General features: G+C 39.8%; 2 protein-coding genes across 4 annotated transcripts in view; both read right to left on the bottom strand.

The window, feature by feature from the left end:
- Positions 1 to 8,732: 8,732 nt before the first annotated feature.
- On the bottom strand, positions 8,733 to 106,589 carry ATXN10 (ataxin 10). 2 transcript variants are annotated; one of them, XM_015627591.3, is made up of 11 exons: positions 106,489 to 106,589; positions 100,053 to 100,244; positions 98,526 to 98,608; positions 80,646 to 80,742; positions 79,605 to 79,769; positions 66,754 to 66,834; positions 59,922 to 60,087; positions 56,054 to 56,162; positions 54,153 to 54,322; positions 26,307 to 26,370; positions 8,733 to 9,528 (listed from the first exon to the last, which is right to left on the bottom strand). In XM_015627591.3, the coding sequence occupies exons 1-11, from the start codon at positions 106,572 to 106,574 to the stop codon at positions 9,341 to 9,343; spliced, it is 1,401 nt and encodes a 466-aa protein (XP_015483077.1). In that variant the 5' UTR covers positions 106,575 to 106,589; the 3' UTR covers positions 8,733 to 9,340. The 2 variants fall into 2 exon arrangements, 1 of the variants encoding a protein (XP_015483077.1); XR_004497457.1 differs by lacking the exon at positions 8,733 to 9,528 and adding an exon at positions 45,982 to 46,080.
- A 29,543-nt stretch (positions 106,590 to 136,132) lies between these two features.
- FBLN1 (fibulin 1) overlaps positions 136,133 to 144,179 on the bottom strand; it is a 79,740-nt gene continuing 71,693 nt past the window's right edge. For both annotated transcript variants that reach the window (XM_015626915.3, XM_033514660.1), the window contains exon 17: positions 136,133 to 137,293. In XM_015626915.3, the coding sequence (XP_015482401.1) occupies positions 137,154 to 137,293 (140 nt within the window). In that variant the 3' untranslated portion in view covers positions 136,133 to 137,153. The remainder of the gene's footprint in view (positions 137,294 to 144,179) is intronic.

The raw sequence follows: 144,179 nt of genomic DNA on the forward strand, positions 1-144,179 counted from the left end.
TTTTAAACAAAGTGGATTTTAATTGAGAAGCACCTGTGGTGAGGGTCTACTAGCATTATTAAAAAGCAAATTTATCACAGTGAATCACAGGAGGAGGAGGTGGGGGAGCCAGCGGGGAGGGGGACTCCACACGTACGTCATACCTGCAACACAGAACCAGTCCTTTCATAGAAAACCCTTGGAGAAATGTGTAGGATTTGACTGCACCCCACAAAGAGTGTTTTTCCCAACAAGCTGTTCCCAGGGTGCTGAAAAGCTATCATTCATAAAAAATTATTGAGGGGGAAGGAGGTAGCAAAAGGGAGTTCAGGAGGCCAGGGATGCCAGTGGGAGCTGCAGAATGAGACCCTCTGTAAAGCGCGCACCTGTTTGTGGCCACCATAAAAGCTTAAATAGAAAGCCTAAAGTTCCAGATTTGGTGGGGGGGGGGGGGTGGGGAAAGAAGGAAAACATAATGAAAGCTTGTCTTAATATAAAAATAAACTTTAACCCATGGAGTGCAGACTCACAACAGATGGCTGCAATTTAGAAAAAAGCCCTAGCAAAGGGAAATACACAGAACTGAGGAGGAAACTCCTCCAGACTCATCTTGGTATCATCAAACATAGGCTTGGGGCAAAGACTGGAATTGCACCACTTTATAAAATATGTGGCTAAAAAACCTGCTTCTAAAATAAAATTTAATGTTGGCTTAGAGAGCAGTTGATAGGAGGTGCCAAGGTCTGTCTAAATGTAGTAATAAACAATTTCAGTAAGGAACAGTTTACCAGGCTACAAGAAGAGAGTGCAACCAACAGTTAGAAGATACACAAATGTTTACAGTGCTGTAATTTTAATGACACTATTAGTAAGATCCCTTGGTGATTTGCAGTGTTATGCACTCACTTTACCCTTGGTGAGGGGCAGAAATGATGTGCTCAAGCCTGTTGACCCAATTTAGAAGACTTACCCTTAAGGGAGAGGCTCCTCATAGGTATTAATCACTAAGGATTCTTTTTACCCTAAGAAAATAACTGGGCATTTTCACCCATTATCTCCTTATCAATATTTTCCCATTTATTGCACATGTAACACTGCCTATTTTCCCCCCTCCAGTTTATGTAAATCAATCTCACTTCTAATCAAAAGTAGGCACAGAAAAGAAATGCATGGTGCAGAATGAAGGGGCTAAGGAACAGAAATACCAGCCACTCTGCATCCCATGTCTGGTGGTTTTGTAAATGCTTTATCAACAATTTCAGAATTTGCTTTTTAAAAACCACTGCCAAAGTAAAAATCTACTTCTCTCCTGCCACAGTGCCTTGATCTGCAAGGCTTGCTTTAACTTTTTTTGTTAAGACACTGTCAGCTTGGACTTGCATGGACAGAGACTATTTACAAGAACATGGTGTTATAGGACAAGGGGGAATGGCTTCAAACTGAAAAAAAGTAGGCTTAGATTAGGTATTAGGAGGAAATTCTTCCCTCTGAGGGTGGTCAGGCCCAGGCACAGGTTGCCCAGAGAAGCTATGGCTGCCCCATCCCTGGAAGAATCAAAGGCCAAGATGGCAGGTTTTGGAGCAATCTGGTCTAGCAGAAGGTGTCCCTACCCATGGCATGGGGGTAGAATAAGATGAGTTTTAAGGTCCCTTCCAACCCAAACTATTCCATGATTCTATAACTGCTTAGATCTCTTTTTCTAGGGATTATCTTTTTTAGTCAGCCTACCTTGTATTTTCTTCTAGCACGCTCTTGCCTTCCTCCACTTTAATTCTTACATTTAACATTAACAGTTGAATAGTTCTGCAGAAAATATAGATAACTTCCTCCACAATTAATAGAGGTAATCTGCAAACCGATTCTTCTCCCCCAACTCCCCCCTCAAAAAAGCCCATGTATATGATTTCCATGACCTGCTCTGTGAGAAAAGTGCCAGCACAGAACATGCAAATGCTAGTGTTAAACTGATTCCTAGTCAAAGTTTTTTAAATACACTTAAAACTAACAATATACATAGGATTTATCATGAAAGCTGAATGCTTTTATAAGCAGTCATTAAACAGCTCACTATGCTGGCTCTGCTGAGGCACCATTAATCTGGGAGCTGGTTCTGGGCCCCTCACTGCTAGAAAGACATTGAGAGCTGGAGTACATCCAGAGAAGGGAACAGAGCTGGGGAAGGGGTTGGAACACCAGGAGCAGCTGAGGGAGCTGGGGACAGCTCAGCCTGGAGAAAGGGAGGCTCAGGGGAGACCTTCAGGCTCTGTACAACTCTCTGACAGCAGGGTGCAGCAGATCAGCACTGGTCTGTTCTCCTGAAAAACAGGAGACAGGACATGGGGAAATGACCTCAAGCAGTGCCAGTGAGGTTTATGGTGGCCATTTAGGAAAATTCCTCCTGGAAAGGGCCACCCAGCTACCCAGGGCGGTGGTGAAATCCCCATCTGATCCACTTAAGGTGAGGACAGGTGAGTCTTGCCCCAGTCTAAAATTGCAGAAAGGAATTAGGTATTCAGCATAGTGGAAAAGAAGATTAAAACCCAAATGAACTTAAATGCTGGAATCCAAAGTGATCATTTGTCGCACTGTATTAGGAATGGCAAAATATGACAGACTCTCTAGCTGGGTTGCACAAGACAGCAAGTTTTATTCTTCCAGATCTTCTTTTATAGACAGTTCTGAGAAGGTCTGGAAAGGTAAAATTCTCATTGGTCATTAAACTAACACATCACCATCATTGGACAGTTAGGAACACCACCCCTTGATTGTTTCTTGCAAGAAAACAACAAGGTGACAAACAACACCTGCAGAGGTTTTCCTTCTCTAAGGACTCTTTGAATTCCTCCTTAAGATTTCTCGGCCACAGAGAAAGTTCTGTGACTTAGTTTCACAGAAGTTCAAGCTAATGCCTGAAGCCTAAAAATCTCTTATTTGACCATTGTCAGTTCCCACAATCATTCAGCTTAATTTTTTTTTTTTTTTTCATAAAGAGGGAAAGAAAGAGATAAAATAGAAAAATAGGAAAATGCCAAGAACAATTATGAGAAGCACAGGAAAGGGGTTAGCACCTCTATGAGTCCATTAGTGGCTCACAGACTGCATTGGGAAAATATCCCCAGTGAAGTCCCTCCTAGAGCTTCCAGTGAGTCAGCAGCAGAGCAGAGCCATGGCAGCAAGACCAGCAGGGTGGGGCATAAATAGCCTCATAGGAGCAGCCAGGACAGCAAAGAACAGTACAGACAGCAAAGACTCCGACACTTTGTAGATTTTGCAACCTGTGACAGGCTGGGCACTTGCTTACAGAGTGGCAATGTCATATCTACCTTAGAGCAACAGCTTGTCTGTGGAGAACTTCATCTTTGCTCCCTTAAAGTTCATTGGCTGCTCATTGATATTCAGGCAAAGTTCCCTTGAAGTATCAAAAAATTATTGCTTGCTTTTTTCATATATCAAAACTTTATTGCTTGTTCACCTGATGTATCAATAGTTTATTACAAGCTATTTTAGTGGCCTTCAAACATGGTGCCTAATTTTCTAAAATAAAGCAGTTTCTAAAATTTTTGTTACTTTCAAAACTTAGTAGTCAGAGAAGCAATGGAGAAACATTCCTTACTTTTTACTTGTTCGCTTCCCCATTCCTGGAGGGGTTTAACAGCCATGTGGATGTGGCACTTGGAGACATGGCTTAGTGGTGGCCTTGGCAGAGCTGGGGGAACGGTTGGACTCAATGGTCTTAAGACACCTTTTCCAATCCAAACCATTCTATAATTATAACTTCCAGTAAACACCATTTCAAAACCAAAACTGCCCAGCACAACAGCTGAAAATCCCCTTTCCACCCAGACTGAGGACTTGGTATGGATCATTTAATTTATCTTAATTTTTTTTCCTTATTACTGTGCTATGACTACTACATAAATATGTATTTCTGAAAACAAGGTCTACAGTAGAAGAGCGATCATCACCACCATTTGTTCTGCTTATGTTTTAGAGTTTACACTACCATAGCAAGGTACCTCTCAATGACTAATGCACTACCACTTCAGAGCTTTATTGAGACTTTTTCCCTTAGGCAACACAGCTTTTGTGCTTACTTTGACTGAAGTTTCGAAACTCCAGGAGAAGAAAATGTTTTAAGAACAACCACACAAAAAAACACATTACCGACTGGACTGTTTGTTTTATAACAAATATTGACTATGAATTTATGCTAAAGCATGAAGATTTTCAGACATCTCGAATTATTACCGAGCTAAAGGCATTGTGCAACAATTCTGCAAGTGGACAAACAGGTTGAAATACTTCCTGAATGACAAAATGAAAAATCAAACTCAAATCCCCTTTTTGTGCAATTCTGTTTCTACATTAATACTTACTTGTACTAAAAATGAAAGGAAACTTTAAAGTTTGGAACAAATGTGTTACGGAAGCCATCTTAAATTTAAACAAAACCAGGTGCAATTTACAGTGTGTCTTGCTCAGGAAGTTCTGTGACATCTCCACATCATCACCAGTGAGGCATCAGCTCCACTTCTGAACTGAGATAAGATGGTGTGCAGCAAAAACCTGATGCCTAAACCTAATTTTAAATGCTCTAGGCATTCCTTGGTCTTTACCTCCAACTGCATTTTCCTTTCCCATGAAAATCCATGCAGAACTAGAATTCTCAGACTTGTTTGTACATTTCGTCTTTACTATTTGAATATTTTAACTATTTAGGTATTCTTTGAATTACATACTGCTTTTAGAGTAAGCTGTAAGGCTTCAGAAAATCCTGGGCAAAATTGCAGAGTATCCTTGATTCCAGTGAGGACTTGATAATCTTGCAGCTCTTTTCCAACCTTAATGATTTCATGATTCTGTAAGGCAATTAAAAGCAATACAGTGGCAATCCTGTCCAAATGAAATTTGGGGTGAAAGAAGACAAGTCTTTTACTTTAGTCTGGAAAGGGGGTCTCTTCCTAAATAGATACTTTTTGGACAGCAAATTTCTGTGAGTGTCCAGACAGCAGGATGGAAGATGCAAACTAACAATACTCTCTCATTTGACTGACAACTTGTTTTCCATCTCCCAGGAGCTCTCCCTGGGACCTGAACTCCTCCCTCTCTCATCCCAAAATCCACTTTTATTTCGTTCTGCCTTCTCCTCCAGCCTAGGTAGTTTCTAATTCCATTTTAGATGGACATCACAAGGTAGGTCTGAGAGAAATGCAGGGTCTCTCTGTTCTTCCCTTCTTTTACCAGTACCATCCCAGTGAGGGACAACAGTTGTGGGAAATGTCCTGTACAGACACTGGATCCATGACTCGAACATCAATTCAGTAAATTTAATAGCTCAGCCCCCATGTCTCTTCTTCCAGTATATAAAGTAAAGTTTTCTAGAGCTTACAGTGTGGCCAAGTTCAGACTGGATTATGCCAGAGGAAAATTCAATACCCTCATTTATATCTGCAACAGCTACAGGTTCCCCCCCAAAAAAGTTGTTTTAAAGATACAAAAGACCTATTCAAAAATCAATTCCAGTTTCTCATCCTCATAAATTGCTGGATGTTATCAGAAACTACTGGAAGAGAAAGTTCCCTTAGAGAAACCCTTTAAGCCTAAAGCAGCTTGGAACCACTGGAATGGCTATGCCTTGGCCAAGCTGCAATAGACTGGAATCAACTCTTGACATGGAAAGGTTTGTTGGCAGAGTGGGGGTAGCTCGTCAGGACCCTGGACAGCACTGCAGGGAGCCGGCGGTGCACACTGCTAAGGGGGACACAGGGATTTTAAGAAAGAAGTGTGAAGTCCAGGGAATCACAGAATGGTTTGTGTTGCAAGGGACCTTAAAGACCATCCAGTTAAAAGTCCCCTCTGCCATGGGCAGGGACACCTTCCACTATCCCTGGTTGCTCTGAGCCCCATCCAACCTGGCCTTGGACACTTGCAGGGATGGAGCAGCCACAGCCTCCCGGGCAACCTGTGCCAGGGCCTCACCACCCTCACAGGGAACAATTTTTTACTAAAATGCATTCTTCTGCATTGCTTCATAAATTCCCCCATTTCATACAAAGAAGTCTAAACTAAGAAGACAGGGAGTTTGAAGTCAATACAACCCAATGACACAGTTCAAGCTTGGTATAAAAACTGAGTGCAATTTTGGGTACAGCCTCACATTTTTAGTACTTTCTCATTTGCAAATCAAGAGGACATTTTTTTTTTTTTTGATTCTCACTACACAAACACTTGCACCAATCTCAAAATACAAATTGACTGTTAAGTAAAGGTTGTGAGAATGGCATAAACTGCCTGTGACTTTTTTTTTGGGGGGGGGGTAGGGGATTGTATTTAAAAATGTATTTTACAAACACTTTAGGCAAAAATAGCTTCAATTATTAGAAGCATATTCAGAGCTTTGCAAACATTTCAGGCTATTTCTCACAATTTGCCAGAAAGCTCTTCCAGAATCTCTCCACTTACAATGAAAAACCAACTCCCTATTCTCTTTTAATAACAAATGGACTTTAAAAAAAATAAAAAAATCTGATCACTATTGTTTGAAAGCACTCGAAAGCAATAAGATGGTCACAAGACTTGATTTGCCTGTTCTGCCCCCCTACAAACTCACTAAAGCTTGCTTTTTATGACTGATTGCTGTGCTGTATTAATCCCTAAGCATATAAAACGAGTCTATTGGAGACCGGGACTCCACTGGGAGAGGACAGGGAAGCTGTTGTCTTCTGAGAATTAATCCATCCTGGAAAATCAAAAGCCAGCCATTCACAATACAGTAATCAGCATGTTCTCCACTATGAAAGCTGTACGTTTCCCTTTCAGAAAACACAACTATTACTCCATTATGTACTGAAACACAAAAAACTATTTTTTTTTTTGGTGTTTGTTATTATTTGGCTTATATTTATGGGTTCGTATGTATTCCATTGGTGAGTGTACAACCACCAAGTTAAAAAAACCCCACCCTGTCTATTCCCCATTGCTTAAAAAGAAAAACGGACTCCCACTGTTATTTCCACAACCAAAGTTCTCTCTGGATTTGCTTTGTGAACAGGATTTTAACTCTTTATCACCCTAAATAAAAAGAAATTCTTGGCATTTTTTTTCCTTACACAGAAAGCACAGCAAGTCCATTTTCTATTTGGAATAATTTTATTTTATTTTTTTTTTCGACTTTGTTAAATTATCTGAGTTTAAGTAGTGGCACTAAAATAAAAGTGAATTTTTGTAATTGCCAAATTAAGAACAACTTCACTTTATTTCAGATAGTGTCCTATTTGATGCTCCTTTGTTAGCAAAATTTTAATTCTTTCCTTTTAAAGTTGAATGATGCAGCCTTCTAAATAACCCCTTTTTTTTCTTTTTTTGAAAAAGTAGAATTATTTTTTTTTCCATTTAGGTCCTAGAAGTATGAATCTTCCATTCACTTATGGAGATAAAGATCAAAACCCCCTACAATCCCAACTGTAAATCTTATGTGACAGTAATGAAAATGCTAAATGAATTTTGGCCTAAACACAATAATTAAGGCTTAAGGAAATAACTGAGAAATCATGTGCTTAAGAAGAATCACAATCATTTCCATTCAGCCAGCAAAAAGCACCTACCTGTATACAACAGCACTTAACACAATTTTTAACACCCAACAAAATATCCCTCTCAAGTCATTCTTTAAAAGCAAACAAATCAATCCTTTTACATTCATATTCATTCTTTGCTAAGGCAAAGAACACTTTTCTCCCCTATTTATTTTTCAAGTAAAAAGTCACTAAAAGCAATAAAAGTTGGAACCTTTGTTCCTATTGCCATTATCCCTTTTCAGACATCACTTACTTAATAAACGGCTATAGACAGGAGTTTTGTATCCTTGCCTGTAAAACCAACAGGTGTCTAAAATCCCACTGGGTCAATTCCATAGTCCCACCAGAATGGCATGGCAGACATCAACAGCTTTCTGTTAACTTGAAATGACCTTAGGAGTCCAGCTCTATTCACCATCAGTTTTAAGCAGTATGATGTGTTTCTCAGAGTTCAAAGCCATGTGTACTTTTTTCCATTTTTACATCAAAAGTTCAATTGAAGGATCAAAATCTCATGCACATGGATGAAGGTGGGTTATATGTAATGTGGAGTTAAAGGACATGAACTTGCCTTTCTATTTAGAATGGGGTTAAATGTCAACAAGAGCATGAACATGTCCATTTTTCTGAGACCTCTGAGTTAGACATGGCTGAAAATAATCCAACAACAGTAAGTGTGCACAAGTACCAGCAATATAAAGCTGTAATTCTTGTTTTGCCTGTGCAGGGAGGATTACATTTTTCAGCTTCCAGGGCAAAGCTATGGCATACACAGAGTTAACTGTGCCCTCCTCCCCCTGTCCCCCAGCTTCACCCCCCTTCTCCCCCATCTCATTCATGCCACATTCCACAGTGGCAGGGTCCAACAACAATATAGGAGGGTACCCAAAATGAAGAGGCAGGGCCTTCTATTCTTCTGCCTCTCTTGAATTAATTAACTGGAAATGAGTTTTGTCAATGTTTTGGAAAGGCAGAGGGGTGAAAAGAAACTGCTAGAATTAATCACAGTGAGAAACTACCTCTTCAGCAGTCTGCCAAAGTTCAGAAAACCCATGAGAAGTGCAAAATAAAAGGAAAGTGGGCTGACTTACCCTCCAAAGGAACAAATAAAATTCAAACAAACACCCAAGTCTCCAAAACAGAGACATGCCCCAGTGCAAAGGAATGCAGCATCTGTTGCCACAACAGCTTCAGCTTTGCTTTTAATATACTTGTCATGAAGACTGATAGGTATCAAGGTAGAAAAGACAGTTTACTAACAATTTAAATAGACAAAAGGCATGTTGTGTTTAATTCACTAAATATTTAAGTACATCCAACATTCCCTTGATGCTTATATAGAGATATTTAGGTCCCATGATTGAAAATTAGTAACTTTGCTTGTTTAGCCCTAACTCAGCACAGATCTTTTACATGGAGAAGGCAGCCTGCAAAGGAACGAGTTTTTTAATGATAGTTATCTCCAGGTTCAGCAAAGGAAATTATAACAAGTCAATACTGCAAGTATGACATTCTTCTACTGATGAAAAGAGAAGTAATGAAATTCCAACCAACTGACAAGAAGGACCTTTTTTCAGAAGCTGATTTACCCAGGTACATAGAAAACATATAGGTGACCTTTTGTTTACAGCAAAGGGAGGCAGAAGCACCATCTGGAAGTTTATCTGAGAACAAACAACATTTTAAACAGACTGGCACTAAAAAAATAATGGCTTCTAAGCAAGGGAAAGTATTTTATAAGAGAAATACCCTTTTAGTGATATGACTATTGCTAATATTTTTGCTCAGGAGGGCTTCTTCCTAACTGACCGCAGAATTAACTTGTCATCTCGTTGCTGTATCTCCAAGCCCATCCTCTCGAGGGCAGAGCTGTCTGCCAGCCCCTTCTGCTCCATCTGTGCAATCAGCGCCTGGTTCTGCTCGTTCTGTTCAGTGAGATTCCGGATCGCATAAATTGCCCACTGGCTCACAACTGTTGGGCAGAGTTAAGGACCATTTATTTATTTACAGATGAAACATTGTTTATTTTGATTTATTACTAGTCTCACCTCCCCCAGCCCTCCCCATCCCTTGAACTCAGAAAACTAGTAGAAATCAAGGATTTGAAAATGTTTACAAGTGCTGACACTCAACATGCAAATACTTGCATATAAGGCAATTTAATTTTAAAAGAGGTATGCCCTTAAACTTCGCACAAATTTGCTTTTATATTTTATACTGAGTTTTGGGTTTATATTGAGTCAAAAAAACCCCAAGCAAACAGAAAAGCCCAACCAAATGAACTGCAGGAATTAAAAAGACATACTGTGTTAAACCAAAATTACAGCCAATTGAAATGTTCCAATGATCTTCGTAGTGAGTTTAAACAAAAAATAAAAAGTCAGTTGTTCATAATCTGAATCCTTCAACGCTACACTTCCAAGCACTGCCCAACAAAATAGGCTGTACCTCATGTACAGGAAAGATGACTGTTATTTTCACGGCAAAAGTTGAAGAGATGTAGAAAAGGACAGCTTATCCACGTTAATATCTCAAAATAGCACAAATAATGTCAGAGACAATTCTTTGACTTCTAATATTTCCTAAATTCAGTCCTTTATGCCTGGGTGCTTTCACACACTTGCCAGGAGACCAGACACTACAGTCACTGTCAGGGAGCGCCTGCTGATGCTTAAATGGGCACAAACTGCAACTCATTCACCTCCCAAGGTGGTCCCTTGAGGCCAGGATTGAGGCACATGTCAGGGATGTAGACAAAGGATTTAAATTCCCAGGATTATCAGCCAGGCGTCTTCCAAGTGAACTACAGTGCTCATTTTATGAAGTGTCAGAGATGTTGGTCCCAATTCTGCAGCTGAAAAGTTATGATATAATCTTTTCCAAGTTACCCACACAGGAGCCAAGCCTTTCTGAATCACATGAGTGGTTTGCCTGCAGGGCATCAATTATTTACTACATGTAGCTTCACATCCAGTAGAAGAATATGCATAATTTACTCATCTTCTTGACGTCTTTTGGGTTGGGGAGCATCTAAGCACAGAGATAAATATTCTTATGGGCATTTGCCAGGGGGTGACAGGAGGGGAAAACTCAGACAGAGGGAAACTTCAAACAAAACAACAGAAGAGAGGAACTGGACTTAAACAATCTTACACAACCTCAACAGAGAGAGAAGGGTTTAGATGAAGAGTAGTGTGGACACAAACGGAAGGGAACAGCCCTGCACTGGCATGCATCAACAAAACAGTCTTTTCGTAGCAGTTTATATTTATTTTCAAATTCAAAAAGTCCAGAATTGAAAATCCAAAATAATAAAGTGTTAACTACTATGGAGCTTTTTTCCTTTTTCCTGATTGACCTCTTTAAACTTTGTCAGGAAGCATGCTGCACACCTTCTTCGTTCAAAAAAATTCCAGTTTCAGGTAATGACAGAGGAGACAAATTAAGACCAAAACAAATTATGGATCACGTCAAAGCCTTAACAGGTGAACACAACGGAGAATATCAATATATTCTCTTCTGTCAGTGCATCACTACTAGAATTAAGCAAAAAGACAAGTGCCAAGCTACATTTAAGTTACATGAACTCGGTATTTGCAATGAAGATTACATTTGAGTATATACAACAGTGAGATGCCAAAGTAATAAAGTCATATATGTACAGACTCTCAGTTATTAGTGCCAATGGTGAGAATAGATTGCAAAGCATGCAAGCTGATGAATGAAGATAAACCAAGGCTGACACCCAGCAGGTCTTTTCCAGGTCTGTTTTAGGGCATGCCATGAGTGCCAAAAAGTAACATGAAGTTCTCCCAGTGGACTGTGAAAAACAACCTACCACCCTCCCTGGCTTGGCTCCTGGGATGAGAAGCAGACTTTTCTTGCTGTGTTCCTAAAATATGGCTTCTGCATAAAATACATAGCACTTGCATAGAAGCATATTTTCTATAATATTAACAGCAATTTTCAGAGAGTTCTCAATCAAAGTGCCACACAGACCAAAAATGTACTATCAAAACTTTTGTGTGTACTAGCCTTGGGAATGATCCTGCTACTATAGTCTTTATGTCCTTCAACACAAACCCGCTGCTAAACCCCATGGCAAATGCTCTTTTCCTATTACCAGATCCATTCATGCTTACATAATATCTAAGACATCCCCATTATCTTATGAACTCTATCACCATTGTGGCATTTATCATTACTGACTACTGTAGCTGAAGCTGCAAAATGGTTTCAATAACATTTTCACTCCTTCAGACACCCCTTTCTGTGTGTAGGTTTTCCATTGTGACCACAGCCATGAATATTCATGATCCCCTTGTTCACATGCTGGGGAAGGATGAGGCCTTTGGACAGTTTGGAGCAGACTCTGGCAGACTTGAGTGTCTGCGGAGATTAAAGCCAGTCCCCAGCTAATACTCACATTACCCTCTTGCTCCTCTCCAAAGACAGAGACACAGAGAGAAAATTAAACATATTCGAGAGTCTCTAATCCTACCTACACTTTAGGCACTTTATTGTATGCTCAGCTTTAGAAACAGAGCTTCTAAAGTTGCCATAGTTACTACAAATAAGAGCGTGAGCCTGTTTGTTGTGAAACTGCACCAAAGAGAAGCAACACAGTGAGCACAGCAGATCTGATTGCATAGACTTGTCTGGATTTTCCCAACTGGGTATTTTACACTCTCAAATAATATTATACACAAGTGAAGATTATGATATTCTGTCACAGGGAAGAGGGCATACAAAAGGAAGAAAACAATTAATTTTATTTTGCAGAAACCTCATCACTAGAGTATCTGTGGTTAAGAACTGAAAACAAACATTTCTATGTATTTATAGCAACACTTTTCCAAAATCCTTCAGTACTGTGTGCTTTGGGATTCCTATGCTACTTTGACGTAGACAAGTAACAAAACCGAATCAACTTGACCTGTCTTCTATACTTAAGTAACATCTTCATTCCACAATTTAAAATTTCAAATCATCCTCTAGGTCGTAACTTTGATTGTCAGGGAGAGAGGAACACAAAGAGAAAGGAAGAAAGGTGGAGAAAACTGTCCCTTAGGGATGAAAAATATTAGTATTTTGGAGTAATGAAAATCTATGCCAGTTTTGCCACTGACTGCAAAGGGAACTTTTCACAATTCTTCTGTTTCTTTTCACTTGGATTCTGCTACAAGAGGTTGCTGGAGTCAATGCAACAGCACAGTGACTGGTTTGTAAGCTTAATGGGGTGTGAAAATACAACGATGTCCTGCCAGGAACTGCTAACCAATACTGCCAGAGAGGAGGACATACAGACCATTTCTCAGGGAGAGCGTTCCACCTCATTCTTAGTCCAACTGGAACCTAAACATTATTGACAAGCCCACTGCAGCCACCAGGATCCAAACGAATTGTTCTATAAAGCAATTTGGATTCTATGGATGATGGAGAATAGAAAAAAATATTAATGAGGTTGGAAGCTCATGAGGCAGATAAAAGGCAAGTTTTAGAAGTTAATTATTATCATTAGCTAATACAAGATACTGAAGGGATGACAAGGAGAATGAAATACGTGCATCTGTTTTCCCAAGTCCCCTTCATAGTTATTAATACTGAAGGATCTCTAAACATAACATTCTTAGTGGAGAGTTTAATTTATTACATAGTATAGGGACTTTTTTTTTTTTAATTAGTCTGTTTCCTTCACTACAATCAGTTTTCCCTAACTCAATTACTGCTTAGGAACTTTCTTCCTTATGAGTAATTAGGCTGTATGCAAAAAAGAGGGTATTCTTTGCCCAATCCCATTACCTCATTTAAATAAAAATTTTTATTATTTAAATAGTAACTACATTCTAATCAAATACAGGAAGAGATACAAAATCTTATTAAGAAAGCCAGCACTCACAGATTGGAACCCTCATCAAATGGGCTGTTTATGTAATCCATTTCTTAAAGGCACCCAATTTTTCTAAGAACTATTCTGGAACAGATCTGGAGGACTAAAAAACAGAGGTAATAAAAATACAGTATTTGTATTGTACAATAATTATATTTCTTTCTGGCCTTCAACAAGTAATCCAACTATCACTAAAACGTCTGCAGACTGGAATTAAATACTGAAGTATCACTTAGAGTCACTTCCACTTGCAGACCTGACTGGACACACTGAAAAGACATAAATCATTTTTCTTTACAGTCTTTCAGTCCCTTCAAGCACTTTTGTTTCACAGCACCTTGAAGATAATTCCTCCCACCACTAAAAGAGGGCTCTAGACAACTACCACTGCTGTTTGTCATGGTTTGGAGCTGTGATGGACCACACATAGCAGACAGTCAAGGACTTTGGCCCCTTACCATCAGCCAAACTGCTTACAAAGCTCTACAAGTTTCATTCTGTCTGAGGTTTCAGTAGTTTAATGAAGTTCTAAAAGCTGTAGAAGATCAGAGCAATTCCTTAAGATTAATCTATATTTTTATATGACTTCTACCAGTGATTAAGACATTACCAAAAAAGTAATAACAGAAAATGCAACAAACTTAAATGTTTTATCTAATTTACTTATTTTCAATAAGCTAATTTATATTTTAGAATTAATGCTTTATACTCTCTTTATACTTAGCACTGAATTACCAGCACCAGAAAACAGCTGGGGTATTTTCATCCCAGGATGAAAATTGTATAGGAATTCATCCTATACAAACTTAAAGTATTTTTCCTAGACAGTAGGGGGGAAAAAAATCCCTACACTACTACTACTTTTTCTACTAATACAGTTGCCTGTATTTTCATTTATTCCACAGCTGTTCTTATCACCTATGGTTGCAGTCACCACATTCTGGGTTTAAAAGCTAGAAATGGGAAGTACTGTACAAGCTGGGAATGTCCCTTCTTCCCGCTCTGATTGACTTTGCTCTTGCAGAGCTGACATAGCACAACCCATCTCGTCTAGAAGCCTCCAAAATACAGAGGCACCACTGGACGCTGGCAGAGGTATTTATTCCTGATCACACTTTTTGGGGATAAGATTTGTAACACTGGGGAAGTGAAAGCAGATGTTTCTGCTACAGGCAGCCCTCACCTGGTCCAAGGGATCGGGCAGAGGGTTGGACCATCCAGTACCATACAAGGTTCCATCTCCACCACAGCGTGGCAGCAAAGCTTCACTGGACAGCATGTGTGGCATGAGGAGCTTGCAGCCAGCCCTTCCACTCCTCACCTGCAGCCCTCCCCAAAGGAAGCTGCTTCCACAAAATATTCCACTAAAGACAGAAAGCCTATCCCCAAAAACCTGAACTGAGGTTTGCAGCTCAAATTCCACCCTTCAGAACATGGCTTTGACAGAGATTTTAAACTACACCACCTCAGAACAGAAAAATGGGCAAAAACATTTGGTTCAAAGGCACCGAAACAGCTTCAATACTAGGGCAATATTCTCTGTAATTCACAGATAACAAGAAATATCCACAGCACAAAATAATTGTACATTAAATACTTTTTCCAGTTCTGAAGCCCTCACTATCCTCTCATGCCAGCAGTGTTCCTCTTGCAAACAAACACCATCCTTCTGGCTACTTGTATTTTTCACACTCTCTGAGCAGTCTACCCATGATCTGCAATGATGAATCAATTTCTAAAGTGTGCCTTGTGCAACACAGGCTTCTTTAAAATGGGACTTACACCTTTAGTATAACCAGCACATAGGCATGTTAAATCTCATGTAAGACTTTCAGTGACAATTCATCCATTTTAAGTATCTGTAGACAACAAATACACTTTGAAGACCAGAATGGACCTCTTTTGCCCAACACTTCTGCGTTAACAGGGATGACCAAAGGTCAGCTCCTCTTGAAATCAAGCCTGTCAATTCTATTTCATGGGCAAGATGCTTTAATTCCTTTTCTCTGAAAAACTTTCAGTGTTGAACTGGAAGATTTCACTGTGTCCCTAAATAAACTGTCCTAGTGGGTAAATATCTCACTCATTACAGCCTGTGATTTATTTCTGGCTTAGATTTGTTTAGAATTATTTCCAAACATGGCTTTTCAGCATAGACCAAAAAAAAAAAAAAACCCAGATCATAACCAGCATTTGGTAAAGTACTTTTTGCATGAACTAAAGAAAGAAACCAAGGGAGATACTCCAAGTTTTGCATAATTTTTGTGTCTCTTCCCTCCATTTATGTTTTTCAGCATTCTTTTTGAAGGATGGGCATCAGAACCAAGTAATAAAATCTGCTAAAATCTGCTATCTGGCTGATTAGAGGTAGAGCACAGTTTCTTGGCCCTTTTGGCTGTGAGTAGTTTAGAAAGAGAAGAACAGCTCACAATATCCAGTTGCTGTATATCTAACACACAATTATGAATACACATATGCATATGTATTATCTACTATCCTCCCAGAAGTAGAGTCCAGGCTCCCCAGCCTTTCACATTTTCACTACTGTCCAATACTGACAGCCAGGGCAGATCATGAGGCTCATTTGAGTTCCAAGGCTTCCCCATTTTTAACTATATCCTCATGTCAGTGATAACCAGCTAAATGGCACCCGATGTTCACTAAATGGGGTTTACTGCTTCAGGAATTTGAAATCTACTGGCATATCTCTTACCTAGAGTCATATGGGAATTTTTCTCCCTAGATCACTGGTATTTCTGGGTTAACAGTTCTGAGCAGTATCATGCACCCAGCTTGCTATTAGCCTTTAATGCCTGCCAACTAAACATTTAATCTATATTCTATGTGCAACCTTTCATGTTCTGTGGAACTTAAAACCCAATGCCAGAACATCTTAGCATACTATGAACTTAAAAAATTTGGGTCTAGCACTTCAGAGCTACAAAAGCCATTGGATAGGCTTAGCTCTGTCAGGCTATTTTTATTATTATGTCTCTTACGCCAAAACTTACAGAAACTTTCAGAAAAAATTAAGCCATAACCTCCAGTTTGTTTTCCTTTTCCCTATACTCAGACTTGTAATACTAGCTTAAAACCAAGAATATGACACATTCATTTTCTGCTGCTTAGGCTGCCAATTTTTTTTTAAAATTATGACTTACATTTTTAATAGAAACCCATAATTTATGAGCAACTACAAATCATCTGGTTTTAAAACAGAAAGAATCACACTCTTGATTGATCTCAAGCTAGTACTTCACAGTTACAGAAAATTCAGTTGTTTCAGTCCCTTCTTTTACAACAATTCCATTTTAAGAGTTCATAACTAAATTTATTAGCTATCTGTAAGAGCTAGTTAGCAGGCTGGCATGTCAGAAAGCTTCAACTGCTGTTACCTTACTGTTAAATATGTCTTACCTTCTCTTCCCAAGTACAGAAAAAAAAATGGAACATTCCATTAAGTTGAAATTCAAGTATCAAATTACTATTAAAACCTACCAAAAACAACGCTTCACAAGCGATGAAGCACAGGGGGATGGTAACTGTGTTCACAAACTGATCATCAGGCAGGCTGTAGTCCTTTCAGATTTCCTGGGACAAGGAAAGAAAAAGGCTCCACCTTTACACAGAAATACAGTTGTGTATTTATATGTATACATATAGAAATAAACACCTTTTCTAAAATGCTTTAAAATGACAATTACAGGGGTCAAATGAAACTTCCAGAAATTTGGCACTACACTTAAAAACCCAATCTAATTCATGCCTGAGATGTGGTCAAGCTAATTCTAATTCACCACTCTAAGACAGATGATGAGTTGAGCTGACACAATTTGGGCTGAAGCTCTTTCTCTGTTTAGAAATGTTAGAGATTTGTCCAATTACATAGATCCAACAAAGATCTTATGCCACCTTATCTTTCAGCACAGTACATGCATATTTTATCGATTCAGGGTCTCTGAATAACTTATGTGGCATACCCTCCCCCCTGCTGCTTATGGTCATTTCAAATGTCACTTTATGACAAATAATCAAAACATTGAAGATAAATTAAACTCCAGTTCCATGGTCACAGACACCAAATGATGTCCAGTGTGCACCCAAAAATAACAACCATTAAATAAATGAGTGTTTTGAGAGATGCAACTAAATTATAACCAACTATTTGTTTAGCAAAATAGCCATTAGCCACAATTCTGTCTACAATTTCAGGCAGTGTCTGCAGCTCCTTGAGGAAATCTCCACACTCCAAGAGAAAAGAACAAATCCACAAGGCGAGTGGAAAGGACTGCAAATATATCCCAAGTGAGGGAAAAAAGGTTAGGTTTTAGAAAGCATTTGCAAATCGAAAGAACAAAGTTTAACCGAAGACCTGAGGAAGTGACTGCAAACAATTTAAGACTCAGGAAGGAGCTACACAGGAGAACACGCCAGCTGAAGATAAAACAGTTTTAATTATAATGATCAAAAATGGGCAACAGAATAATGTCAGAATAAAGTTATTATTCAAAGCACTGGCCAGATGAAATCCAAATATTCTTTGGAGGCAGGCACAAGAAAAAATGTCAAGAAGACAGACTGAAATATGATAAGGTGGTTGTAGAAGGTCTTCCATTCTCAACAATATTTCTGAACCACTCCTAGCTTTACTTAAAAAACCCCAAAATTTTTGGCTCTTAAATTTCTAGTGCTCCGTCTCAGCCCAGAGGGAAATTTTTCAAAAGTGAGTCTACAGAAAAATCAAGGAAGCAAGTCTGAGCTATAAAAGCGGTGAAATAGTATATATTTTCTTTTTTTTCTTTATTTTATTTTTTTTTTGGAGGGGAGTTTGCCCCTGATAACTAAAGATCTGCTTTCTTTAAAGAACTCAAGCCTGTCATAGATTTAAATCCACCAAGAGGATTAGAGAAGAGGAAAAATATGACAAGATTTGGTTTAGAAATAGTTATTAAGTTTAATTCCTCACTTTTACATGCATGAGTTGGTGACTACAGAGATTATTCCTCACTATGGATTAGATATATTAGAACGTAACATTTGTAAAAGCTTTCTTGCATTCTGTATAGCTCTGTTAGATTTCTCCCAGCTTTAAGAGAGACCTTGTACATCACATGTTTCCTTAGTGGTGATAGCTGGATAGAAATGTGATACTGAAGAACAGATTCATAGTCACTTCTCTGCAAATCTGTGTTAGTATTTTATGTATTTTTAAACTCTTAAGGAAATTACTAACAACACCCCCCCAAACTCTGAAGTTCAATATTTTTAAACTACTTAAAGTATTTTCACTATTTTAATCATCCTGCAGGTGCTCTAAAAAATTAATTTTAGGAATTACGCAATCAGCAACTTGAAATATACCATTAGAAACTGTAACTTTGTTAAATGATAAAACAAAAGTGTGTGTGATCTGTGGTCATTTCCGGATGACAAAAAAGGTTAAGTGCTTTAATTTCTCGAAGTATCTATTTCTGTAATGCACACTACACTCTTTCTGTGGTCTCAAGTATTTTTCATATGAGGAGAGTCTTGCATTTAACAGGAGTTTTCCTGGGGAACAATGTGGAAGACAGAATTGATGAAAGATGTAGAATATCTCACAAGAAAACTTTGTATTTTTGTTTCATTCTTAAAAAAACATTTTCTGGCAATAAATACTTGCGAATTGCAGTCTTTGTGTCAGAATTTAGATCTACCAAATATGCTTAATGTGCTACGTTTTTCCCTTGGTTCTCCACCTTTTACTGAGTTTTGCCCCAAAGAGTTTGCACAAAAGATAAACAATGAGTTAAGACATAGGTGTTATCCCAGCTCTTCAAATGTGCAGCCATCACTCATTTAAGTGAGATTTAAAACAAGATTAAGTTACAGGAGTGCCTCCTGTGCCCCTTCCAACAGGGAGCAGCACTCAACTCCTCCCCCTTTGGAGCTTTATAATAATCCCATTCAGGACACTTTAGGCAACATACTGAAAAATCTACTTGGAGTGGAATCAAGATCTCTTTGGTCAATTAATGCTGATGTAAGAAAAGACTGGATAATTTGGCAGTGCTTCTTTCAAGAGTATAAAAAAATACCCTTGATAGATAGTGATACCAGTAGGCACTGGGAGGCTGGTGATCTTTCCAACTACAGCCAAAAGTGGTGTTTGGAAACAGCTGTTTGGCTGAAGCCTCTTGGGAATCTCTTCAGATAGCACCCCTGATACAACATTGAGGGGCTCCATTCTAAACCCACACAGGCCCCTGGTCCCCCTTAACCCCTAACAAAATACAGCTACAAAGAGTTCACAGCAACTTGCAGAAAAGGGCAGAATTTCGTCTACAGAATAAGGTGAAAGAAATGAGCCCCTCTCAGACTGTTCTTGCTCAATAAATGTTTGTACTTGTTCCAGCTTCTCATCTGACCAGCTCTTTTCTATACCTTACAGTTACATTCAGAGCTCAGGTTTGTGCATATGTCACAAAGCAGGAATCCTCCACTCTCTCCACTCTCTCTAAAAGCAATTCTCAACACATAGGAATTGAATTAGTCTGAACTGGAGCATGGCAATACAGCGACTTCTTAGTTTCCTAGTTCCATCTATGGTGGAATCATAAGATAGAATCACAAACTGGTTTGGGTTGGAAAGGACCTTAAAGCTCATTGATTTCCAAACTAGTTCCAACTCTAGTTCCAAACTCATCTAATTCCATGGGCAGAGACACTTTCCACTATCCCAGGTTGCTCCTAGCCTTGTATAACCTGGCCTTGAACACTTTCAGGGATGGGGCAGCCACAGCTTCTCTGGGCAACCTGTGCCAGTGAGAACAGGTAGAGTTGGCTTCACTCAGCCATTATTTTATTTTGCCTTTGGCTCTATCAATGAAGGGTTCAGGCCAACTGATTTATCTTCTTAACCTGTGCTGACAAGTCCCATTCTTCTACTGCTGACCTCAACCACTGCTTGTTAAAGTCACAGTGACACATTCAGTACTGGTTGATAGAAAACAAGATGTTTGCAGTGCTCTGTGTCATCCCTGGATGACAGAGAGCAACCAACAATAATGCAAAATTGAGGCCCTCTACCAAAGAACACACTCCCCCTTAGCCTAGGTGGACTTCAAACTTAATTGTGCAGCAAGGCAAGTGTCACTGTGAGGAGGAAAAGGGTAATTCCATAGAATCACAGCATGGCCTTGGTTGGGAGGGCCAAGTTCTGTCCAAGTGGGCAGAACTTGACTGGACATGAGGAGACCATTACAGTTCTCATCAGTACTGTGGGTCCTTTACAGTTATCATATAATAATGTGATTTTGTGTATGCTTATGAAAATACAGAATCAAATAGGTCACATAAAATTGCTTAATGCACTGTCAGTGCCCAAAATGAGCTTTCCAAAAAATGGCAACTGTTGCTGAAGTGACATTGTGCTGTATTTACTTGGCAACACACATGGGATAGCCACATGTGCATGAAAACACTCAGCTCTGTGATGGCTCACTGTATGAAGTCAACTCACTCTCCTGTTTTTGCTTTCTACTGGCTCCCATTCAGCGGTGAGGCTGTTTTACAGCATGTGGCCTGTTTAAGGTTGAACTCTGTAACTTAGATAAAAATGTCTGTCAGCTCCCCCAAAAGTCCTTGCTGGCATCTTGCAAAAACAAACTGCCATTGTTGTAGACCGTAGCAACTTGATTTCCTCCAGCTTTCGCCAGCTTCATGAACCACAATTATACTTGTTGCTGCCATGAAGTCAAAAGTATTTTCAATCTACCTCTCAGATGACTGAATATAATAGAAGCAGCTTTGGAAGGAGTATCTGAAAATTAACTTACTCTTTCTACATTTTCATCCATTAGTCAAACTAAGGGATCTGTGTATGGATATTCATATCAACCACAGCTTTTCCTTCCACAAATGCTAAAAACTCTTACTCCTAAAACACAGTTTACTAGGCATTTCCTCACATATATAACATATCTATGCATATATGTACATACACATATATATATAAAAACTGATATATATAAAATGATGATATATATATATCATCACAGCAGGATATATTTTCTTCAAGTACAACTGATTTCTTGGCTAATACAAAGCCATGTTAACTAACAGTTTATATAAAATACTTACATAAGGTCATTCTGATTAAATCCAGACATTCACAAAATCAATTTATTGAGACACCTTCTATAAGAATCTCAAAAGGGTAATACTGGCAAGCAGGCTGAAAAACCAAGAATATTCTGTCTTCAAAACTGCAGTTCACTTCTGACTTTCAAGATTTACCACTAACTAACAGCTATTATATTGCAGAACGCTGGATAATATTTTTTTTCCCAAATAATAATAAATATTTCTATGGAAAGCCACTGAAAACCAAAAAAAGGCACATCTGTGTGAGTTACTCATAAGCAAAAATGTTAGGAAGCAGTGAAAAACTGAACCGCTTAGTTAAGGTAAACTGAAAAGTCTTCAATGATAAACAGGTCAGTTTATTTAAAGCCTCTCATAAGCACCTTTCTTGGAGTGATTAGGGTCAAAAGTATTTTGATCAGAATGGGCTGACCTCCCTCCTCATGTTTACCTTAAGGAAATGGAACCTGTGAAAGGGCAGAAATGAAGCTGGAAGGAGCAGGAAGAGCTTAGGATGCAGTAAAAGGCAAGAACAAAAGGAAGGGCTATTCTCTAATGATAGAGTCAGTCAGAGATGAGGAAGACGATGACTCAGAGAGCAAAATAGAAGATATTTGAATTTAGAACACCTTTTCAACACAAGTAACCTGAAAAGCAGGATTTGGAGTAAATTTTTTTTACTGGTATTACCCAGATAGGCATCTCCAACCCACTCTGTTGTCCTTTAGCAGGTTGAATTTATTTGTTTTTAAGTACAGGTTACAAAAGTAAAGCACAATGTTCCAACTTTTCAGAAGCAGAACAAGAAACTAAATTTTCAAAACTAAAAGATTAGCTCATACAGGGATCTCTCATTAATCTAAAGACAAATAACTCTGCTTGCATTTTGAAACACCCTGTTTTCTTTTGAGACAGAAGGACAGTTACGATTAGGACACAGCCAATCCACAAAAGATTTACCAGCTATACAAAAAAGTGGCATTAAACCTTCTTTGAAATTTAACTCTTAATGAACTACAACTCCCCAGTCTCACTCTGTTTACCTTTTAGCCTGTGCTGAGATCCTAAGAGCCACAAAAAATCTGGCATCCTTCAGCATCTCTCTGTTGAATTTACATGCAAAGCTACAGTAGCTGGAAAATTAAAATTCAATCAATTACAGAGGTACAGTAAATTTGTTTTTAACTGTCCATAATAATCTTCATGTCTGTAACTATGAGAGTGTTTGTTTTTACTCATGAAATATCCTGAAGGAAAAAACCCGTTTACTATTATAAATGTAGAAGTTACAAGTCTGAGATATAATTAGACAAGATAAGAGTTCTCCATAACTGAGGACTGAAAGATGAATTTAAACAATTAATTAAAGCAACGCAAACATGTCAGTTGAACTTTGTAAGCTACAAACTCCCTGGTATTCCCATGCACATTACAGAACTGTTCAGGATTTCAAAGGATGCAATTTTAAGGTAATGACAGGTTTACAAAGGGATTTAATTTAGGATAAGAGAAGACCCATTTCCTCTCTCAGTATACTTCCATATGCTACAAATAAAAAGATTTATCTAAGATTTTTTCCTCTCAAAGGTAATAAAGAGCTTCTTTAACATCTAACGTGGCAGTCCAGCTTCTTCTGATAAATTGCACATTAAAGGGAAATTATTTTTTTCCATTCAGAAAAATATCCTATCACTTTTACTACAAAAGTTACATTTTTTTGATGAGAAATCTTGCATGTGTAATTTGGAGGCAGAACTTTTCTAGTAAAATGGAGAAAACACAACGACATCTTAACTGTAGAGCTTGGGTGACTCCAAAACAGCTTGAACAAAAAATGTGCATCGATCAAGACTTACTAAGACATCTAAGAAACTATTATATGAAAGGATTCTTTTTCCAGTCAGATTTATCCAAGGAGAAATCCAAGTAACACAGCTTGAAACCATAAAAACAGGCACTAAGAATAAAAATGTAAAATGAACTTTCTGGACATGATTTCCTGAAGGAGCCATGTTCGAAGAGCTTTGCTGAGCTTTTTCTTTCAGCTTTCCACCCTACCTTGGAAAACTGCAGATGAGCCTCTTTGGTTCCTTCCAGCCTCACCCATTCAGTGATTCTGGGATTTGTGCCAGGCAGGACTGGAGCACACAAAGAAGGCAAAGAAACAGTCAAATCTCATAAAATAAATATTATGCAATGGATTCAGGGCCCTACATGCCACTAAGGACATGGTCTGTGGAGTCCAGAAGTAGCAGAACATGCTGCAGAGCAGATGAAAGTAGTGACAGATCTAAACTGCAAACTTCTCCTCTGCTTCCCTGTGTATGACTGTTGCGGTGCACTGCTGTTCATTATATTTGATTCAGTTACGTTCTTTATTGTTAAGTTGTATTCCCCCCCTGCCCCACGTTAATACTTTGGTCACAGTTGTGCCCTCCTACCCCGGTTGCCAATGCACCCTGATACTCCCTCGCTCCCAAATGTTCCCTGTTCCCTCTCCCATTAAGTTGTCAATCCTCCCTTGTGCCACCCCCTGCCTGGACCACCCCCTTTGGAATTCCCCTATTCCTCCAAGCCCCATTGGCCCATGTGCCCCACTCTCCTCCCCTTGTGTTCCCCATTGGTTTATGTATTATGTAACCCCTCCTTGTGCTCCTCCCCTAAGTCTTCCCTATTGGGTTATTATTTGTACACTCCCCTTGCTCCTCCCCCACACATAAGTTGTTGTACCCCTGTATCTTTTGTCTTTCCTTCCTGGAACCTTCAATCGACTAAATCCCTTTTGGAAGCCACAGGGAAGACCTCTCCCTCGTCCTTGCTCCTGCCCTTGACGCTGTACAGCCAGTGCCGTAGAGCATCAGCCCTAAGCCGTCCTGCTTTCCAGGAGCAGCCCACTCTTGGCTCGGTGCCGGGAGCTGGCTGGGGAAAAATCCGGCACTGTGTCTTATGATCTGCTGGGAAGGCAGCAGATGAGGAAGGCAAGAGGCAGGAGAGAAGCAGGGGAGCATCAACTTCATGTAGCACAGGAGGACCTGGAATAGCAAGAGGTCAAAACAATAAACTGAACCATAGCCAGGACCTGCACTCTAGAAAATGATGCAGCAAACTTTGTCACAGTAGGCAAGTGTTCCCTGTACCCATGTGCTACTCACTTTTCCATATCCCCCAATACTGTATGCTATGGATCACTGGTGAAAAATCACATTAGGAGGTGTTTCAATGTTTTTAAAAACCAAGTAGACAAAGTTTTATCCTCTTATAAGAAGTTTATGGTATAGCCATAAAATGTCAGCCTGTATAAGAAGGTGCAAGAAATTCCATTTTGCTCAAAGAACAGTGAAGAATCTCATGTTTTTTTTATTTTCCTTTCATTTAAGATCATAAATTAGAAGTCTACCCTTTGAGAGTCTCAAACTTTATCCTCTTCTACTACATCTAAAATGAAGGATGAATTCTAGAAGTGGTTACACAGCTGTGCTTTCCAGCAAAGAAGGGTCACTTAGGACAAAAGCTCCTTATTAGGTTTCCTCAGGGCTGCTTTTCCACTTAGGGAAAGGTAAATTTCCCTGCCCATCCCACCACATCCAACAGTGCCTGTTACCAGATCTGGACCATGGAAATACAATTCTGCCACTCAGTGCACTGACAAGAGTCACACTGTCATGTCTCAAACTACAGGAATACTGAAGATGTAAAACTTGTGGATATAAAGCATCAAACGGAGTAACTCAGAGGATACTTACCACCCCTTGCTCCTCCACCCAGCTTGTTAACATTGTCCTATCATCTACATTATTTCATCATTTTAGGATATATTTATATGTAGATGATGTTCTGCAGGACACAGCTGAGAGAATATGAAACATTGCAAATTCTTTTTGTTTGTTTGTTTCTTATACTTTTTAAAAGAGTGTGCTTTTTATTATATAATCATTTGGAAACCTATTTCATGTGTTCAGTAAATTAAAGCTGACATGATTCTGTACAGGAAAGACATTGGATTTCAAGATGCAATTATCAGAAACTTACAAATAGCTAATGATTAGATGACAAAAAAAATCACAGCTCAGTCACTGAACTTGTATTACTTGAAGAGATGTATAACTCTGCTTAAAAACTGCTTATCTTCAATATAAGATTATTTTTTTCCCTCTAATAGCAATCCATTTTTGAAAGTTTATGCTCTTAAATTCCAGGAAAAAAAATCTCAAATATGAAGCACAATGCCATTTATATTAAAATCTCCCCAACACTTCAGTAATTTGCATCATTGATTTTTTCAACTATACACATTTTCCTAACAGCTTGCTAGCCCTGTCTCTGTGCTTAGAATAAACTCCCCAATCTGATTTAACAAGTGTAGAAAAATCAATGTGGTACTTAATTCAGTTTCCTAAACAGATTTCAGTGAAGCAAAAGCTCTAAATCTGATACAACAACCAGAGTCTGAATTCAGATTTGTGTCACAGCTCTTTGAATAGGCACTTGAAAACCAGAAATACTTATTATTTTAGGAAATAGAATATAACCACAGTTATCTTACTCAGAATCCAGTTCACATGGAAGCCTATTTGTGCCCTTGCTCACTTCTGAACCATTTAAAGTTAACCTAGAAGCTCATGAGGCCAATAACATTTAGATACCCTGTGAAAGCAATGTTAGCATATATCCATGAAACCCCCACACCTTTCCTCTTGAGTCATATTCAATAAACAGAATTATTTTGTAAAGGATACAAGGATTGTTGTCATCAATGCTGCAATTGTCCAGAATCAAGGAAATGCCATCCAAGTCATACACCTAAATAAAGACAAAAGTTTAATTTAACAGATGTCTCAACAATACTAATGATGTTTCATACAAGAAACATGTGAAAACAAAAGGATTGTTTCATCAAAAATATTAAACATATTAACATGAATTGCAGAGTAAACCTGATGTTTGCAGCATGAGTGTCACAAAACAGTGACACAAGTGGGCACTAATTTCACATTCTCCCTTAATTTAGCAAAGTTTGACTGAGGTATTTTCTGCTTCTCACACTGAGCCAGATAAGCTATGCTCACTTACAGCTCCTGCTTGCTTCCAGAAGCAAGAACCATCGAAAACTGTGAAGCAAAATATAGAAAAAAAAGAAGCTAAAAAATATACCTACACACACAAGTTTGCATGAGACCACCTCTTCTGTACATTTAGTAGCAATGTGTTACTTGTGCGTGCCCGGCACAAATTCTTTATATCAAATAAGAGCTGTGGATGTTTCTCCTTTAAGAAACTATTCCTTATGTTACTAGCAAATGAGCAAAGATGAGATCTGGGGTCTTCAGTTCCTTGTGCATACATACACATGAGAGTTCACAACTACATTTGTGTGTGTGTGTTTGAGATAACAACAGATAATCTTAATAGACTCATACACATACACTTTACCAAGCCTTGGGACAAGTTGATCTTAAGAACAAACATGGAGGATTATCTTATGGAAAGTATGTTCCATAAGAAATTTATGTAGACTCCTAAGGTGTACTGTAACATCACACATGCATATTTATACTATACACATCCCCTTCCTCATCCATTCTGTGACAGCCAAGCTATACTCATCCAAATCTTAAATTCTTTAATTTCTTAAAATGCAATTTCAAACCAAGAACTGCCAGTTAAAGGAATTTATCATAATGCCAGTTTAGGCTGTGACTTGATGATGATGTTCTCTCTTCCACCTTTTTTGCCCCAAATAGAATGTGTTTTTATGTACCAAGGAAAACAATAAACACAGTTTTCACTGCAGGATCATCAGCTTTCTGAAACACAAGTTTTGTGATAAGAGAGGTAAGTCAAGTAGATTTAAATGTGAAATCTCAAACAGTCTATGGATCAATAAAACTGAACTCAGAGACAAAGATGAGCACATGCCTCTTACAAGTTCCTTTTCAGACAATGTTATTATAGAGTCTCAAGCTACATGAGAAAGCAGCAGTGACAGACAGGCAATGCTTACATGTGTAAGAAGCAGAGAGCACTACTAGGTCTTAAAACCCACCTTGCACATCTGTCCTAACATGCCTAACTTTACCTACATGAAGTACAGTTAATAATACAAGTTTAAAAATATCCATTCTTTGCATGAAATGTTTGTGTTTTCTCCAAAGGCCATGCACCATGTATAGTATCATACTTCATAGCTTGAACAAGCAATGACCTTTAAGTAACACAGTACTTGGACATGCTTGGGAAATGCTGGTTCTTTGATATTCAGGCTATAGCCAAACACTGATGTGCCTACAATGCTACCTCTTACTTCCCACCAGTGAAATGTTCAACAGTAGAAATTAATTAGGATCAAGTGCTGTCAACAGAAACAAACCATGCAATAATGTGCTCCAGTCTGATTCAAACAAGATGTCTGATTAACAGAGTAATCATTTTGGGAAAGTACAGTTTTAATCAGGATCCACCAACACTTCAAAAAGTTACTGGAAGAGCATAAGATTGCCTCAAAGCTATGTGGGAACAGCAGCAGCAAATCACAGCCTTAGTGATGCCTTCATGAAAAAACAAGTTGCTAAACTACCAGTGCCTTGCACCTCCTCCCTTAGAGTTTCTTTAACATCGTACAATTCAGCTGTACATACAATTTGTATGACTTAGGCACAGCTTTTGTCACCACAATGACAGCTTTAGAATGTCACCCGTGACTTACTACACAGGGAAATGGAGCAAGAAGAAAGCCTTACAATGTACATACCCAAGACAAATCTATATACTCCAACTGACTCGAGATGAAGGGGCTAAATCCTGAGCAACCACTGTTAGAAAAGTTCCAGTCCATGCCAGCCATTCCTGAACTCCAGTGGTCCACTGAAAGCATTTTATGGCAACCTGCAACTCATGCTCTGTAATGTGAGCCAGTTCAGGAACTGCTCTGCACATAGCAGAGCAACCTCTGCAACAAGAGTGCCTCAGGCAGTCAGAGGGTAGAACCACTGTCCCACCCAGTGTGCCACTTGCATTGCTGAGAGTCTTCCAAATCCTGTCACTCTCATCTCCTTGTAACCTCCAAAAACAAGCACATTTTGTAAACACTGAGAAATCGTCCTACATCTCAACCCCTAAACAGTCTAAAAATCCATTGGAACTACACTGCCCAAAAAAAACTGTTTTGGGAACTTTTCCAACTAATTATTGGTCTCAAGAGATTTTGCTTTGAAGAGAACAGTCTGTGAAATGCTCAGTGTAGAGCAAGGAAGTGGAGCTTTTGCAGGGACCTTCTGCAGGGCCCGGGGTGGGGAAGGAGTCAATATTGCACAAAACCCAAATCTTACTTCAAATATGGTGTGAAAGTACCTTGTGAAGAGAACATCTGTGGCTGGTGTGAAACTGGCTGTAATCTGTCCAGACTTTGGAAGAAATTATAGACAGAAACTAAAGAATAGGACAGTTGTGGTGTCTGGTGAACAGAACTGGCTGGTCTGTGTTACAAAAGATCACTAAATCTATTTACATTGCTGAAAACATAGTTGGCCAGTAACAGGGAACTGCACTGGACTGTAACAAAACCACAAGGCTACTTTACTATCAAGAACAGCGTAGTTCGGAATAATACTATATTCTGAACTACACTGAAACAGAAAATGAAGTTGCAAGGTTACTTAAGACAAGTTTAGAATTTAAACAATCCAGCTCTGTGCTAATGATCCCTTAATGTTTCAGTCAAGTCAGTAATTAATATCTTGCCCTAATGGTATGATGTCAGTTTCTGAAATAGTGTTCTAAAATATCAGAAACCTAGAATATCCAGCATTCCAAGACAGGTATCCATCCCTGGCAGTTAAAAAGCCTACTTTCACAACACAGCTTTATATTTCTGTCATTTGTTTACTGCACTTACTTCTGAAACATAATGAAGATGTGTATCATGCCAGTAAGAGAAATTTAAATGTATTACACTGAAGAGAAAATGCCTTTCCCAATGACAGTGGCTGCTAGATTTTTCTCTTTCTCTGTATCTGGAAATTAATAATCTACCTTAATTATTTAAACCAGGCTCTTAAAAGAAGCTTGTGCAAGTAAAGGTGCTATACAAATTTAAAACAAAGTTTATGGGAAGAAGTATCCCAAGGCTGTATTTGCTCACTGCTTCCATGGCCAAGTCTTTAATTCACATTATCTGGGACATGTCAGCCCCGAGAAAAAAGTTACGCTTTTTCTCTTGATAACCAGTGAAAAAAATAAGGACAAAATTAGACATCTTTATGTTATCTTACAGAAGTCACATTTATTGACCAATATATAAACAAAGTCAGTAGCACAGTGAAGGATATGTGCTTAAACAGAATTCCTTCTGACAATCTCCCAGTACTTTCTCATGAAGTACACAGAAGTAATTACCATTAACACAATCATTCACAGCAGAGCCCAGGAAAAGTATAAATTAATTGAGACTACTTATTGAATCTTTTCCTCTAGCAGCAACGGAGCCAAGCTCAGGGGTAAGAATGCAAATTCTCTGAGCATGACAGTGCTTGTTGCTAAATCTGCCTGCATCTACTAAAGTGCAACTACAATCTTCAGGTCCAGCAACTGTCCAGAAAAAAATGGAAAAAAAAACCAAAACAGTCCAGCAAAAAAAAAATAAATATCTCTTCAAAGAATCATTAACATTTTGCCCATTAGAAACATCACCTAATCAACTATTATGCAGAAAAGAACATTCATGCCTTTACATAACAACAACTGAACATACACTACTCTTCCACCAGAATATGATAAATTTTCAGCCTTCAATCAATGCAGAATGAAAAAGGTGTTTCTTTCAGTCACAGAAAAACTTCTATTTCATAGCTGTGTTTCACCAAACTATAGGTGAGCAAAAAGAGAATGTTTTCTCAAACAGAAGTGGACTAGTAACAGTCTGAGTAATGCTGACACTTACTCTTCTTCTTACACATTATTTATAATCACACTAAAAAACAGACAAATTTCTAGGTTAAAAAACGGTTCGGGTTGGGAAACATATTCGAGAAATGAGTCAAAAAACAGGAACAAGCAGGAGCCATTTGTTAGAAAAACCTCTAGAGACAACATTCATTACAGATCACCAGTTTCCTACCAGACAAAAAGTCTGTCTTCAGTCATGTTTAGTTCCACAATACGAAATTTTAACTCCTGTTATGGAACTTAAAAGATTTCTGGGAGCAATCAAACTGGCAAACTTCACACTTTTATGAACTTGGCTCCTTCCCTTCACTCTTTGTAACGTTTCCAGTTCTGTCACACAGCTGTAAGTGCCGAAACCCACTCAAGTAGCACCACCTGGTACCTGGGTAGGGCTGTGCTGGTCGGCTGCAAAATGCATCAGGTCTGCAGTGCATCAGGGCTTCATCAACCACAACCTGACTTCCCCTCTCTGGAGCACTTCTTTGGGTTTCTCATCTACCCTATTTGCTGATTCTCATGTGGCTAAAAATAGGAGCATAACAGTAAATCTGATCCCCATATTTCTCTGACAAATTAGACTGGCTAATATAATTAAAACCTGGAGGAGGTGAAGTCAGAGAGAAAGGGAAGATTAACATAGCTGGTCTGGCATCACCACAGGAATCCTAATGAATATATTAAGGTAACAGAACACACTTGATGACTGTATTTCAACTTCTCTTAATGTCCTAGATTACTGAAATTATTAAATTGCAACATGCTTCCCATGAGCAAATGCATCAAGAGCATCCTAAGCTGCATCTTGGGAGTGGAGCCAGTAGATCCTGGGAAGAAATTCCACTCCCTGACACTCATGAGAAAACCTACTACACCTTGCAGAGAAGCTGAGGGATCTGGGGGTTTGAGCCTGGAGAGGAGGAGGCTTCAGGAGAACCTGCTGGCAGCCTTCTCACCCCCTACAAAGAGGTCACTGAGACAGAGCTGCTCTCCTGACTCAGGTTCAAAGTAGTTTAAACAGAGAAAATGTGGATATAAAAGTGCAACTGAGAAGGTTCTGGCTGGATACAAGGAAAAAAAATTTACTATGAGGATATGGAGTAGCCGCTGTGGACTCCCCATCTTGGATGACTTCCAGACTTCTCTCAAGAATCTCTGAGTAACCTACTTTGAATTCAGCTTTAGGGAGGAGATCCCTTTCTGAATGGCTGTGTGAATCTAATTCATTTTCATCTCATTCAAGCAAAAATGAAAAGGCTAAGATCACAGAAAGAAGCACAATTCTTTTCCTCACATTTAGCTGAAGATCAGATTCTTTCTACTCTAATATGACCTTTTCTTGGTTATAAAGTTGGAAACAGTTGTCAGAAATTTACTAAAGGATGTAAAATTCAGAAGCAGTTCTAGAAAAAAATATGATTCTTAACCATTAGTGGAATAATTCGGCATATTCACTGGCTTCACATGACAGAGAAATCTTAAAATAATTTGTATTTTGGATGCCAGACCATTCATATGAATTTCTTCTTATAAGCTCGTATAACTTCGAATTAACGCCTTGGGGCAAATAAAAAGGATTTCCCAACTGTATAAAAGGAAATAACTTCATGTTATCTAGAGTAAAAAGTAATAATTTTGTACCACTCAATATACTGAAGAAATATCTGAAACTGGCTGTGAAGAAAATAAAAAAGGAATACAAGTGAGGCCTAAACCCCACAACTAATGAAAATTTTAAGATCATAAGCAACATGGTTAACCTACACCAGAAGCTTGTTGGTTAACACAGCAACCTTTAATTAGGAAAGCAGTTTGTTCTATTATCCACATCCACGAGGACAAGGAGAAGTGAGCCTAAAAAACAGACCATTGACATTGCAGATCCATTAAATATTTTTAATAGTAATGGTCAATGAAGCATTGCAATACACTGACACACAAGTCTCAGACTCCCGGAGCAGACTCTAATATTCCAAGCCTCTGCAAATGACCTGACAAACTTTAACCATGAACACTCTACCTGGCCTGCTCTGGACAGGTGAATGGTTCCAACCTTCTCAATCTCTTCTGTCTCTCAGTCTGCACAACTTCCTTAAACAGAAAATGACACTAGAATATTAAACTGTGCCAAAGAAAAGGAACCCAATGAAATATACACTGGGGATTTGTTGTCAGTCTTTGGCGACCATTAAAGATATTTTTAAGCTCTACACTTTCTGAATGTACCACATGAGACTACATAATGTAGTACATAATTATGTAGTGAGAGATATGTCCTTCAGACCCTAACACCAAAAAGGCTGACTAACAGAGTCAGTTTTCCTCCAAGACCTCCTCAATAATTAGCTAATTAGTGATTAGACATCTGGGAAGAATCCAGCATTCAATGTGGGTAATGGAAGAGCTTAGTAAGAGTAGGAACACAGCAGCTGTTAGGTTGCCAAACAGGCCCCTCTGCATCTATGATGATACTGAAAAACACTACTTCATTTTTTTCATTTCTGAGTCTTGGTTTTGGGCATTTTCATTTGTTTTCCTAAGCAGCAGAAGTGACAGGAGATATACACAGGATATTCTGCTTCAAAAGACAAAAGAATGCTTTAGGCCTTCAGTGCTACTGGATTCCAAGGCCTATGGCAGACTACAGGCACTTTGGTTTAGAATACAGGCAGCTGTGGCTTGCCACCATCAAGTCTATTATAGGAGTTCACCACATTCTGCACATCTACTGAAATACTTGTGGACAGAGGCTCCCTTCTCCAGGACATCACAGGAGCCTTGCTAAGCTGGTCTGAGAGCCCCCTGCACCAGCATCAGTGACTTTGCTCACGTCCAAGGCAATGTCGCCAGCACATTTCTCTACCTCTATGCTATCTAGGTACGCAAAATTTAACATTTTAATGTCTGAAACTCAGAAATTATGGCAACAAAACCTGTTGCTCCTGCTACATTAATTTCAAAGATATTCACTCTCTTTCAGCATTATTTCCCAAAGAGACATGAGGTTTATTTCAATTCTCCCATAAGCAGAAATCCTCTTTCTTGGAGGTAAAAAAAAAAATTTTAAAAAATAAATCTTCGGATCTAAATGTGGGGTACCTTTGTGATGTCTCCAACTTCTCCTCAGAGAACTAGCTTAGAAAAATAGGGGTTTGGCCTTATGGAAGAAGAAAGGAAGATGAAGATTCCAAGCACACTATCAGGCCTGAGCCAAAATAAGCAGATAAAGACTGTCCAGTTATGAGGAGAGGGTAAGCTGCTGAATAATTTTTTCAACTAGTCTTTCCAGGAGCAAAACACAGGAGTTTCCAGCCACTGAGATGATAATACAAACACTTGAGAATTCAGAATAGATTCCCACAAGAGACAGTAACACAACTGGAACATTTGCTTTTTAAACAATGCAGTTTTCCTGATTCTCTTACATACAGTTCCTGAACCAGAAGGCACAACAAATAGCTGCTACCATGACAAGCAGGCTGTTTGCTCTAGTATGGTTTAGATCTGAGACTTGATGTGGATAAAGCAAGGTCCAACACAGCCTCATTTAGCTTGAAACACATAATAGTTGCAAGTGCAGCCTTTGCCTATCCTGACAGCAGCAGTAGAAGAAAACAATGGTGCTAAACATCATCCAGTATTCAACACTGCCCTTCAAATCAGTTGAATTTGTACAAATTTGCATGAACACCACAGTAGACATTTAGGTATTTCTGGTCACATACCTTCCTATTCTCTGTCCGTGAAACTCATTAATCAGAGGATCTTAGTTTGCTGATTTCCAATCAGTGCTATAAAAGTGATTTTTAATTCTCTTGTCTTCTTTCATCAGAACAAAAAGAAACTTAAAGGAAATTAAGAGTAAGAATTAGTTATGTGACTAGAGACAATTTCTACAAGGCTGTCAAAATTTCAGTAATTTATTTAGTTCTAAAGCAAAGTGAAAACTACAGACTTCACACTTCAAAGTTCTGAAAAAATAAGGGGATAAAGGTTGTACAACAAATTACATTATTCCTTTCAGTCTTTTTAATAACTATTGTAACAGGAAGTTCCAAGTCATTCTGCCAAGCTGCCACTGTTTTGGTGGCTACAGTATTTTTGTCTTCCATCTCAAGCTTTAGAAAACGTTTTATGAATATCTCAATTAAAATGAGAGACTTTCTTTTGTGGGTTGTGTTACAGGCTTGCTATTTTTTTGGGATATTTTTGTTGTTTTTTTGTTTGATTATTTAAAGTTTTATTCTCTCCAGTTTCACATTTTGTATTACATCAGAATAACTTTTCTTCTGTAACAGGATTCCAGACAATCCATAAAATACCCTGATTTTGAAAATCACTGACATTGACAGAAAAACAGATAACCACTGAACCCTCCTGTTGAAGATTTCCTCATTAGCGTTCTACACTAGTGATCACACATTATTCCAGACAAAAATGGGCACCACAGCCTTGTGACAGTGCTCTATTACTCAGGCCAGCTTTGGTACTTAATTCATTTCTCCCCAACAGCTGGCAAACCTGCCTTGCTGCTTCCCTCTCACAACATTTCAACTGCGCCCTGACACACAGTCCAGCTGAAATCCTTGAAAACTGCCAGCTGCAAGGAGGAAAAACAATCCAAAATCATACCCTGTTTTGATGAATGCACCACCCTCACAGAGACCATGTATGCCATTACTCTCACACATCACAAGTGTATTCTATAATTGCTGCAAATCCCAACATCCAGGATTACAACTCAGAAATTTCTGAATTCAGCAAGCAAAAATAAATGCCAATCGGACCTTCCATGCTCTAAAGATGACTTTCACTGCATCCAGCATTACTGAACATTCTCACTTAGTTTCACTTTGAAACAAGGATTTTTTTAAAAAATTAAAAATCAAATTCAAACATATAATTCCATTTGCAGCAAATGCTCAAATGATGAAAATAATGCATGTGAAAAGATGTGGGATGATTTTAAAAGATGCCATGATTTATGCCAGTGATTTTTATGTTTCATGGTTAAATTCTGCAGCTAAATTCAGCACACTGAATCACATCACTTCAGAGTGCACTGACAGACTCAAGTCAAAAGCAAAGTGGTGGCAGTTTCCCGTAATTCCTCAGTTTCCTATTGTAATTGTGAAGTGACTTTAGTACTGCTAAATTTTTTTAAGGAGCTGTAAAGAATAAGTTACTGAGTATGTCACCCCAAACTTCAAAGCCAAGGCAGGGGGTGAGAAAAGAAGAAAAGAAGAATGTTGGTAGGTTAGAAGATTGAAAATCTCACAGAGACATTTACTGAAGGCATTCACGATTCCACATTCCCTTGTATGCACAGCTTCCAGGATTTTACTGATGGGTCAAAGAACAAACCATTAATTTTCTAGTACATGTGTTAAGGACATGCACTCTGTTACATGTTAAGTACAAAACTATCCTTGATGATAATTAAATTTTTTACTAGGTTAAAGCATAGTAAAACAAAGTGTCTCTGGAAAGGACTGTAAAATGCCTTTTTAGAATGCTGCAGAAACAGTAAATGGGAGACTGTGGGACCCAGCTGGCTACTACAGTGAGCAGACAATTTAATGGTGTTTGCTGCTTGTGTTTTAAATCAGAGCAGTCAGGGAAGCTCTCAGAATCCTGAGCCAGACATACAACCCCATCACTGAATACTGTAGTAAATAACATGTCTGTAACTGACAGTTACAGTAAATAACTGAGCAATGCCAGCCTCACACTCTATTTCATATGAAATGTGATGTTTTCCGAGAAACATGGAAATAATGGAAATAACGGTCTTTTGAAAGGAAAAAAACCAACAAACCAAAACAAAACAAGAACAACAAAAATAGCCCCACCACCCCAAATCTCACAATTACAAAAACTGTTTTCTGTCAGGACTAATATATATTGTTGCACTTTACTGGAGAGCCTACTGGGGATGCTTTCAAAGAAGGCCTAATGCAAGTTCAGTTCTGTTCTTGGGCTGGAAGAAGCTTTAGACATACACTATTTTGCTGAGACCTAATCATGTCTTTTTCCCCAGTATTTTATTATACCTTCAAGTCATAAAGTACTCTTCATCCAAAATAGAACTGATGGCATGTTCTCTCAAATACAAAAGCAAAGCAACTACACTTTCTTTTTTTAAGTAATTTATTAGCTATCTTTTTATTTCATAACAAAACATCAATCCTATAAGTATGTCCTGTAAAGCCCTTTCAATTCTTCCTCCATGTCATTTTATAAGCAAATTCAATACAATTTTATTTGTTCAATGCATGAATAAATCCCAACAACTTAACTGGGACATTCAAGGAATGGTAAGAGAAGGCTGAAGTATTCAGTTTAACTCCCTAATGAGGAACAGGTACTCTTTCAAATGTGATCCAACAAGATCCTTTCATTCCTTCCTCTCAAACTGAGCACACTCAGCTATCAGTTCCTGCCCACATTACCTGGAAGAGTGACTCCAGCCTGCCAAGAAAACTTCACAGGTAGCAATAAGAGACCTACCGAGGGTGCTGGGATTACTTATGCCTCTTTTTGGTATTGTGCTTTTGTAGAAAGCATCTACTCCAAAGTAAAACAAATGGTAAACACTGTCAAAGACAAGAAATTACTGTGAATTAAGTGATTATAAAATGAACAGAGTAAATTTTTAGATCAGTTTTAATTTTTTACAAGCCAGATCCAGAAGTTGAACTTGATGACCCTTGTGGCTCCCTTCCAACTCAGGATTATTCTATGATACAGATGGAATTTATTTCTGCATAATTGAAATGTCACAAACTACTTCAGTAACAATTTTACTGAGACAATGGTCACACATTTTATGAATAAAACCCCATCACAATTAAGACCTTTGTCTGAAGAAGATACTCTCTTGAATCAGTGCATCCCAGACAGACTAAATAATTTCTCATATACTAAAAAAAAACAAAGAAAACAGAAGACTTTCAGTGATGCATTTAAAAGATTTGGTAGTATTAAAAAAGGGAAGCTGTAGCATGAGATAAATACTTTCCAATAGAAAAAATGTTTAAATACATTGAGAAGCTTTATTCAAGTTAACATTCATTGATATGATGCAAATGTTCTCACTTGATGGTACCCTAGAGAAAAAAGTGATTATTTCCACAAATGTCATTCTGCACATTTGATTTATTCTTTTAAAATAATTTTTTACTTGATTTCTTATCAGCTCTGTGTTCTATAGTCTCTTTCTTTAATGAGAAGTAGAGATATACTAACAAAGGTGTTCTGGATTGCCAGCCTGTTAACAGAGTGGCTAGCAGCACTGAATGCAAATATAAAATCTGGAAAATATCACTGTATATGAGCATGACAAAGAAGTCTCTGTTTTTTAAAGAGAAAAACATTAAGCTAAGGTTTGTAAACTGGTATAGTTGAATTCAAATGTTATTCTTTAACAAGACCAGGTTGGACAGGGCTTGGAGAACCTTGGTCTAATAGAAGGTGTTCCAGCCCATGGCACGGGGTGGGATGAGAGAAGTTTTAAGGTCCCTTCCAACCCAAACCATTCTGGGATTCTATGACCCTGATCAGCTTAATGACCCTGATCAGAAATGAGGGAAATCCCTCTGCACGCATATTATTGAAACATTTCATGTTTCGCACACTGCAGAGCAGACAGGAGTTTACTTTGGTTTGAGTTCTTTTTCACACCTTTTATACATTCAGGATTAATTCCTCAGTTTCAGGATTTTGTCAGTAAGAATGTTACATTTTTTACTGCAAAAGAAATCTGAATGATGATCTTACGATGGCTCATAACTTTTGACATTTGCAACCCCTTTTGCTGATGTAAATGCAGTTAAAAGTAACTGACAGAGAGTTTTTACACTGATAATTTTTACAAAGTGGAATTCTGGTAACATAAAGTTTTTGTATCGTTTCCATTATACTTTTGAAAGTCCCAAATGCCAAACCATAAAAGAATTCAGAAAACAAGCTGAATGATGTTCTAGGTTACAGTAGTGTAACAGTTTATTATTTGCCCCCTTGTCATGGGGTAGCTTTACTTTTAAAGCAAAGCTGAAGAAAGAGGGGAAGTTAGAAGTGCTGATGGCTGATGGGAGTTCTTCTTCCTGACTAATTATTAGTCATTTCTAAGAATTGACAGCAGTTTAGGCCATTGAAAAGTGAGATCAACTTGTGAACCTTACTTTAAAGTGTAAAACCAGAGCTCTCTGAGTTCTCTTTGTTTCCTGGCGGTGAAAGGTAGCAGAGCTCCGGCCTCTCGCTCTCTGCCCGGCCATGTGGCCGGGCGGGGCCGGGCCTGCTGCATCTCCCGGCTGGGAGATGGGGTCTGCGGGGGGCTTGTCCCGAGCCCTGTCTGGGCCGGGCCGGTTCCTGGCTTGGCTGCAGGTTTTGCCGTGATAGAATTCACCAGAAACTGCCGAGTGAAGAAAGAGAGGGGCTCTGAGCCTGCAGCAAGCAGAGACGGTCTCCACACTCTCTAGAGCAGCCATGAGGAACTCTCCATCGCAGACGGCTCCAGTTCCTGCACCGGCCGAGGCCACAGAACTACCTACAACAGCCTGGGCAAGATTTTAACTCTTTCATTACCCAGATGAGACTTGCGGATTAACTTTTTATCCAGGGAGAGAAAAGGAGAATGATCAACATGAAAAGAGACTTTATAAACTACCAGTGACAAAAAAGAAAAGAAACTTCAAGAAAGGTAGAGAATTAAGAAGATGCTTTAATTTAGCTGAAATATCTTTCTGTTAAACTATGGAGATAGACAATGAAGTCCTGGAAAAAACTCTTTTAATTCATGATAAGTATCCAGGGAAGAATAAAGTATTCAAAGTGTAAACTTGAGTTTATAGTATAGTGAAGTGCTGAGAGATTTGAAGCCTTGAAAGGCAATGAGAAAACTGTTGTCTAGTGAAGCTCACAGAAGCAGATGAAGAAGATTTTTTTTTTACCTTTGAATGCTCATCCTTAAAAATACTATCCCTTGACTCATGACCCATACACATCTCAGAGTGATGTGAAAATGGGAGGGGTGGGCTCTGATAACAGCAGCTCTGGGCAGCTGATATCAGGGCAATAGAAAACTATAACAAAAATAGTTTTCGTGTGAAAAACTCCATAAATTAACAGGAAGAAACTTCTGTTTCTCTACAAAGACAAGTGAAAAGACTGTAGCAAGAATTGGGACTGTTTTAACCACCAAAGTTCCAAAGTTTTTGTCTCTGTTGTCATGTGAACGAGAGAATAGTAAATAGATAAGGGATGAAAAGGTTTTTCTAGAAGTTTATTCTGGTGTTCTTATTCTTGTTGTTAGTCAATAAACTTTCTTTATTCCTTTTAAGTTTTATGCCTGTTTTGCCCTTATTCTAATCCATATCTCACAGCAAGAAATAAGTAATTTTCTTAGTTATTGGTTTTAAACCACGACACCCCTTTCAGCAGTTATCTACAACCATAGCAATAAATAAAAGCAGAATAAATCCTTGCATCTTACACTGCACACCCATGACTACTGAGGACATCAGTTACCAAATTACATGGTCCACTTGCACCATAACATAGCTCAGATCCACAAATCACTAATGTTGAAAAAGACCTCCAAGATCACCAAATCCAACCTGTGACTGATCCCCACCTTGTCACCCAGACCAGAACACTGAGTGCCATGTCACTGAACACCTCCAGAGGTGATGATTCCACCACCTCCCTGGGCAGCTCCTTCCAATGCCTGCCCAGCCTTTCCATGAAGAAATTACTCCTGGTGTCCAACCTGAACCTCCCCTTCAGGCTATTTTCTCTTGTCCTGTCCCTTGTTCCCTGGGAGCAGAGCCTGATCCCACCTGGCTGCACCCTCCTCTCAGGGATTTGTGGAAAGTGAGAAGGTCCCCCCAAGCCTCCTTTTCTCCAGGCTGAACCACCCAGCTCCCTCAGAAGCTCCTCACAGGACTTACAGAATACCCAAGTGCATTCTAAAATGCCACTGCTGATTCCGAATGCTTGCCCCACCCCCCCGCCAAGCAGATAAATGCACTACTTAACAAACCTCTCGTGTGGATTGAGAGCTGTTTCTATTTTGAAAAACTGTTTTCAAGGAAACCAAACTACTGAATAGGTTAGGAATCAGAGAATGTTGTGAGGTTAATACAGGAGCAGGGCACATTGCAGCGTCAAAACCATGTGTGGTGATTCAAGAGGTGTGCAAATGAACTAGCAATGATCTGCCAAAGATGAACCCACATAGAACGTTTTGAGGTGCAGGTCTCCATTGCCCAAACCAATGGGACCCAAGGTCTAATCCCTCCCAGTGTGATTAAAATAAATACAGTGACCATTACAGGATATGTAGAACATAGGGTGGAAGGAAGGACAAGATTAATCAACCTCATCTGAAGTGAACAATACACTAGTGAAGTCTGAAGGCTGCAATAAACTTGGCTTATTTCAGCAGAGCTTCTGAGTGCATGAGTAGACATGGAGCTGGTGTGGCCAAGATTTGGCACTGCCTTATGGGTGCTGCTCCCTGCTGCATTTTTCAGACGGCTCCTGGGGCTGCTGGCTCCTGACAACCTCCACTCCTCTGGGTTATACTCAGGAACTGCTGAGCACACAGTGCAGGCCATGGGCTCTCCCCAAGGAAAGGAAAGGCAGTTCTGTGATTTTATTTTGGTGGGGGAAGATTGAGAGGAAGAAGAGGAGAATGCTGGGATGTGCATGTAAGCCATGCCAAACTCTGCAACTTGCCCTCAAGGCTAGAAATGGTCCCTCACACACTTACTCGCTGTACCCACCAGGGACTAGCCCAGCCCTCATGTGACATTGTTTCTTTGCTGACAATCCAGACTTACAGAAAGCTGAGCAACTATTCTCTGCATTTACCTGAAATTCTAAGAATACACATTTCCTTTTAATGATTCACCAAGAATAACCTTTGCATAGGATCAGATTCTCTTATTAAGATAAATTTAGCCACCTTGTTGAGATTAAGATCAGCTTTACATTTAGAAAACAAGACTCCTGATGTTGTGATTTATAGGTCTATAAAAGCCATATATATGGTATGCATGATATACAATAACTCAGGAATGCATGCTCAAGCACTAAATTTCATGCTGAAAGTTCACTAATGCCTCAGGCTACTGAGCGAGATGATACATGAAGCTGTACACAAGGATATTGCATAGTAGTTTCTTCATTTACCTCTAAATTACAACTATCAGAGGGTTTTCTGAGTATTTGTGTCTCTAAATGTCTTGCAGTCAGGTAATAACAACTGCAGGTACTACAAAAGTAAGATTCTCCATTTCTAGCTGAACTCCTATATCCGTGACAAACAAAATTCTAGGTTTTCAAATTAGCAAAGGTGTTGTTCAAAGTGTTCTAAAAACTCCGTAATAAATGTATCCTTTCATAGGGTTAATTTACCTGAAAATATTATTGGACAAATCAAGGCATGTATATATATACTCAAGCACTAAGCCAATTGTTTATAGAATTTTGAATGTTCTGTTTTGCTTTGTTTATATTGTTATTTCTTGTCTTGCAACAGATCATTAATTTGATGACAGCCTATAAAATCAAAACTGCAGATTTTAACTGAAAAACAGAAACAGTTCTTGTTTCAAGACCATTTCATTACTCTATATTAAGTATATATACACCATGTTATTAAAAATTATTTAAAAGAAACCTATCCAAGCACAGCCAACTCTTCCTAGCAAGTCCATTAACAAGAAAAAAAATCTCATATGAACAGAGGATTGAGGGTACATTTTCATAGATGAAATTTGTACAATGATAAATGCAATTATAAAAATTAAAACCTTTTCAAAAAACTTTGAATCCTAAAAGTCACTACTTTTACTGTTTTTAAAAAGAAAGAAAATTTCTAGAGGAGTTTAATAATAAACACCTTTATTTGAAGTTGATTTTCAAAGAAGCAGGTCAACACTTATAGAAATGCCTGCAGGAACAGGTTGACAGTAATGGTAGGTCAGAAGGTGACAGGAGAAAAAGCCTTGAATCAGAACCTCAATCAGCTGCCAACTGGTTGATCTATTGTAAGGGAACTATAAGCTTTTTTCTTTTTTTTTTCCTCCGCAGCTACACATTCTAAAAGTGCATTGAATGGTAAATTGCTCATGAATCTGTATAATTCAAGAGCAGGAACTAAGAGGTGACACTCCCAACCACCAAATACTCCATTTGGATTGTAGGTTCCAGAAGAACTGGTGGTAGTTAGTGTCCTCTCAAACTGCCTCTGCTTCTTATGCCTGGAGCTGTGGGGAATAGGAAGAGCTGCAATAACTAAACCAATAACTAAACAGACCTGGCTGGAAAATACTGAGAGAGTGACATTCGAGTAGCAGGGAGTGAAAGTTAGATACAGGTTAAAGGAAACCTACCAATTTATGACTACTTCCAATGGATTGTTTGCATTATTGTTTGCATGCAAAACACTGCTTTCTTGATGATGATGATGATGATGATGATTGTTACTATTTTTTTTATTTTTTTTTTTTCGCTACAATACTGAGTAACTGCCTGAAATAAAGACCTTCAATATTTCCAAAGCCAAATACACAATCATACTGGACTCAAGGATGAAGAGATTTTTAGAGAAGTTGGAAACTCTCCTATGGAAACTCTCTTATGGAAAATTTCAAACCCTGAACAGCTCCATGGATAACAACCCTCATTTTCTAAAAAGACAGGATTTTTTAATTGATTTGGAAAATTGATTTGAACGTAAATGTTATAATTTCCCGTTATTAAAATTCAGTGTGTGTTGCCAGCTTCAATATGAATCCACTGAGCTCCATAATTGTGCTTTAGAACAGTAATTGCTAGACCGAAATCTAAATCCTTCTTATTTTGTCGTAGGTAAGATTAATGTCAAACCAAAGCTGACAGTAATGCTGAAATATACAGGAAAACAGAGAGGAGAGACACTTATATTCTGTACTTATTCTAGTCTATGAAGAACACAAAAAATTCTATCTTTACAGAATGAAGCTAATCCTCATAGAATCATGGCATGGTTTGGGATGGAAAGAACTTGAAAGCTTATCTCAATCCATTCCCTGCCATGGGCAGGGACACCTTCCACTAGACCACATTGCTCCAAAGCCCTGTCCAACCTGGCCAGATTCAATATTTCACCTCAAATATCAGTAAGGTTGTAATAATGTAAAAATATTAAATCAAACTGAAATATTGTACCTATAATCTCAAAAATAAGACTGAAATGAAACACACTATTTTTTTAGAGGCAATAAATGCTCTAATTTTTTTTTTAAGCAACAAAATTATATGTTTTAAGTCAGACAAGCAAAATGCATAATGAAACTGAAGTCAGAATACTGCATCAGCCTTGGTTAAACCCATTCATACTGCATACAGATGCCCTGGGCTGGATGTTCTGTTCCAGAGGAAACCATCATCAGATTATCATTCCCAGGGTTCGTATCATGACCTAAATCACATCCTGGGGTACACACACCATTCAAGACTTGTGCATTCTTGTACTTTTCAAAGTACTGCTGGCTTGCAAAGGAAGACTTTTCAACGTCTGTAAGGTCATACCATGTATGTTCATACAATTTTTTAATATTTTCAAGTATCAGTGTTGTTTTCCTTTCTTCTTTTTTGCATCTGTAAGACTGTGCCAGAACTCATTTTTAAACTAAGTTTATTAAGAAATGCCAAAAGACATCACCTTACTAGTAATGAAAAAATGATCCATCAAGGTACATAGAAAATATTTACGGTATTTTTTTAAAATTTAGCAGTGCAACCTTTCTCCCAGGAACTGGAGTTATGATTCTTAACCAAGAGAGTAACTAGGCTCATATATGAGAATCTCTTTCACAGTATATTTGTGTAATACAATTTGAACTCTGCTTGTGGGAAGATTATCAAAGGGAAGTAAATCAAAGATGTATAATACAATTAATTTTAACAAAAAAAATAAATATATATATATAATAGTACTACCCATCTTCTTGGTTTTATCCAGAGAAGTCTTCCTGGAAAAGTACATTTAGGTAACTGAGGAGTCTGTGTGTGTGTAGGTTTTTAAATACGTATGTATGTACTGTGAATCACAGACTGGCTTGGGGTGGAAGTGACCTTTAAAGATCATATTGTCCACACCCCCTGACATCTTCCACTATCCCAGGTTGCTCCAATTCCCATCCAACCTGGCCTGGAACACTGCCAGGGATGGGGCAGCCACAGCTTCTCTGGGTAACCTGTGCCAGGGTCTCACCACCCTCACAGGGAAGGTGTTTACCTTAACCTATCTAACCCTGCCCCCTGTTAGTGTGAAGCCATTTCCCTTGTCCTGTCACTCCAGATCCTGGAAAACAGCCTCTCTCCATTCTTCTTGTCAGCTCCTTTCACTGGAAGGCCACACCGTAGCTGGGGTCTCACCAGAGCAGAGTAATCAACTCAACCTGCTGGCTACTCTTCTCTTTCAAGTATATATTATATATTTGTATTCATGTATATATTTTTATATTACATACCTACACAGATATATATATATATATATATATATATATATATATATAATTATACAGCAAGTAAACCCCAAAATATCTAACTTCTATTAATTATCAATTTCCACATTCATCAATTAAGGGAAATACTCCATTTGAAAAATGAGAACAGTAAGACAAGAACACAATTTTGAGAGAAAAGCAAGTGCAAATAAAATCAGACAGAGCTTTCTTCTGTCCCTCCTCAGATTACTGCTTTTCCACCTCAGAGGACATTTGTGATAATGAGCCAGACTGACTCTGCAATAATTATTAGAACTTTTAATCTTGCTTTATCTTGTGAAGAATGACTTTGGTCAAAACCATTCATTATCTGTGTATCACAACTGCCAAGAGTTCCTACACCTACTTCACCCATTTGATACTAGCACACTGGAATGGGTTGACCTTGGCTTGGTACCAGGTGCCCACTAAGTTGCTCTATCACTCTTTCCCAGTGGGACATGGGAGAGGGTAAGATGGAGAACAACCACCAGGGTGAGATAAGGCAGCTTTATTACAGTGAAAGAAAAAGAAGCAAAATTGTGCATGCACATAAGCTCAAGAAAAAAAAAAAATTGTCAACTTCTACTCATTAGCAACAATGTCCAGACACTTCCTGGGAAGCAGGACTTCAGCATAAATAAGGATTCCTCCAGGAGGCAAACACTGAGGAATCACAAATGCACCCCTTTCCTCCTCTCTCCCTTAGCTTTAGGTATCTGAGCTGACATTATATGGCATGGAATATCCCTTTGGCTAATTTGGGTCAGCTGGCCTGGTTGTGTCCTCTCCAGGACCTTGCCCACTCCCATCCCCTTTGGTGGGGGAAGGAATGTCAGAGGGACAGTGCTGAAGTAGCCAAAACACCGGTCTGTTATCAACACCTGTCCAGATACTAATGCAAAGCACAGCGCTGGAAGGGCTGAGAACTTACCTCAGTCAGACTCAATACACACACAGATACTTGTTTGCACTCAATCCTCAATCAGTGGTAACAAAGGGCATTTTGGAATTCCAGACTGTGAGGATGTATCTGAAATTTAAAGAGTCAGTCTTGTAGACAAGGATTGTTTGGGCATACTATGTATTATCACTTTCTTTTCCCAAGCAGAGTCCATGGGAGCCTCTATCAGTCCTGGAAGGTGGATAAACAGATGTACCAACCTGTTGTCTGCTCCCTTAGTCTCCCCCTCAGGCTAAGCCTATGGGGACCTGAATATAGAGTGACTATGAGTAAGTGCTTCCTCTTGCCACTTACAAGCAAGAAGGAAAATCACACTGGTGGCACAGGTTTCTCTTGCATTAGAGAAGAGTTTAATGTCAGCATATGTGATGGAAGTAATCAGTATTGTGGTGCTACCCACTGAAAATGCTTTGTGAAAGGATGGAAGGAATCTTGCTAGTAGTCTTTAATTAACTAAATCTTAATACATACAATCAAGCCATCATCTTGGCTTTTGTACATCTCGCTTATTCTGAATTTCACAAACATCAGAGGATTAATTCAATTTCCTCTTGGTGCCCTGACTTTTAGCAAAGAGATGACTTGACATACTTTCATCTTGCTCCCACTCCTACAATAGCTAAATATAGGCCATGGTCCATTCAAGGAACTTAAACCCAACTGTTTTACCAGTGTCTTTATGAGATCTTTGGTCAATGCCCCTTTGAAATACTTCCAGCAAACCACTTCAGATAACAATCTGAACATATCTCATTGACTGCAATTATGAGGTGTAAGAAACAATGCTCACTTTTAAAAAAAATTAAAGGTTTATTAAAAAAACCTTAACAAAATACAACAAAGGACTGAATAAGGAAAAATTACAGCACTGGGAGTCTCTGTGACCAGCAGCCACGTGCTTATCTATAAAATGGAAGTTTTGCTTTTTATTCCCTTGGCCCTTCACAAAGTCTTGTCAGTCAGCTCCTTTTCTGCCATTCATTAGTGGAGATCATTTTCTTACAACTCAATTGGAGATCAGGTGTTGCCAAGCCTGCCTCCTCCAATGCCCGGACCAGTGTCAACAATACGAGGGGGAAGGGAGAGAGAACTATGAGGTGAACATTCTCTTAACATACACATCCCTTACTTGTGAGAGCCAACCATAGTATTACCCATCTATAAGATGAGGCAAACTTGGAAGCTCACAGTTTTAAACATTTAAATACTCATGAATGAGGCAATTCTTTGTTATTTCTTGATTGAAATACTGAGCTTTTTTTTGTTAAAGGCTTTCAAACAGCACATCTAATGTGAATTAGCATGCTAAAAATATCAGTAGACTGTAAAAGGAATATTAAGTCTTTTCTCTCTCACAAGACAGGCAGAAGGTCTGAATATTTATGAAGTCCTTAAACAATGCAAGGACTAAAGATAATTTTCAAAAATCTCCTTAAAGACTGCAAGTTCTTCTCTCGTCACCTGTTCTACCACTGCTTACATAAAAAGCTAAGTAGGTTCTTCCAATCATTTTCTAATGATAGCAGGCAGATTAAACCAGTTGATAAAAGCATGCAGAAGTGATCACCACTTATTTTTATATTATTGCAACCCCCTTATAACATTGAGGCTCTTTGAAGAGCCCACATTTTAAGCAGAAAAGATAACTGAATGGAGTTCTGCAAATCAGATCTGAATGTGCAGCACCTACGTCTGCCTACACAGACTTGCGTAATCTCATCCCCCACCTCTTTAAAAATGAGACCAGTCCTTTGGTTCCTTTGGGCACAGGCATGACTAAACTTGGCTCAAGCATTGCCATGCTGAACAGCAATAAGCAAAATCCTGCAGGGCTACAATATAGAACAAACAGCATCACCCAATGGCAGAAATTCAAATCTGCAGATGTCTGTCACAACACTTTCTGGCTCCTCTGAAAGATATGAAGGAAAACAGGAGAAATGGAAAAAAAGCCCCTAATAAAAAAAAATGCTTGGTCTCTGAAGACTAGGTGCTCTAATACAGCCTCACATCCTTCAACAGCAGTTTTAGAAAACAATTAACAGCTGGAGCTGTGTCAGAGGAGGTTTAGGTTGGATATCAGGAAAATATTTTTCCACTAGAGGGTGGGCAGGGTCTGAAAAGGCTCCCCAGGACAGCAGTCACAGCTCCAAGGCTTCCAGAGCTCCAGGAGAGTTTGGAAAATACAGGATATGATTGCTGGGGTGTCCTGTGAAGGGCTAGGAGTTGGACTGGATGATACTTGTGGGTCCCTTCTACCTCAGGAGATTCTATTCTAGGATTCTAATTTTCAGGGCTGGTAAGAGAATTCAGGCGGGTTCAGAGGCACACAGGCAGAGAGAACTGAAGGTTGACAGCTGCTTTTTGACAAGGCAAAGCTGGGCTGAAGCCTGCATGTCATCAAACCTCTACTGAACCTGATAACAGCTGTCACAGGGGAGGGAGTCAATAACTGAAGCCCACTGTGGTGGAACTGAAACTGGTAGCACATTGTGAGCTTCTGTCTGGCTCAGTGCTTCTCTGATTTTGGTGGGAAAGTTAGTACCAGAATTCAGTGGCATGTACTTAACATCCAGCTTGCTGATCACTGTGAAGGACTCTTCCACTCCCTTACACACAAAGTCTCCTTGGTGCTCTCCTCACCCTGAATGCAGCACAGCATGCCACTAAAACCAAATCACTGCAGTAAATTCACCACAAAATGAAGTCTTTCACATGTCATGCTTCATTATTTCCTCCATGAAGCTATTTTATTCCAAAATGTGAACTGAGCTACATTATAGGCAGTGAAGGTCAAATCTCAACACTTAGAAAAAAATAGAATTTTTATTTTTCTTTTTTGGTGCTGGTTCCTGTATGTGGGAGAATAGATAGTAAGAGAATAGAGGTGGTATAGCAGGCAACCCCCGCCCCTGATGAGTTGCAGCTGTAGTAATTACCAAAGAATGGAAGCAGCAAGCTTTAATAGGTCCCAGCTATGTCCAGTAAGGATGTGAGTTATATAAGGATGGGCTGGCCAGTCAAAAAGGAGTTGTGTGGTGCTGCCTGTGAGAATTTGCAGAGATAAGGTATAAAAGCTTTTAGGGTAAGAAAGGGCTGATGCTTGCCACCATTTTCAGCATCAGTCATTTGAGTCTGTTGTCACTTATAAAATTCAGGATTGTCATAAAAATATAAGCAGAAAAACACTGCTGAGTTTCACAGACAAAACCTACCAATTACAGAGCTCAGTCCTGCAACATCTTGCATGTTTTGTCCCTATGTAGCAAAGCACTAAAACATACAGAGAGCTACATGAGAACAGCCCCACCCAACCAGTGGAACCGTATAGAATTTTTGATAGGTGTGCAGGAACTACACTTCAGAGCATCCAGGCCCAAAAGTCTCCCTCTTTTGTTCAGTTGTAAACCAACAATCTTCTTCCATTTTAGGCCTCTGTTTAACATTAGGGAAATATAATAATCAGAATGATGAAAGTTTCAACTTAAGATATCCAAGAGATTTAGTTCTCCCCCTACCATCTCTCAATAGCAGATAGTTAAATATGGGATGATCTTCCCTGCAAGTAATTTCAAATCCTCCTATGCTAGAATGTAATTATTTTTAAAAAGTTACATTAATCCCGAAGAAGAAGAGATAAGCTCATGGGGTTTTTCTGAAAACCTTAGGTGAGAAAGAACCATTTGCTAAACTACATAGTGTAGTGAAAAGTCAAAGAGGAATGGCTTCAAACTGAAAGTGAGTAAGTTTACATTAGGTATTATGAAGACAATCTTCCCAGTGAGGGTGTGGAGGCCCTGGCACAGAGAATCTGTGGCTGCCCCATCTCTGGAAATCTCCAAGGCCAGGTTGGACAGGGCTTGGAACAACCTGGGATAGAGGAAGGTGTCCCTGCCCATGGCAGGAGGTGCAACAAGATGGTCTTTGAGGTCCCTTGAAACCCAAACTGTTATGTGATTCTGCAAAAACAAAGCATGTATCTTTAATAAGAGTTTTTCTATTTTATATTTTTCAATTTTCTATTTTCTTCACTATAGCAAGAAGATGAAGTTGAGGAGTTGTGTGGTCACAGTTTGATCTGTGGATGCTGGCACCTTCTGCTAAGTAGATTTGTTACACACCTTGCCCCCATGAAAAAAGAAGAATTGAAAACTGAATTCCAAACAAATCAAATCTCGTTCATATTTTCAGGTAGAACAGTCTTCAAATTAGGATGCCAGTCTCATACAAAACAATTTGGCTTAGGTGTGTATATATATATATATATATATATATATATATATATATATATATATATATATATATATATATATATATAAATCTAAGTTAATGTGAACACATTAAATAGTATACAGATGTTTTACTTGCTACTTTTATTAAGATCAGTTTTAACAATAGAAGCCTTTTTCTTTTCCCTTTTCTCCCAGAAGACTTCCTTTCTTCATCTCTTCATTGAAAAAAAAAAGGCATTATAGCATTAGAGAAAGCACTGATGCCACCTCAAATAAACACAGGCACATGAAAAAAATTATCCCTCATAAATTGTTCATTTGACTAGAGTTACTCTGCCAAGGTAAGCAGGTGCCAGTACCAAGGGCAACTACATCTTTAATTTTTCTGCCTATATTAACAACAGAACAGCTTTACCAAAGAAACAGATTCCAAGATTAGCATGCTATGATTGAGTTCTTCAGCATCCATAGTACCTAAAATGTCCTTCACAGCTTTAGGGACAGGAAATAAGGTTGTGCAGAGCAGTGCTAGGTGTCACAATAAGGCAGAGATCAGTCATCTCCCCTTCCATGTATATGATTCTTGTAAAGGAACACAGAAATAATGATCTATTTTGCGTTTGTTTCATTTCTACAATTAAGAACTATATCCTCTGGAATTCATTCACTAGGTTTCTTTTGTAATTTTTTCTCTTTATTAAACAAAAAGTTTAATAAAAAAAGTAAAAAAAAATAAGTAAAGTTCTGTACTAAAGCAGCAGAATGAGCTAAATTAATCCATCATGTCATAGCTCTGAAAGTGAGAGTGGAAAGTAAGTATCTAAAGCCTTTCCCAAAAAAGCTAGTATCAAGTCTGTCTCCATGATAAAAGTGAGAAGGCAAGTCTAACAAGGTAATGTATGGAAGAATTTTCACTTTTTCCACCTGATAGCTTTATTCATCACCTACCAGCCAAAACCTCCACCCTTTGCTCAGGCTAAGAACCCAACTCCTTCCTTCCAGTGTATTTAATACAAACATACAATGCATCTTTGTGAAGGAGACATAACACAAAACAGAAGACTGCCCCTCATGTATGACAGCCCTTCCTCCTACACAGAAGGAAAAAAGAATGGAACTGTACACCCACTGCAGGCTCTTGGCAGGCCCAACACAGAACAAGCTTACCCCTTGACATCCCAAGTACAGGACTTTTATTTGTTGTTCTCTCCTCTTCAAGAGCTAGTGCAACTCAGGACATGAAGGGAACCAACATGGGTCAGTCCAAAGGGAATGTTTTATCTTACGAACACCAACCCATCCAGACTTATAAAACACCAAGTGAGCAAGCCTGGCAAGACCCCTGCTAGTAACTGTTTACAGGTCTGCCCACTCCCTTGAATTGTAAGGACCTATCTCAACAATGGAACTAGACTATGAGGAAGAAGGGATGTAAAGAATGCATTCCTAATGTAATGAGTACAAGCTAAAGAATGCATTCTTAAAGCAAGGACTGATTTTAAACAGAAAGTGAAGAAGCAATAAAGTGCTAGCAGGGTATCTCTGTGTTCCAAAGCATTACAAGATTTTTCCCCACTGCCAACAAACCAGTCCACTAATCCTCTGCGATTATGGTTGTTATAGCAGGTGAAGATCATGAACAGAGAGGTGGAAAAGCAGCCTTTGCAGAGCGATTCTCATCTCCCTCCAGACAGTTTGTAGCTTTAGCTCCAACCAGCAACCCATCCAGTTGACCTGCCCCACTGAACTTGGAGACATGCACTGCAGGACCCACACCCAGGAGGGCAAGTAGCCTGGGTGTCACTCAGCTCAGGAAAGAGCTCCCGGATGCAGTGATCCAACTGTTTCACAGTGAGCTTGGCCCAAGTCACTACTCAAACCCCAGATCTTTGGATATTGCTTTTTTTTCTAGAACTCAGGCAAACCAACATCAAGCATTAAGGTTGTATTACAGATCCATAGAATAAAATCATAGAATTGCCTGGGTTCAAATAGACCTTAGGGATGACAATGATTTTCCAAGCCCCCTGCCATGGGACAGGGACATCTTCCAATATACCAGGTTGCTCCAAGCCCTGCCCAGTCTGGCCTTGGACACTCTTAGGGATGGACCATTCACAACTTCTCTGGGCAACCTGTGCCAGGGCCTCATCATCCTCACAGCCAAGAATTTCTTCCTAATTCCTAATCCTAATTCCTGTTTCCAGGCTCTTCTTGCCATGCAGCCCTCTCCTGCAAGGCAACCATCCAGGCTGTCCCGAGAGAGCCGCTTCCCCATCCCACAGTTCCCACTTTCCCACCCCTTCTCCTTCTCCCACAGGAGAGCAAGAGCCACTGGTAAAGTCCAAGGTCTCTCACACACACTGGTCACTTGGCTGGTTACATAACCCCACAATCCACCCTTTTTACATTGCTTTTGATTAAATATAGACAACAAACTGTGTGTAAACCCAGTAACGGATACAAAGTCAGACTTATATTGTGAGGTACATGTCTGAAGTGAGGTGAGAACTCAGTTCTAGGTCTGAGCCATGCACCACTTTGAAAAATAACTCTTACCTCAAAACTCTTCTTATCTGTGCAATGACAGCAGCTGCTTGTCCCATCATCACAAGCATGTGTTTATGTGTGAAAATAACCTTACAAACTGCTTTAAATATATGAAATAAATCTGTATTTATTTAAACAAATATTATTATTTAAATTTATTTTAATTAACTAAATTTATTTCACATTTAATTTCATATTTAAATTAATTATTTATTTAAATTAAATATTAAATAAACTGAAGGTGCAGACAGGATAAGATACAACTGGCATTACTGAAGTTTCAATGGCATGTAAATAAAGTACCATGATATCACACCAGAATTTAAATAATTTTTAAGACAGCATAAGGCAATACTATTTTCAGACAGTTTATAGCAATTTAGTACCCAACTTCCATTGAAAATATTAAGTCTGCATGCTTAATTGCTCCAGGGACCTTTGAGAATCCCAGCAAAAAGGATAATAATCTGTAAATCAACCCTTTCAAAATTAAGCAATCCTCTCCCCTCCACTATTCATTAGGTAATCCATAAAAATGTACTTTATTTCCACAAACACATATTACATCATAATGGGTTAGAGACATAGCTAAGCAAGAGTGATTAATAGTATTAATAATATTTTTCAGACATATTAAAAACTTTGATTACGTACTCTTAATATGAATGGGGAAGAAGAAGATCATTCCTGTATTACCCATCCAGAGGATCTTAATACTAGAATTTGACAGACAAAGACACTTTTGGAAGTGTTTTTCTTGCTGAAACTAAGATAATCTAACAAATCCTGGAGGAAAGCCGCATCTTTTATCACTCAAAAAAAAAAACCCCAAAAAAACAAGTTTAATATTTAAAGCTTGCTGCTGTTTCCCCTTTATTCCCACTGTGGAAACAAAACTGGTTTTCTATATAGGAATTATAAGATAAAGGGTTTCAAGTGATTTGATAAAGGCAGACCTGCATTTTTGAAGTGACATGAAAAAGGAAGAAAAATCATTAGACTAATTCAAAGATTTAAAGCTAAGTCTATACAACAATTCACATCCATTTCCCTTCAAAGTGAAATTGAAACTCAATTTCAGACTTTTCAAAGAAAGTGCAAAAGTGAAAACTATAAAGGAATTAGGCACTGGCTTGCATTTTACAGGGCTGAAACAAAAGGTAGGCAGGCAATTACATTGTTATTAAAAATCAGCAGAAATGTGATAGTAATTCATACTCACTAAAAAAAAAAGCTTCCTTTCCACAATCAATTTTACAATTTACATATCAGTTTCTAGACCAACAGTATATTTGCTTCTTTATAGCCAGACATCTGTTTACACATCAGAACTCTGTCAGAAAAAATGTGTAAGCTCACCTTCTCTTGGTTTTCCTTATTCTTGTAACACAGATTTCCAATCAAACGAATGAGATGAGATTTGAATCCCACAGCTGGATGTGAAATTTCTTCCTGACCTGTCACAGCATGGGTGGCAGTGAAAATATTTACAGCCTGTTTCCCAGCAAGGTGAGTTAATCTCAGGGTATCTAGAAAAAACATTTTAGTACATTACCAAGAGAAAATTAGTCTCACATGGCACAGAGCTTTATTATCAATTGTTGAGTTCAATGCTAAGTAACATAATTTCTGATATTCAACATCATGTCAAAGAACTATGAAATTTTACCTCATTGTGTGATTTAGGCTAATATAATCAACCATAAAAGACTAGCCCAATGTCAGAAGGCATTTTTGCATACTTTTTACACCCTTAGATATTTCACACATGAAGGCTGAAGGCTGCTGCCATCCATCTCCACCTGAAGATTCAGAATTTGTAGGCTGTTGAGAATTCTGGGACCATAAATATATTGCTACAACCAAGATTTTTAGAAAACTTCCTGTAGCTTGAATATGTCACAGCAATACATACTAACCCCAGAATCCCTTTTTCCTCTCTTCTTCGGCCTGTTCCTGGCACTGTAGCATGGTGAGAAATTTCAAGTACACAAAATTACAGAACAGTTTGGGTTAGAAAGGACTTTAAAGATCCCCTTATCTCATCTACCATGGGCAGGGACACCTTCCACTATCCCAGGTTGCTCCAAGCCCCATCCAACCTGGCCTTGGGCATTTCCAGGGATGGGGCAGCCACAGCTTCTCTGGGCAACCTGTGCCAGGGCCTCACCTCCGTCACAATCTAACCCTACTCTCTAGCAGTTTGAAGCCATTCCCCTTCCTCTGTCACAACAGGTCAATAGCATCCCTCCATCTTTCCCACAGGCTCCCTTCAGGTACTGGAAGGCCACAATTACGTCTCCCTGAAGCTTCTCTTCTCCAGGCTCAACAATCCTAATTGTCTCAGCCTCTCCTCACAGCAGTTCTGTGCTCCATCCCTCTGATCAACTGTAAGTTTCCTTAATACACACATGCACAAAATAAATCCTGTTGTTAGTCATTGTAAGCCATAATTCTATGAAGCTGCCACCAGAAATAGAGGTTTGGTTGCTTTTTATGTTTTTCTTTTGTTGTTGCTGGAGATCTTTATTTGGATTTTTCTTTGCTTGTTTGGGCTTTTTTACAGTAAGAACCCTTCAAACATTTCAAAAGGGGTCATCGCTAGCAACTGTTTCAGCCTTTTTATTTTTTAATTTTTACCCATTTGTCTTAAAAATACACAAACTTTTACAATATTCTCACAAAATTATAGCATACTTCAATCTCAAAGTGCTATGATGTAAAAAAGCACAGGTCATGGTATGTATCACCCTCCCTTAAGCATCTTTGGAACACCCTGGCATAATTTTCTTTGTGTACAAAGAAAATTTTCTTCCCTTGCTGCTTCTTAGCTTCTTTAAAGTTGACCTTTAAAAGTCACTGAATTTAATTAATAAAATTCAAATTGCACTTAAATTTTAGAAATTTGGGAAACAGAAGAGAACAGGCATGGAGGACAAGCCCTTTTCCTACTTCTTGAAGAAACTCTTCCATGCATTCAGCCAGTGGAAGAGCATAGAAAGCAGCTGTCCATTGCATCCCTTTCTGTAGGAAAAGAGCATTGCTGATACTTGAATCAAGGCTCTGTTGGGCAACACAGACCAGCAGAGAAAGTGGAGAAGCAGAAAATTTCCAGGATCAAATATTTGAAAATGCAGATTAACTACATTTCCTATTTATTTACCTTATTCAGAGGCCAGAATTATAATTACCACCAGTTGTGAAAGACATGTTTTCATTCACAGAGCACCAACAGTTAAGCCTTGTGGCTATTGACTCACCTACAGCTGTTTCAAGCAAACCAGGGAATGCCTGCAGATGTTCCAGCTGGCTGTTGTTCGAGGTCATTTCACAAAGAACGTCGAGAAGACGAATTGTCACCAGTGCTTCCTGGAATGAAAACTGCATTTCTGAAAATGGCCTATAAAGGCTATCATAAAAACATAAACCCAGAAATGTAAACAGGGGAAAGGAACTCTCAGCTCCTCAGGTTCTGTGCAGGTCTTCCAAACTGCCAAGAATAAATTTATATAAAATTAGGGCAACTTTCTAAAATAACAATAACATATTAGATTGCAATAATTTCTTTTCTACAGTTAGTGTTATATCTGCCTGAAAAATCATGGGGAAACCAAAACAGAGCCATAAGGGATAAAATTTTAACAAAAACAGAGTCACTTCCAAAAGGAGAAATACAGAAAATTACTAGCTGAGAAATTATTTCTGTATAAATGTTTTCTTTGAATTTATTCAGTCAGAGCGTTCCACTTTAAAGACACAAACACCGCCTGCAAGACACCAATTTGTTATCCACAGGAATTCTGTAAAGTTCTGTGGTCAAAAGAACTTTGGCTGTGAGAATTTACATTATTATTGTGTAAACAGGATTGCAGTCAGAGATACAGCATTTTGGTTAGGTATGAGACACAATTCCATTTGCATATTATTTATTCAGCCAGAGAACTACTTTTTCTCACCAAATATGTTGGTCCTGCTTATAATGATAATCCAGCACTTACAAAAATGCCTTAAGAGCACATCACAGAATTTGGAACACCACATATTGCTCAAGAGCCAGGCTGTGCCTGCAAGATGATCCCACTCCAGGTGAGTTACATAAACTGCAAGTAGCCATGAAAAGGCTCAGACATTGGTCACAGTAACTATTCCTGCCTTTTCTGGTCCAGGAAAAAAAAAGGGTTACTTAACAGTATAATATTTTGGATTTCCATAAACAACAGAATGTTACTCAAATCATCAATAATAGTGTTCAGTAATTAAGTAGTACAATTATATTCATTCACTGCTCCTTGAAAACACCAAATTGCTATAGGGTCCAGGTACTAAATCAGTATTTTCATTTTTTGACCCCCATACAGATGTAGGAAAGTGCAAGTCTTGCCCTAAATTACTCAATAAACTGCTTTATCAGCACAGAGGCAGAGTCTAAACACATCTAAACATTAAACACTCCAAACATTATCCTCTTGCAAATTGATAATACCGCAATTGTATTTCAGAGACAGTAACCAGCTTTTTACAATTTTTAAGAGGAACAGATTATTTAAAAACCATAGAAGAACTCACAAATTTTCATTTATATTTGAAACTTGCTAAGTTCAAAAAATTGTTCCTTCCCTGCTGCTGACTTTACTTTGAATTTGGAAAAAATTTTGGAAAAATCCACATTTTTCCAAACACAAAAAAAAGGTTGTTTTTTTTTTTTTTGCCCTCCACCTGTACAAAAGAAAGGCAGTAAAGGAAAATACTTCCTTCTGAAGTTCAAAATCCAAAACAGTCTGAACTCTGACAGACATTCCTATATGGATACAATCTGAAAAGTAAATAAGGAAGTAATTGATGACTTTTTAAATAAGCATATTTAGAGCAAGATGTAGAAAAGATGTTTCTTATAAAGAGATGAACTAAGTCCAGGGAAGGTTTTTATTTTGCAAATATGGTTTAAAGTTAGTACAGGCAATCTGATGCTCAATTCAGGCTTCAAATGGAAAAGCTGTTTTAAACATTGGCTTAAGCATTGCAAAAGCATATGATTAGCTGCTCATGGGTTTAAGATGCAAGCTACAAGATCTGATTTTCCTTAAGAAAACAAGTGTCTACATATAACAAATTAAACAGTGGATGGGGACACCCAGACAAGATTCTGGGAGTCAGGCCAGTCCAAGGACTGTTCCCTAAAGTTTTCCAATGTGGCCTCAGAGCTCTGGAGTCTAAGGCAGCTCACTACTACAGACACAGCCTGAGCAAGGTACTTGGTTTGTGGGCCACAGAAAAGGCCAGGCAAAGCCAAGTTGAGTATCACAGATGTTGTCTAAAGCATTTTTAATGACAGACTCTAAATGCACAACTAATTTTTTTTCAATTAAATACAACTGCTACACAAAACCTAAAAATACTTAAAATAATGAGGAGAAATTGATGCAATTCTTTATAATTTCTTGTAAGAAAAGAAACAGTTTTATGAAGTTAGACTGGCATTTCTCTTTTCCCACAGTAAGCATACATTGTGAACAAATGTATACACAGATACGCATGCACACATACTGCCCTCAACTTATTCACCTATCAGGACTTATATTTTCTGTTCATTCAGTGAGCCCCATTTTCCCACCAAACAGTGACACTCAGCTTATCATGCATTTTGTTTATGTGAGAGAAGAGTAAGAAGTCAGTGTCAATCAGGGCAAGTTATGCAGTAATATTCACAATACTGTTGTCCCAGCACCTTCTGGTTGGACAGAGACCTTGTTCTGGTGGGTGCAAACAAATAGTTTGTTTCCATGAACTGAAACCACAGAAAGTGGCCTGGAAAGTAACCACAAAGGATAAAAAACCGAAAAAAAAGGAAGGCAGGGGGCAAAAAAAAAGCAAAGATGGAATTGTCTCAATGTACAGCCTCTCACTGCCAAGTTAGTACCTTTTCCAGAAGTAGTCACTTAAGTTACCTGACATAAGTTAGGCCAACCAATTGGGGCAGTGGGGAGGCTGTGTTTCTTGGACAGATAAGAAGAGATTGTGCGCTTGTTGGTTTGTGTTTTGGTTTTTAAACACATCTCCACCACCTCCCATAATGTGATTTATGGTATTTTTTCACAACATGTCTCAACCTACTTTTAAAATTCTTATGTCTATTTAAATGAAAAATGCCAAGCAAGTACAACACTTTTCAACATCATCATATAAAAGCGCTTAAGATAATTTTTTTTTTGCTTTGATAATAAATTATGACACTTCTTCTTTAGAGTTTTTGAAAGTGAAACTATTGCACGTTAATTTTTATATGAAAAATAAAATACTCTGACTACATGTATATTACTGCTTCCCATCTATGAACAGAATAAATATTTTTATTTTGGTTCATATTTGAATCACAGGATCATCACAGAATCACAAAATATTCTGAGCTGAAAGGCAGCCATGAGGATAAAGTCCAGCTCTCAGGTGAAAGGCCCATATGGGGATCAAACCCACAACCTTGGTGTTACCAGCATCATGCTCTGACCTCTGAGCTCATCTCAGGTCATGGTCTGAGCTGGAAGGGACCTTAAGGCCCATCCTGTCCCACCCCCTGCCTTGGGCAGGGATACCTTCCACTAGATCAGGTTGCTCCAAGCCCTGTCCAGTCTTGCCTTGGACACTTCCAGGGACAGGGCAGCCACAGCTTCTCTGGGCAACCTGTTCCAGGGCCTCACCAACCTCACAGGGAAGAATTTCTTCCTAGCATCTAATCTTTACTCTCTGTCAGTGTGAAGCCATTCCCCCTTGTCCTGTCACTACAAGCCCTTCTAAATTTGAATTAATATCAATTCCCAACTCAAATAAATTATAGAAGTGATCCTTAGTAAGATAATAAAATATCCAAATATGTGACAACTTGAACATTTCTTAGATTTTGAAACATTTACCAATGGGGTAGACTTATTCCAAAGTACCATATCCTTTGCCATCCTCAAATTAAAAGCAAAAGTTGGCTGCTCTCCTATGGGCTCTACTGTGCACTTTGCCACTGCTTTCCCAACATAAACTGGAAATGGTACTGTTATGTATGCCCCCTTGTGCAACAGTGGCAATGAGGAATCATCATGTCTATGTTCTAAATTCTAGTACTTAAACGGATATCAGTCATACCTCATCTTCTGCATCTGCTGCAGCAGTTAACTTGAGCACAGCTCCACATTTCTCTTGGAAGCAGACTGCAAGGAAATCAGCATGTCTCACAAACACATTCATTTCTTCACTGGTAACTGAGTCCTTGTCACTTAATTTCACCATCATTAGCTCTAACAAAGTAACTCTGGAGACAGAAAAAAAATTTGTTAGTCAGATTCACTGAGCCATATAGAACTATCAGTAGAGCAAGCAGTAGTTAAAAAAGATAAAAACAATTATCATGCTTGTAACAGAAAGGTTTTAAAAATTAACAAGCCTCATGAATACTGGCAATCAATTTCAGTCTCCTGGGCTTTTTCTTCTGTACAGAATTAATTTAATTCATCATTTAATTAATACAATCTGGCCAGACTGTCAATATTTTTCTCAAGTCTATTTCAATTTATAATTTCTTATGTCCCCCCCAAAAAAATTACTGAGAGTGCATATTCCCTGTATCTAAAATTTAGAGCAAACCAGCTCTTAAAAGCTGTTTGTAAGCATAGAAAAATAAGCACAGACTATTTGACAGCTTCTGTTTGAAAAATACAGGTTTTCACAGCCCTTGCCTTGCCCACAATCCTTCACTAACTCTTCCCCACACCCCCAAAACAATTCTGAGCCCAAACAGGGAAAATAAAAATTGATATGCACACTCTGTTCTTTACAGTCATTTCATAACTGTTACTAGATGGACTATGTAAATCTAAGTTAATCACTTATGTACCCAGTCAGAGATATTCAATGTATTAAGCTGGCAAGTAACTAGATACATAATGAAGCGCTATGAAATCTACTTGGGCTGCATTTTTTAACAGCTTTAATGTAATTTTATTTCCAACGCTGTTTCATGTTGTCAGGGCAAATTGGAAGCATTTTGTGGAAGTAGGACTTGGCCATGGCAGAGGCTCTCCTACAGGTCCCTACTCCAGTCCAGCACACAGAGACTGGTAAAGTCTCACTCTCATTCTCTCAAACTGAAAGAACACTGTTTATTGAATTAATTCAAAAGCCAGCTCAGGCTTTTCTTTCAGTGAAATCTTTGAAATTCAGATGGAAGGACTGACATTTAAACATGTGGAATAGTTCAAATGCTTTTTCTTTTAAATTTACCAAGCAGGTTGTCAGAAGAGGAAGAGAAACATCTTTTTCTGTGGATAAATCTCAGTCACTGCTTTATTAACCTCCAAAAAACCACCTCTATTAATCACAAAACAGCTGCTTAGTCCTTGCTAAACTCAGTTCTCAATGTCATAAATACAGCTGCATTAAACTATTATCTGAAGGAGGACAAAATTTTTTTCAACATGGCAGCACTTCTGTGCTGCTGGCACATTTGGCAAAGGGCAGACTCCAAAGAGGAGGCTGGAGCAACCTCTCTCAGGGGCTCTGCTCATGGTCTTTTTGTTCTGCAGGTTACAGCTGGTGCACCCTGCCCATCTCCAAATGACCAGAGTCCAGCTCCCTGAGACCCTGCACTGACCAACGGCTTTCCCATTTGACATCCCATATAAAACCCAAGCCCACAGATCTCTCATTTGCCCCCAGTACAGGGCAAGACTTGGTATGTCAGTTTTCACCAAATTTAGAGTCTTTCAAGCATGTGCTTTCAACACAGGCTGGTCACTGACTTGATGAACAAAGGAATTATTCCAGTACTGCAGTGTACTGGAATAAGACCAGTGGGTTGACCCTGGCCAGATGCCAGGCACCTACTGAAGCCACTATATCACTTCCCTCCCCTCCCCCCTTTAGCTGGACAGGGGAAGAAAACTTCACAGAGGGCTCGTGGGTTTAGATAAGGGCCACAAGAGATCACTCATCAAATACTGTCATGGCAAAACAAGCTTGAAATTAGAGATACAACTTAAATGTATTACTAACAAAATCAGAGCACGCTAATGAGAAATAAAATAAAACCTTAAAAACACCTTTCCCCCATCCCCCTCTCATCCCCAGCTCTCTCTCCTACCCCAGTGGTGCAAGTAGACAGGGAATGGGGTTATGGTCAGTTCATCATCCACTGTTTCTTCCTCTGCTCAGGAAAAGGAGTCACTCCCCTGCTGCACCGGGGGGCCCTTCCCACAGGAGAGAGTTCTCCATGAACTTCTCCAGTGTGAGTCCATCTCACAGGCAACAGATCCCTGCAAACTGCTGCAATGTGAGTCCATCCCACAGGCAACACTCCCCATCAAACTGCTGCAGCATGGGTCACCCTACCATGGGTACAGTCTTTCAGGGACAGGCTGCTCCAGCACAGGCCCCTCTCTCCACAGGCTCCCACGGGGTCACAGCCTCCTCTCAGGCATCCCCCTGCTCTGGCATGGGGCTGGGTCTCCTCCATGGGCTGCAGGTGGATCTCTGCATGCCCATGGATCTCCATGGGCTGCAGGGGCACAGCTGCCTCACCATGGTCTGTGCCTTGGGCTGCAGAGGGATCCCAGCTCCAGTGCCTGGAACACCTCCTCCCCCTCCTTCTTCACTGACCTTGGTGTCTGCAGAGTTGTTTCTCTCACATATTCTTACTCTGCTCTTCCCCAACTGCAATTACAACTGTGCAAAAACTTCTTTTTCCTTTTTTCTGAAATATGTTATCACATTTACCACCATTTCTAATTGTCCCAGCCTTGACCAGTGACATGTTTGTCTTTGGAGCTGCCAGGGACTGGCTCTGCCAGACATGAAGGGAGCCTCCAGCAGCTTCTCACAGGAGCCACCCCTGTAATCCCCCTGCTACCAAAACAAGGCCATGCAAACATAAAACAAATACTATCTTCTGCTTGACAGGATTCTAGTCAGCACTTCTTGCACCAATAATCCAAATAATAAATGTTTAAAACTGACAAGCAATCCTTTCGTAAGCAAGCTGGAAAGTCACCACACTTATATAAACCCCATTAAATAGATTAAATGGTTGCTAATAGGGAAATTTTTTTGTACTACTCTTCCCCTTGCAATATGAATGGACGCCTTTTTCAACAGCTGCAGTCCTTCGTTAAAACACCACCTGAATGTCATTTCTTTGGAAGTTTTCTGGTCTCTTTAGGCATTCAAGTCAAACTGTTCTGTTGAGTTTTCTTCCAGGCACAGTCATTCAGGACATGCCCATCTTTGAATTTCAAGCAAGTCTTGCTATTTAGCCAGTAATTTCTTGAGAGTGATGTGCTTTGTTCTAGTGCAAGTTCCCTCACATTCCTTTTTTCTACCGTTTCTCTCAGTTTTCTTTTAAAACTCACCCTAATTTTTCCAAATTAGTTCTCCCAGACAATGCAATTTGCCCATTTCTTTTAAATAATCTCACAACTGTTGAGCCATTCAAATGACAGTGTTTCTTCCTATTTGTTTGTCTGCAGCTAAATGCAACAAATATGACAACTGCTAGTACCAGGTGAAATTTTGTAACACTCAGTTCAATATCTCAAATCTAATTCTGTGTATTATATTTACAATTATACCTATGTTTGGAAATAATCATGCCATGTCATTTTCCTTTTCTTTAGGCACTACTGAGGAATACCTTTTGTGAATCTCTGGCAGTTTTTTCCCCCCCCTAGACAAATAGAAACCAGTTCTTCCTGAAGCCTACTAAATTGGCATAAACTTAAACAGCCACTATAAGGTATTTGCAGTCATCAGTAAAACAAACTTTTGTCTCCTATAGCCTGCAAACAAACCACAGAATGAAAGTGCAATTTAAATCTGGAAGCTCATTACTACAAAATAAAATGCTGCCTCACTAAGCCTAAAACTAGCAGTGTAAAATTCTATTGATTTTCTTAGCATCAAACCATATTTGCATCAAATGTGGGTTTTTATAACCTCTTAACAAGCGCTGTACACTTGGGACATTCTCCCTCTGTGACTTTGGCTTCTCCTTCCTGAAACACTTCCCTGACAGTAATGGTTCCATGAGACAAATTAGGCCCTTCCTCACAACTTTCACTTCTTTCATCTTCAAATGATACTTTGCTAGCATCATATTAAATGAAATCTGGCAAATTTGTGAGCAGCTGTAGTTCAGTGCTACCTTCGGCTACCCTATGTCTGTGAGTATTGCCATCCCAAGCACTGACAATGCTAGCCCTGTAGCTGAGCATTAGCAAGAAGTGGTGCTGCTTACATGACCTGAGTGCCCATTTCCTGGCAGGAAATTCCATCAGTGTCTGCACCCTTCACTCGGGACACTTCACCTGACAACACTAAAATCAAACCTAGAGATGCAAATACTTGAGCATCTTAAAAACACCTGAAGCTATTCAGCTGCACTTTTTCATGCTGTTAAAAAGCCCTACTTAGAAGGGACAACAACAGATGTGCTCATTTTTGAAGATTTTATAATGTAATTAAGACAAGCAAGACATGAACTTACAGTGTCCATGCTCAAGGCTAACTTGGATGAATGCAAATCAGGCTTTTTCTAAATACTTCTGCCAAATACCTGCACACAGGTGCAGGAAAATCTCAAATCTGGCAAAAAAATTAAGAATCTATATTCCTTTAGCTCAATGGCCACATCCTTCTACAAAAATCCCTTCCAGAGAACCAGCATTGTCACAACACCATGCATTTCTCCAGGTCAGACTAACACCGAAAACCTGATCACATTAACACAGGATTTATTTCAGGCCATTTGCACACTCAGACACGCAACACATTAAACTTGTTAGGAGAATGAAAGATAAAGTTGTCCAGAAGTCAGGAATTTTATTGTAATTAAAAATTCAAATTCCTCATCTACTTGTATAAGAACTGCTTTGAGGCAGGCACTATGGCCGCTGTGACACAAATGCACTGGATTTCAACTGCAGGAAATACTTTGAATAGTGCAAATACTGTGAATAGTGCAAATAACCGAGGTTACATAGCCACATACACTCTGGGCATCACAGGCAACTGCCAGCTTTGGGAGTCACCACTAATGGGCATACTCATAAACTTCCTTAGCACAGCTAATTTAATTTGAGCAAACACATTTAAACTACCTGTATTTAATGTGCATGACAGAGGATACTGTAACTGAGGGCTACCATATATTCATGAGCTCCAACTGCCTTCCCCAGTCACCTCAATGGACATCTGTCCATTCTACATTTATAGCACTTGGTCAGTTTTACTGGACACCCAACAGGAGAATGCTTGTGGTGAAGACTCCTCATCTCTTTTTGAAACAATGAATTCCCTATGCTTTGGGGTTTATGGCTACTTTTTTCTCCAGTTCATGACAGTCAAAATGTTTGTATCTGAATTGGATTTGTCTTTTCATGTCTCTCAAAAGAATGCATTCTTAAATACACTAACACTACCTAGGAAGATGCCAGGGTAGGATATTCATCTATAGCTTGGATGCAAAAAGATTATTTCTACAGCACTTCCATTATGTTTGTCAGTAAACAAAGCACTGCCCAATTCATAAATGTACTGTGATTATGTCTTTGAAAATCTTAATGGAGTTGACCAGCAGAACTCTTGGGATAAATAATAAATTCAGCAGATATGCTCTAAATAGTGATCTCACCTGTGATCAGCTATGTCATGTCTACACCAAAAGCCTTTGAGGTGAGGGATCTGATGATCATCTGCAGTATGCTGAGACCTTTCTACAAACTGGTTACACCTACTGCTTTTAGTACAACTGAAAACCATAAACAGCTCTGTCTATCCTCAAAGGCATTACAGAAATGTGCAAACTGCCATTCATTACATTCCCCAGAAGAAAATTCAATCTAGTTCATTTACTTAAAACAGGTACACAGCACCTACCTCCTGGTGCATTAAACACACAGCTCAGATTTGTTCCCACTTGGTTATCCTGAATTATGGAGGAAAACAGTATCTCCCTCCTTACCATTCCCACCCTATACCATCCTCATACAAGAATGATATTTTTTTTATGGTTCAAACCTATTGCATATTCTTTCTTTGTCTGATAACCTTTCAGTTTTCTTATAATCTCAAATGAACCCTCACCTGTGGTAACACTAGAAACAAAACACAGGAAAAAACACAATGGCACTGTTTTATTTAGTGCTTTTTCACCTGCAAAAACTAGAGAGGAACTTCTGCAGCTTCCCTGGGTGGATGTAGAATATAGGCACATTAAACACATAAATGAGACCACAAAATCTTCAAGCAGTTGGAGGAGCTGTAGAATTCTAGCAGTGTTTCCCAAATTTGATTGTCTTAACAAAATATTTTTTTAATCTTCCTCAATTCTCTATTAAAGCAATGAACATTTTTCTATTATAACAGTGGCCATTTCCCATCAATTCAGCACATACTTACTTGAACAGCTATCAATGCTTCTTCAAGGTGAAGATTTGTTGAAGCTTTTCAACAGTAGAAATATTAAAGATTAAGTAATCACAGGCATCTGCTCATCTATGTTTTTTGTAGGTTCTGCTAACCTGTATGAGACACACTTCCATCTTTCTTAAAGGCTTCCTCTTAATTTCTTGACATATCAACAGAAGTATGATGAGCTAAGGACATTTCTAATCAAGCTGTAAAACTCTGCAGGGTGTGGCACTCTTATGAAATCAAGACCCAGGCATGAAATCCTTTCCTTTTTTGTGTGTGAAGTATTTCTTTACCGAGTAATGGCGCCAACCTGAATTCTGCAACCCTACATAAATCACTGCCAGTTGTGGCTAAGCTGTAATGTTAACCAACCAATTTAAAACCATTACTGACATAGAAACATGTATTTAGAGATTTTGTGCCAACTATGAAACCACACAGTTTTTCAATCATGTGAACAGGATACTCTATATGGAATGCTAAATAATAAAAGCCGCATTGGTTTTGGGGTTACCTTTCTTGATTGCTCAGTTTGGCATAGAGGGCTTTTACCAGCTCTGGACATTTCAGCAAATGTTCTGTAACAATCAGGAACCTAAAGGAAAAGAAAAAGAAAGTCTTACTAGTGCTGTAAAAGCAGTATACAGATTTACTCCAAATATTGCTGATTAGTTTTACTTGTAGATGAACAAGTGTGTTGTGCTTTTGGTCCTACTCACTAATAGATACAAATTGGCACAAAGTAATTGCACTGTCCTGCAGTTTTTTCCCTAACATTGCAATGACCATATCTCATCAGTTCAGCACACTTTTACTCACATGTTTGAAGGAAAGATGGCTGGAGTCTTAGACCAGTTATACACATCACAATTCAAACAATGAAACACTCATCCAATGGTTTATGCATCTAAGCAAAAAGCCAAAGTTCAAGTTTGAAAATTATTATTCTATTGATCGCAACACTATCTTTAAGCCCAAACAGTCAAAAAAAGTGCCCAAATTATATAATTATTTTTCTTTAAAAAGGGCAATCTGACAAAGCACCAAAGCAAATGAGAACTTTTTTGTCAGATGCAAGGCAGCAAGGTACTTTTCTCAACTTCAAAAGCATACCTGGCTTGTGTAATAGAAACCTAAGCTGAGAACCAATTTTAAGTCCTTGCTTTACAAGGCACATAAATATAGGCACATAGAGTCTCATATTCTGGAAGGGACACACAAAGATCATTGAGTTCAACTCCTGTCCCTGTACAAGACACCCCCAACTTTAACACAAGGATCTTGCCAGTCAAAATACAGTGAAGTATATTCTGCAGTAAATTATCAAGCTTTTCTTTTCCTTTCACCGCCTTCCCTTTCTCACACTATATTCAGGATTTCTGAAATACAAAAAAACCAACAGAAGTTGACGAACTGACCACTGGTTCCCTCTTTCTCTTCACCAAAATGTTGCAATGATACTAACCTTCCTGGAAAAAGAGTGTCTTTAAAAAAACAATCTATCCAAAACTGGCAATGGCTCATTCTTTCTTCTTAATTCTTTCTCTGTAAATATGGTCAGCCTTGTCCTTGTGCTAATGTCAGTATTTACACTGTTTGCTTTCCTAAGCACCATCCACAGCAGTCCACAGCAGGTAACAGTCATTTAATTTCAACCCACACTCATACTCCCAGCATTATGGGAAAAAAACAAAGTGGGTAAAAGTATTTAGCTCCTCATATCACATCCCCAGGAGCACTACCAGTGGTATTTATGCTGCACAGGTACACACAAACTCAACGATGCATTTTTAAAGTAGCATGTCTAGGCTACAATAACTGCAAGTTAAGTCTCAGAGTATCTTCTGAGCTGATGAAGCTACAGAAAAAGAACAGCTAAAATAATATTAAAACCAAACAATTTCAATTTTCCCTTCACCTCCTCCCTAGTTTTCCTTTTGCTGACAGCCTTTATTTTGCATAGCCATAACCTATTACATAGCTAATAAGAAGATCACAACGAAGCCTTCCAGCTGCAATAAAGTATTTTTTGGACAAGTACTCAATGCCAATTGGGCTAATAGAAGAATAAGAGTTCCAAAAGATTAATAGCTATTATATTTCTAATTGTAACTTGGACTTAGCCAGCATCTCGTTCAGTTCCTGAAAACTCAACATTTCTAAGAGGGCAAGGAAGAAAAACTATTTTCTACTGCACTTCTTTTTACTGATATTTGCACATTCATTCATGAAAAAAATATGCAGAGGTGTAAGGAATCATCAGCTTAAAACCAGCATGCTGAGGAGTGTAGCGCTGATCAAAGAGTTTTTCAATACAAATTTCAAAAAACACGAAGACTCACTCTAAGTCAGCAGCACAAATGTATCCAACTGAGCTGTGCAGACTCAGCTGTAACACCCAAGTCAAGCCATCAGCAGGGCAGTCAAGGGCAACTCTTCCACAGTTCCTGAACTAACTCTCAGCTATCCATAGTTAAACCTTCAGTATCATCACAACCAACTTCATTTTCCATGGACTTAAGTAGAACCACAAACTTCTGTGTGGAGCTGGAGAAGAAGATAGCACAGATCAGTGCTGTGCAGAACTTGGCCTAACAATGTACAAATTTCAGCTGATAATGTAGTAGAGTATAAAGTACATAAACAGAGAAGAAAAAAGATGTAAAAAACCTTGAAGCCAAATTTTTCTACTTTGAAACTGAGGCTATTTAATTTAAAGCTTAATTTTCATGTTTAAGACTGTGTTGAGGAAACTCTCCTGACTACTTGTCTTGTAATTAAAAAGTGATCAATAATTATCACAGAAAAAGATCTATTGCTACTAGGTTCATGTTACTGATCACTATTGCAAAGTGGAAGGACCATAGTTCAACTATTACTTGGGTCTGTGCTCCTGTATTCTCTCACACACATTTTATACATTCTGTGGACTAGACCTCTACTGTTTGAGGAGCTTGTAGTATTTTAGACTAAAATTTCTGATTCTTACCTTCTGGTTTCATGATGTCATGCAACACCCCAGAAAACAAAAAGCTCTGGCTGTCCCATCACTGGAAGCATCAAAAGCCAGGATGGACAGGGATTGGAGCAACCTGGGATAGTGGAAGGTGTCTCTGGGGAAAGGGTGGAAGGAGATTGGCTTTAAGATCCATTCCAACCCAAACCAGTCTGTGATTCTATAAAGTATCTGCTTCTGTATTTAAGTGTCCCTTTTACTTTATCCACTTTCTGCGTTACTGCATCATTGTGCTGGTCTTGCATTAATTGACATTTGGTGAAACAGAAGAAGCTACTCATGGAAATGATTTTTCTTAGAGAAGCTGCGAAGAGCTTCCTCTGTGCTTAGCAAGAACCAATAGCTGGCTAGCTCTGAGAATTGACATCCTATTAAACCATTTAGAAGGTAAGTCTGCCTCTGTGAGAGTCACATCTTAAAGATGCCAAGCCCAGGAAACTCTCTCTTGCTTCCAGCCTTGAAGAGGTAATGGGGTGCCAGTTGGACTGGCCCTGCTCCGCTGTGGCCTGCATGGCCTGGAGGGGCTGGGCTGGACCCCAGCGGCTCCTGGGTGGGGGATGTGAGGCTGTGGGTCCTGGCTGAGGCTGGGCCAGGCCATGACTGCCAACATCTTCCTGACACTAAGCCCTGCCCCACTGACAGCCTGTGCCAGGTACACTGGGCCCTGGGAGTGGCTACAGGCAGGGCCAGGCCCCCTCTGCCATGGCCCAGCGAGGGCCAGAGACCAGCCACGCAGCCAGAGCAGCCACCACCGTTCTGGCCAGGCCCCCTGGGATCTTGGCACAGCCCCAGCACGGCCTGAAATCCATCACCGTGACTGCTTCAGCCACTGCCCAGCAGAAACCATCATGACCATCTGCAGGCCTGGGCGAGGTATTAACTCTTTCAGTGCACAGATGAGACCTGCAGACCTCAATCCTCCCTCAAGTGAGAGAAAAGGACAGAGTGAAGACATGTAGAGGATAACATGAAGACACCAAGGTCAGTAAAGAAGGAGTCAAGTCCCAGACAGAAGTAGAATGAGGAGGTACCTTAGTATTGGGCTGGAAGTTCTTTTGGTAAGGCCATGGAGATGGACTGTGATACACAAGAATATTCCCTTTAATTCATGAAAGAGTATGGGGGGATGGAGTGTTCAAACTGTAGAGGTGAGCAAAAACATCCATAATAAAGCAAAGCAGATGTTGAAGTAGCTGTGGTCCCATGAGAAGCTTGAACAGAGACAGAGATGAGAGTGATGAAGACCCTTTTGCCTCCAAGGAAAGAAGAAGACCTCTGTTCCCAGAGATTAAGATGATCTCAGAGATAGATGGAAAGAACCTCTGCTTTTTTAGCAGTTCATCCTTAAAATAATACCCCATAAGGTGACATGGCCCATGAACTCAGCTGTGGGAAGGCTGTGAAAGATGGGAGGAACTTCAGGATTGCAGATTTTCCAGGCAGCTGCTATTCTTGGAAATTAAAAAGCCATGAGAGAACTTGTGGAGAAGTCTCCATGGCATGGCCAGAGAAATTCCTCTCCCTGCAAGAACTGATGAAAGACTATTGTAGAGGTGATAACTGATTGAAAATCCCAGGTTTTGTCCCTACATTGTCAGCTGGGAAAGAAAAGAAGCTGTGGAGAGGGGAGGAGAAGTGTTTTGAAGGTTTTATTCTGATTCTTATTATTTTTTTAGTTCTGTTAATAAAGTTTTCTTTATGCCTTTTAAGTATTGAGCCTGCTTTGACCTCCCTCTTAATTCATATCTCACAGCAGGAAATGAGTAAATAATTCTAGTAGGTGCACTGGCGATTTTAGCCAGCGCTAAACCCGTTACAATAATGAAGAACAGAGCATGAGTATCATCACCAAGAGAAAACAGAAGAATTAATAGTGGAGTAAAGCACTTCCAACTCCTTCACCGTGCCCAGAAATTCTGGAGGTAGCTAAGCAAGGATGCAGCACATTCAGTATACTATCTTTTAGTTCTGACAGCTTTCCTGTTTTTCATTTGTGGCACGGGAAAAGAAGAGGAAAAGTAAGATAATCCACAATTCTGAAATATAGAAAGATATTCAGTTTTGGGTTACTGACTGAACATGGCATTTCAAATGCACACAAAAGGCTTTGGTAGGAGACTTAAACTCTCTTTGGGGGCCCACAGTAGAACCACTGGAATAAAGTGAAGACCACTGTAATTTAGTGAAGGAAATGGTGAAAATTAAAGCTGTTATGCAAGCGTAACACAGTAACAAATGAACAGTGTTAAATATGCCAATTTTCTCGACTCTTTAAAAATTGTTTGGCTAAAATCCTAAAAAAATCAAATGCTTCCATAGTAGATAAATACAGGAGGAGATGTTCAAAGACTTTATAACAGCACAAGGGCTGTATTGTACCAAACTGAAGCTCAGAAGCAGCCAAGACAAAGTGGTACAAGCTACATTTGCACTCAGTATATTCCAGATGGCCACTAAGCTTGCTTCAATCAAAGCTGGGTGTAAGCAATCAACTTTACCATCAAATGTCATGCTCCATATTAAGTTGATTTTATCCCATTAGCAAATTTAGGGAACAGTTTCCTCAGTCTGAGAAAAAGAGGAAGACAACCCCATGTATGTTTTCCAAGTACAAAGAACAAGACATGGCAATTCTCTACTTAATCAGCAATCTTCTTTTCCAATCTCAAAACCAAAAGCATTTTTCATCAGTACATTACTACAGTAATGCCACTCTATCCAAAATATTTAGTAAGAACTAAATAGCTATCTTTTTACTGTAATTTAACAAACAAATGTAATAAATCATCCACATTTTGAAGAAAAGTAAAGAAGAAAACTCAGTTACTTTCAGCCAACTTTCAAACTTTTATCACCAGCCTTTTTAAATGCTAAAAAAGCAATATGCCTCATGAGAAATTATTTGGATTCAAAACATATTTTAGAAGCAGAAGTGTATTTAATCCTTGCATAAGAATAGAAGAAACCTACCAAAACCATTTAAATAAACAATTACAAGTATAAAGCTATTTAATAACAAATGGAATGTGTGCTGTCTTAAAATCACTAGGAAAGAGGTAATTCACCCCATTCCCACACCAGCATTTCTAGCTCTGAAGGAGAATATAGAAACACATTTTCATATTTAAGCCTTGGTCCTAGTATCAAGCATCACAATACTCCTCTCCTGTGCTGAGCCAAGCACAACAGTGAACATCCTTCCATCTTCCAAAGGATGCTTTCATTCCCACAATGAAAGCATCCTTCCTACTGGACATGACAGCCCCCACCAAGTAAACTGAGGTCTAGAAGACTAAATTCAAATTATGTGCAGTATTTCACTGATTCAGGAGACACTCAGACTCAATTTGACAGCTTTGACAGCTACATCTGAAAGGCACTAAGGAGAGATTAAATGTAACTTATATGTTGAATTGAATTAATTTTTTTTCTGAAGAGCTACCAAGAAATAAATGAAAGATGATTAGCAATGGCTAATAGCACTTCCTGCTTCACCCTCTCAACAATATACACAAGAAGAGGTGACAAGATAATTCAGTGTATGAGGCTGAGCTTTGAAAGATTGAGGAAATCTGTGCCAATTCACTGCTACTGCAAATAGAAAGTAGAAGTTAGTCATATCTCTAAAATTAAGGAAACTTTTCCAAGTGTCGGTACTATTTAAAACCACAGCTGAACTTGGAACCTGCAATATAACTCCAACTTTCCTGGAATTAAAAAAATAATTACTTTCTGGAGAGAAGAAGAAGGGGGTGGAGGACATCCTAAACTGTCCGACAGAAGAAACTGAGTTGCCAGCCCAATTGAAAAAAAAGGTTCTTCACCACACACACACACACCAATTCAGCAAAAAGAGCAGTACTGAAGAGTTCTATCCTTGCCTTTAAATCTGTGCCCATAGGCAAAGACTCCTTGCCACAGGAGCACCAGTTTTTGTCCACACATCTTTCCATAAGCCAGGAAAAAAAAACCCCAAAGGCAAAAGATTGGGGAGGGGTAGCCCCACATCCTAATCTTTACAGTAATCATTTAGCTGTGGTTTCAAAAAAGAAAGTGGATGTTCAGCAAAACTTACTTCAATGCCAAACAGCTGACCACATTCCTAATATCATTTTTCTGAAAGACAAAAGGCACATTATGTCTCTTTTTTTAAAATGGAAGATTTTTGTTCTTTGCTCTTCAGGAATCAAAAATACAACCTATTTTTCCTGTCCATATTAGGACCGGACTGCCCCATGCACACACTTGGAAAAACTGATCACACAAGTTATACTCTCATCTCTGATGGAGCCACCAAGGTATTTCTAAAATAAACAGCTTTTAGAACACACATTGATCTTGGTTAAGATAAATTATAATGTAATTTTTGTACTACTTTTTCCTAATTATTTTAAAATACACATATTTTTCCAGGTTCACATTCTAAAATAGATCGCATGTGGCATTCTCTATTGGTTTCTCTTCTAAATACTGTACCTTCTACATTGTGTGAGTCACTTTGCTCCTGATTAATACAAACCCAAGAGGGAGTAGATGTGGAAGAATATGACAACACAGAGAAACAACTTTCAAAAGGCTACAGAATTTTGCAGAGCCAAAGGCTCTCTGCATGTGTTTAGGAAAAGGTATTGTTGAAAAAAAGATAGAGCATTTCTTTGGAACTGCATGGGAGTTTGTAACAGAGGGCTCTTCAGGCCTTAGTAATATTCACACAGAAACAGAGTAGAAAATACATTTCAGTTATTGAACAGTTATACTTAGTCATATTCCAGCTTTGTTTCTTCAAGGATGGATATGTCCAGTTTCCTGACAGCATCCTTTGGTAGGAAGTGGCTGCTGAAAGCACGCAGCACCAGAACAAGAATCAGCTTATGGAGCAGATTTGCTTATGTGTTTAAGATATTTAAACATTAACACATTTAAACTGTTGGAGCAAGTCCAGAGGAGGCCACAAAGTTGGTAAATTGACTGAAGCACTTCCCTTATGGAGACAGGATGACAAGAGTTGGTGTTGTTCAGCCTGGACGAGGTTATGTGGAGACCTCAGAGCACTTTCCAGTATCTGAAAGGGTTACAGGGAAGCTGGAGAGGAACTTTCATCAGAATCTGTAGCCATTAGACAAGGGGGAATGGATATAAACTGAGAGAGAGTAAGTTTAGATTACATATAGAGAAGAAATTCCTCCTATGAGGGTGGTGAGGCCCTGGCACAGGCTGCCCAGGGAAGCTCTAGCTGCCCCATCCCTGGAAGTGTTCAAGGCCAGGCTGCACAGAGCTTGGGGCAACCTGGGATATCAATGCCCATGGCATTGATACTGAAATCAGCCCAATAGAAATGTTCTCATGCAGTCTGAGTATTAGAAAGCAGGCATTCTTCATGGCAGCACTGGGCACCCAGGGGGATCCTTCTTTCAGCTAAGTGCCCTGATCATCAGGTGAACAGAATCTTTATCACACACTGATTACATATTAATGAGCAACTTCCTTGACTTTCTTTGACACAGTCACATCCCTATTTGGAAATCCTTATATGGCTCTTTGGGTATCTCCCCTTCAACATCAAGTGTCCTTTTTAGGTGGCTGCTCCTTGACCCCCCCAATTCTGAGTAAGTGCAATATCACTGTTTTGCATAACTTCCACATTGTCAGCTTTGCAGAGCTGAAATGGTATCTTGCTTATATTTTGCATTAATTCTTTTTTGTCTGTTTCTCCAAGGCCACATTTTTCCCTTTATTTGTCAAGAACGAAATATTGTTCTGTTCTGCTATTCTTATCAAGTGAGTAAAATGCTGTTCAGTTCTACTGTCCTGACCAGCAGGAAGTTGGAACTGGATGAGCTTTAAGGCCCCTTCCAACACAAACCATCCTACAATTCTTTATGTTCAACTCAGTACATCAATAGTCCAGAATTAAATTTGTGTATAATTAGAGATATTTCGGAAATATGGAAGATACACAGAAAATAAATTACTGTCACACAAGGGCCTGAAAACCATGCTCATCTCTTTGAATAGAAATAGAAGATGGAAGAGAGGGATGGCAAAAGAGCCAAGAGTTTAGGAGACAAATCTGCTGCTCTTTAGGAACAGATCAAAAAGAACTAAGCAACACTAAAAGAAAAGGGAAATAAATGATTGCAAGAAGGTGGAAACAACTGAACTGAGAAGTTTTAAAGACTTTGTGCGTGGAAGCATTTTGGAGGGAATGCTAACCCATAACCATGATCTTGAGCAGATCAGACTAGAAGAAACCTGTCCTAAGAGGTGAAGTCCGCATTAAAGACAAAAATTTCAGGACTAGAGTTAGGAGAGGAATGGTCCCTGATGCACCAGGCTGGAGCAGCATGCCTTCCACCATGGTTAAGTGGTGTTAATTCCTGAGCTAAAAGCTCAGGCAGTAGCTCACTTTGCGAAGAACAGCATGTTGTCTAGAAGACAACTGCACAGCAAAGAACTGTTGAGGAGATAGGATCAGTTAATTAGGGTATGTCAGAAATCAGATCCAAGAAAAGAAGCAAACTTGTTTCTGCAAAGTTAGTGACTTTGCAAAGACTTACTCTTTGAAATACTTTCTGTAACATCATACACCTTGCAGCTTTCCAAAGCAGCAAGCTCTGAGCACTATCCACAAGCCCAGCTACAAAGGTGTATCAGGTACCAGCCAGTCAGACAAGTATTTTTAAGAACCTCAGCTGGACATATATACCATCTGCTTCCTCAGATCATTGCTCTTGAGAGTCAGACCAGCAGCAGCAACCTCAGATGAGCTCTCAGCATTCAAGATACAGGACTGCTAGCCTGACACCAGTTCAGGAGCTGTACTGAATAGAAGTTTAGTGGCAATGTAAAAATACATTGTTTAATATATGTTAATATTATTTTAATATGCCATTCAACATCTAACATTAAAAATGACAAAGATGGCAATATGTAAATCATTCTGGAGCTGTTGAGAAGATCAAGCTTCTAAAAGAGAAAGAGAAGGATATACCAGTTCTTAAATCATTAGTGTATTTATTGAATGTGTGTATTACTTTCTCCAGCTTCGCAGATTTCAGAGATAGAAGAATTTCTGAGGCTGACAAGTAACCACAAGCTAAATGAAATGAGCCTTCAGACCATCTGATCTGAAGAAACATGATCAAAGAAGAACTGAACACAAAATTTGACCGGGGCATTCCTTATAAAACTGACTTCCTCCTTTATTAACTATTTCTTAGCTCACAGCACACCATAAAATTACCTAACAGAATGTGTATCATTAGAGAAACACACTTAGTTGTGTATCACAGCACAGTTACCTCTCGTTCTTTCAAGTTCTAAGGCAACTTTTTGTTCTGTTGTCAATCTACAAACACATTTTAAAGCTGCATCAGTGCTTAGTCTAGAAATTCCACTATGCTTATCTGAAAAACAGCTCTTTGTTTAAAAACTGCTTAGGAAGTGAATGACTTGGCTTTCCATCATTGATTAGAATCAGAAGTTGCTGAACTGAGATCTCATCTCCTATGACCCACCCCTCCCAGGAAGCACAGCCAACACCCCAAACATTCCCTCTTTCCTAACCCAAAATCTTAGCCTCCTACCGAATGTCTTGTGACTCAAGTAGGCAAAAGTGACAGGAAAATTCCAGAAAGCTACACCCAGCCTTTAAAGACCCTTCCTCTGCTCTCTCTAACTGGGAGAGGAGTTCATGTCAGACAGAAGAAAAGTTATGCCACCAACTGCTGCCTCTAAAAAAGATGCTCTGAGGAACTGCTCAGAACAATCTCAGCTTTCCTCAGATAGAAACTGTCTACAGAACTGCTGTGGAAGAGGCAAAAAGCATCACACTTGGAAAGAGATTCCTCCTGATCTTTTCCTAAGGACTTTTCCAACTTGAAGATAGGAAACTGGACTCTACACACGAATATTGGATTATTAACAGAAAAAGAACAGTCAGCTCATCAAAATAAGACTTGAAAGATGTGCTTGCATTCCTGTGATGGGTGAGGAATAGAGAACCCAACATGTGTTAGCTGAATGGAGTAATGAGGACTCCATGGGAGAGATTACATTTCACCCAATGGCCTCAAATCCAAATATTTATCCTGGATATCCTCTCTCTGTCCTAATAAAATTCATGGCAGCAACTGCAAAAATAGTTTGAGCATCATAGTTGTTCACTTGTGGAATGCATTGGATCTGTCTTAGAGAAATGTTAATTTCACGAAGTTCAATGCACAATAAAAGCAAATGAAATAATGAACAGACGTTCTGCCTATGACCAAAACATACCTAGTTATTCAAATAAAGAGTTCCAAGACTTAAAAGCAGAAACTGACAGCAAGAAAGCCCAGTCAAGAGGAAGAATAAACACACATGTGGCAGTCACTTCTTATTTGTTGTAACACGAAATCAGATGCTCCAGCTCAGAGACAAGAAAGTAGGCAGGAATTATTTTTAACTTTAGGTAAGAACATCTTAATTTCAGACATTTGTGAGTTAGCAGTGTGCATAATCTCCAAGAATAATCTGTATTTCAGTCTAGCTATATAATACCATAAAATGGTTGCTGTGTACTTTTGCCAGCCATGGCACAAGAGACTCAAATCTTTCGAATAGGACACTGGCTCTCTGCAAATGCCACAGCCATGTAAATTCCTTTCAGCAATCCTACTGGGATGTAGATGTACTTCAGTGAGAGCTGAAGAAAAAGCTTCAGCTGAAGCTAATTGAAGCTGCAAACTTTCAGTGTTAGAGTTTGCCCCTTTTTCATTTCAAGGCTACCCTGAAAGAGATTATTTCCCACCCACATCAAACATCCATGGTGGAGATAAGACATTTTCACCATAACATCAACAGAATCTACTTCACACTAGAGAGATCAGGGAAATGCATCCCTCAGCATTTATTTTGATGCTGCATTTATCTTCAAAACATAATCTTACCACCAAGATTTTGGTAACAGTCAAAACAAATTTCAGTGTATCTTCAACACATAAAAAAAATTAAGGATAATCAGGATAATTATCTGAAAAGCAACACTTTAGTTTTGTCATCTGTCAATAACAGATGACAAATTATGTCAATTACACATGTCAACATGTAGAAAAACTCAGTTTGTCACTTTTGAAACAGCAGTCTCATCGTCTAACCCTAAACTTACAGTTTGCTTTTTAAAAACTAGTTTAAAAACTATCCAAGCAAATTGCCCTTGCCATTAAAGAAGCTGAGCCACAAACAAATTCCAGGTCATTTTTTTCAGTACAAAAGCAAACTATAAAATTACATTTACTTTTCATTCAGTCATCTTAAGTCTGTGTTAAGACTTTCTATATTGTTTCTAAAACACCAAAAATCCTTCATATTTAAATTCTGAATTTAAACACAACCTTAAAAAGAATGCTACAAAAACGTACAAACAATTTTTTCCTCTTGGAAGACGTGGTGTAACAATTAACTGAACGTGCACCCTTGCTATATAGGGCAGCGTATTTATCAAAGGCATAACTGATAACGATATTTAGAAGAATGGTCAGTAGTAAAAAATATAGAAGTTCAGAGGGATAAAACCACTGATTAGGTGCTCTAAGTATGAAATGAAGATTCACAAAAAAAGCCATCCCTGTTTTGGTATAAAAATGACTGCATGTTGCAGTAGAAAACTGACAGTGGAGATATGACTGATATGAAGAAGGCTTCAAGCATCAGCACTTTATTGCTCTTAACAACCTTCTATACTATTCATCTTACATATATAACACCTGTGTGCCCTCTCTACCCTTTTGTGATGGGTCAGTACACTGCAGCACTCCGTATTTCATTGCGTTCAATACTGTTCACCTGTCTTACACAGTTGTAGCCCATTAGTGATAAGGGTCAGCCACAGCCCCATTCCCAATCACCACAAACTGTGTGCCTACAGAAAACGGTTATTTAAAAAAGGAAAAAAGAAAACACAAAAAAACAGGTTTTATGTAGCACTTATATGCATTAGACAAAAAAGTCCTCCTACCACGACCAGTCTGTATGACTATTCCGTGCTAGCTTAAAAAAAATCTCCAAAAACCAGCACACAAGTATAAATTAGTTTGAATTCTAAAACCCTGTTTCATTGAAAAAAACAAAAACATTTGTTGAGGAGAAATTCCTATGTCCTCAACAAAAAAAGGAGTCTTATTTTAGCAACAATCAAAAGAGTCATTGGAATTACCATGAAAATAATCTCTATTATAAACTACTAATTTTTTACTAGATTTTCATTTACTACTTTGCAGTATCACAAGTTTAGACATTTTAATACAGTAATTTACACAACAAAACACCTAACTAAGAGGTGTAGAGAAAGAAAATTTAACAGTACATACGACCACTCAGAATCCAACTGCTCCTTGTAGACTCTCAGGACATGAAGAGCCACAGTCAAGTTCCCTGGATCCAGCAGTTCTCTCACTCGCTCTGAATTTAGGCAGGTGAACAGGACCATGCAGCAGTAAGTGACAATTTTCTCATCATTATATGTCAGGCAAGTCCTTCAAGAGAAAATAAGGAGTTAAGGGCAAGTTAAAATGGACCCTGGAAAAACAGGCTAGTGGCACTGAGCTAGCTGAGTTATTCTTTACTGTCTTTTAGAGAACCACAAGTTTGCCACTGCCTAAGAAGGATGGAAGTCACTTGCAAGGAAAAATATCCAACTCACAACAAGGTCAAACTTCAAAGAAGGTTTACAAAATTAATGCTAAATTGGAACTGCTTTCTTACTGTAAGGTCTTCCTACTCCTGGTGCTAACAAGTGGGTTCCAAAAACCCATGGAGAATGATTATCAAATTGAATCAAAGTGCCTTTGTAACCAGCTTACTACAAAAAATCTTGCTAAACATAACAATGTTGTCATGTGCCTGCACAAAATAGTTTATGTAGTATTTCCTTACACATATACTATCAAATCCCCAGAAAGATATACTGGTGAGGTTAGGAGAGGGACAGGATTGAAAGATTTGAAGATTAAGGAACTTTTATAGATTACATATGATCCACCAATACTGACAGATCTGCACAGAGACAGCATCATGAGAAAAGAAAATGCTGTGTTCTTGGAAATGAGTGTAACTACTTGAAAACATGTTTGAAATAAAGCTTATGTTTGAAGATTGTAATTCACAATAGTTGTCTTCCAGTTTCTGTTCAATGAAATCAATTTACTGTTAGTTTAGAAAAAGCAGGTTTTTAAAGGTTCTGACTCCTGCAGTTGACTAACAAAAAACATCTACAGGATATGGTCTCAACCAGCCCATTCTCACCAAAGTTATTTTTCAGAGTTTCTCACAAAGGCACAACTCTCATGTACAAGAGCTTTGAATACAACCACAGAAATGACACTAGGAAGAAACCTCGCATCCATGCTTACAAGAAGAGATCTGGGAAAGCACACTTCCAGATGCTATTCTGGGAATCTCCATTTCCTGCAGCAATGTTTCCAAGAAATTGGAGACTACAACGAAGAGCTGAAAGAAATCCAGAAAATATATTAACAAGAATTCAAAGCAACACTAATAAATTTCACAAGAATGACATACTTCAATATTCTAGATACACACTGCAGAATCCATCTACAGGAAGCTTTAGGTGCAGTATTTCACTGCTACTGTACATAAATATTTGGATTTTCTTTTCTGACACAAATAATTTTACAAAATATTTTAGAATTACACCCAAGACTTGTCTGAGTATTACACACAGGCTACTAGTGACTACAAGAACTAATTGACAGGTCCATGCTCCTCACATTATATTCTGGTTAACTGGACAAATGATTATAGTCTATTATGATATGCTCAATACCTTGTATCCCAGAATTTCTATCCCAGAAAATGAAAGCCAGCTCTCCAAATAGCTCTGCCTCCATTTTTGACACTGAATTTAACATGGCCAATTTCTACTCTTACTCCAAAGGATTTATTTTAGCCTCCTCTCAATACAGATTTAAAACATCTCACCACACAAGTTAATATCCTAGACCAGCCACCAAAAGGTGTGAATTCAAAATAAAAATTGCATGTTTTCACTAGCATGAACTCAAAGACTTCATGAAATTAAAACATTTTTTTGTCCTTATCAACAGCTCTCAACAGCCTGGTCCTTATTAATAAGTTGTCAAAGAAACTTGAAATTAAATGTTCAAATTCAATTTAACAGATAGTACAAACAACAGCCTAATACATATGGAGGTGGCTAATATTGCCAGGTTCTGCAAATCTAAAATTAGGTCTCTTATAAAGGTGCTGTGCTGCTGTGCCAGCTGGCAGCCAGATTTCCTACACAGGTCTGGGCATATGTCCTCTTGAGAACAAGAAAGTGAGTCTAAGAAGTAGTCACTTTGGCTCAGAAAAAAGTAACTTTTTAAAATACATATATATATATATATATTTAAGCCCAAAATATGTATGTATTGTCTATAATGCATGTTGAATTATATTCTCCTCTAGTTCTGAAGACCTCTGTTCTCTCCCCCTGCACATCTGCACTGGTTTAATTATTTTCTGTTCATCATTGTGCTTCCGCTTCTCCCACTCATCTGGTTCCCACCGTGCTGACTAAGGAGTTTCTGAAGGACAGCAAGCATGGGCATGCCAGCAGACATTTTATGGAAATACTTCCCTGCTAGAAAAAAATAACGAGGCAGTAAATCGTAGAAACAGGGTATTACCTATCTTTGTGAATTTCTTACCTATACAGCAATGAGAAAAGTCTCCCCAAAGAAACATTAGGCTGGTTGACTATATTCCAATCTTTTCCTGAAATTTTCTTGGCTTTTTTCAGCTATCAATTATACCTTGGTTATTCATGATTAGTCTGTCCAAAAAATTCTACAGACCAAGGAAAAAAACTCAAGATCTTGTAAAGTTACCATTCTTACTGTAACAAAGATTAAATGCCATGAACACATTTACAGTACAGTAATGAACAATTTCTCCATTAATCACACAGTGGACTCTCAGTATTTGTGAAACCAACACTGCACTTGTCCAGCAGTGATGTACTGAACAAAGAAGGAAGACACAGAAAAAGGTGACAATTCTGTGGATGCATCCATGGCAAAAAACAGTTTCACCACTAAGTCCTTGTTCTTAACCAGTAAGAGTTAAGATTTTTCTTTTAATTAGAGAACACAAATCAATGCATGGGCAAGTGGATATTCCGTAAGACAAAACCAATCTCCTCTACCCACCAAAGCAGAGAAAGAGGATGCCTTGTTAATACAACATATAAGTAATCTCACATGATGAATCTCAGCAATTCGCAAGATGTGATTCTACAAATGGAAATTAGCACCCAAGCAGCTGAGCAAAGCCCAGAGTCCAGGTCACACACCATGTCCAGCAGTCACAGATAGAAAAACACAGATGAAGAGGCAAAAACAGCATGAAAAGTCACCACACCACACCTAGAGTAACTTATCACAACATGTTCTCTGAAACACATCACAGCAATATCTGTAGGGTTGTATTTAAAAAAACAAAACATCTCCCCTGGAACTCCACTGGTCTTGGAATACATAAATGTCTCATGCAGTGCTTCTCTCCAAATATAACTCCACACCATATATACACAAATATAACTGGCACCAAGCTACCAAGGGATAGTGAATTTTGATACAAGCATTACAAATTTATACAATGGTATTTATGCTTTAAAAAAGAAACTCCCCAAAAATCCAACTAGAGCCATTAATTCACAGCAAGGTATGTGTGTGTTAAAAGATGTAAACACTACAAAAATAAAAGGGAAGTATTTAATTTCAAACTATGGAAATCTTTTCTTAGCATTCAATTTCCGTGTTTTTCTTTTCTAGTTTTACCTCTATTAGACTTGACTGGTGCAATATATGATTGATATGCTGGGATATCTGTATAATACAAATACTGCTTTTCTCCTCTGTAAGAATTTCTTCATCATAAAATCACAAAACCCTTAAGCTTGGAAAAGACCTGTAAGACTATAAAGTCCAACCGTCAACCCAGTACCATCATGTTTACCACTAAAGCATGTGCTCAATGACCACATCCACATATTTCTATTCTTTGTGAATATTTCTAGGATGGTAACTCTACTGCCTCCCTTGGCAGCCCATTCCAATGCCTACCCACCCTTTCCATGAAGAAATATTCCCTGATATCTAATGTAAACCTCCCCTGGCAAAATTTGAGGCAATTTCCTTCCATGGCCTTTCCACGTCTTTACACCAAAAGCAAGAAAATGTAGCTGATGATGAATACAGACTTCCTTTCTGCCATCCAATCAATAAGCCATGTGCTTCCTGAAAGGGGGGTGGGGTAAAGGAAAACAAAAAAAGAAGGAGAAAAAAAAAGACAAGACAGTTTAACTTATACCCTTTTTACAAAGCTGAAAACAATTGTCTTAAACAATTCTGTAGCTATCAGCATGGGCAAATTTAACTTTAAAAAAAGTTTACTCTGTGTGTGGTCAAGTGGAGTATTTTTAACCTGATGGTCAAGCACCATGAAATTGCCTGTACTAAGATGTAACTTCTGAAACACGAATCAGCCCTGGACCTGAAGAGATCTCTTCTCACAATAACTCCCGTAAAAGCTGGTGTTCTTTAACAAATACACAGAATACATCTTGCTTTCACAACCAGTCTGCAACGGCTTAAGGAGATTTTCTAGGTTCTATACAACAGAGCAAAGGGTACAAGCAGAAACACTGACTCTTTACCTAATGTATTCTGGTACCTAAACATTTATCTACATGTAAACTGAACATTTAGTTGTTAAAGCCACCCATGACAAAGGTGAGGGAGATGATACTTGATGGCCCTGTATCAGGATGGTTTAAATGAACTCCAGAAGTTCAGTACCTTCATGATCACAGCTCTCTTTCTTCCTTTCAGTCCTTTATTATCACAGAACAATTGAGCCAGACTCTAGTGTGTGCTTTTCATTTAATTATTATATTCACATTGTCTCATTAAACAATTACATTATATAGTCTAAAAGACTACAGTGGCTCATCTGGTCCCATTTCCCTACTCCAGCAGGGCCATCCCAGAGCACACAGCACAGGATTGTGTCCAGAGGGGTCTGGAGTATCTTCAGTGAGGGAGACTTCCCAACCTCTCTGGACAATCTGCTCAGGGCTCGGTCACTGCCCAGGGAAGAAGTTCAGCCTCATGTCCAGGTGGAACCTCCTGGGTATCAGTCCCTGCCCATTCCTCTGGTGCCATTGCTGGGCCCCCCAGACCAGAGCCTGATCCCAGCTCTGAGCCCTCCCTGCTCACAGGGACACCCAGGGCTGAGGGTCCCTCTCAGCTGGGGCTCCTCTTGAGGCTGGACAGTCCCAGCTCCCTCAGCCTTTTGTTTTGAGATGCTTCAGTCCAGACAAAGATGTCATTTCACACAGTGCCATTTGCAGAATCAGACTGTGTATTCGATGAAAATTAAAATCTCTGAAGTTCTGAGGACAAAGACTTTAAGCATTAGGATTTTAAAATTCAATACCATGTTTCCTTCTGTTCCACATGGTTACAACAGGAGCCCCCAAATGTACTCAGCAATCATTTCAAACAACTTTGACAGCAACTGTAGAGGCTTAAAACAGTCCTAAGAGATCTCCATTCTCTTGATTTGGGTCAGACAACACAGTGACAGTTGCGAGTACTATCACTGTTATTGAGATTGTGAGAGAGTTGTGTGTTCTCTACCTTTATTGGAGTTATAAAACAGAGATATAAAATAGATCCAACCAAAGCACATACAAAATTGTACAGCACTGCTTGTCAGACTGGAAATATAAGGCTTACAAACTTGCATCTCTCTTAATGCTCTAACCAGTAACATGCAGGAAAAACAGAGCTGCAGTGCCTCCTCTGCACTGGGGCAGACACAAAGCCTAGTAAGTCCTGGGACCACACTGCAGGCTTCTGAGAGCCTGCACATTTTTAGAGTCACCTGTGAGTTTGCAAATCTAAACTCTGGGCTGTGAGCTGTCACACAAAGCAGCTCTTGCTGTTTGTAAACAATGGCAGAATGCTTTATGATAGACTGTGTGTCCCGGAAATATAAAACCTCCAACTCAGCATAAGGTGTAGCTCTCTATTACTATAAAATGTGAGTTTCCACCACTATCATCCGGTCATTGACTTGTTCCCTTGCGGCTGCAAGTTAAAGCAACTTCCAGTCATAAAGAGTTATTTGCCTCTTCACCACCATGAATCATACCACAAATACTGATCAAAATGTATTTTCCTTGGAAAACAGTCTGTCTAGACTACTGAAATTGAATGTACAATACATATATGGGCTCTGTCATTTAATGTTACATTAAAATAGTACCCAGTATTTTGTTGCTGTAAATAAAATTACTGTCTAACTACCTTTTATATTTCCACCTTGGTCTTACTGCACTTGCTGCAGTGCAGACTAGTAACCCATTTTTACCATCTGTGGAATACCAAGAATGTTTTGTTTAGTAAGTTTCTGCTCCTTCTCCCCTCCATCTCCTCCACCTTCAAAACAAAGTTGCACTCTTATTTCTTTTTCTTTCCCTTCAGAAGTGCCAGCTCTAATTTTAACAGAACATTATGTGCATTGATTGGACAGGCCTTGTGTTCTTGGAAGACAAATGTCTAGGAAAAATATCAATACTTTGTTCTGACTTAAAGGAGAATTTGACTTAAAGGCAAGTAAAATTCTTGCCACACTATTAAAAATGTGGAGTTACAAATAAATTAGAAGGGATCTGGAAGAAACCATCAGACCACACATCAAATTAGCCTCTAATGCAATTAAATTCCAATGAGGTCTCATAAAATGAGATGAAAAAAAACAACTTACTTGTGCATTTACTAAGAAAAGAGTCAGTTAGACAGACCTCTGGAGATCAGGTTCAAACTGACTCTGATTCATACAGCACTAATAAGGTTTGCTAAATACACTACTAGAACCATTTTCTTTATCTCCTGTTATTTTAATTGCATAATCTTATTTTTAGAAAGTAAACATAAATATGCTCATTTCCTTAACATATTATCTATTAAAATCTAAAGGCATATGAAATGGGACTCCTGTTACATCCTAGAAGTAGCGAAAACACATGCCTGAGATTACTGCCCTATATGAAGTAAAACACTTAAGTGCTTGCAGACCTGGGGACTGCCTTTATTAACTTCCTACAAACATTAGGATGTAAAATCATGTTCTTGAATCAGCCCAAAAGCTGAGCCTAAATCTAATGCAATGTCTCTTTAAAGGCCCTGCAGCAGCAAAATCAGCAAGTCTGAAGTACTGGGGAGTCTCAAAATGGGCTTAAACCATGCCAGGAAACAAAGTGGGTGGCCACCCACTATGTACTATTAGTGGTGTCTGCCTGTGAGACACACTTCTCCTAAAAGGTACCTTTTACAGGTCTGAAAAAAAAAAGAAAAAATTATTAACACGTAAAGTACTAACCAAGGTTATGAACAAATTTCTCCAATTACTTTTGATAATATACTGTGTATGTTGTTTTGTTTAACCAAAAATTTCCACTGAAGTGCTTACATTTGCCCTCAAAAAGCTGAATGATCTTTTTCTGTAAGTCTGTGAAAAGAGTATCAGACTTCCCCCCACTTACTTGTACCATTTATATTCTGTATCTTGCTAATAAATGGACCACAGTCCTTTTGGAATACAGAATAACAAGCAAACTTACACTTGGTATTTTTACTTGCATATCCACATTAATGTACAGCAACAGTTTTAGCATCAACCTTTTTTTGGGCATTATCATTTCATTTAATACCTGTAAAGTCAGCTTACCTCTTCTCATTGCCATGTTATGGTCCCTTCTGTACCACATGTGGTATATGCCCAGAGATCGGAGAAAGGGAAAGAACTTGATATGTCTCACAAACTTACTTGATGTCTCCACTCATCATGTAACTTGGCAATATTCCCTAAAATTCTCAACAAAAAGCAAGAGACACCTTTCTCTCCAAGCCCAAAGCTGCTAGCAAAAAAGGGTGCTGCAGAATGCGAAATAAAAGCCTTGTAGCTTTGTGTCTGGAAAACCATGGTAAGACAACTTCCTCTTTTCCACCACAACGGTGCTCCTGTAACTGGAGAGTATGGCAGTTGTGCCATGGCAATGACAATCAAACGGTTGAGAGAATGACATGTGTAACTCCTACATAATTATAACCACTTGGATTTTTATCCCAACAGGCAAGAGATGCCTCCTGTTGTTCCCTCTGCCCAGATCTTCCTCTAGCTTCTTTCCATTCCCCTTCCATCTTCACTTTCCCTGGAGGAAAAAATATAGCCTGCTTCAGGCCTCTGTGGGAGACTCTTTAGAAGGGATATTTCCCCTTAGCATATGTGAAAAAAGTTAAGCTGCTTCTTCCTGCATTAAATTTATGATGCTCTGCCTTTAGGAAGCTTTGCAATTAAAAGGTTTGTTTGCCCCATTTTTCCCACTTTTACCATGAGATCCTAATGTCCCTGCTGCAAAAAGACGCTTCTGCAAGGTTTGATTCACGTATATTTGTGTAGAACAGAAACCTGCCTCATTATGAATTATTTGCTGACATTATTTGCTGGGGTAGGTTAGGGGACACTAAAGAGCCAGGAAGGAAGGAAAGGACTTACAGAACACACTATTTAGAGATCCACAGAAATATAAGCATTACCGTTCATTTCAAGCCTTAACCAAAGTAACCAGAAACCATTCTAATTAAATAGACATCAGCAAACTCCTATTTCCTTTGTGCTCCAAGTGGATATCAGTCCACATTATAAAACCACTATGCATGTGGCATAAATCAGCAACATCTTGGCAGGCTATACTAGAAAGCCTCCAAATTGCAGAAGGAAAAAAACAAACCAGCTCTACACACTGTCTAAAAGCTGCACCAGCAACGAGACCAGGGGAGTCCACAGGGCAGCCCACTGACCTACTGTTTGTTCTGACTTAGGGATATTTTCTCAGGTTACTCTCTCTCCTAAAAGGAGCAAAATTATTTAAACTGACTCTGAGACAGTCACTGCTTCTGTCTCCCAGTACAGCAATCAAAACATCTTTCCCTGAGTACCATGAGAAGGACAGTTTTGCCCATCAGTACAAGTGTCAAACTGCTGGAAAGCACCAGATTTTTAATCACGATTTCTAAGTCTGCTTCCAATGCCATCCATGTCGTCAGTACCTGACAGGTGAACCTCATTAGGCAGGATTTGGTCTATAGATCAAATTGTGCCTCAAGGTGCTGCAATAAAACACTTTTATACTCACATATACACTGTCAATAAAAAAATTCAGTTCAACACAACTTAGAGAGAGACTATTTACAAGTCTATGTACAAGACAAGAGGGAATGGCGTCCCACTGCCAGGAGGCAGGGCTGGATGGGATATTAGAGAGAAACTCTTCCCTGTGAAGGTGGTGAGGCCCTGGCACAAGCTGACCAGAGAAGCTGTGGCTGCCTCAGCCCTGGAAGCATCCAAGGCCAGGTTGGATGGGGCTTGGTGCAATCTGACGTAGTGGAACCATGGCAGGGGGTGTGGACAAGATGATTTTTAATGTCCCTTCCAACTCAGGCCATTCTGTGATTCTAAATTAGAGAATTTGTTACTACTGAGTCTACTGCAGAAACAGCAAGACTCAAGGAGAGAACTAAGCCCACAGTAGGAAAAAAACCAACCCACTGCCATGAATCACTGCATTTAAACATTAGCACATTTAAACCAGAGTTGGGAAAAGGTTTTAAAATGAGAGGAGAGTCTTACATGGGACTAGTAAGGGATAAACACAGCAAACTGGAGCTTACTATATTTGGACACAAGAGCCTACAACTACAGTTGCCTGTAATAATGAAGAGCCAAGCCCTGCTGGAAGTTGGAGGCCCCACTCCCTCCTCTTTTTTTTTTGCCATTAAGATAAGAAAGTGCTGCATTTAAGTAGAGTCTCTGGTCTTACAGTAGATCCCACAATGCCCTTCTTCAGTGGATCTAAACTCTCTCTCAAACCCCACTCCACCCCAAATGCTAAAAATGAAAAAAGAAATTAAGGCATGCATCAAGTTCCCATATTAATACCAGAAGTCACAGGCAACATTACGAAGACATGTCAGGTTGAAAACACTGGTATCACTGGCATTTACTCAAAATCTCAGCTCCTGCTGTATCACACAAATGTACACGAATACCTCAGACCTGCAGGGCACAGGGAGCTGTTCCTGTATGCACTGTGCAAGATCCTAAGTGTGGGAACTCACAGTGAACGGGGCAAGAGCGAACCACAGAAGGCAGGGCCAGTACTACATGCACAAGAGCTAAAGAGAATTCTGTATTTGCTAACTCAGGACAACGCATCAATTTGAGTGCTCTTGGTCCAGGTTTGGCTCTTTTTCTTTTGCACACAGCTGGAAGTGGTGTAAAGGTTGGCTCCTATTCTGGAGTTTCTGCAAAAAGGCCAAATCACAAAGCCTTGGAACAATGACCTGAACTAAGATCCACCCAAATCAGTCTTTCCACAGCCTTCAATGAATTTTGGACCAAACTAAGAGAACCAAGAGAATGTTCTTGCTGTAGGAGGTTGCTTGAGGTTGACATGATTTGAGAACATGACGTTGTACAGCTGGAATCCTTGCTGTAGGTGTTCTGAAGAGAGTTCATTAACAATCTGTGGCAATATTCACCAAAACACAGTAGAGACAGAATAGTTGTACAGTTAAAACTGCAGTATAGAGCAGGACTGGAACATCTGTGCATCTGGTAACTTCCCACTGCCCAGCAGCAAGTTCTGCCTGCTCCTTTAACCAGCCAAGGGACAACTGCCTATTGCTAGAAAACCTCACAACTTGTAACCATATATGTTTCTGGGAGATGTTCACACTCAGTTTTAAGATGGACTCAGACTCATTTTAAAAAAACCACACAAAAAAAAAAAGCTAAACATGAAAGAAGAACAACAAAAAATCCAAACAAAGAAGAAAACAAACGAAAAAACACCCAAACTAAAACAAAAAAAAAAACAAAAACAAACCCAACTCAAATGGTACAAAAGAACAAACCAATTACTTAAAACTTTCCTGTTTGGTAAAGTAGTAAAATCCTCTGAGCTATAGTAATTAGGGGATAGCAAAACTCAAAAAAACAGAGGATTTTCTTAAGCTATGGAAACATGAAACCAAAATCCCAATACAAGTGCAACTAGCAGTTTACTCCTACCAGATAGCATATCAACTGATTGTTAGGGCACACACTCTGCAAATGCTAGAGATCACGAAAATCCCAATATTATTTTTACAGATCGGAAAAACACAAAGGCCAAAAACAACACCAATAACTCAAATAAAAAACTCATGCTTATGTTTACATAAAAGTTTGATGAGTATAATATATTCATCACACTCCCACAATTATTCCCCAAAAATACTATAAATATTATTTTGACAATGTAATTATAGTTTTTACTTTAACAGTGGCAGCAAAGTATTGGCACCAGTCCCCCATACAAAAATCCTAACAGACAAAGCAAAGATCACACATTGAAACTGGCAACTCTTAAGGTCAGGGCTGTCCTTTATTCCTATGTCTAAACAAAGTCTGTTTAAGTTAGCAGCTAGTTTATTTAAGCTGTAATACAGACATAGTCTTAATTGTGCTAGCTGTAAGCAAAAGGAAACCCCAAATACAAAAATAAATGGGACTGAAGATTTTTAAGTTCTCTTTTCTTCCATGCAACTGAATCATGTTCTTTCATGCTGCTTTTTGGGAATTAATCCCATGGACTGTAGGTCCACTCAGGAGCTGCTTTCTCCCTCTTCCTCTCCCTCAAAAGAAAAGCTAATGTGAAACGAAATTGAGAAGCGTCACCTATCAACAGCTCATGATGACTGTATGACAGTAAAATTATTCAAGTTTTATAACCACTCACTCATTCCATGTAAATCAGCAAGTAACATAACTGGTACAAAAATACCTGCAGCACAATAATTCACTGTATTTGGTCATGAACACCCCCACGATCTCCAACAAAACAGTATGCCTTCTCCTTCATAGATAAATATTTGGGGCACTGACATGGGAAGAGAGTAAAGATTAACTATCCTTCCTTAATCCAGTTGGTTTAAATTTCACAGCCATTGCCTATGAGAATCTCCAGGACACAATTTAGAAATTACACCTTCTCCAACTCCCTATAAACAAACCTGTGTGAAGACACTTGTTCAGGCAGTTACAGACCTCTGTTTATGGACAATAAAACTTGGCAATGGCTTCCCAAATGCATTGGGTGAGCTCTGCTATGATGTCTGTCTAGCAAAAAGTTACTACACCTGTGTTCTATCACACTTTCCAAGTATGTTTTAAAGTATTTATTTTTTATATAGAAAACATCAGCAGTAATTTGGAAATTAAACCAGTCAGTGCAACATGATTAAAGAACTACAAAAAAAAAAAGTGAAAACAAAATGCATTTTTTAAAATAATAAAACAGAAGAATGAAAAATACTAGACAAGAGATAAGAAGGAAACACAAAAGATGAGAGTGACTCCTTCTGTCAATACTGGCATTCATAAAAGAACATTTCGGTTCCATATCTGACCACTCTGTTTCTCTTTCCTGCTGATTTAAAATATTTTGCTGAATGACCAGGCATTTCAAATAATTTCAGGAACAGGTGAAAACCAGTTAGACTGTGATGCCGGTACATATGCCTCTAACACTCAGATTTTCAAACTAAGCCTGCAATGCCCAGATTTTTCTACTCACTGGCTCTGCAAAGGTACCACTCCAATGCATTCCCAGAAGACCACATATTTACTTTTAGCTCATTTTCCTATTGCCAAAATAGTCTTTTTAAAGAGGACTATAGCCTTCTAGGGTAAAAAAATAAAGAGATAAATATTGAGAAGAAACAGTAAACAATTAAGGATACAGGGATGTCCATTTAAGAAGGAATACAGGAAAACTAACTCAGTGCTAACTAACTTTGGCAGGTTTGAAAGCATTTCCTTCCCTGCTCCCTCTGTACTTTCAAAATTAGCCAGCCTTGATTTTCCACTGTAATTCCAAACTGCCAATCCGTGAGTGCAGAAATGGAAAAGGTCAGAGCAAAGAAACACCTGTTTTTTTTCACTGAGTGGAAGACAGAACTGAAAGTTTTGTCTCCCCTGCACCCTCCTGAAAAAGTAGAAATCACTTCACTAGTATTTACCCATTTTTGTTTTCAGGAATACCTTTGCAAGCATAACAATTTAACCCTGTTTTACTCGTTCTTCTTCAGAAAAACAAAAACATTTGTTTAAATATCTCCTTTTCTGTAAACCTTTTAAAAGTACTTTGAATTAACAACTTTTTAAAACTGAGAAGATACCCAGTGTAGCTGCTGGAAATTTATTTCCTTGTGCCATTTATTTTCAGGGATCTTGCCTAACAAAATGTCAACGTGATCTTCTAGTACTACATGAGCACCTACAGCTTATAGTCAGTGGTTTTTGAAACCCAGCATGTCTTCACCTTCAAAAGCTTACAAAGAAATCAAGTATCCTTCTTTGCTCAGCCATGTGATGTTCTCCTGTAGACCTTAAGGGAAGCTTTTGTCTTCTTACATCATCAAAGATGAAATGCTTCCATCCCATTTTGCTTTTGCATGAAACAATCTCTGGAAGCTATAGATAGACCTAGGTCCCTTTTCATTTCTGAAGCATGCGCACACCCCTATGCTTTTTAAAATTTATTTTTAGTGTCTATGAAGGAGTGATATTTTTATTCATGCAGAGTTCTGAATTCAAAGGTTACTCATTACTATGTCTTCTGCAGAGTGCTTCACTTCCACACTGAAGGACTTAAAACCACTTCCCATGGCACTTTCTTCTCAGACCATGAGCAATGGTTAAAGCACCAATGGGTCAAGAGCAACTGGGTTTTCATTAACTGAAAGAAAAATACATGAGAACAGTTTAGGTCCAGAAGAGTTGAAGTAGTTCAACAACACTGAGCCTGAACTCACAGTACTAATGGTCCTGGTGGAGAGAGGAGAGACAAAAAAATTGTGGCAGAAAATGAGAGAGGAAAAAGGACAATAAAAGAGAAAAAGGAAGAGAGAGGAGAAAAGGAGGAGAAAAATAGGAGAGAGAAAAAAAGGAGGACAGAGGGGAAAAAAGAGGACAAAGGGAAAAAGAGGACAGAAGAAAACAGGAGATAAAAAAGAAAAGAAAAAAATTAAGAGAAAAAATAGAAAAAATTGAGAGAGAGAAAAGGGACAGAGAGAGAATAAGAAAAAAAAGGGGGGGAAGAAAAAAAGCTCAAAGAAAGGAACATTTTTTTATAGCTCCCTTGTAAGAACATGGCATTTGTAGTACTTGAAAAATGTTTAAAATAAGATATCACATAATTTCCCACACATCCTCCCTCAAGAAAGGAAGGACGAACAGGTGTTAGACATATGATATTCATGTTGCTGAACATCCTACCAGAAAATGCTCAAGTTACTATAATAAGCGCAGTATTAAAAATTTTACATAGAGACATCTTTCATCGCTGCTTTTAAAGGAATGCTGTAAGTTCTGCTCTGAAGAGAGTATCTGTAGCTGTTTAACTGTCACTCTATTGGCAACGGCGAGAAGAACGACACAGACTCTCGTGGAATCGAACTGGAGAATTTCTCCTGGTTTATTACCTCCGATTTTTTTATAGACTGATACATGAAAGTACAGAAAAGTAAAACTCTTACTGGTTAGTAAACTAACACATCACCATCATTGGTCAGTGGGGTTCACCACCCCTCGACCTTCTCTTGTAAGAAAACAAGGAACAGACAAACAGCACCTGCAAGGCTGTTTTCTATCTCTGAGGATTGTTTCAATTCCTCCCCATGATTTCCCAGGCCACTTTCTCAGGCAAGACTGAGAGAGTTATGTGGCCTGCTATTCCACAGGCACCGTGCTCCATGCTTCACAGTTAGCATCCATATTTAACTACACCTGAACACTTTGCAGAAAACTGCAAGCAAGGTCAAATTCCTGTTCACGGATTCAAGCTACAATCTGCTACAATTTAACCAAAGTTTTCCGACTTTGTAGAATTATGAGCAGAGAACACCCCAAACCTTGCTCAGCTGCTCAGGCAGCACACCTGAACACGGGTTTTGGCTGAGATTGCCTGTTACATGAACACAGGCTCCTAATATTCTGTACCAAAAAAATATCTGTACCAGCAATAGTGACAGCAGGACCAGGGCAGTGACTGCTCCCTGTGCTGGAACACTGCTGAGGCACCTCCAATCCTATGTCAAGTACTAAGCCTTTACCTAAATAAAAAAAGATACTGAAGGCCTGGGAGCATGTCCAGGGAAGGGTCTGGAGGATAAGTCTGATGAGGAGCAGCTGAGGGAGCTGGGGGGACTCAGCCTGGAGAAAAGGAGCCTCAGGGAAGACCTTATCACTCTCCACAACTCCCTGACAGGAGGGGGCAGCCAGGGAGGGTTGGGCTCTGTTTCCAGGGAACAAGGGACAGGATGAGAGGAAAAGGACTCAAGCTGTGCCAGGGGAGAGTCAGGGTGGACATCAGGGAGAATTTTCTCACCAAAAGGGTGGTCAGGCATTGGCAGGGACAGACCAGGGAGGTGGTGGAGTCCCCATTCTGGGAGGTATCCAAGAAGAACTGGATGTGGCACTCAGTGCTCTAGTCTGGGTGACCAGGTGGGAATCAGTCACAGGCAGGACATGATGGTCTTGGAGGTCTTTGCCAACCTCTGTGACTGATCATGTGAACCCCCAACAGCAGTCATCCAGCTGTTGGCTTCTTCATGCAACTCCTCAGAGCACGCTTCACCTGGCATCATCAAGTAGTACAAAACACACATTGCTCAAGACAGACTAACTGTAAGAAAGATTAGCTTTAAGAATATCTTAGATTACCACAAATGTACTATGTAAACAATTATGGGAAATAAAACTAGGCTACGGAGTTCAACTCGAAGTAACATGGGAAGTAAGCAAGGAGGAAGAGTGGGGACAAACAGCTAACTGTAGCAATACCATAAAAGAAAAGACTAAAAATGTTTGTGTTTTTTTAATGCAAGTACTAAAAAGAAAGGAGACTCTTATTACAGGGACAGCTGGCTTGTAACATGGGAATGGAAGATCTCTGAATGCTGTATGTATGAATTCACTATTCTTCAATCTACCTGAAGTTTCAAAGAGCTATTTCTGGACAGACATTCTAACTCACCTTCAAGGATTCTGGCCCATTGTCTTAGTGGTATATCACATACTCAAAACAATAAATTTTTCCACAGCTGGCTGGGACAAGTATTACAAGCATACAGGAATTTCTCTTGTTTTTTTAAGCATGAAAAAAAAGAAAAAGTAAGATGCTATGGTGAAAAGATGCAGTAGAGTTATTTCAGTAAATACACTGAACTGAGGAACCCAATTAACCGTCTATATAACCCCATGGCAAACTATTTTTAAAGTATCCCTCCTAGCAGAGAGGATGCAAATGAATCTAGATTTATTTGAATAAATATTAGCAACAGTTTTTAGTCATACCACTTAGCACAAAGTGAAAAACCTCCTTTTTTTTTCTTTGATCATGTCCTCTTCCTTAACTATCACACTGGTCACAGCAGTGGCCAAAGAATACATATTTTATTTCATTTCTGGTTTTATCCATTTGAAATTGTACTACACTGAACTTTCTTACAAAAATTAACACACCGCTAACTAGCTTTAACAGCTACCAATGGATTAGAGTGCAGACCTCCCATAGATGAGGTTAAACGGATTTTTCAGTCTGCAGAAAAATTTTCAACCTCATCTTTGTAAATACAATAATGTTGGAACTTCAAGTTTATTTAGCCTATAATGATTTATTCTGGGAATTTTTCAGAGATACATGATCTGAAACATTATTTACTGCTGCTCACCCTGCAGTACAGCCTTACCTCCTCCTTGAACTTCATTGTTATGGAAGCAACATGAAGGTATTTTAAAAACCTTAAGAACAGACACAGGCATCAAGAGGGATCATCCAATCCAAGCATCCATTTGAGGGAGGAAGTGATATACACCCAAATGAACAACCTGAAATACTCCACTTAACACCTAATTATCCACAAGAACAAAATACACTTGGTACTCTAGCCCTGCGACCTGATTTCCCATATGAAACATGAGAATCATGAAACAGAATTACAGGAAATAAACACAGTACCATTTACTAATTTCATGGGTCTCTTTTGTTTCAACAGTGCTATCCAAGCCCAATTTAGCAATTTGCTTCAGTATAACTAATAATCCAGTCATATTTATCTGTTAGCTTCTGAGGTAAATCCTGCAGAAGGAAATGGTGCTCTAGGCACTACATTAATTTCCACTTACTACAAAGTTCACCAGATCAATCAGCAAGGCATTAGCAACATTTGCTTGTCTACAATTTTTTTGTTGTTGTACTAACATACATGTTAAAAATAAGCCATGCTCATCGCAGAGGTTCCCCAATGAGATCAATGCTACTTACAGCATCAAATGAACCACCTATCCTGGGTCAATACAGCAAATCTTATTTATAACTCAGATGTATTTACTGAATGTCTGTGTAGAGTAACAGTCACAAAACAACTTTCACCAAAAAACCCGTTAAAAACTGCCTTGTCAATGCCACCCTTATATTCAGTGTAGACAAACACAGATTTTACACCATCCTCTGGCTAGGATAAAGTGCCTGAAGCAGATAATCAAATTACCGGGGTTCACCCCCTTTGCTTTTTGCTCAATAGCACTCCCTCTCCTTCAAACCCATGAGCAGAGAACAGCACACACATGTGCCATCCCAACAAGGATGGACCAGCAGTCATGAAGCCAAAGTGAACACCTCAGGCCTTGCCTGTATCCAGCAAGGAGCACATCCTGCTCCCTCTCCTGCAGGTGCTGGGCAGTCCCTCTAGCAGGTGGCATTATTACACAATTCCTGATGCTTTGAATGGGCTGAAGGTGGCAAGCTCTTTTTCCCAGTACAGCTTTTCGAGCCCACTGCTGTCCAAGGCCACAGAAGGGACATTGACAGGCTAGATAGAAGCAACATTTTTGCCTCCCATCACTGTTCCTTTCATCTTGCTGGTCTGTAAAGCAGTTCACAACTGTGGGACAGGACACTCTTGCTTTCCATGACCTTTTCCAGTCCTTCTAGTAACACGGCTTGAAATTCACTCCTGTGGGCCATCAGTTCCTCCCCTTTGGGGCCACTGAGCAAGCCCTTTTTGCCACTCATAGAGCTTACAGTTCGGTTCCTGCCACACAGAAGGGCTGTGCTGGCATCACCAACCCTTCCCTGGCAGCAGGATTCCAGCAAGAGGTCCAGGAGTAAACCTGGGTTAAGAACAATACCCTCACGTGCCCACAGGGCTTCATTTTGAGCCAAACATAGCAGCAAAAGGAAACCCAGTCTCCTGGACTTCACTGCTCCCTCACAGCTTCATAAAGGTGTTTGAGGGTAGGTTCACCTGCTTTCACAAAGTGACAGAAAAGCAGCAGCAGAAATCCAGTAATAAACCTCATCTGAGGAACAGGAGTAAAAAGAAATAACAGACACACAAGAAAGCAAACACGCTTTACTGACTGCAACCACAGACAGTCACAACTGCAGTCCAATGTATACAGCTCCACACGCACACACCGGGAAACACAGATTCTGAGGAGAATTACTGAAAACCCTTAATATCCAGTGAAATGAGTAACAATAACTACCACTAGTGAGGAAGGGTAACATAGTCACATTTTCTCTTCATTGCATTGAAAGAAAGAACTCATCTGTTAAGGAAATGTGAACACTACTCAAATCAGTACTTAGTTCTTGGCAGATATCATCCTCAATAGCCAGCAACCATGGTACCCAAATGAAAATTAAAAATAATTTTTAAAAAGTCACAGCCAAAATTTGCTGCCTAGAATCAGATAAATTATTTGAAGCATCAGCAAATAAAAAGACAGTAAAACAGCAGAATGTCTTTTGAATGGAGGTACTACAGGAACTTTGCCTTTTATAAAATCAAATATCCTGCTTCATATTAAAGAGTTTCAACATATCTTTCCTTTAGCAATCTATAATAAACAGTTCAGTGAAAAAACAGCCAAACTAGACTTGAGGCTGAGACCTTTTTCAAGCAGCCTAAGAGAGGGCCAATTCTTAACTGCAATTCAAAAAAGAATGCATCAGTAAAGTGACATCATACCACCCATACAAAAAAACATAGTGCAGGCCATACATTTAACAAAATCCCCAGCCTTACCAGTCAGTAACAATTCTTCTTTGATCTGTAGTCCATGAAGCAGCTTTATCAAATGGACAGATGTAGAGATGAGACCCAAGTTCCTGTTATTAAATTGGGAAAAAACCACAATAATTCACTCGGTATGAAATACATTCAAAATTTAAAAGGCTTTTCATCAAAGTTAACAGGAAATCTTTAGCATCTTCAGGACCTCTGAAACAAAAATAGTTTCTCCTACGTTATTGCCTGCCTATCAGTAGCCACATTACTACCACCAGAAGCAAATAAAAGGGGTTTATTGTATCATCCTGTACTTTGCCAATTTTGGGCACAGAAGCTTCAGAGCTAAATACCCTTTCCTCCCTTTTTGCTATTCTTCCTGTCAGACATTAAACCTTAGCAAGTTATTCCTATAATTTAAACAGCTCTATTTGCATAAAACCTTTACTTTGTTTGGAGATCAAGCATCCAGAACAAGAGTCATGTATTTTACTTCATAATAAACTTGGTGGATTTTCAATGCCAACAAAGCAGTTAGTGACAGCTACCAAAAAATTCCAGAGCCAGTTCAAAGGGAAATATATGCAACTCTCACAGAGAAGCACAGAAGGCCAAGTAATCATTTATCCTTTCTCCAGTGAGGAGGAATCATAGGTAAGACTCTCAGAATGATTTGCATTGCAATTTCTGTGGCATTAACAGAATTCTGCCCCAGCACAGAAACTAAGCCTTGGTCCCATGTCAAAATTACATTTAGTTCAATAAATCAAATTTGACAAGTCCCGAGAAGCCAATTCTTAAGCCTGTAGTTCCCAATAATTATTTGATATAACCAACTTGTGACAAGTTTGGGGGCTTTCTTCTGTTGGTTGGCTGGTTTGGGGTTCTCACGGGGCATCTGGGCAAGAAGTGTGTTTGTTGCTATTTTGTTGGGTTTTCTAACAACATCAACCAGACTATCAGGTATTCACCAACTACAGCTGGTTGTATCACAAACATCGCTTCAATATTGCAGCAGACACAGGCAAAGAATAGAGAGGCTAAATAACTTAAGGAGCTAGATTGACTTAATATCCTTTAAACTCAACTTGCCCGTATTTATGTATCAGGATTAATATGCACAGTTCTACATGTGATGTATGTTTTGCCAGAAAAACCAGACAGATCTAAATTAACCGTAAAATACATACTAATCCTGTAACTGATTATTAAGACCATTTACTTATTCATTATGTTATAAAAAATTAAAGAAAGAGAAAAAAAGGATAGTTCTGCAGTCAGGCTTCCAACAGGATTATATCATTTGTGTAATCAATTCATGTAATGGACCCAAACACTTTGTCCTATTATTGAGCAGGACCCTAAACTGACCTATAAATAGGTCAGCTATTTTTGTTTCTAGCATATTTGAATTCAAGTAATTGCATTAAGCAGGAAATGCCAGTTAATAAATCAACTAACACAGCAGTGTAAAATTAGAATCTCTTTTACAAAACCACACAAACATCAGTAGGTGGCATGGGCTAAAAGGGATCATAACTGTACCTTATGACATGTTGATTCTTGGCACACTCAACACAGGCATTCCTCAGACATCTGAAGCACTCTGCTATGAGCAGCAGGCAGGTGTCTAGATCTGCCAGTCCACAGGAGTCCTTACAGGTCTGCTCAATGGCACTTGAGGCGCTTGTCAGGATCTCCAGGACATTCCGAAATACACTTTCTTCTGCTGTTTGTCTGAAATACAAAAATTTGTGGTGAAGAAAAAGAAAAATTCACTCCTACCAAAAAGCCTATGACATTGACACTTCTTATTGTAAACCCAAAGATCTTTAACTATTCAGAGTATTTAACTACTCACAGTCTTTCTAGTAGAAAGAACAAAATACATCATATAATCCTTCCATCAGCCTTTTCAGAAAAAGGGCTGTAGGAGAGTTGTGTTACCTCAGTATTCCTTGTGACTTTTCAACTGCTCTTTGGAATTTTAATGTAAAGGGGAAAAAAAAATTCTCCCTAATACATATAGATGGCAGGTTTATACATGACACTGCATGCTGCTTTAAGAGGAATTGCTTTAATTAATGAACACAGTTTATATGTCCAGCATTAGCTGTTTCTGAAGAATATGGTATCAGAAGCTCCAGCCTGCTGCAGATTTTCTCAGAGGGGGAAAGGTCACCGAGAAAGCTGGTAGCTGCATGAGCACCATTCAGAAGTGCGTGAATGACAGTCAAGGGAAAAAGCCAACTCTGTCCAACCTCAGCAGATAACCACCCAACACAGAAGGTACCAGGCCACTTCCTGGAGCACCCACACCAAGGAAAAGAGCACTACCAAGCTATAAGCATATGCAGAAATCCGTATGACTGGATGACAGCTGAGGCTGCTGCTCCATGAAGATTCACCAGCCTCCCAGGACTGACACACACATCTACACATGATCTGCCACACAGAGATAAACAACATTTCCAAACTACAGCTATTTGTCTACACTGCCCTGCTTTTATGTCCACCAAAGAGATGAGGGCAACGCATGATAAATGTTGCTAACTCAGTTCTGATACCACATGCTGGTGGAGAGAAGCCACACCAAAGAGCATTTTTGGCACTGCTACAGGAAAGTTCAATACATTTGCTCATCCAATACTTCTGAACAGGGTCAGGAAAAAGAAATCCAGATGCAGCCTCCTTGAACTTTAAACAAACTTGTCATGTACTCAGGATCAAACAGAAGAAAGTGAGATGAGAGGAAATGTAAAGTAGCATTAAATAAAATGTTCACACAGTAAACTCGTCCTAAAGGAGAATTAGAAAATCTCTTGATCAAACAGTACTGGGTGATATAGTATTACCTGCATTCTGCTGCTCACTCTAATGCCTACACATTTGCACAATCGGAAATTCTACTTTCTCTTTTGTAAGTGATCATGCCTATAAATCAAACCATAGAATCACCAAGGCTGGAAAAGATCCTTTACAGATTATCAAGTTCAACATTAACCAAACTGCCAATCCACCTGAGCCCTAAGAATACCCTTAGACATGTCTGGGGACTTTATTTCCCACCTCTGCTCCTGCCATGTTTTCTTGCCTGCACTAGACGAAACTCTCCTAGTCTTTACTCACAGTTCACATTTTCCAAGTCCTGTACCAGAGTTGTTGCTCCAATAGTGACACTTTTATGCTAGGCTACATCTTACTGACAGTACAGTGACCCCAATGTAAAAGTCTGTCAGGGTGTGGAGGGGACTTACGAAGAAGGGAGAGTGTTGCAAAAAATACAACAACAAACACTATTATCTAAATTACCAGAACATTAGATTTCATGTCTCCAGGAAGTACATACTTTATTCTGCAATCTCAGTTGATCAAGACCAATATATTTACACACTCTCCATCTACACTGAAACATTAAAAAATCCACCACTGCATTACTGAGAATTACAGGGAAGAAGCTACATTTTACAGTGGTGCAGTACTGCAGGGAAAATACCAGTGGCACAAAAAACAATGACCAAACACAGAGCTGGCCCTCAGTCATAAAGAAAAGTGGAGCTTACACAACCCAAAACAAAGTTTGGAATTTGGTTTTGGTTTCAAGACCAAAGAAAATATATTCATGGAACTTGAATCTTCAACTTACAAGTGGCAGTGCAGCTCCTGCCACTTCATGATGTACCAAGAGAAGACTCAGTGGCTGACGTACCATGGTCTCCATAGGAAATGCAGTAGAGACAAGTTTTTCTAAATGTCAGAAGAGCTAAGGTGTGGTAAGGTAGTCCCCAGCCAGGGAGTGCTGTCTACATTGAGCAGAACCATTAGCTCTTCCGAGTTCTTAAAGTATGACATTACTCTAAAACGGGACTACTCAGCCCACTGTAATTTCCTTCATATCAGCCTGTGCCTTTTGTTGGATTATCCCATGAAATCAGTCATTTCCTGACCCAGTTGCAAAATACAGAACCCAGTGGTCACTGCAAGACATGCTACTGTACAACATCCACTTATTTAAATTGGTAAAAGAGAAATAAAAGAAGCCAGAAGAACTTTTGTGTGTATTTTTGTGAGTCCACAGGTAAAAGGACACCTGACAGTTATTCTTGTGCTGAAAAAGTTCCACTCTCCTGGCAGAGCTATGCAGCATAACAGAACTTTTAGTCAGATACTGGATCAGAAGCATGCTGAGCTTCTGTGACAATTTTTCTTTTAAAATTAGATTGAAAGTGAAAAAAAAACAACTTAGAGTGCAGACATTTCCAGTAAAATACGAAGACGAAAACCTTGTGTGTCCTAATGGAGCAAGTGTGGGGTCCAAAAGGAAGCATCCTCACTGTAAGTATGGAAGGAGATGCTGACTTTTTTACATCACTGAGGAGAGACAGAACTCCAAATCTAATCTCTTAAACTCTATGAAAGAAAATCCAGACTGCTCAAGCCAGATCATTCCAGGCAGAAATCAAATCTCAAAGCCAAACAAGCAATCAAAAGGTACTCTGAATGAACATGGACTGACTTAAATGTTGTCTGATAAAGCAGGATTCTGGTCTGAGAAAATTTACGTGTGACTCTTGTACCTAAGCATTCAAATAGCACTGCAAATTGAGAGTGTACTACAATGGAATTTTAATGAAAAATGCCCTGAATAAAAGAAATCCTCAAATTAGCAAGAATGGCAGAAAATATTTAGCTGATATTAAGAAACTAGCCAAGACTGACTTGAGAAAACTGTTCCACAGCAATGCTTACTAGCAGTTTAAAAAAAAATAATCTTTTATCAGCAGTACAACAAAGACTGACTTTGAGAAAACTGACTGACTTGAGAAGACTGACTTGAGAAAACTGTTCCACAGCAATGCTTACTAGCATTGCTAGTAAAAATAATAATCTTTTATCAGCAGTACAACAAAGATTCTCATACAAAGTAGCAGCTATAAATATTTAAAATGTATTTTTGAATTGGAAAATATTTTCCTTCCACAATCTTTTCCCTAATTTTTAATTTATAAAACTACCAAAGAGCCTCCTAAGTGGATTTTAGATTCAAAAGATTTTTTTAGGTTACCTTGCATTGTAAGCAGGCCTTGAAATCCATTCAGAACTGCTTTGTGGATATTCCACAAACTTCTGTTTCCTGTGTCTAGTTGCCTAACACAGCAGCTCCACAAGTTGTTATTGCTACCTGTCCTTCATTTCCACATCAAGTTCTGCAGGAATACAAAAGGAGGCAGAGGCAAAGGGTACAGCAGCTCAGCTCTCAGACAAGACATGCAAATTTGTTAAGTCAAAACAAAAAGTCAGAATTCCTGTACCCAGGCCAAAAGGAAGATTACTGTTATTCCTTTTAAGGCCTGTTTTATTGTTAGAAACTCTACAAGATACCACTCTAGCAAACATGCAGTTAAAAACAGTAATGAAACTGTGTTCAAAAGACTAGGGCTCCAAAAAAATCACTAAATTAGTCAGGAACTATGCGAACAAATCCACAAATTTACAAGTCTGTATTTCCACTTTAAGTTTTAGGTACTTACACAACTCCATTCCTGTAAGCAGAGTCCCTAAAAAGCATTTAAAGTACTTATAACATTCCCAGGAACAAAATAAAGTCATTTTCTTCTTTGTGTAGCTTAGTAAAGGAAGCATAAATAAATCACCTAAAAAGCACTGGAAGCCTCAAGTTAACCTCAAAGCCAAATTCAAGTCTCCCAAATTACACATCATGGTCTCACAGTAGGGACATTGTTGCCTCAACTTAGTTCTTCCGAGTTACAGAATATCAAAGCTTGCATTTTTAATGTATTTTGTTTCCACAAACACTGAACAGTGATATAATAACAAAAGAATTGTCACTAAATATCACACCTTCAAACACAAAACATCCATTGGCTTGTGTCTGTCACTGAACAGCACCAGCAATAGGATTTGCCAGAGCTGGCAAATTTTCTGCCAGAGCTGCTCCTAGACCTATTCTGCCATGTCCTATGGGACGTAAGGTAATGCTACAGCTTTGTCCTTCTGGAAGAGCAACTGCAGTGTCTCTCTTTCAGCCCACCTGCACCCACTAAACTTGGCTGTTTTGGGAATATCTACTCTTCTTTCAAACACAGTGGCAGAGGCTTCAGGGAGCAAGACAGAAAAAGCATCAGCCTGTAAGCCTCTGCACAGGTCCTCCCTTCTTTCACAAGAAGCTGAGATGAACACCAGAGCAAGGTCTCCTAGGTCTCTTGCACTCACAGGCATCACAAAAAAATATCTGTAAGTACATCTTCCCCCTTCACCCCTTGATTTTTAAATGTGGATTTGAAAAATAAAACCGTACTGGGAATTTAAACAATCAAACCACCAGCAGGATTTTACACCAAACTTAAGTCTGATTTCTTTATTCTCAGGTGTCAAGAATTTCAAACTACTGTTAGGAGTGAGCACAAGCTGTACCTTCTCCCTCCTTCCAGGAAGAGAAAAACCCATTCCTCTAACCCAAATCTCCCAGCTGTACCTCTGCAAGCCCAGCTTCTGCCAAAGCCAACCACACAGCACTCTGTGTGGTACTGCAGAGATCTCCCTGACCCTACAGGCACTGCTCCATTCCAGCCCCCTGTTTCTCCCCTACCCCCATTCTCTTTACTCATCTTAAAACCTACTGAGGAATATCCAATCTTTGCTCCCAGTGAAGCCGGTGCAGCCCATCCTGCCCCACAGTGTATGCCCTCTGTCCCTAAGGCCCCCAGTCACCACCCTCATCGCAAACATCACGTGGGAATGGGACTGTCACCCAGCAAGGCCTTGCACAGGCAGATTTCACCCACTTCTGGGCACCCTGCAGGGCTTCCATGGTTTTTTGCCCCAGAGCAGCTACTCCCACAACTGCATCCCATCTAATGTGCCTGCCCAGAAAGGCACCACAAGCCTCAGAAGTGGCCCATGAGGTTCAACAAGACCAAGTGCTGGTGCTGCACCCAGGTCAGAAAAATCCCTGGGGATCAACCAAGGCTAGAGATGAGCAGATGGACCAGCCCGGGAGAAGGACTTGGGGGTGCTGGTGGTGAGAACTGGGCATGCCCCAGCCACATGCGCTGGGACCCAGATCCCTCCTCTGCTGCACTGAGCCCCCAGCATGGACAGCAGGGGAGGGGGGGTTCTGCCCTGTTCAGGACAGAGCCACCTGCAGAGCTGCCTTGAGCTCTGGGGTCCCACCACAGGAAGGACGTGGAGCTGTTGGGAGAGAATTCAGAGGCACCAAGTTGTTTAGACAGATGGAGCAGACCTGCTTCTCAGAAAGGCTGGGAGTGCTCAGCCTGGAGAAAAGCAGCTTTGGGCTGACCAAACTGATACCTCCCAGCACCTGAAGGGAGCCTAGAAGGGAGACAGAGATTATTTACACCAGCCTGAATTGACAGAACAAGAGGGAATACCTTCAGCCTGATAGAGCGGGTTTAGATTAAATGTTAGGAAGAAATTTTTCCTGTGAGGGTAGTGAGGTCCTGGCACAGGTTGCCCAGAGAAGCTGTGGCTGCCCCATCCCTGGAAATGTCCAAGGCCAGCCCGGATGGGGCTTGGAGCAATCTGGTCTAGCGGAAGGTATTCTTGCCCAGAGCAAGGGCAGGATGGGATGAGTTTTAATGTCCCTCCGACACAAGCCATTCTGTATCTCTAGGATATTTTATGCTACCCACGACTAAGAAACAAACACCTTTCCTCCATGCTAAAGGCACAAGGACTGATCACACTGCACTCCTCGTGGAACCCGTGGGGCAGGACAGGAGAAGGGACACATCACCCCCACGCACACAAACACAGCCCCAGGAGAGGGTGGGGGCGCAAAAACTCCCCAAGAAGCGACATGATCCACACCCCAATGGGGGCACTGAGAACCCCTTTATCCGGCCCGCAACCGAGTCCACGAGGGGCAGGACCACGCTAGGAGCCGAGACGAGTCCTGCCCAACATCCGCCGGCACCGCCGCTCCCTTGCTCCTCACTACCTGGGCTGCGCCTCCCGGAACAGAGCCGACAGCGCCCGCACGCTCTCCAGGCAGGCCGCGGACAGCGCTCCCGCCGCCGCCGCCATCGCCCGGCCCGCCCCCGCCGCGCGGAAATGGCGGCGGGACCGCCCCGCCCGCCGGGAGGGGCTGCGCGGGGCCGACGGCAAAATGGCCGTTCTGCCTGAGGGACACGGTGCCTTTTCGTGTCTTGTGCCTTACCGGCCGCTTGCCTTTCCTTTGTTTTTCCCTTCCTCCTCCTTTTCCCAGTAACAAGCTCATCGCGCTCCGGCTCCCATCACGCAGCTGCTGCTGCGCGCCCGACACCTCCGCCCGTGTTCTCTTGGAGATACTCGTCTCAAAACAAATATTAAATGAATATAATAATACATAAATTTTGGGAATAAATATTTCATCCTTAACATCCTAATTATATAAAGGTCGCCCAGCTTATGGCAGGGGTATGAAACTAGGCGATTGCTAAGGTCCCTCCCAGTCCAAGCACTTCTGTGATTCTGTGAAGCAAATACTATCTTGCTCCAGGTTTTAAAATATCTTGAAATTAAATGTTACATTTTTAATATTTATTTTCCGGAAATATCGTTCAGCATTTTCTGGACATATATGAAAAGTTTATGTTGGTGGGTGGGAAATCAGCTTCCAAAGGATGAGAAGACTAATTGTGGCCAAACACTACCCAAAGCTTTATTAGACAATCATCATCAAATCACAGAATGCTTTGGGCTGGAAGCCCAATAAAAACCATAAAGCCCATCCAGTGCCACCTCCTGCCTTGAGCAGGGACACCTTCCACTATCCCAGCTTGCTCCCAGCCCCATCCAACCTGCCCTTGGACACTTCCAGGGATGGAGCAGCCACAGCTTCCCTGGTCACCCTGTGCCAGGGCCTCACCAGCCTCACAGAAAAGACACTCTTAGAGCTCAACCATCCAGCCAATTCTTATATAGATTATAAAATTTAGTATTTTTTTCCATTACTCACAGATGCTGTATATCTTAAGCTCATCTGATCAACCTAATTTTGTAAACAACAGGCAGATTCCTTAAAGATGCGGCTTTTCCCCCAGAGAGTTTACAGTCTAAATAACATTCTTCTTAGCACAGCTTTAGAACACTACAAGAAGGGAAACAATCCAACTAGAGCTAACTGCATCTGAAAATAAAATTATGCAGAACTTATTTTTAAGAATTCTTCATCAAATTAAGGGGTAGACTATACTCTTGAGGCAGCAGTGTTTCAAGCTGTAAACAGAGATGGACCTGTCTTAGCTAAGATTCTGGAAGGCAATTGCTCCACTCCAGAAAATGCTGGCTCTGCAGGAGGCAAAGCAGGTTAAAGACATTGAATCTCTCCTGTCTCAAATGTTGTGAGAGGGCCGCTTGTTCTAATCACAGTATGTATATTGACTGTGCCCATTTTTTTATTCGGGGCAACTTCCATCAGAAGATAAAATTTGGGCTCTGGAAAATGTTATTTTACAGTAAAGAAGCAAATTCTGCGGCATAAATATTTTATATATTTCCGGAATAAATACTAGTTTTCTGACTCTTATTTTGGGCCTGTGTTATATTAAGTATGACTTAGCCCACCCCACACAGCTTTGAAGCTGTAGACCAAAAGCTTTTATTTTTGTTCTGTTATTTTATAGGATCTAGTGAAATTGATCAATGCGCTTGGAAAAATGCTTTTCATTAGCTTCCGTTGCTAAATCTGTGGAGCACATCCTGCTATCATGCCCTCAGTTTCCTACTTACACTGGGAAAATTACAAGCATTTCTTGCCTTGCCAAGGAATTCTGGACACCTCTACTAAGATGGGGAAGAGCAGATCTCAGAGGAGGTAGCACCATCTTTTTAAACACCAAAGGTAAAAAAGAATGCATATGAAATGGATACTGCAGATTGTCTCAAACCCAAGAATAACTATTGTAACCTGAAGAGTTTATTTGGCTTCAGGTGAGATGTTACACACGTGTCTGAAAGCCATAAAAGAGCAGTTACATTTGATATTGAGATTTATGTGTCACTCGTTTCTTATGTAATATCATAAACAAATTTAATTGTTTATAAAAAAGAAATCCCTCCATCTGGAAAATAACCCACAAAGCCTCAGAGGAGATGTTCAAAGCCCTTGCATTTTGTCCTGGAAACAAATGATGTCTTCTGAGAAGCAGATGCAGATGAAATGTTGTCAGCTGTGCAGTTGTCAGGCTCCAAGTCATTGCAGGGACTCTTACCTCATTTTTTAGATGCAGTCCAGTTTCTAGAGGCAATGAGGAATTTTGAGACTGTCATCTGCCCTTCACAAAGGTTTTATGCCACATTTGCATGGAGTGTTTTTGTTGGAACCAGCATTATCCTCATCATATTAGCCAATGGCATAAGTGTATGGAAGGACAATGTCCTTGCCCTCATCAGCTGGATGAAAGGGATGCTACTTAACATATCTGGTACCCAAAGTCTAGTTCCCTAGTAGTCTGGGGAATTTCATGGTACATGAATTTCATCTCATTTATGTACCATGTACCAGTTGATTTATAATGTGTAGAATTTAGAGCTGGGGTTTTGTCTGGTACAGAAGGAAATGCAGCTGAATTGTAAGTAGAATAGTGCTGAATTCAAGGAGGTTTTGTGTATGTTAACTTGTGTCATCCTGCAGTTTTCCCATGCTACGAGGCACCAGGGAGAGGCCTCCTTCTGTTTAGAAATTTATTCTTATGGATAGAGAACATCCCTGTTAGAGAGTTAACACAAATTTGGATAAAACTAAATCTTAAAAAAGTAACTGATTTTTCCTCTTCTTGAGTGTTGGGTGATGCCCCATCCCTGGAAGTGTTCAAGGTCAGGTTGGACAGGGCTTGGAGGAACCTGTTCTAGTGGAAGGTGCTCCTGTCCAAGGCAGGGGAGTGGAATGAGATGTTCTTTAAGGTCCTTTCCAACCCAAACCACTCTATGATTTTATGATTGAGTGTAATATATAGTTTAACACCGCTGTAAGGAAAAAAAAATATTTACTACAGTTTAATTTCTGTAGGAAAGGACAGGGATGCCCAAGGGCCTACACAAAGCAGGGAAGGACATCCCTCTCCACAGGCAGGCTGCCCTTGACACCAGTCGTGAAGCTGAAGGAAAAATGATGGATGTGGGAAAAGGTGGCAGTAAGCAATGAGCTTGTAGAAATGCTGTATAGAGACAACATATCTGAAAAAAGTTCTAAGTATCTTATTTAAGGTTTTGTGATAAAGGATTCTTGAGGAGGACTGTGAAGGTGGGAGCATGCAGTTACTTGTCTCCTATTGTGACCTTTTCCACTATCCAGTGTTACTTTAAGTCCTAGAAGCCAGTGTGAAAATGCTCCCACAAGCAGTGGAGTGGGAGCTAGATTTGACAGTTGTGCCATATAATGTAGATTTCCCATACAAATACAATCAAATCTCATCTCTCATGTGAAAATCCTGGATTTTCTTGGTTTTCATTGCAGCATCAGTCAATCACCTCTGTGCTCTATGCTGAGCTCACCTCACCTCAGGCTTTTGTGCTTCCGTGGGGTCACTCTGTGGCACAGGGTGCAGGGAGTTTGAGCAGACTCATTGCTTTTGCACAGTGTGGAGTCACTCTTCACATGCACATTAAACCTGCTGGGATTGCTCTGTATTTACAGAGCTCCACATGGGAAACTCACCTTTTGGGGACTGTGGGAGCCACTGGTTAGCATTTGTGAGCAAAGTCTTACAAAATCCTGTGTACAGTCCTGGAAATGTTATCTGCCTTCTGTTGCTTGGGAAATGTAATTAATTTGCTAATCTTGGAGGCCAGCCTGGCTCCTTCAGATGTCTCACAAGGATGCTGTTGGAGAGATGGGAATACTTTCTGAAATTGTATCTCATTCCCAGAAAATAGAAATAAATATCCTTACTAAGAAGCAGAAATAGCTGAAAAGCTCCCCACCACCTGGTTGCTCTCAGAGAGTAAAGAGGCATGTGCTTGAATATTTTTGAGGAACTCACCAGTTGTATAGTCTTACTGAAGAGATGTCTCAAGCCAATGAATGGAGGAGCAAAGGGAAATGCCCACGAGGAGTCCCACATTACTTGGCATTGCTCCCATTTGCCAGCATTGGTGTACCTTATCAATTCTGAGAAATTTGCTGCAGGGAAAAAACAAGGCCTAAAAGAATGAAGAACAAGAAAAACCTATATAGTGATTCAGAGTATCTCCTATTTTGTGTTACTGCTGGTGCTTGGAATTGGAGAATTGTAGCTGTGATCCTGACCATGCTTCATACTAAGAAATAGATGAAACCCCTCCAGCTCTGTCAAAAGCCTGACATCTAGTGGTTGTAAAATATTGGGCAGCAGAACTCAGCCTGAAACCATCTGACTGTGGAATTTCTATTATTCACTGCTGGTGTAGAGTCCACTTGTTAATTCCATCTGTGAAATATGAGTTAGTCTATTCATCTTCATTGTACTCTAAAGTCACAGGATACATGTCTCTTCCAGCTCAGGATAATTTATGATTCTTAATCACAATAACCTAAGCCTTTAGAAGGTTTTCCGTATGTACACTTGGCGGCAGATAAGCTTTGTAAGGGGAGAGCAATAGGCCTGGGATTAGTATCTTCATGTTAGGAGATAAATACCTATGATTTTTGCTTTTGTAGAATTTATGGAAGCCATTCTAATGTCATCTTAAGAAATATTATTTGAGAAGATGGTACTGGTAACTAGAAGTTGCTACACACATTATCTATTTATCTCTAAGAAGAAAATATATACAGTTATATAGAGAGTTGCTAGACTGATGGAACTGAGAAATAAAGGGTTAAACTTCAGTTCTCCAGAATCTTTTTGTTCAGATCTTTTCAATTTTTGCAGCTATAAGAAAAGCTTCAATACTTACAAGAAAAAGTTATTGAAAATTGTGAGCATTCATTTTGATATAATGCTATGAAGCTTGTGAAGTTGTAGTTAAAAATCTCAGAATTTATATTCTTAGAATTTCCCTATGCTAGTTTAATACTGGTTGAAATAAACATGCAACCTAAACTTTAATAAAAAGTAACAAATATTGCTATTAAATAACATAATAGATATTATTTCATAAGGTTCAGATATAAGGATATTTTGTTGCCTTTTAATTTCAAAACCTTAACCCATTGAAGAAATACCTGATGAAACCTCTCTGTCATACCTGTGGATCTGAAAAAAAGAAAATTAAGTTTCTTTTAAACCAGTATGTAAAGTCTGTCCAAAGCCATTTGTCTAATTATGAATCTGAAGAGAAGCTTTGATCCATGTTTTAAATGTCTTTTTCCACAAGGTCATGTTATTAGACTAAAGTAGTAGGTTACTATTTTTTTTAAACTAACATCTTTCTTAAGAAGACACAAATATAAATTTAGTCTGATAGTTTCCTTCTGAATCTGTTGATTATAAGATTTGTCCTCTTCAGAAGTCATTTGTATGTGTATGACAGGCTTCTAAATTCAAAAATCCCACACTCTTTAATGACTGGGAGTAATAATACTTTGGAGTTACAAATTTCCCAGCTCACACGAAGATAAAAGTAGATATTGAAGGGGGCAGTTGTCCATCTGTTCACCTGTGCAATGTTCTCCTTAAGTCCAAAGTTCATCCAAATTAAATCAGCCCCCTGTGTCTGCATCTGTGTGCCACACATTATCCACTTGTGAGATCTAGGCTACGTGGGCTTTGTTAGCCTCCCCTCCCATGCTTTACCTGTCTCTGAGTGTGCCTCATACCTCAGGAACACAGCATGCAGTTATTAAGTAATATAAATTAATAATTAAAACATTAATTATTAATTCTATGCAAACACAGACATGTTCAAGATGCTGTCGTGGATAGGTGAGCCTGCTTTTTGATCTGAGCAAACGCTGATATTCACAGAATACAAACACAGGTTTCATCAGAGGGGTAAATGAGGAGAAAACCTTGTGATGAGTTAGAGGTGGAGCCTCAGTTGGCAGGAATTTGGTCGGAAATCTGACTTCTCTCTTCCCTTTTCTCCTCGCCCATTATTTTTATGACTCTGCAACTGCACAAAACTCTGAGTCTTCCATTGGGAAGTCTTTTTTGGGAAAATATCTCTTTTTTTTTTGTCTCCCTTTCAGAGTGGTCTGGTTTAAAGGCAGAACTAAAGGGAATAAAGCACAATATGATATTTGTGTCTGCTGGACTTTATTTTTGTCTCTTACCTGTGCTTGCCCCGCACTGATGGAACAACCATCCTCCTTGGCTCATCCTGCCCCCAGGCTGTATCACAACCACCAGGCATCAGGAGTCACCTGTCCAGCACCCAGTGCTAGGAACATGCAGGGTGAGATACTTCATGTATAATTACATACAGTGTGGTGCAGCCCTGTGCACCACAACTTCTGCTCCTCTGCTTCTGTTTTAAGTCTGCATCATCAAAAGCCAGAGACACATCTTGGACAAAATCTGTTGCATTGTTTTCACATCTAGGAACTTTAACCAGCTATGTCTGACAGAACTTCCCAAATTAATGTACTCTAACCTGCAAGACCAGTGTACGTCTGACTTCTAAATATGTACTGTAGTTTCACAGCACTATCCATTCATGGACAGATGAGGAGTCACTTGATAAGTCAAAAGCAGGTAAGTCAGTTTTTCCTGCACAAGACAAAGATTTGTAAGATCATCATGTTAGATGAAGAGTCTGGGTACAATGTACACCTTCATTCCTGAAGCAAGGAGTGCCTCTGCTGAGGAATCTGTTATAAATCACATTTTTAGTGAGACTGGTGAAGCCGCATAACTCTGGCCTCAGGGAACCTGTCTAATTTGTCAGCTAAAATTCAGTCTCCTGATAGAAAACTAGTCTGTTCATGCTTTGTGAAGGCTAATTACCCATGGAAGGAATCTGCTCAAGGAACTGTCAGTGATGTGGTGTGGCACCATCATCTGGCTGGAGCTTCCCAGGGAAGGTCAGCCGAGCTCCCCTTCCTCTTGTGCTGAACTTGAACAGTGCAGCTGCTCTCTCCCAGAAAAGTATGTTTGGTCAGACCATTAGTAGAGTTGCAGGAGCCAGAGGAGTTCTTATTCACAATTGTCCTCCTTCAGCCCTGCAACAGAAGTTGCTTAAACTCACCACCACTTGGAAAGGGACACAAATAACATCCAGCAAATAGGAGCTTCAAAAAGTAATTTTTGGAAGAAACACTACCTCAATTCTTAAGAATTTGTTTTTTATAATCATTCAAGTGCACTGTGAAATGTAAAAACTAGTGTTTAATAAACTGCCACAAAATTAACACTTCTTATTTCAGAGAAGAACTGAGTTTCTTTACTGGACCAATGGAAGTAGTTACAACGATTTTCTATCTGAAAGTTTATTTTCAGAGTTTAATTCCCTTCCATAATGTTAGACATGCAGTGTGGTTTTTCTCTTCTAGGATATTGTTCTCTGTTGTTTGCCCCAAACTTCAATAAGCAAAGTAACTCCATTTGTTCCATTAATGGCATTGTTAAATTAAATTAAATTAAATTAGTAGTTTTATTCCTACTAATTATGAAGCCCAAACTTTGAGTATGTCCATAAAATATCAATGAGGATGGGAAGAAATTTTGGAAAGAATGATCAGATCTTGAGGGGAAAATGCAATCATTCACAGTTACTAGCAATTGTTAACAAGTAGAGGTTCAGTACTTGCCAGGGCTGATTTAGGATCCTGTAAGATATCTCTTCAATTGACCATGTAACTTACTTTGCTGTAATTTATCATGCTGCTAAGAACAGGTCTCCTGGACTGAATGAATTGTATTAAATATGGAGAATAGGTGTGAATAAGAAGATAATTGTTTGGAAAACAGTTACATCCAGTCCCAACCTATCTATAGGCAATCTTTTAATATATTATAGAAAGACTTAGTTCAAAAATAATTTGAAAGAAATGCTCCTTGTAATTAAAAAATGTATTGCATATTGACCATGTAAACTTGCATTCAGCAGGGTGCTGAATGCAAGTTTGCAAGAAACAGAGTAGCCTTGGATGATTACCAACCTTAAAATAACTCTCATTTTTAAGTTTTTTGATGTACCAAGGCCCCTTTGTTCTGTTTGACTCCATCAAATTTGTGTGTTTGTTCTATTAGATGACATCAATGACTAGTCTCTTTTCAGAGTGCTTTGTAGAAAAGGGGACATAATTGTCTGAAAAGAGGCCTATTAAGTGTTTGCTTTTAAATCAAAGATCACTTTTGAAATATTAAAGAAGGACTACAATATATAAGTCACTCCTACCCATCTCAAGTATACTGATGCACATTAATGATACACTTTGAGCTCATACACCTATTTGGTTTTGTGCTCAAAACGTTGTTACCCTGGTAACCCCAACATCTCTCAGAATTTAACTTATTCTCCATCTAAAGTACACTCTTTTAAGGAAATTCATACAGGTTCTCAAGAGAGCTCTTTGCCCTTTTTCCCCCTTTGTTTGTAAAGGAAGAAGTAGTGACTGGTTTTGTCAAGAATGTTGTTTTTTTTTTTCTTTTCTTCCTCCCCTCTCCCATCCCATTAATGACAGCTGAGATTTAAACACAGCAGTACATTCAGCCTGTGTTCAGTGTTTAACAAAAATCCCAGTCTTAAACAAGTTGAGTTGCTTTACTGCAGTATCGATACATGTTAATATGCTGGAAAGAGCCTTTCTAAGGAATTCTCCTTATTTCAGAGGATACCTTCATTCTAAACAGTGTGCTCTCATATATTCCTTTAAACAAAAGCAATGCAGCTCTTTTCTGGCACACTGGTATTTTACTGTGGTGTCATTAACTGGGGTATATTTCAGTGCTTGGTGCAATGGCAAACATCAATAAGAGGTTGCCAACTCACAGCCCTACTTCTACCCTGTGGTATTCCCTGGCAGGTAGGCAAGGACAAGGGGAACACCAGCGCATATCCTGTAGGAGACTGAATGCCAAAGATGACTTAAATCTTGACTTAAATCAAGACTGCCTTGAAGTGGTCTGGCCTCCCTCCTTCAGTGGTGATTGCTGGTGATCTGGCTCAGGGAGTTGAGCTGAGTGCACATGATGGCTGCAGACTGATGTTGGAGCTGACAGCTCTTGGAAAGCGGCAGTCCTGCTTTGCCCTGGGAGCCACTTCCCATCTTTGCTCCATTGTTTGAGGTCTATCAGTCAGTCATCCAGTAGAAGAACAAGCTGATTGAGAGGGCTGATCCAGTAGGACAGCTGGAAGTTGACTCCAGGACACTCTGCCCTCCTTCCTCCTGCCTGCTCTTGGTTCCTGGTGCCCCACACCTCATGCTGTGCTGCTGTGTGTTTCTGTGGCCACACGTCCCTGTGGGTTGGTGACTGGATTTAACTGCTCCATTTTTGCATTATCATATTCTTGCTATTATTTTTATTAGTTCCTGGTTTTATTAGGCTGATTTAGGGTGGTTCAACACTTACCTCAGCACAAGGCAGGAGATGGGGGCCTGCAGGAACAAGGGACAGGAGGCATGAGATGTGATAACTGGCATTGCCACCTTCCCACAGAACATTGGGGAAGATGATTTTGGGAAGACAAGTCGGAGCTGGAATGGCAGATAAACTTTGCAGTTTGTGCTGGGCAGATGCCACAGCACCTGTAGTGCTGTGCCAGCTCAGAACTAGAGCGTACCCAAACTAGACCCCAAGGAAACCATGGCAGCTCATGAGCAAACAAGTGACATCTGCATCCTTTCTGTCCCCTCCTGGGACAGGGAAGCACAGGGCTGTCCACACCTATCTGAGCACAGGGCAGAAAGATGCCAGTTATGGACAGCTCTAGAGAATTACATACAAGGGAAAACATTCCCAAGAAGGGGTAGAAACCCTACAAACCCTACAAAGTACATCCTCCAAGCAGGTACAGCACAGCCACAACCACACACTTACTGTGCTAAGGCCAGAAGCAGCAAGAACATTTGTTGAGCCCCATGGTCTACATGACAAATCAGTATTTATTCCAGATGTTGATTTTTTTTTTTTTTTATTAAGAAGATTTATTCAGACCAATGCAGAAGAAACAAAAGGAGTAAACACAAGCTTAAAGTTTCAGAAGTTTCAAACTCATTATTCATCACTATTTGCTTGCTGTGTAATCTCTTCCTCATTATTCACTGACCTCTGGCAAACAAAGAGTTGAACTGACAGCAACTTCTTTTCCTCAAGCCCAAATTCTTAAAAAAACCTTCTATTTAAAGTTGTATTTCAACTCTTCAGACACTCTGTCCAATAATCTCTCTTAAAACCACCACCCTACTTGTCTTTCACATTTAAGAAACTTGCAGAGAGGACTTCACAGTAAGCCAGGTAGTGAGATTTTTTTTCTTATTGAGAGTAGAGGGGAAAAATTCTGAAGGAATTCTGTAAGCCAGCCTGCTTACAGAAAAACAAAATCTCTTTTATTGATTTTCCCCCTTTAATTTATAAAAACATGTTGCTAATCCTTGCAGGTTTCTGAGAGAAAAGTTCTCTGAAATCCCTACACAGCGATCAGCGATAGAAGTTAGATACATGTGAAACAGAAAAGATTGACCGCTTTAATGATTAAACAAAAAGAGGAGGTATAAATGACTGAGGAATCTATCAGGGAAACATATTAACTGCAGTTTCCTGAATTTTCTACCTTTGCATTCTTAATAATTTACTTAGAGGAGATACTGAGGTGACTGGCTCAGTTAGCTCTTCCTAACCTTAAACGTAAAGAGGTTTTATCCATTTCAATCACAGAACCCCCCCATCACACTATATACATTTTGTTAGTTAATAAATCTCACTCAGTTCTCTGGAAAGATTTCCAAATTTTGGATGATGTCATCTTAGCACATTTTTGAACTTAGATCAAATAAAGTTTTTTTCAATGTTTTTTTTTATATAAAAACAGTAAACAAATTTTTTTTCCTCTTTGGTTAGATTATTCTCTGAAATTTTCCCAGTTTTGAAGTGAGGATAAAAATGTTTTTGAGCTTTTTTAATTTGAAGGAGGAAAGAAAAGTTTATTAAAAGATTTGCAGCATTTGGATAAAACAGTAATAAATAGAGTGTATCTTAATCTGGGTAGGAATGACAACACTTTTATAATCACAATTTAAGTACAGAATACTGCAAATATTAAGTGCCAGCATTACAGTCGCAAGGAATATTGTAAAAATACACAACCAGTTTGCTGATTTAGCAGCAGAAATAATACAATTAATTACTCAAAGGACCTAATGAGCTGAAGTGACAGTATTTTTTCCAGTCACACTGCAAATCAAGATATGTTGTAGGAGTTACCTCCAGGAGATGAAAAGCATACTGCTGACCCCAGGTGGAAAGTAAATGACTTTGAAAACAAAAATTACTATGGCATCAAGAAGCTGCCATTGACTTCAAACAAGGACAAGCATCTCCATGACCCCTGTGCACATTCCCACCTCTCAGTCCAACTGCTGCAGTACCAAGCATCTCTGCCAGTGCACAGGGACTGAGCCTGGCACAGTTTGCTCTACAGTGGTCCTTGGAAAGCCCTTACACTCTACAGACGTGATTCACATATGCCCACACAAATTTCATCTCCTCTTTACATCAGTCTGCATTTACTGGAAAATTATGTCTGGGTTTGCCCCTACAATGAGCACAACACAAATACCACCAGGGCAGTATCCGAGGAGCATTTCTCATAAAAAGGGACAGCCTGCTCAACTGGCACTCAGTTTCCAGCACTGATGTCCCTCAGCAAAGGTAGAACTGTAGAATGGTGCCTGTTGAAAAGGTATCAGTTCTTAGCTCTGTTGGTATAGGGACAGTCTGTCTCTGGGAAGTTACCAAGCAGGGAGTTGTTGTTTGTACTGGATGTTGGAGAAGCGGTGAGAAAGCCATGATTCCCTCTGAAAGATACCCAAGAGATTAGAGTATGTTTGGCTGGTACCAGCTGGGGTGAGATCTGAGCTGATGACTATTGAGTGAAAAGGTCCCACAATTCATTCCCTGCTCCACACACCAAAACTCTCGTTTGTACATTTCAGATTAACTTTACTGCAGAATACGTCTTTGTACAATGCTGTAGAGTTTTGCTCATTGCATCATGTAGGTTACTGCTCGCTGGGGCTTGGAGCAGGCCTACTCCAGGAGCTCACCAGAGACAAAATTCAGAGAGAGTTTTAACTGCCTCCTTGGATAGATCTCTCCATTGTGTTCTAGTTGGGAATATTCTCAATTACTGCCCATATTACAGAACCACAGAATGACCAGGTTGGAAGAGACTTTCAAGATCATCGAGTCTAATGGATATTAGGGGCATATTATCCTCTCTTCCATGAAAGTTTAACAGTATTGCCTCACATATTATTGGAAAAGAAAGCCAAAGTGCCGTCCACGTATGGCCACTTCTATCTTCCTCCCCTCGCACCCCTGCAAAAGCCACGTCACAAAACTTGCTCATGCAGCCATGAGGGTCCCCAGCACTGTGAAGGGGCCTCATGTGTGCATGTCAAGAGAGGTGAGAGGAAGTTGTGGCCACAGGCTGAAAGGAGAAACCTGAAGGGTGATTTCCCTCTTGCCTTATTGGTTTGGAGGGAGAGGGGAAGAAGGTTTTTCCTGATTCAAGCGCATATTTCCCTAGCTCAGCCTAGCTGAAGTACACATGCTTGCGGTTCATCCTCACAAATGCCACATCAGGCCCTGTGCCAATACAAACACCAAGTCTGTCTTCAGTGTATGCAGGGGGAAAAAATAGTTCTATCTCACTCCAGATTAGAGAGTGTTTGCAGAGAATGGGAGGAAATGAAGAGGGCTCTGATAGTTGTAGCTGAGTAATGCTGATCTCTGGCCTTAGTAGGTCCTGTTGTGGAAGGCTCAGCTGTTTCCCTTTGTGTGCTTTCAAGTAGATTATAATATAAAGGTATTCAAACATACCAGGAAAAGATCTCAAAGGAACATGTCTTAATTCAGTAGGATAAGAGGTTTGGTAGGACTGCCAGCATGCCTGGTGAGCTGAGGGAGAAACAGGTGCCTTAGGCCACATGCCAGTGTGAAATCATAGGCCACATGCCAGTGTGAAATCACTGAGTGTTCATTCCTGACAAAGACATGGGAACAAGAGACATGAGACTTTTGGTTTTGTCTTTAAAATATTTCCATGTTATACAAATCTGCAAAGCCTCTGCTATTCAGGTGTTGGTAAAAATGTTCAAATCCAAGTTTCAAATAGACTGAAGCCTTGCATTCTATTTAGTTTTCTTGCCCTGGAGAGCCAATGCTATTTCTGCATGAAGCAGAAATACATGAACAAAATTAGGTTGATTAAAGCAAGAACTTCACAAGAAAGGCAGCAACTGAAACAGATCCTGTTTGATCATCACTGAGGACTTCATGGAGGAAAAAAAAGAGAAAATGTAGCTTTTTTTGCAGGTAGTCAGTCACTAAAAATAAAATTGAAAACAAAAGAGATCATATAAATTAATAAAGTATTCATGACAATTAGTTTGGCAAGCATCAATCCATGCAGTTTTCATAAAGAATAAAGATCCTATCCAAGTTTCCTGGCCTGGTAATTACATTGTCCCTACTTAAATTTCCTCTTCAGTTCAGCATTTTGCATGTGTTTTCCTCTCTGAAAACTGTCTGACAAACCTGAAACCTGTTGCTTGCCTTTCAATGCTGGGTAGTAGCTTTGGGTTTTGCTACAGGATTCATAATTCCTCTACCCCAATCAGCTTCATATTTCTTTAGGCTGAGAGTACTAAATGAAAGGAATTCAAGCCATAGAATTGCTAAATCTAATACTTGTAACGTTTTCATACTATTAAATATCTTATTGCCATTGAGTTTTAGCCATGTCAAACTCCAGCCAAATCAGCCCAGAAAGGACACTGACTTTTCCCAGCCTTCAAAAGCTGCTGCGAGGTTTTCATCATTAGTTGAATTTCAGCCAGGCTACTCTCTGCAGCTATGAACATTGCATCCTAATGCTGGCTGGGGATTATTTGAATGGCTCAACCTCAGCTTTGGGAGAAAGCTTCCAAACATTTCAGAAGCAGCTGAAGGCTGTTCCTGCAGCTCCACCTTTTGGGAGCTAGGGATCAACCAAACTGCTTGAGATGGTGATTTCTTTACAAGAAAAGGACTTAACCTTGTTGTATTTGTGGCTGACATTAATCTCTAAAATATAAAGAATGAAGCACCTTGGAGGTTTTAAAGATGCATTGATTCCTCAGCACAGAAAGCTCTATAATGTGTTAGGCTGGAGATACTTTTATTCTGAATAGTTTCTGATGGCTGTTCCGTATCAGCAAGGAACCTCATTTATGCATGTACTTATAACAAGAATGTTTCCTTTCATCCTTTCTTTTTAAGATTCATTTGGAATCTTTGTGCTGGATTGAGAGGTGCTCAAAGTACACCATGTCAAATATGACAGTATCTGGTCCACATAAAATTCAATAATATTATTGTATGTTTGAGATGGATTTGGTTTCTAATCCTCTGCTTCCAGCCTCAGACTAGACTGCAGACCAGAGACTTCATGACATGAGGTGTCAAGTACCCTCAGCACTGTTAGGTAATTTTTGTGCTCCAGTGAGAGGTCAAATTTTCCTGTCCCTTTTTGAGAGAGCCCAGCACAAGGAGATGCTATCCTGTGTTGGTGGGCTGAATATATTTGAAACATGCAGAAAGCATCCTGGATGCAATAAACTTCCAAAAACTTAGATGTAGATTACAGTACAAATCTGCCTCTGCTGGAAAAGGCAGGAATGTGTTGGTGATTGACAAAGGGACTGATCTAGAGTCCATTGAAAGTTATGATACATAAGGCTTGCACTGGGACTTGAACCAAGTCTGTGGTGGATTTTAAAATGAGAAGATATAGTGGCAGCCAACAGTGACCTTTAAGAGAAAAGGGTTCCTCCCGAAAAATTGGCCTCACTTGTTGGTTCCAGGAACTCGAGGGATGAGTGAAAAAACTAGCAACTCACAGATCAACAACATAAACCCCTTTTTACCTCTTTTCACTCTTCTAGCATGGATTATGTTGCTTTGATGAATATCAGACATGTATTTTCCTTTCATCACTTTTCATGTTCTAAACCTTGCCCTGGACTCAGCCTCTGTTTCAGACTACTGAATATTATACATGCACGGGAGCAATTTGGTGTATATAATGATAGGCATAATTGTTAAATTGGTTTCCAGTGTCTTTGAGGCTGTGTCCCTGCAGAATTGCAATTAAACACTTGACAAACCACAAGACTATGCTAATCCCACTTCAAAAATTTCTGATGGCAAGGATGGCAGTCTGCCTTCCTTCTCCACTGAAAGATGGGGAGACCCAGCATTACTCAGGCTCTTAAAAATACTCTTTTTCGCCTTCGGTTTGGTGGCTCGTGTTTCAGCTGTAACATTCTGCCTGAGTTGGCCATTGCTGTGTAACAAGCTCCTCTTTGTTCAGCCCTGCTACCTCATTTCTTTCTATTAGCCTTTAATCCCTGTCAGGGTTTCACCTTTGCAGCGATGAGGTCACAGCTCATGTTGATTGGGAAAGGAAATCCTGATGATTGTTGCTGACAGAAAGCTGATAATGCTGGTTTGGGCAGCAATAAATTCTCAGTCTCTAAATGAAGACTAACCTTTGAGCCAGAAATCACTTCTTTCAGTAGTTTTTTTGGGCCTCATTCACAAATATTTTCCCATGCTCACGCTGCCTGACCTTTTGGAGCATTCAATGCACCTATGTTATTGTGCAGAACTGTTTTCCAGGGATCAAAATAAGCAGCCATCTATCAGTGAGAGGCAGGTGAAGTTATGAAATAAATCATTAGTGTTTTCCTCACTGGGAATGCAGCACTTGGAGCTCTCTGTAGCCTCTGCAACCCTAAGTGCCAAATTGGTCCCTGCTGCTGAACCATTCCATCCTATAAGCATTTTCATTTCTTCAAAAGGCTGGTGTTGTTAGGAGCACTTATTTTTCTTTTTTCAGGACAAAAGTACAACCTGCAGAGAGATAAAAAAATGAAAAAGGGGTGAGCAGGAGTGGTTTGTGTTAAATTAATATTGCTGACTCAAACAGTGATTCAGTAAAGACAGGTTTTAAATAACCCTAAGCAATGCAGATGCTTCTTTTACAACATCATAAACCCTGTCTTTGGTATGGTTCACTACCTTAAATCAAGTGTGGCCCTTCTCTGCTGCAGCAACCATCATATGCAAATTCCTTGCACCTCCTGCAAGGACACAGTTCCTTGCCAGCAGGGAGCAGCAGGAAAGTTCACCAACGGCTGAACAAGGAGAACTCTCCTAGAAATCCAAACCTTCAAATAATCGACAATACTGTCAAAACCTTATCTTCTGCACATTATATTTTCTTTTTCTTCCTGTTCCTCCTGCTGTTCCCCAAAACACATGTTCCATCAGTACACTGCAATCTAATCTCCTCCTAGTGCCTTATCTACCTACCAGAGCCTCAGTGCCCCCAAATACCTCCAGTGCCCCCAAATATAGCTCCTTTGTCCACTTACTCACTCCCAGACAGCCATATCCATGCTCAATGCTAAAAAGATATGAAAAGCTGGTGGCTGAAAGTTTTGGCTCCCTCCCTGCCAGCCCAGCCTGACTATAGTTTTTGTCTCTCAGCAAGCTGTACTTACCCCTTTGATCAAAATAACCCTGGACTCTGGTCTGAATGCAGTTTGAACTTTACAAATTGGGTTTTCTCTGCTAACAAAGTGAACATTTTTCTCACTTTCCTCCCTGCAGTAACAGAACTCCCTGCTCCAACACACAGCTGGTAGCATTTTAGTCAGGCAATCCCTATGTAATCCATTCTAATTTTTTTCTTCCTTCCACAGTGTGTTGGTCTTCCTAATGGCAAAAATCCACTATGGTTAAAATTCTCTCTAAATACAGGCTCCAGCAAGGATCCTGAAGGGAGCAATTCAGGCACCTTAACACAGATGTGCAGTAGATGATTTAGGTTAGCCATGGTACCCACACCAGCCTGGCAGAGGTGATGTAGGAGCTGTGGAAGATACACACCTTTCTGGAGAGGCAGTCAGAGCCCAGGCAGGCTGTACAGGAGCCTTGACAAGATCTCAGCTGGTTTCAGATACCTGAGCCTGTCCAGGCAGCCCTGTGCCATCAGAGGGGCAGATTGATTCTATGCTCATACACAGAATAGGTAAGTTTGGGCAACACATTATCAAGGTTCAAAAATTAATCATTATGTGATGTATAGAAATCATCACTTCAGTGTTTGTACTGGTATTCCCATCTTTTCAAGGACAAATCTCAGTATGTTTGTATGCTGACTCTTATGCCTACAGGTAACTACTTTATGTATCTTACACAGGTCTGCATGTATCAAATTTTCCAGTCCCTCTGTCAACTAAATCTACTGGCCTGTGGGTTAAACTCTTCAGAGGAGGGGAAACTTTGTTCCTTGAATTGTTTTGACTTCAGGATTCTCTCCTATCTTAGTTTAGCAAAAACTCTAGCATTACCTAGACTTTGTATAAAAGACAAATTTTCATTAGAGGAATTTAACTGGACTAAGATTCCTAAACCTGCCTCACATCTACAGTCAAGCCCCACTTTCTTCACATGCACATCCCGCTGTTACAGGCAGCTCAGGAGCTCAAGGACAGCAGCAAATACCTGTGGGGCAGACCAGTGCTCTGTCTCAGTGCACAGAGAGTGAGCAGATACCAAGAAAATGCTGAAGTAAACTGAGCACAGGGCCCAGGGAAGGGCTGTCCTTGGAATGCAGAGAGCAAGGAGCCAGCACACACAAAGTAGAGACCCAATGTCTCCTTGGACTGGGAGAGCAGCACAACAGCAAGGGTGAAACTGTGGAAAGCTGCTGCAATATGGAGAGCAGAGCTGCTGGCCTGCCTGACCTGGTTTCCATTACCTGCCTGGGATGAGGTGAAATTCCTTAAATGCAAGAACATTATCTCTGCAATTGTCTTGGATAGTCTGGCTCTTGTTTCTGCCCATAATTTGTGAGCCCTGAGATGCTGGCAAGACAAAATACTGCATAAATGCATGGGGAAATACACTGCAGCATAAAAATCAGACGCAATGGAACCACAGCATCATTCCTCCCACAGTCCCAGGGCTCCACTCCAGATTGATTCCTCTGGTTTGTGCTAGCTCCTTTGAGCATCTGGCCATGTTCTGCCATACTGCACAGCTCCATTTGACAAGAGCAGAAAATGGGCACATCCTGGAAGGGAGATGTGTGTGAAGATATGCTAATTGCTGATGGATGAATTCCCAGTGGATGGCACTTATTTCTCCCAGACCAGATCTTCCTTCCATGCATTGCAAGTAGCTTTTTGTGTGCATCTCTTTACCAGCAGTTTTTAACACCAAACATACTATCCTGCCTTTCTTACAGATCTGCTGCTAAAAAGAGCATGTATTATGGTTTTAAAGCCAATTTGTTTTGTTGAATTTGTAAACATTTATATTTCATATATCAACAAAAAAAATGCTAAAGAAAAAGTAATCATAATATTGCTGAAACACATATCTAACCCATCCAAACTGGCATCCTAACTCTTACCACAAGTTAAAAAAAAAAAAAAAAAAGCAGCTGAAGGCATGGAAATCCCTTTAAGGAAGAAAAATTAGGATGTCAATTACAGGTCTAGTATTTTGCAATGCCATTTTAATCCAGTTACACAACTACAACCAAGTCACACAGCTTCTCCAGCTCTGCTCTGAATTCATTAATCCTGTTTCAAAATGTAATCTCAAAGTGAGCACAGTCACAGCTTTATGCTGCTCAGCTGAGTAGGATACCTTTAATCTTTCAAGCAATATAGCTGAAGGCAGACCCTTGCAGCAGAACAGCCTGAATGCCACATTTACGTGGCCTCCTGTGGGACAGAATTGCCTTGGATTTGGGAGATTTTGTATAAATAAATTCTCTTTCTTGGAACACAAACAGTTAATTTCATGAGCATTATAATGCCATTGGCTGCAAACACTTTTGTTTCAAACTCCATTTTTCATTCTAAGATTTCTTATCTTTTTATCACCTTTTTGTTCAAAGTTTGTATGACAACTAGGACCAGGCCTCCTTCAGAATATTTGGTTTGTTCTAGAGATGACATCTAATTGGTCTAGTCTAGTGCCTGAGAAGCAAAGGGCCTTGCACACCTGACACACTGGGTTCCCCAGGGAACTGAGAGGCTGCAGCGATGCCTGACCCATGAATCCCTCATGACCCAGGGCAGGAGGTGGGAGTTTTGAAGCTCAGGTTGACACCTCAGGGCATGCTGTTTGGCAGAGAATTAAGCACTTAATAATGAAAATTTAAAATGGTTCAATACCAAAGAGCCTTGGTGAGATCTGATGATTTCACCTAAAATATGTGCACCTAAAATTTACCTACTTAAAAAGGAGTTTAAGGTATCCCTCTTGTCCAAGCATTTTCAGGCTTCTGGTTTTCAAGACTGTGAGTTCTTGTATTATGGATTTTCTTGGAGATGGAAGAAGTCACCTGCATGGCAGAAAGGCCGTTCCACCTGGGAACTAGGGAGTACTTGCTCAGCATGACAGGAAAAAATAGTTACAAAAATAAATAAATCCATGCATGCTTTAATATAGAAATAGTGCAAATTTAGACCTTTTCTTAGCTACAGGCAGCACATTATCTGCTCCTCCATGGCAGGAGGCTTGTTTATCCTTCCCCCTCTTCTGGCACCCATCAGCTCATGTCAATGCTTATTCTGATTTGTCAAAACTTTGAGTTTGAGAACATAAGCCTTGTTTAGGCTAAGAAACAAAAACTGACTTGAGATACAGAAATTTTCTGACCAAACACATTTTTGCCAAAATCCTAGTTCTGAAATGAGTGTCATGTAACAGGGCATATTGAGCAGAAGCTGCATGTGGAGTCCCAGGGGCCTGTTATGAAAATGCCTCAACCCTGGAGGGGCAGAGGCAAAAGGGGAGAGACACCCCTCTAGAACAGAGTAAGAAAAGGCCTCCCTTCCATGGGGCTTTTGCAGTCACATGTTGGTGCCTTTTGGCTTCTGGTGCTCTGATAATGTGTGGGGATTGATGTCACCCTTGTTCAGCCCCTGTTTACCATTCATGTAGCCTTCCTGGAATGTTCTTCCGTCCCTTAAGCTCCATTGTCTCTGTTTTGCCACATTGTTCCACTCCTGTTATCCCTTGGTTCTCCCAACCCTCATCCACTCCCCTGCACCACTTTCCCTTGTCCCTGTTGGACCTCAACCCTCAGATCTGCTCCTTTTGCCCCTCATTTAACCCTGTGCCCTCAGCCCAATTTTTGGTTTTCGTCCCTGCACCTATTCAAGGCTGTGTTCAATACAATCAGTTGTTGGATTGCCGAACAAGAACCCATCCCTTTGTCTGAAATTGTCAGCATTTCCTACGGTGTGCTCCGAGCCCGGGAACGTTGGTCATTCTCTGGGATCTCATTGTGGCACGTGCCAGAACAGCTGCACACATCTCATGCTGTAAAACAGAGAAGACAAGCTTGGAGTTTGCCTTTTGCTATCAATTACTGCATTTTTCTTGTTTTGCAGCCCAGGGTGCTTTTTATCTGTGCAGCAATTTCCATTCTTACAGACTGATTAAAAAAAAAGAATGAAATGAAACAGTGTTCTATTCAGGTAATTTAGAAAATGGCTTAACTTCCATCTCCATTTTCTGCAGAGATTAACCACTCTAAATGGATAGGGTAGGTTTAAAAAAAAAAAAAAATTAGCCAGGCTTTACCATCTAGGAGGCTCACAAGGTGACATTATTGTTTTTAAAGTTTTGTTATAATTTCTTAATCCCTATGATGCAATAGATAGTGCTACCTGCTTCACTTCTGTAGTTCCTAGTCATCACCCTCAGCAAGTTTTACAGCTTGGGACAGACAGACCCCAGAAGAAAAAAGTGCCAGATCTTCCCAGTCTATGGAGAAGGGGTGAAACTATTTCCTGGGATGCCACCCAGATTCAAACCACCACTTGATAAGAAGTCCTCATTTTGAATTGGACAAAGAACATAACTATGTTTGGACTGTGCTGACCAGTTCAGACATAAATGAACCTCTCAGGTCCTTCTGAGGCATCAGGAGTAGCAGGGTGATCTGCATGGGCACCATGCACTCCTGAAGCTCATCTCCCGGGTTGTCTTCAGCTACCATACCTTGGGTAATACTGCAAAGAGATCACAGAGTAACAGCTGGACTCACACTGGGTGAAACCAAGGCAAGATGCTGTTGTGCTTCAGCCTCATGAATGTTCAGCACAATTGATCAGACTAGGCAATTTCTGGGGAAACCACTCAGCCAGGAGAGCTTGTGTGTTTGCAGGAGGCGAACATCAACTCCTTTCCCTCTACTTTTTCAGTCTCCAGATGTGATCCTTTTATGCTTTACTGCTTGCTAGGGTAGATAGAGCCTACACATCTTGCTGAAGGGCATAGAGAGCATCAAGAGCAGTGTGATGACAAAGCTCAGCCCTCTGATGCTGCTTCTTGAGACACATAACAATTACATGTACAGCTATAACCTACTGCAGCCACGCATCTGGGGCTACTTATGGCCTCAAATCAGGATGCACATCGGACCTGCCACGAGCTGCAGTCAGACAAGACACCAGCCATCCAAAAGGCCCATCCCTTTCACCTTTCTTTCCCACAGAAAAGTGCTTCTGTTTCCATCAATATGCTCCACAATGACCTGGGACATTTCCACCCACTGGCATCTGATAAAACCTAGCCATGGATGCTGGAATCACGTGGCTAATAATACATCAGCAGGATAAATCCTGTGAGACTGGAAATAATACAGCTTGGTGCTGATAGGATAAGTGGCAATATCACTTTTCAAGTGATATTTATTGACTGCAAGCTCAAGGTGGAGAGGATGCATCTCATTCATCAGTGACTTTCTTCCACTCTTTATTGAGTGACTGCTCTTCTGTGTAGGTTGGTTGTATTTATTTGAATCATGTTGCCTCTCACTCTTATGAAATACTGACATTTCTATTCCTCAGTCCCAGCTGAAGGGTCAATACCATGCTCAATTTGCTGCAAGCTTTACATACATAATCTCTGGTTTAAATTTAAGGATGGGAAATGGCAAAACAGAATGTTACTTTCTAGCAAGTTTGGTATGTTTTTTCATGTTCTAGTCATAGAAAAATGACATTAAAAAATGCCTTTCTGTAAATACCTTAGCACATACTTTCTTATTTGTTACACAGTCAAATTTTGGGGAGATTAAGGGGTAGATAATAAAAAGCATTGATATACCTAATACCACAGATAGCTAATCTGTCTTTACTCTTATGACAATGTCTCCAGGCATCTGCAGATCTTCAGGAATCTGGCCATGTGGAAAACAGCTTTTGATCCATAGAGTCTGTCAAATATTCCTTGGGTTCCCCTCTCTTAAGAGTTTCATTTTTGATAAATAAAAAATACAGTTGATATGTTGTAGAGGATCTAGTGCATTAAGCATTGTAGAAGAATCAAAAAGAAAACAGAGGGTGAGGAGAGAGCTAGCAAAAGATGTTCAGTCATTAATGAAATTTTCTGGTCAAAACTAATGAAAATGCTCCATGGACTTCAATAAAGCAAATTCAGACCATTAACTACCACTAAAAGAGAATTAAAAAAACTTGTGCAGACAAGACACCCATGCAGTGTAACTTCAGAGACAGATGCTACCCAGTTATTTCAATGTGGTGCATTTCTGAGTCAGAACCAAGGCTGCATTTACCCAAATGATCCTTATTTGTTCATGAGTTCAGATTCATGAACAATTATCAGCTACAAACAAACAGAGAAGTTAACATCAGCCCCATGGCTTACATGATATTCCAAAAGGAAACACCAAAGAGCCTGGCAGGTGCCAAACAACTGTAGAGGGCAGGGAGGAAAACATGTATACAATTACAATTGCAAAGGAGATGAAATGAGCAGAACATCACTGAAAATAATCAGACTGCTTTTACAAACTCCTTCAAAAAATCTGATGTATACTCTTTCACATACTGCAAATAATTGCATTCTTGGATTTCCTTTAATCTCACATATGTGAGACTTACAGCCTTGAGTGAGGCCTCTGTGTTTGAAGGTGATTTGTTGAACTGATATGTATCTGATAGCCCCCAACACAGCCCTGTAAATTAGTATTGGCTAATTTGGTTGTAGCTATACTTTACCTTTTTTTTTGTTATGGTATTTTCTCTCTCCCACTCATAAGGAGAAAACTACCTCTCTCACCCCAAAGTTGTTATTTGTCATTTTAAAGGCTTCTGAGAGTTCAAGGAAAGGACCTAGGGACCAAGAGCTGTAGGTGGGAACACTTCAGGGTACAGAGTCCATGGACTGGCTTTGCAGGATCAAACCAACCCTTCAGGATCTTCCCAGCTCAGGATATTCCACAGCAAGAGCCAATGGAAGCCACTCCATGAGCCCACCCCCACCCCCCACAACATAGGGGCAGAGCTGTGCCCTCTGCTGAAAATATTTTTCTTTTTGACCTCCCCAGTAGCTATTGCCACCTTGCAGTGGTTCCAGACAGCCTTTCCACTCTTTCTGTCAAGTTTCTGGGTTATGAATTTAAAACACTTCCAAAACCTCTCTTAACATTTTTATACAGCTAAAGATACATATTGAAGACAAACCAGTTAATAATATTTCCATGTTCTCTCAAAGTGTCTGCCACCTGAGGGTTCAGTACAACTGGCTTTTATTTACAAAATATCAGAATGTGGGTTTTACAGATAACTATCTACATAATCTCCATACACAGAAGGAATGGAAAAACATGAAGAAGTAAAACACTTGCCCAAGGTCTCTTTGAAATGCTGTGTGCCTGATAAATCAGGAACTCTTCATTGACTTCAGTAGACACCAGTTTAGGCTTTTAATGTTATTGCCAGAAGATGAAACAAAAGTTAAAATGTCCTGACCCCAGTGCAGTTGCAGAGAGTAGTTGGATGATTCTGCTTTAGATAATTTTGGAACCCTCCAGCCCCTGGACCTCCTTGGCTGGCCCCAGAGAAACCACCCAGCCTTGCCTCAACTGAGCAGGTAGAAGGCAGGGCAGGTACACTGAGCCCAGTGTGAGTGACAGCAGAGGCACAAGGAGCTCTTCCAGGGCATTCCTCCCCTCTGTGGGTTCCCACAGCTGCACTCAGGCTGCTGGACATCCCTGGCTCTGAACACGGTCATCAGTCCAGCGCCACAGCCTTTCCATTTCACCAGGTCATACTCAACCACCGTGGAAAAGAGCATAGACCAGGTAGGTCCCAGTCCCTCCTGCCAAAGCCCTGCCTCCATGTCTCAGAGGAGATGGGTGTCCAGAGAACAGGGGGCTGAGCTTTGCTGCAGAGACACCAGAGAGGTTCTGCTGACCTCATGGAACTGCTGTTCTCACATTTCTCTCCCAACAGAAAGGCTCCTGCAGAGGCAGTCTCTATTCCAAGCATCAAATACAACACTACTGCTAAAGAGGAGGTTTACAGATCCTGTCTCCTCCTGACTATGTGTGCCTGGTCAGAGTCCTTGTGCCCCTGCCCACGTAAGCCCATGTGCATGGAACTCTGGTTTAGCAGCTTTCTAACCCTGTTCCAGTAAGGATTGCATCTGCAGATCTGGGAAATTTTGTGGGTTTAGGGGAGAAAAAAAGCAGCTCATTTTCTCAGTGCCCTTGAATGGGAGCAATCTTGTAGCCACTCACACCTATCAGATAACTGCACTTGGCCAGGCATCAAAACCAAAGACAAGCCTCAGCCACCAGCGATTTCAGTGTAACCTTTGCCTGGGAGGAGCTCAGGGAAGCCCACATGCTCTCAGACCACTTTAATATTCCCTTCCCAGCTTGCTAACACAGATACTTTCCTGCCTCTTTCTGCCCATCTCACCCCTGTGACCACCTTCTCTGGTCTCTGACACAGAGGCAGCAGCTCCACAGCACAGTAGGTTATGGGGCAGAACATCTCGTTTCTCTGTGACTGACACAGGCATCTGCAGCTGAAATACTCATTCCATGTTCCCAGCTGTTCCCCATCTGAGAAACTTAAGAGAGGGAAGTGGAATAAGGGGTCAGGTGTAAATCTTACTCAGGGGAGAGGTAAAAAAGAATTGTAATCATAAACATTTAGAGAGCTTGGTAGCCAGAGATTCTTCTACATTGTGGATTTTTCTAGAGTGAGTTGGAAAAAAACAAGTTGCTTGTATGAGTTGAAGAAACATCGCTAGAATCAATCAATGCATATAATTCAAGACAAAATTAACCTCACCATTGCTAAAGAAAGCAAAGTTTACTATGACTTGTTAACTGATGGGGTCTGATAAAAAAAAAGTATAAGATTTAGTGGCTGCAAATGAGATCCCTAATCTGTAAGATGTAAAGTGCATCATAGGTTGAAGGCTAGACAGTCCATTTTTCTTCAAGTTTTTGGCAGTTGTTTTACAAACTACTTCATCCTCTCGATACCACAGAAAATCTGGTGCTTCCTGGTAGAGCTGAACAAATGGTCACCAGCTCAATAGGTACAAACATACACATTTTTTCTTTGGAAGAGAAAAACCCCAATTTTTTTCTAATTTCTAGCTTCTAGACAGCTGGCCACAGTCCAAGCACCATTTAGTACTTTCTGGCTAGCCTTAGTTAAACACATATTTGTAATTTTCAAAACCTAAACTGCAGTTACAGAGTTATGATGGTATCCATTACAGTAGTGCTTTTTTATCATTACAATTTCTGCTCAAATGTTGGCAATATTAGGACAGTTCAGCAACATGTAATTTAACTTACATCCAGAGTCAAGGGTGGTTGTTCTCATCAGGTCCAAGGTCATTTGTGGGCTGCCTTTAGATAAAGTTGGTTTTGGCTTTGCCTGGGTGGAGGTACCCAAAATCTTTTATCAGCTCTTCCCCCGGCCCCATCACTGTATGACCTGCACCAGATCTCACTCATGTGAGGTCAGCTAATGACAAAACAAAAAACCTTACCACCATCTTCAGGATCAACCTGCAAATGTTGCTCTGTGAGCATGGCCAGGCCAAGATACCCATCACCTATGGTGTGATACACCACAGCTGCTTTCCTTTGATGCCTGTTGGTTTTTACCTTCTTTTCTTTTATATATTCTCAGTATTCTTTACAAATATATTTGCTTATTAGCTTAATGAGCTCTGCAGCTTATTATTGCATTCATAGCTAGTTTTCGTGGTGGTTTCTCTGCCCTTTCCCTAGGCAAGAAGACAAAACAAATTCCAGAGCTTCAAGCCCAGGGGGTACAAGGCCCCTGTCCTATCTTTGTTCTTTCTGGGAACCAAGGCTGAAAACAGCATTTTGAGACATATTTTCATAAACAAAGTACAGCTAGTACCAAACAGGGGGGGAGTGGGGGTGGAGCTCCAGAGAAGGGGCTTGACTTGGGGGGAATTGCATCACCACTTGTCCTCCTAACTGGTACTTTTTATCAATTATGCAAATTTCCTGAAACCCATAAAAATGTATGCACCTCTGTGGGGGTGGACTTTTTTGGACATTCTTCCGTAACTGCTCCTGGAGCTTCAATACAGAATCCACTTTTATATTGCCTCCTATATTAAAACTATCTTGAGTTTCATTTCTAGGTTGAAAAAGGCTGCACTTTCCATTTGATTTATTGGTTTTAATTTAAATGGGGTGACTCCCCTTCCATCCAAGCAATACCAAAGCCAGACTTAAGCTAGGTGTGATTGTGGGGTAACTGTGCTTTGCCCTCACAGGCTCAAACACCACATAAAAATCATAGAGTCCCAGAATGTCTTGGGACAAAATTCATCCAGTCCCACCCCCTTGCACTAGATCAGGTTGCTCCAAGCCCCATCTAACCTGTTCTTGGACACTTCCAGGGATGTGGCATCCACAGCTTCTCTGGGCAATGTGTGCCAGGCCCTCACCATCCTCACACAGAAGAATTTTTTCTCTAATACCTAGTATAATCCTCTTTTCTGTCCATTCCCCCTTGTCCTGTCACTCCAGGCCTTTGTAAGTAGTCCCTCTCCATCTTTTTTGTGGGCTCCCTTCAGGTACTGGAAGGGGCAATTGGGTGACCCCATAGCTTCTCTTTTCTGGGCTGAACAATCCCAATTCTCTCAGCCTTTCCTCAGAGAATATGTGGTCCAAGAATGAAGTTTAAAATAAGGTGGCCAGAAACTGCCCTATGAAAGTGTCCCTCCTGGCATGATCTGGCCGTGATGCAGAGTATCATTTGGGTATGAAGGCAAATGTGCCTTTGTCTGTCTGCAGTCACCCCAGGATAGGTTTTCCCTCTGCAGCTGCTCAAGATCTCTCTCCTTGGTCTGGTGATCATGTTTAACTTCAATTTCTCAGTTACAAGTAAACAATTGTTGATAGGAAAAAAATAAAGAGATGGATGCAGAGAATGAAAATATGGAGAGGGAGAGGAGATTTCAATAAAGAAAAAGAGGGGAAAACCCCGGTGAAATAGGATAAGGTGAAAGCAAAAAAAAAAAAGGAGGTCATTACAGAAGAGATAGCACATTCTTAGCCACAGCAGGAATAAAAGATCTTTCATCAGGCCAAAGTTTTGGAGACTTGGTGGGTGTACTTTATGTCTCTGTCTCAGAGCAGCAATTTTCAGGCAGTCTCACACCTCCTGCTCTCACCACAGGCTGCAGGAACAAAGGCACTTGGAGAGCAGAAGTGATGTGGGAAGGGCTCTGACATTCCTTGCTGTGTCAGAGTAGAGAGCCCTGCTCTGGAGAGACCAGAGGGGAGCTGGAGGAAACGGCATCCCCCCCATCCTCTGTCTGGGAGGACAGGAGCTGAGACACAGAGGCATGGTCTGCCTGTAGGCAGGTTGGAAACCTCAGCCAAACTCGGGGCCCTGCAATATAAATCACATTTGAGTCCCTCTCCTCTTCCCTAGGGGAAGTGGCATTCCTTAACCCATGGCTAGGCACATGCTGGCCAGCCTGGAGGGGCTCTGGCACCGTGCTCACTCCAGCTCTCTTGATCAGCTTTGGTCAAGAGAGAACAATCAACTACTGTCTTTGAAGGTGACTGACTGCAAGCCCTTGGAATGAGCAGCTCTGGAACTGAAGCTGATACCTTTTGAAGAGCCAACAAAAATGCCAGTTTATGGAAGAGACAGGTTTTCTTTTGTTGTTTCTTTCAGAGGTAATGCCTTTCCTACAAATCAAAAGAAGTATGTTTAATTAATTACCACAGAATCATAGAGTATCCTGAGCTGGAAGGGACCCACAGAGATCATCGAAGTCCAGCTCCTGGCCCTGAACAGGGCACCTCATGTGCCTTTGGGTGTTTGAAATGCTCCTCGAGCTCTGGATGTTGAGTGTGCTAAAAATCAAAAGGGAACAGGCAGCCAGTGGACCCAAACTCAAACCTTGCTACAGAAAATAGACGAGAAGACACAATACCAAGATAACAAATCTGTCCACAGTAGAAAGAAATTGCAGAATGCCGTTATTTGCTGATTTTTTTTAAAAATTATATTATGAAGCACACTTATTTATTTTGATTTTACTGAATTCCAACAGCCTTGACTCATGTAGCTACCCGGAATCACCTCAGAATAATTTTGAAGTCCCCCAAAAGAAGTTACTCTGCTGTCCTTAGCATCATTTGCTTGTCTTGAGACCACTGTGCAAAAAGTAGATAGGACTGCATATTTTTCACTATGTTAATATTTTCCCTGCTGTTCCTAAGAGTGGTATTATCACAATTCATAAGAAAAAACAGGTTAAACGAACCACATCAACCACAGCAAACCACCACTGGCTCTGTATGTGACGTAGCCAATGGCAAAGGGAACTGATGCTTTGTTTAACCTCTGTGAAAGCCCACCAAGCTGGGAAAACCCATCCTAAGTGATGAGGGCATCCCAGTGCTGGGTTACTTATCCAGCTGCATTAGTGATCTCATTGGTGTCAAGAGTGAGACTTGAAATGAGTTTTCAAGCTCAGATGGGTAGGAAAAAGGCAATATGGCCATGGCATGAATGTCTCCATCCTTGTCCAGCACGTGAATGCAAACATAAATACTGTTTTCCTACCCAATGTAGCTTAACACCACCACAGAATATAGAAAAGTCATGTGTCAGCATCCCTGTAAAAGCCATTTCTGGCATACTAAATGCAAACTGCTAAAACACTGCAAGAGGGTTGCTAGAGGCTGGTGCTCAGAAGAAACATCCCTCAGAACCCACACTCTTGTTTTCTGCTGCAAAATGGCATCTGCTATTTTCTTCATCAATAACATCCTCCCAAAAAGACACAGACCACAAACATTTTATTTAAAAAGTAAAGGTAGCAGGATCGCACTGACCTTAAAGTTCATCCAGTTCCAACCCCCTGCCATGGGCAGGGACACCTTCCACTATCTCAGGTTGCTTCAAGCCCTGTCCAGCCTGGCATTGGACACTTCCAGGGCTGGGGCAGCCACAGCTTCTCACAGCAGCCTGTTTCATGCTTAGTGCCAATAATGACCAAGGATGTTTGGTTTGAGTGAGGAGTATGTGTACAATGAATTCGCTTACAAAAGCTGTATCATATAGTTTTCCCGGGAATCAGAAACCATGGCATACTTCAGAGTATTTCCCATCTGACCTTCTTTATTTCCTTATATCTTAAGAAACATAACAAAATGAAACATGGAGTTATTTATTTCCTGTTCTGTAATAAAAAAGATACAGTGTTTTGATGCCCAGAAAATACATTAAACATTCATTTATTTGTGAGATTTTCATTATATTATTACATATGCCTTGGTTTGGTGCATAGAAAATATACAGTTTAACATGCTAATTTTATTAACAATTTTAAAAAGGCATGGAGCTTTATAACACAGAGGAGATATGGTCTGAGTTTCCCATGTATTGCTGAGTACTGGTGAGATTGGAATTTAAGCAATATTCTGTGTTCCTGTAACAGATTAATTTCAGCGAGAGGTACTTGTTTAATTAGAATCAAACAATCTTACAATGAAATAATAAGTACCAGAAAGAAGGAGTATTTTTTTAATATGTGCAATAGCTTGTTAGTCTCTAAGTATTTATAATTCGTTTTGCACTTCCTCTGGTAGCTGCAGCTGAATGTCACTTCTTAGATATCCAGGATGAACTTTCCAGGAATAATTAGCAATTCTGGGGGCCTCTTCAGAGGGCCCAAATCTAACTATTTATTACTCTCTGACAATCTTCTTCAAGGTAGCTAATTTGAGGTGAAATTATTAATCCAATTTCTTCCACCCAAAGACACCATATACTCATCCCAATGAATTCTGACATCTATTTTGTTCCACAGCCTGTCACTCATGTTATCTGGCCAAGGAGCAATATTTGAGATCTGTCCAAACACTTAGAAAAGTTTTAAATTTCACCAGACAGCTGAGCAGTTTTACACACTACATATTTATACAAACAACTACATCAGGCTCACTTAATTTGCTCCACCCTATGTCTAATCAACATAATAGCTTGTTATTTGTCTTAAACTATAAACCAAATATTTAAAAATAAAACAAGAAAGAACACTATTGGGTTTTAAAAACAAGTATATGACATAATAGCTTGTGGTAATGTTTCAGGCTGGAGCACTTGCTTGTGGGTGTCCCTCAGAACCAGTACTCAGACACAAAGACGTGGACATTGACGATGTTGCGGTGAGACACCACCCCACCCATGACATAGTTCATCTCCAGTTTCAGGATGGCATGGAAAGGTCCAATTATGGGCCTCACCTGGCGAACTACACCTGTTGGGACAGAAATAGGTTGCTGAGATTAGCAGGAGAATCTAGCTAATTCCGGGGGAGCTACACCACCCTTGGTGTTCAGTACAGCCCAGGGAAAGGTATTTTATCTATTGGGTCTGTAAATAGTTTGCAAGAAAGCCTGTAAAAGAAGGATAAAACACAACTTTTTAGACAAAATATCTCAAAGATCTATAATACACTTAAGTGTTGCAAATGGCAAAATCTTCCTATATATTCTAAAATCACTACATTTTTTTTTCTTTGGGGACATAAATTCAGTAAGCATGCTGTGACACTGCTTCTACATAGGGCAGAAGGATATTTCCCTTGGTAACCCAGAACACACATTGCTTGGAGGAGTACAAGAGCACACCTGGGAACACCATGAAGTTCCTGGTATCATGTTGAAAACCTCATTTTGTTTGGAACAGTAGAAACTATCTGTATTGCATCAGTAAAATCAACCCTTCCCTTGTGAACATCAGAAGACACCAATCTGTGAATCATTAATGTGCTGAGTCATGGATGGACAACCCCACTGGACTCAAGGAGAAAAGTGGGCTATCTCAGCATCTGCTCCTATGTCATCCTCATGTGAATGGTGGCCATTCCTTTACCAACATTGGGGCTAGATAAGGAAGGAAGCAGTAAGGGAGAAGTAAGCTGTGTCCACATCCCAGCCAGGTGGCAGGGCAGGCCAGGGGCAGCCAGGTTCAGCCAGAGACCCACATCACAGCCTGGCTCATGGATGATGATGGGCCAGAGTCAAACTGAGGAGGCAACACGTGGGGCAGGGTCCAGAACAAGCAGATCCTCAGCTGTGCTACAACCAGAGACCAGCCCTCTTCCAGCAGTGTTCAGGTAGGGACTGATGCTGACATTGGGCTCCTGGGCTCTAGGTAGGGTGTGTGAGGGGACCCTGGAGAGGCACATCTGGGTCAAGAGGAGTTATCTGTGCCTTGACGCACTGTGGCTACACAGAATAGTGATACAGCTTCAGACCTACAAAACAAAGTCAACACAAGCTTTGCCATTGACTCCAAAGGCTCCAGATCAGGTTCTAAATATATTTTCACTTCCTGTTTATTTTCCAGGCCTGGTGTTACAGAGTAGGCAGCTACCAAACTGCTCTCATCTGAAAAGGATGTCCCCAAATGTCAAAATCACAGGAAGCCAAGGTCAACCAGCAGGCACAGAGAGTCTGGTGGGGACGCCCCTCCACAGACACCTCCTTCTGACAACAGAAGTTTTGACACTTCTTTGAGAACACTGCTTTGACAGTGTTTTGGGTGTTTGATTCAGAAGGAAATGTACAGTTTAAGGAAGGATGATTTGAGATATACTCCTCCTGCATGCTGGGGACTATGTTTCACAAGAAGACAGCACACCAGTACCATCATGGAGTCCCTGCTGAGCAGCTGCAGCTGTTCCCTACGAACACTGGCCTGAGATCTGATGGGAGACATAAACGTTTGCTTATGCAGGCTGTCAGCACCTTTTCCTAAGGCAGTGATGACATTACAGTTCTGTCCTGTTCAAACACTAACTAGTATCTTCAGCATGAAGTGAAATTGCAAACTTCTCACCACAGTCACTTTGCCTGACATATTTGATGAATACACTTTTTAAGCATCCTGCTCCCTACAATTTATATGCATATATAAATATATATATATATATATATACTTACATTTTATTTTCTTTAGCTTTCTTGGCTACCCTCCTGTATCTTATAAAAATGACTGGGCTTGGCAGATGATGTATTGAAACAGAAAGGCCTTGCTTAAATTGGCCTTCCTTTAGGGTAGCATTTAAAGCACTTTGCTAACAACACATCACATTATTGCAGGCACTGCTCTAACTGAGAACCACGGAAATGCACAGCATTGAAATCACTCACTGCTGGCAATTTTTAACCAACCCCATGAGCAGCTCCTGCAGTTCAACCACCAAGCCCTAGAGAGCAAAGGCTGATGGTTTCATTTAGCAATCCTGTTATAGCATTCTACACTTTCTGCACTACTCCACTAGTTTACTCTGCTCTAGAGGTGGGAATGCAAATGGTATTTTCTCTGCTATGCTATGCCACAGTATGGAAAACATTCACACATCAGTGATGCAGCATTCAAATCCATTAGTAACATTCTCTTTCCTGTTGAGGTGCACCCTGCTAAGGCAGGAAAAAAGATGCAATGGGAAAACACTGCAATGGGCAGTCCATGTGGCAGTGCCTTTTCACACAGTTCTCTTGCTGTAATTTTAAAATCTAGTCTATAAAATGGCTTGAGAAGTGAATGCCACACATGCTGACAGCTATATTGAAGAAAGAAATGTAGAAAGAATACTCTGACAATAGTTATTTCTATAGTTTGTTGTGCCAATATTCTAGAGATCCTGAAATGACCATCACACTATTTCCCTTCTCTCCCATTAATTGAATTAGGATGATACAGGATAATATAGGCAGTGGCTTTGTCCTACAGCATATGAGTAAGTAAAAATTCATTCTGAATGGGTAGAATGAAAAAAAAAAAAAAAAAAAAGAGTTAGAAGAAACCCTTGAATGTTCTTCTGGACAAAATCATGAGAGCTTTGCTGCACTTGGCAGATTCACTCCTTGAGAGCTTTGCATTTTTGTTTTGTGACAAGTGTTAAAATGGAAAACTTGAGTATTTTTCTCCACCAAAGTCAAGGACAAAATCAGGTGGAAATCAAGCAAGATGCTTCCTGTGTCTGATTTTCTCTTGTCTCAAACCTTTCACATCATCTAGGAGGGAGACATAGCTCTGCCAGACCCAAACAAGGCCAGCAGTCCCTTGGGCTGCCTCATACAAAAGACTAAAGAAAATTTTTGAGATCTAGGCCTGGCCCATGTATTTCACATACATGGCTCAATGAATCAGTCAGTATTTCAGAAGCATTTAGCCCAGGACACATTTGAAGAAGGCACATGTAGTAATTCTGGGTGTAATTTAAAGTTACATGGATTTGTGAGACACTAAACCATTTGCATAAACATGCTGTTTCACTATCCCTTTTTGGCAAACTAATGGGTCCAGATTTGTGGTCTGGCTGCTGTCAGCATTTATAGCTGAACACTAAGTACAAAAGCATACCTTATAGGAGCAGGAAGGTTACGATTTTTAAGTGCACTGAGAAGTCAGGAAATGTAAAAATTAAGCAGCTGCTTTTTGATCTCTTTTTTACCCATCTAAATCCAAAGTAGCTGTATGGAGCCACTCAGATTTGCCATGGGAATAATTGCAGACTGGGACTCGGTCCTGGAGCACTGTGGCAGTGCCCACTGTTCTGTGAGTCACTGTCTGCAGGATGTCAGGAGCACCACTGGGGCTGCTCAGGAAATTACTTGAAAACAGAGGGCTCTCACATACCACCATTTGGTCCTCTCAGGGACAAAAGCTACAGGCTCTACAGTTGGCAAAGAAGGTGAGCTCATTTAAGCAAGTTCACCCCAATTCTTTTCCAACAGTATTAGACTTCAGTTAGGTTAGCACAGAGGAAGAAGAAGAAGAAAAGACAAAGAAGAAGAAGAAGAACAACAACAACAGCAACAACAACAATGTGATCCTAATGTGATCATAAATTAATATGGAGATTCCCCCTGCTGCTGCATCCAATATCTCAGGCAACCTCAAGCGTCCGTGTTGTCTTGCCTGCAGGTACAACTACCAGTGTTGGTACCCTCCAGCCTGATGAGCTGCTGGTGCTGTTCATTCTCTTTGGTCCATCATCTGTGACCCGAACACAGACTCAACCTGCAGAAAATGCCATGTGTCACAGGCCAGGGAGATTGCCTTCCATGACCTCACCTGTGCTTGGATTTGCTGTTTTGTTAATTGAGCACAGATGTCATCACATGTCCCAAATCTGTTTGGGTATCTTCATGATTTGGTGACCTCCTTTTAAAAAACAGTTATTTCTTTCTCTTGCACACTTTACCCTTATTGTAAAAAGAATCTATGACAATCTTTTTACCTGCTGATCTGTGAAAGCAAACAGCCTCAGAATGAGAGGCAACAAGTGTTTGTATGTCACATGGCCTGACCATGACCTAGCTCCTAAAGCTCTATAATTAAAATACTGAGCTACTCTCCTCTCCTATTTATTATTTCATGTTTTGTTTTTTTAATTTTTTTCTAAGGTAAAGCATATCACCATGCATAGTGAGGAAAATAATCTAAATAATATATAATGCATATTTTTAAGTCAGAGCAATGACAACAGCCAATAGTCTGAGTAACATTCACTGACTTACCAAAGCTTTTTTTATCAGAGAAGATGGGATAAATAAGATAGCAAGGATAATATTGTTAATACTCCTAAGCATTTCAGCAGCATTTCTAGTATTTTAACGAGACAGAATGATAGATTTTTTAGATTGGAAAAAGCCTCTAAGATCAAGTCCAACCTTTAATCCAGCACTGCCAAAGCCATCACTAGCTAATGTCCCCGGGTGCCACATCCACATATTGGTTAAATTCCTCCAGGGCTGGTGCCTCAGCCTCTTCCCTGAGCAGCCTGTTCAAATGCTTGGCAACCCTTTTAGTGAAGGAATTTTCCATAACATCCAGTCTCAGCCTCCTCTGGCACTACTTGAGGCTGTTTGCCTTTGTCCTGTCTCTTGCTCCCTGGGAACAGAGCCTGACCCTCACCTGGCTGCACCCTCCTCTCCCTCCTCAAGGAGTTGTAGAGATTGAGAAGTTTCCCCCTGAACCTCCTTTTCTCCAGGTTCAGCTCCCCCAGCTCTCTCAGCTGCTCCTCATAAGATGTGTTCTCTAGATGCCACAGGTATTCCTTGGCTTGTCTATACCTCTTAAAGATATCATTACATTTCTCTGCTTTGAAATATGTGAGACCCTCAGGCAATTCACCTCTGTGTTTGGTTTCTGCTTGTACTATTGCATTAAGCAGCTGAATTGCTAAGAAGCTCCATTTTTGGCTGAGGAGAAGAGCTGCTGTTTTGTTACCACATTAACCCATTCTGGCTGACAAGTCCCTGCCTTGTCACGCATTCACATCTTCCCTCCAGACTCCTAAATCTGATTTCTGTGCTAAGCTCCTTAAAATACTCCTGTTTAAAAGAACCTTTCTTTCTCTTTTTTTTCACTGCTAGCCACAAAATCTGCTGCAATTACACTCCCAGGGGATCTGGATCATGGTGTTCCTCACATTGCATTTGCATTTCCTCTAGAGAAAGTTCCTCTAAGAGGGATCACCTTAGTGTACAAAAACCAAAGCAGAACTAAGCAGCTTATTTTCATACTGCCATAAGAAACAACTGGTTTAGCTTGGTAGAGATGTTGCAGTTGTTACATTTTATAGTTCAGAAGTGAAGCTCATAGGATTTTCCACAGGGATTGGTTCTTGAGTCTAGTCAAATATTTAAATTTGTATCATCATTAGGAGCACAGAACAGACATAAATTACACCCATTCATCAAAAAGAGAGCTTCAGAGATCCTAAATTTTTAAGGATCCCACAAAAAAAGTCAAGCAGAGAAATGTTAGTGGATCAGGCAAGGAATCAGAGACTCAGTGGGGCTGTATCTGGTGACTGCTGGAAGAGGGGATGTGCTGCAGTAAACTCCTTGCCTTGCCGGCGTATGCAGACATATGTATTTGTGTATATATAAACAATCACAGCTGCTGCCAAATCAAAACTTGTTCTTCCAAATAACCTGTGGGCTATGCTCAGGGAAATACAATAAACACAGTTATCAAAATTGGGATCAATTCCCTCAACCACATTTCAAGCTTTGTGTTAAGCAACAAGCATGAGAGCTCTTACTCCTCTTGCCCCTTTCCCATCGCTTATCCTATGAGGTTACAGCTATATTGTTTTTCCCTGTCACCACATACCAAAGCAGAGTAAAAAGACACCTTTTTCTTTCCCTTTGTGCTCACAGCAAGCACACAATGTCCTTTCTGCAACTCTTCTCGGGAGGTGAGTTAACAGAGAGATGTGTGGTTGGTTACTGTTGGGTGAATCCAGCAGTTTTCACTAGTGCAACACTTCACCCTTGACATTACAGGCAAGTACTAATTTAGCAGCTTTTTCAAGGAACAAACAATCGATTTAGGACAATTTGCAATTGTTTTTTATCACTGTTTAGTTGTATGATCTGTGGTCACCTGAAAACTGACCATGGACTGAATAAATGTGGGATGCATGGTAAGGAGTTACTGAGAAAGCATGAAGAGATGAAAACATGAAAATCCACTTTTCTGAACCATTAATCTATAGTTAACTTGTTAATGGGATCCTAAATGGAACAAGACATATTTTTATTAATTCTAAAATCTATTTTAAGTTAAACACTCTGAAAAACTATGTAAAATAATAAGAATGGGATATATATTTGAAATACCAGAGGCAGTCAAACAAATGACATGGTTTTGTGGTGAACATGGTGGTGATGCTGGGTTGATGGTTGGGCTTGATGAGCTTAAAGGTCTTTTCCAGCTTTGATAATTCTGTGATGCTAAAAAGTCTAATCATAGCTCATCATTTGTATTTCCTTCAAAATAAGCACACACTGCTATTCAGGATATTTTGGGGTTTGCAGTGGCCATGCACTATAAAAATTAACTTACATGAATCGGAAAGTAACATTGGTAGCAATATATTAATGCCTAATCCTCATTAGATAAATAAAATCCTATGTGAGATCAAGCATGTCTGGTTTTCCCCTACATTTCCAAACTCTTGGGCTGTTGCAGGCCTGATTTTAAGTGAAAGCTTAAGTCCATCATGAAATACAATCACAGAACCATAGAGAGGGTTAGGTTAGAAGGGATCTTAAAGCCCATTCAGTTCCTTCTCCTGCCATGGACAGGGAGACCTTCCACTATCCAGGTGCTCCAAG

Source organism: Parus major, chromosome 1A (assembly GCF_001522545.3).
Source record: "Parus major isolate Abel chromosome 1A, Parus_major1.1, whole genome shotgun sequence".
Taxonomy (NCBI): domain Eukaryota; kingdom Metazoa; phylum Chordata; class Aves; order Passeriformes; family Paridae; genus Parus; species Parus major.

Bases quoted from the DNA above. Each gene is read 5' to 3' on its own strand.
- ATXN10 (XM_015627591.3), bottom strand. From the start codon at position 106,574: ATGGCGGCGGCGGCGGGAGCGCTGTCCGCGGCCTGCCTGGAGAGCGTG. The intron at 100,245-106,488 runs GTAGTGAGGAGC...TTTGTATTTCAG, and splicing joins TTCCGGGAGGCGCAGCCCAG to ACAAACAGCAGAAGAAAGTG. The intron at 79,770-80,645 runs GTAAGCATGGAT...TTTCTCTTGAAG, and splicing joins GCTTTCCCAGATCTCTTCTT to GACTTGCCTGACATATAATG.